General features: G+C 34.9%; 1 protein-coding gene across 1 annotated transcript; it reads right to left on the reverse strand.

Moving 5' to 3' along the window:
* Nucleotides 1-34,643: 34,643 nt before the first annotated feature.
* LOC150106452 (protein FAM204A-like) lies at nucleotides 34,644-104,842 on the reverse strand. Its single transcript, XM_090392449.1, has 7 exons — nucleotides 104,833-104,842; nucleotides 95,121-95,296; nucleotides 72,609-72,766; nucleotides 70,042-70,159; nucleotides 63,862-63,951; nucleotides 44,884-44,990; nucleotides 34,644-34,947 (listed from the first exon to the last, which is right to left on the reverse strand). The coding sequence occupies exons 3-7, from the start codon at nucleotides 72,659-72,661 to the stop codon at nucleotides 34,905-34,907; spliced, it is 411 nt and encodes a 136-aa protein (XP_090248575.1). The 5' UTR covers nucleotides 72,662-72,766; nucleotides 95,121-95,296; nucleotides 104,833-104,842; the 3' UTR covers nucleotides 34,644-34,904.
* Between the last annotated feature and the right edge of the window lie 39,337 nt (nucleotides 104,843-144,179).

Genomic DNA, 144,179 nt, shown 5'->3' on the forward strand with positions numbered 1-144,179 from the left:
TCGTGCAAAAATGCAGTACCTTTTTATCGTCTATCTGTCAGCGCCTTTTCAATTTAAATTGAGAAACTGCTATTTTTTTTTTCTGCTTATTTCTTGCCCACCCTAGTGAAGGATATCTGATGGAAGATACCCAATAACAAATCGTCCTTAAGTCTCTTAAAAACGTTAATCTCTGTTTAGCTTCCGTCCTCTGAAAACAAAGATTCTTTTCTTATATACACTCAATGAATACAGACATTTCGTCAGGTTTTAAAATAAAAATAAAATAAAATCAGAACACATATTGCAGTATCTGTTCTGGTCAAGTTCGCACACGAAATAAATAAGTTAATAATAATATCTATGATGTGGAACTTTTAATATATAATTACTATATAAACCAAGTTGCATTTATTTTAGTTATACATTGCCGACCTGAGAATTTAAACAGTATTTTTAAACTTGTCGAATTTTGAATTTTCAAATTAATCGTCATCCCACCCACCATAGTCTCTCGAACTGTGGTACACCTTTTCTACCACATTTTGGTTAAAAATATTTTCTACCAAACTGTTAACAATATCTCTTCTCTGTATTTTGATTATCAAGAATTTAAATGCATATCAGCATTATTTCTTACCCTTTATTCTCTACAAAGCGTAGGAAATCAGTATTAGCATATAAGAAACTGTCTTTTTATTTTTCAAAATATCCAATCTCGAAGCTTCATTCAAACCGCAATGAATTTCCTTAAATAACAAAGAATAACATTAATAAACATTCTGAATCGAAAATCTTGAATATTAACATCACGTCTTATGCAATCATTCTAGAACTGTTCACAGTTTAAAAATGTGCATATGTAATACATGTGTGAATATTTTAAATAATCAATAGTCTCTCAATGATGGGATTTAATAAAAGTAAGACATGAAAATTTGCATGCTTTAACAATGTGCGTTTCAAATGCAAATTGCACAAAATATCGGTTGTCACCAGAAAATCCCATGGGGTATGCCTAACGTTCGTCACAATTAAATAATAGATTTTATGCTTCTTAATAATCTAATAACACGATTCATAGAAAATGTACGAAGATACATGCATGCTCTCTTTAGCTATTGTGCCATTCTACTCGGTATAATCTCTGGAAGTGAAGATGCAGCGTACACAGATGCGTGGTGAACAGTTCAGTGCACGTATATCAAATCTGTTCCGGTGAATAAATTTTAAAAAATTGTATTTTTAATTTTGATTTAAGTAGGATTATTTTGATGACAAAATGAGGAAATAATGTACAATAGCCTTATAAGAAAAACAAATAACCAGTTCATAGTATTGACAAGTTGTGTCCATAGTTCATAAACGAGCCCTGTAATTGGAAAAACAGAGTTTGAATCCTGTCTATCACTTGAGGAACTTTATCTCAGGCCTTTTCAAACAAATGGTAAGTTAGCCAGTATAATACGAAGGTGGGGATTTTCTTCAGAAAACTAGGGGTCTTCGTCTCTCATACTGGTCCCATGACATACAGATCTAAAGGCACTTAAAAAAGCTTTCAATCTGCCCATAAACCCAAAATTAAAATCATTCTACTACAAAGCACACCACGCTTGTTTGCCCACCAAAATATGGTGCACAGCGAAAAGGATCCCTCTTCAAGGCCCCGCCAGATGTCATTTTTTCCCCCAACCAGAAACACTTTACCACTTAATGATGTACTGTTCTCACACCTCCCGAATATGGAACACGGTTCAAACATTCACAAAACACAAACAACCCTTTACAGAACACACATTATACTGGTTAAACGAAGGTAACATTAACACAACTAAAGCAATCATCATTATAACAACCATGTACTCGATTTGGACATACAGATGCGACAAAATTTACGGAAGGGAAACAGGACCAGACATACTCAGGAAAATAAACAACATATTAAAAGAAACAATCACAGATACCATAAACAGAAACAAAATAACAAAACAACAATGGTGGCAAATAGGTCTCATCTCAGAATTCGAAGAACAACTGCAAATCATAGAAATAAAGGACCCACCATAAGTAAAAAATCATAAAACACACATATACACGATAAAATAAATATACATAAGCGAAAGAAAAGCATATTGTAAACTTTTTTCATTAAGCTTATAACCACTTGAACATTAATTGCTTTATACTATAATTAGTTGTAGTTCTGTGCATAATATTTGTCAATTATAGAGGTTGTAGTTTAGTTTTATGTATCAAAAATGTCAATGACAGTCTTTATAGTGGAAGAATTTCATGACATTTTACTGATCTGGTGGGTAACTTAAATATCTGCCAAAATGTAACCCTCTCCTTTTATGGTAAAACAAACACTACATATGTATATAGAGAGTTGCAATCTCAAAGTGATAATAATGAAGCAATAAACCATATAATGATATGCAAAAACAATTTTTAGTAATTATATGTTAAGAATATTTATAATATGTAAAGTAACTACATGTGTATGTATAAATATGGTATATGTAAATAGCGCTTAACACTTCATGATAAGTTAATAATGTATAATCCAAACTGTATATGTCAAGTCAAACAGGTCTGTAAAGAAGTGTCTCCGAAAGAATAATTATATGTATTATAGGTAAAATATTCATATGCATAGAAGACGTAGTATATGTAATGTAGTAATAGGTATATATGTATGTGTATGCATATGTGTGTATATGTACATACATGTATAAACATGTATATTTATATATGAATATTGTCAGATTAGTTAACAGTATAAAATCAACTGTTGTATATTTTAAAACAAACCTCACATAGGTTTAAGGAAAGGTGTCCCCTCACAAGAGACAATAACGTAGATCGAATCCCATATGTAAATGGAAATATACCACAAAAATATAGGAATTTCATTATAAAAAGGAAATAATGATTTGTGGAAATAGAAATGTGACTGGTAACTTAAATTCATAATACAGAATTCCATGGATAGTAAAGTTAGGTTACATTAAAAGAAAAATACTGCTCAGCTCACGTAAAAAGGACTGTAGGAAAAAGCAGACACTGAGCAGATTATGATGTTAAAAATAAGGAAAAATAAATTGTACATAATATATATATTATTAAGATATCAAGAAATGTAAATCAAAATGCCAGTTATAATAAGCATTCTATGTACAAATGTATATACTGTAAATACTTGTATATATATTTATTTTGATTGTACATAGATGCTTTAGTGTTAATAAAATATGCCTAGTGGCTATATGCTTCGCAACCCTATGCCTGGGGAAGGAGTGTCCGAGGTCCGTCGACGACTTGAGGAACTTAAGAATCTGCCATAGCTAAGTTAGCCGGCGTTGAGCATAGACAGCGGGGCTGTCTACGCCTTGCTTTTTTTTTCCTCCAGTTTTTCTGGGATTTTTCATCCCGCAAACCGACCCCTTGAACACATAGGATATAGTACGGTAAGGAAAGCAACGGGAAACCACCTTGCTCATAGTTATTTCCGTAGATGGTGGCGTATATGTTTTTAATGAAAACCATATACGCCGCCATCAGTCATATATGATGATGATGATGAACAGCCTGTTTTTCTACTCACTGTAGGGTGAAAGCCTCTCCCATTGCGGGAGGTTTTGGGTCTACTATTCCCATGGTGACCCAGTCCATATTGGGAGAGTATATCTATACTTGGGTGAAGGAATGTATAAAGGTGGAAGACAATCACAGACATCCATGCCTACGCGGGATTCGAACCCGCAGTCTATTATGGCTGGAGAGCGGATACGCTAACCACTCGGCCAACCAGTCATATATACAAACTTATATATGACTGATTGATTTTCCTTTTTCACTCGTTTCCGACCGTAAGTGACTTTGTAGGCATTGCCCATAAAGTATTCGCGGTGAGTTTTTACAGAGTAGTTCACCATTGCTTTCCCAAACCCCCAATTTTATCCGGGCTCATGACCAGCATATGGCTGGGACGTATTCATGATTGTAGTCCCTGTGCCAAGGGGTACCGGCTTGTCTGTTTGCGGGAGGGAAAACCCCAGATAAACTGGGGAGAAAAACCCTGCTGTCCACGCCCAAAAGCTAACTTGGCTATGTCTGAAAAAGATCCTTAAGCTACTCACGTAGGCTACGAGAATCGAACCCAGGAATTCCTTTCTCAGGCATATGGTTGCGAAGCGTATAGCCACTAGGCTAACCGCGCAGACGTCTTATATATCCTCTAAACAGCGGAAAGGCTATAACTACAACAACAATAGGCTAATACTTGGACACATTTTTAAATGCACTAATTCTATCTTCTTAATAAAAAGCCACCAAAAATATATAGTTTTTTTTTTTTTTTTTTACCAACCAACTGACTCTTTTAACGGACCAAACTAAAAAAAAAGGGTCAATAGCTATTTCAGGCTATTACATGACATCCCTTAATTAGCCAAGCACAGCGTCGTATGTAAAGGCTCAGCATACGAAAAAAGTGATCTGAAAGCAACGCTTTTATTTTTGGATAACATGACTTGCAACCTTAAAAAGAAAAAAAAAATCCTCATCTAAATATTTGTCGTTTGTCGAAAATTGGTTAATGGAGGCTGGAGAAAGAAGGGGAATACATGACTCTTTAGACTTGTCGTGTCTTTCCTGTTGAAACAGGACGCCCTGACAACAGTATAAAAACATGTTTAGAATATAAGAAAATGAAAGAAATCCTTTGAAAAGGAATTTTAAAATCCGGTCTCCTTCGCTTCAAAGGAAGAGTAGCGGACAGCCGGGGTTCTCACTTTGATGTGACACGCGTGCGCTTACGCAATATAACACGATCAGAAACGAGCAATAACATCCCTGGGGAACTCACCGCAGTTACGATGAGCAGTCTGTAACATGAGAGATAGAGAGAGAGAGTATAGAAGAGCAAGCAATGAGAAATGGGGGAAAAAGAGCCTATGTTGCTGTGAGTGAGGGAAAGAAATACGCGAAAGGCTTAAAAAGGCTATTTGAAAGAAAAGATGAGGCTATTTGGAGACTTAATGAAGTCACATGCATCCTCCCCCCCCCCTCAGAAACTCTATTCGCTGATTTGGTAACAGCAAATAACGTATAACTACGGGGAAAGTGTGAACTGCAGCTGTTGAAAGGGCCGTGTTCATGTCAAAAGGCTGTTAGCAGCCACTGTAAGAATATCCTCGAACGAAGTGTGTGTTTATTCATGAAAAAAAAAACATTTTCTTTTAATAATGAGGCGAGATTGTGTTAGTAAGGTGTTGAAACGTTCTCCATAAGGGTTATTTCTGCTTCTGTGATCACACATAATAGCCTGGAATGGCAGTCGAGGACATTTTGCATTCTACTCTCATTTGCTGGTGAAAAAAGAGATCATGTTAAAGGGATATAAAAAATACATAAAAGAAAATAGAAGCGTCGGTTTATAAGTGCGTGTGCCCAGTGGATTTTTTAAGAGACCAGGTTGCTGCTGAATTAATTCAGCACGTGATCCCGTTTTTATTTGAGTTCGATATATTTGCATTGTCTCATTTCGTGCTTTTATTACGAGTAGGTTATTTTTTGGGGGAATGTTTTATTCAGTAAGAATTCTTACAACTTCTCTGAGTGTGTAATAGGATTAAGAATGAACCATCACCATCACTAGGTGTGTGTGTGTGTGTGTGTGTGTGTGTGTGTGTGTGTGTGTGTGTGTGTGTGTGTGTGTGTGTGTGTGTGTGTGTGTGTGTGTGTGTGTGTGTGTGTGTTCGTGTTCGTAAAATATGGAGAATACTAAACACAAAAAACGAATTTTCTTCGTTCGCAACCTTTGAATCTAAGTTGTATTTCAGATTGTTCATTGACATATCCTGACAACTTAATACAATCAATATTTCAGGACTAATTTCCGATCAGCAATTTTCTTACAAGTAAGTGAAGTCTCTGATTTGACAGGTTCTACATTTGACATTCATCAGCCTCCCCAAACTGCATCAACGGACCCATATCTTCTTTTTGTTTCAAACATTTTGTTAATCTTTCATCTTCCGTTCTTTTCAGATGACCAGCTTAGTTCTACTCACATCTTCTTCACTATCAATAACGTCAAGTTCTTTTCTGATATTTTTATTTTTAATATATCCCTGCAGTGGTCCATTCTGTCCCCATCATTATTCCTATAATTTCATGGATCTCTCATACATCGTTTCCCAAGTGTTTGATCGACTGTTTTATTTGTAATTCCCTCTATTTCACAAATGTCAAGAGAATAAAATCAAATGAGTCCAAAACAGAACAAAAGAAATGCGTCTTCTTCTTCATCTACCTCATCTTTATCGCGCAAAGGTGGCATTCTTTGTAGCACTGTCTCGGAAATCGATAGGCATCCAATCTCCACTTATCATCATTGTTGAGGCCATCGAAATCGAACCAGACAACAAACAATGTTCCTAATCCTAACTTTTTGTTGCATTGCATTGCATGATTAAAATCCCGAGTCTCTTCAAAATTAAAAACAAAAATACTTGCCTTCGTCCCACCATCTCGATCAATTCTCACATCTGTTTAAGCAAATAGTTTAATTATTTCCGTTCCTTTCAAAACTGAAATTAGACAGTGTTCCTAATTCGAAGCTAAATCTGAGGAATATAATGATCGGCTAAGCGAATCAAAATTCACTGCTTTTTATTCTCAAAACGAAGCAAGTGGCAATTAAAATTTGATCCCTAATTCTTTGCAAATCGGTTGGTAGCCAGTCTCCACTATCATCATTTCTGTAGATGTGTGTAGCGCTGGCAAGCATGGATAGTTGGAAGGTAACGAGAATATGACAAATAACTGCTGCCATCTCGTGTTCCGAAGCCTAATTAATCTTAGTGCATTCTTTGGTCGACTATTCTAGTTTGCCGGGTTAAAAAATCAAAGTTCATTGGAGGAAAACTACTTATCTCAGAAATCTACAAACTTCGGATTCATCTGATAAAAATATTTGGAAAAAATCCCTGTGATCGGTAGTTAGAACTGCATCTATAAGTCATTCTTCTATCGATCTAGCATCATGGAAGTTATACTGATACTTTAACTTGCATGATATTTTTTTTTGTCCTTTTTTCCTTCCAAAACTTGTCTTTCTGACAGTGATGCAACGTTGGCTGTCACGTTTTTTCATGACGATTTTCACATATTCCTATCCATTCTGTGAGACCATAGCTCTTTGTTCTTACCATGTAGAGAATCTCTTTTCTCAATATGTATGCAAATACTAATAATTATTTACTGAATGTTTGGTGTTGCAAGTTGAATTCTGCGCACTTTGGATTAGGATAGAATGAAACCAGGGTTTTAATGGTCATTATGAATATATCTATTTACTAGGAAGTGTTCAAGAAGAAAATTCCTGCCTACTCCATGTAAGTACGGCTATCACCATCAACTAAGAAGTCCTTATATTGTTCTTTGCATTCTAGAAACAGAATTCGAACCAAGATCTTTTCAAAGACTTCATTGGTATTGAGCATCATGGACAATGTCATTGATATTGACTAGAACATCCATTCTTTTTTAGAAGGGGGTTTGAGTCTAGATTTCTCCACCCAAGGTGATCATAACTGTTCATTGCTATTGTGTTTCATCCTTGCATAATCTCCTTCCCCACTCTCCAATGATAATTTTGGAAGACAGCATATATAATTTCGTCGCTGTCATTGTTTATTACTCAAAATTCCATGTACTATATTAGCAGATACTTTACCCGTGTTCACATTTTGTCCTAAAATGAGCGAGTTTTGAATTTTTTTAAATCCAAATATAACTTTTCGACAACTAACTGTTCAATTGCCGGAAATGTTCAATTTATGTGTTTGAATGAAACAGACTTTTCGCCCTTTCAAAAAAATTATACACTTTATATATCCAGAAGGTTGTTCTTGGAAGATAGCTTCGCATGGATAGTCACTAACTTTTTTTTTTTTTTTTTTTTTTTGTACCACTCACGAACTCTTGCTGGTCACATTACTTGATCCTCATAATATGCATGTCAAACTGAGAATGCACTGATTTTAAATTTAATCTCATATTAAATTAATTATTACTGTGATAGTTACTTATATTAGCACTTTCTACTCTGAATAGTGTTATTAAAATATTCTAAATAGTAGACTATTTAAAAAAAAAAAAAAAGAATTTTTCTTGATAAAGTTTGCTGATCTTCTTGCTTGCTGGTAACACCACTGCTGAATGTTGCATCAGAAAGCCACGAGCGTGACCCCCCTCCCCCCCATGGTTGCCTTTGATGAAACATCATTCAGCAGTTATTATTTATTTAGCGTATGATGTACGGGTCTCAAGATATTCATATTACATAAAGCAGCATAAAAACAATTTTAAAAATCATATTAAAAGGGGTACAATAAGTTAAAATGATTAAACATTAAAAATTAAGAGTCAGGAATCAGAGCTTAATCCTTAAATCCCGAATCCACTCCAGAGATTCTGGGGTCAGTTTAAAAAAGTTCTCTTTAGTACTTCAGAATGAGTAGATATGGCACTCCATTACAATGTGATTGATAGTCTGGATCCTACTTCTACATTCACGGTCCAATTCCATTTATGTAAGAGATGCTTACATGTCCTGTTCTGCTCCGATTTAAAGTGGGCCATACATGTCTAGGGAGATCGAAGCCCACCAGACGAGATGGTGGATTTGAAATGGGAATTTGAAGATTGGAGGTATGTTGAAGCCAATACTCTCCCCATGACGCGCGTAGGTCGAAGTTCTGGTCGTTCATTTGTATTGCACTCCTGCAGGCAGGGTGCCTAGATTTCAATCTTTGTGAGGTATAGAAGGAAATGTCTTGGTGGATAGGCAAGGAACTGTTTCCAATTATTTTTGTCCATAATTTGCTTAAGGCTTGGGTCCTGCGAAGCGAGGGAGGGACTATATTACTGAAATTTGGAAGCTAGTAGCCGGGAATAGATCTTAGAGCACCAGAGATTATCCTCATAGTTTGATTCAGCTGGACATCGACTAAAGAAGCGCGTGCGCTGTTCAGCCACACAGGAGCACAGTACTTTGCTGTAGTATTCAGAAGTAACAGCATAGCAAGAATCAGACTCGATCCTCGAGCCCAAAAGGCGCATTTAGCAGGGTCGAGTAGTGTATTTTGTGTATGATGTAATTCCCATAATGTCATTACGCCTGATGCTTATGCAATTTCGCTACAGCACGAGTGGTCGATCTAGAAAGAAAAGAGATAAACGATTCTCCTCCATAGAATTTTTTATTAAATAACAAAAAAAGAGAAAAATCTACTCGTATATTTTTAAAATTCTAATGCAGATTAAAAATTTAAATTATCATTATTATTAATGAAAAACTGATAAATAAAAAACGAAAAATGTAATAAGTATTTATCAATACTTTTTACATTTGACACTTTCCCTTAACAAGTCTAAATCCGTCTCTTTATAGCACTGAGTTATTCTATTGCGAGAAACCAGTTGGTAAAATTATATATACATCATATCTTAATTTAAGGCTGAAAAATAAAATTCTAAATAATATAAATATTCCAAGACAATAATAATCAATATGATCTAGCATTTTGATCAGTGTTGGATAGGTATATATTTTTGTTGGCTTTTTGCTTGCATGATTAAAAAAGGTGTTTGTATGTATCAATAGATGGCGCCACAGAAGCACCGTGTATGTACACCTTCATTCTGAATACAGAATAAGGAAAACTTTTTTTCCCACTATTTGTATAGCATTTTTTAATCTATGTTGTTCTTTGCGGAATAAATTTTAGATAAACTTATTTTGTGTATATATTTCTCTCTCTCTCTGTGGTGTGTGTGTGTGTGTGTGTGTGTGTGTGTGTGTGTGTGTGTGTGTGTGTGTGTGTGTGTGTGTGTGTGTGTGTGTGTGTGTGTGTGTGTGTGTGTGTGTGTGTGTGTGTGTGTGTGTGTGTGTGTGTGTGAGAGAGAGAGAGAGAGAGAGAGAAAAGAAGCGCTATGTTTATTTTCTAAGCAAGGGTTGCAGGTTATTTAAACCTTAGCCCATCCATAAATAATAATAACAACAATAAAACTACTATCATATTTATTATGATTATTATACGTTGAGGAGGCGTACTCCTAAAGTGTGAAATCGTAAGTGCACGCTTCTAGGGCGTATTGGGAGATGCCCGTGTTCTCTTTATTTTGTTAGTCACCATTTTTTATGCTAAAGGATAAAAAAGCAATTATTACCACTCATTTAACAAGCAGAAAAGAAAAAGCAATTGAGAAGATTATAGAGCTTGGGTTTTGGTAATTAACCGCTAACGAGAATTTTCCGGCCCGTTTCCCTCTCGTAAAGGTCATTCCAGAACTCCTCTTAGACACATTCCTTCCTAAATCTTCTACTGTATTCTGTTTTGTCGGATCGACTGTATGTCTACTGGCCTTTATATCGACTATTTATTGTACATGAAGTCGCTTAATGAATCAGAACAGCAGAGAGCCACCAGAATAGGATGCTAAAAGTTGTAAGGGCGGATTATTTCGTGTGAAAAAACCTCTAGGACCTAATTCATCGCTTAAATTATTCACAAAAAAATAGTACGTTTCAATTTTTTGCCATTTTTATTCAACTATTGTAAAATTTTGCGAATATACTTTTAAAATTTAAAAACGTAATATTTAGACTCTTGGAAATATTTTTTTGTCGTTGATTAATGTAGTCTGCCGAACGAAGTCTTACTCCATTAAAAAAAAAAAAATCGTGATTGGGATAGGACTATGGAATTTTTGGAGTTATAGGTAACTAAGGCTATGAAGCCTGTGTATTATGTCTGTTGAATGCGTAGTTTTTTCTTGCCAGTTTTCCTATTTAGGAAAATGAAAAACTTTAGTTTCTGGGAGGAAAAAATTCTGATTACGGTGGGATATATGAGATCTTTGAGTCCCTTGTAAATAATATGTTGAAGCTCCCAATAAAATAAATAAGAAAACCTACTAACGTCTTTTATTACCCAAAAGAAGTAGAAAACTAGGTGGCTGCCCTCTACACCCGTTTCCGATCACAGATAGTTCACACAATAATATCAGTGGGTTTAAAGAGAGTCAGGGGAGAGATTACTGCAGACAGCTGGTACTATCTGGTGGGTCCTAACCCTAACACTGTATATTATTTGGAAATATGGTGAGTTCTACGGTCAGCTTTCTTGAGTTGCAGAATTAAAACCCAGATTTTCAGGGATAAAAAAACGCTACTTCACCATAATCAGAGATTGACCAACTCAGAAACTAATCAATGAAAGGCTTAGAAAAAGTTCTAGTCGGCGAATGGAAATGACAGAGCGGTCTTTCTTCAATGGTCTAGCATCCCAACATCGCTTCCACAGGGCTACACGTATGGCTGAGAAATATATACTGTATCTTTGTGTGTGTGTGTGTGTGTGTGTGTGTGTGTGTGTGTGTGTGTGTGTGTGTGTGTGTGTGTGTGTGTGTGTGTGTACACACACAAACACACATCAAGTCAGTAAAAAAAAATACACACACAGTCAAGAAAAAAAATGTGACTATATCCTCTCATTTTGCAACTGGCCATTCTACCCCGCTGGTTGGGATTAATATCACGTTGTAAAACTGAGTACACATTATTATACTTGGAGGTGAATGGTATACTGTCATTTGAGATTGTTGCTGATCGAAATAAGCAAGAGACGTGATGTGACGGACTACCCCCCCCCCAAAAAAAAAAATATATATATAATTGCAGCGTATCGGCTTAAGTATAGAAGCATACAGGAAACTGACTGACCAATATACTTCTCAGCTTGTTCTTTTTGAAAAGTACTTCATGCAGCTCTTTCCTCCGCTGTTCTTCTGTTTTCTGCTAATTCCTAACACTAGTATTTTTTTCCCCTTCAGTATTCCTGATAGTATTTTCTGTTGCTGTTTTCAGATGCTAACCATACATAACGATATTTTTTCACGTTTAATGAAGAGCCGAGGCATTTTCAAACTAATTCAGTATGTATATTATTTCCATCAAGGACTTTCACTCTCTAGGCAGAGAGAGAGAGAGAGAGAGAGTCCTTGGTGGGTGGGGTGTGCTTTGCATTATGGGATACATACTAAGGCAAGTGATATGAAGTCATTAGCCTTTATATACAAGTAGCTCAGACTTGAACGTATTTCACGCGCAAAACTTTGTTTTGCTTACTTGGGAAAAGGATTAAAACTAAGTATAAAATTTCTTGGCATCTTTAACGTATTTTACACCCAAGGTAAAAAACTTTCTATATATATAACCTTATGTGTGTTCAAATAGCTGCTATTTCTTCCTATTACTGCACAAGTCTTAACAAGCCATACAAGGTTCGACAGATATTACTAGACTGCGCTGGTGATGATTTTTGATATAATTTTAAAATCTCTAACAAGCACAGTGATACCTCTCTATTTTTATGTCCTTTAGTTTTTCTTGATCTCAATCGTTTGGCATTAAGGTGGTATGTCCGCTGTTGAATTTCTCTAGCCTTGCTTATATTTCAATATTTCCTTCGATCATCCTGATAAACAAGTGTTGAAACTTATGAAAAATGCTTTTTTGTAAAATACATTGGTTAGGCTATCTTCTTCGATGTATGTGTGTGTGTGTGTGGGGGGGGTAATTTGCTTGTTGGTAAGCACTTTAACTGTATGCCAATATATTCTGCGATTGTTATACGGACGCTAGTTTCTTCTTGATATCCTCTGGGTTACTTTGGGTATAAATTACAGGAATGTGTTGTGTTCGATGGTATCGCTCTCTTTTTGTTTAAACAGAGCTGCAAAATCTTCGTGGAACATTCTCAATAAATCTGCACCTTTATTTGCAATTCTTCATTCATAACGTAGCCTATATCCTTCTTTCTTTATTTCTTTTGAAGAGCCAGACTGTGAATCATCCTCCTTCATCATTTTCTACAGCTTTTATTTCCTGGTACTGAAGGTATTTTCTTTTTAACATATATATTTCTATTTTTCATTTGTTTATTAATTCTGTCTGATTAGTACATAAGCTAGATACCCCCGCATCCCCCCACATCTGTTTCTTCTGTATTCCTCTTGCTTTATTCTGCTTCCTGTTCTGATAGCTGCATTTGTGAATGTTCAGATTGAGTTTTCCAAGCTCCAGTTAGAGTTTCAAGATTTTCCTGCTTCTGCTATTATTGAATTTCCAAAACAAAGTATCTGTTCATAAATCCTTTTGATCTTTCTTTTTGGCAAAATATCCGTATTATATGAATATAATACGGATAATGTCTGTTTTCATTGGATATATAAACCTGAATCCATTAGTTCGGTGGAAGTTTTCAAAGATATTAGAGTATGCCGTTTCCATAGGACTACACAAGCACAACATTGAAAACAAAAATCTCCATATGCTATTTTTATTTTTAATGTTAATTTTAAAATATGCTGTTTCTCTCCCCAGTCCCAACCAAGTCTGTCTTAAACACGAAGACTAGATCCACCATTGAAAAAGCGAGTATAGTGAGGTGTCACACGCAAATTTCATTATCATGGGCATCTTTTAATTCTATTTGCTAATTAAATAATTTCAGAAAGTTCAGATGAAGAATATCTGTAAATATTAATATGCTGTAAGCATTACGTTCATTTTTCTAATACAATTTAAGCACCAAGAAACTAATCTCTTCCTATTGAAATATTTTCAACTTTATTTTTTTCGTTTTTCTTTTCTTTTTGTACTCTCCAAAATTTCCTGTTATTAATTAAATATCTTGGCATATATAAAAGTTCATTTTTGTTATTTTAATGCATTTAATCAAGTGGAAGTCAACTTACATCCTAAACATATTCCTCTAGCAACTTCAGATGTTTATTTAATGGAACATGCACGCTTTTCCACCAAGATCGCAAATTAAAAATTTCGCAGTGTGCACTATAAGATGAGAATTTGATTAACTAATTATGCGACCTCTGTTGTTATTCCGGGACTGTTTAAATCATCTGCTCTTTAATCATTTCCGGCTAGTTAATTTTAGGTCCTGATATTGTTCTATAATTAGGCGCAGATGAATGCAAACCGTGAATAAATTAAATTAGTCAAATTAACATGAAAATGAAATGAAGCGACCATTGTTATTAATCCAGTCAAGAATTCAAACGCAGGTTCAGGAGTTAAAATAAATAGAATAAAGAGAAATGTACATCGTTATGTCACAGAAGGGGTCGCTTCTGTCATGTAGATATGTTTAAGACTTAGAAATAAACTAAAAGAATTATTTTCATGGATATTAATATTAACTCATAAGAGAACTTTTATTGAGATCAGAAAAGATCGTGTAATTGCCTTTTAGACATATGCAAGACGAATTTTTCGGAAATAAAATTTACATCAGGCTGTCATTGATTACAAAGACTGTGCTGTGTTATTAAAGCTTGAAACCTTTCTCTGAAAAGATTTGTTTGCTAGAAAAATTGCAAGTTTCATCCCAAATGACTAAAACTTCATCCAAGATTGAATAAAGAAAAACTTATTCAAGTTACTCTTAAAAACGTAGGAGAACACGAAGCAAAATAAGATGATAATTACTCCAGACACCGATATATAACGTAACCAGTTTTTAACTTTATTCTTTACGATTATTGATACGCTGATGATGCTGATTAACGTCAATCCTGCACATTTTTCATGTTTTTTTTTTAAACAAACAAACATAAAATTGCAAAGAAACCTTCTCGATACATCTGTACATTCGTCCCCCCCCCCTCTGTTGAAACAAAAGTTCAAACCTTGCTTGTTTAGCTCTCATTCGGGTCTATTAAACTCATCATTTCTACTATTTTCTGTTATAATGGCATATTCATATATGCTTATGTACTATTACTATAGTCCATTTTGTGCCTGTTTCTCTACAACCATTATTTGTGGTTTAGATGTAATAGAGCACTGATCTATCTCACCAAACAGTACTGAATCCACCAGCTGTACTTGAATAGCATATTGCCAATGCTATTCAAGCATTCATTACAGACTTGTTCCGACACTTCCTATAGAAACGAGACGAAAATATTACAAATAAATGAATAAATAATAATAAATAAATAACATGTTTTAATGTATTTATGCGTTTAGAAAATAACTACAAACACGGCGTGCCCGCTGGGGCCCTTTCCAACGAGCACATGCACGTTATAATAGTTCCGCTGTTTGCAAGAGACGATGTTAGGCGTCATTTCATGATCAAGATCGTATCATCTAAGAGAAAGAGGAAATCGCGACTGGTGACGAAATATTATTACTTATATTATTAATTATACTGTAAAGTATAACATATCTTTTTCTGACTTTAACAAATTTACTTCCAATAGATGTAAATATTATACTAATTATAATTTCCAATACAAATGCTAAAATGCGAATATATATTATATTATCAACGCAAATGTTATTGTTCATCATAATACTAGTAGTAGTGGTGGGCAGTAGATGACGTTGGTGTAGATGATGCGGTTCGCTGTAGTTGGATTGAGTGGTGGAGATGGGGTTATAGAGTAAGTGCCCTCCCTCGATGAGTCATTGAACTCCTTGGAAGTGTCACGTAATTATAATAATAAGATAATGTTCTGTTACTCATGTTAATGTCTCTATTGCAAGTTCCTTAATGTATATTTGTAATTAATATTATTATACTTAATGCTATTATTTTTATTAATAGTAGTAGTATTTGTAACTATTCTTGAAGATTAATATAAATGATTATTATTAAAATTATTACTACTACTGCAAGGGAAAACTCCATGGAGTCCTTAGACTCATCGAGGAGGTCCTAAATATTATGTCAAGCATTATCTAATATTCGTCGTACTTTGAACTCACTTATGGCTATGGCATCCACAACAGTCTCTGGCAACGACTCTTGCTAAATTTCCGATGATGGCCCCCTGGTTCGCACGCCACCAAACCTATTCTGAAAAATTTCCTCTATATTACTCCTATAAAAACTTTTCAGTAGACATATCATAGGTTGAGTGATATGTCTTAATCATATCACTCTACCTGTTATAAGGTACATTCCATAGACCTGCCATCATTTTCGTTGCTTGCTTCTGGATCCTTTCCACCTTCTCATCCCAAGAAATCCAAATGACCAGATCAGTGCGCAATAGTCAAGAAAGGATCTTATCAAGGCCATATGAAGAGATATAAAAATCTATTTATCTCTGTTCATCAGTGTGTTCTTCAGTTACCAAATAATCCGACGAGCTATTTTAGCCATACGCCCTCTAAACTTCAACTCCCTATTCACTAACACCCCATAATCCCTGGCTTCAATTTCTTGGAATACAGTCTATCGATATGGAACACATTTAGTTTTTTTTTTTTTTTTTTTTTTTTTTTTACGGTGCTTTGTACTGCTCATGTGCCTGTTGGTCACTTTTCTCTTTAATTCACTCCACTTTTTTTGTGACTCTTGTTTAATGATACTATTCATCATTTGACTCCTGCTTGATTTATTCTCCTGACTTTAAGTATGCAACCTAACATTACTTCCCTCAAACACTCCTTTACCACCTCCCATGCATTCTCAACATTTCATGCCATGCTATTACCAGAAGCAATCTCCTGAGTTTTGCCATACTTACCAGCTCGGTAATCCTGCATATACACCTTCTTAACCAAAAATTCCACACATTGTCACCTTTCAGATTAAGACTATCTGATTCTCTCGTAGGTTGGTGGCAATGTGGTCATCTTTATTACAGACAAATCCTCATATGCAGTTACTAGTTCTAGAACTCTCAAATCCCTCGAACATTCCATTATGGGCTGCCTCAGGTAATCATTCCTTAGTAACTGCATAAATGTCATTTCTTTCTTCCAATGTGTCTTTCCTCTTTAAATCATTAGAGTATCTGCTATTATCTTTTGTTCCCTATAGGGAGAAAGCAAAGTCGTTTTAGCTTTATCTAACTGTTGGAGATTGAGAAGTTTAACCTCCACCAGTAGTCAATTTGAGAGAGTTAGCCAAAATTATCACTAATTTTAAATGGCATCCGGTGAAGACAGGGAGAGACAAACATATGCCTCTAGTCAATTTTCTTGAGTTTACGGGACAAAAAAAAAATCAGCCTCATCCTACTATCCTTACTTAAAACTCTTTCTTATTCCTAATTAAGATTTCTAGATACCCTTGTCCATAACATATATATATGTGTGACTAACTGGTCAAATTTTTTTTGACTTTATATTATGGAATAAATTATTCTTGTAATAAAATCATTTTGAGACTACTTGGCTGTGATACTCAGCTTGAGCCACTGCCATGATTCTTGATAATTCTGATATGAATATGTATTAATTAAATTTGTACTTTTATAGAATTTTCTTATGAAAATGGTTTACCAAATGAATAGAAGGAAGGGAATGTACTAATATCTGCAAAGCTGTGGATAGGATTAGTGCTGATTGTGAGGTAATATATATGTATGGGAGAACAAGGGTAAGTATTAGGACTGAGCCCTGACATACTCCTGCACTGGTTGCAAAGATTAAAAAGAAGAAGCCATCCATTGTGATACACAGTGAACAACCAGAAAGAGAAAGCTGGCTACCTAATTAGAGAGAATGGCAGCCAGACAAAGCCCTGGAAATGATATCAATTATGTACAAAGTCATTGCACATGGCTTAGACTGCTGCATAAGATGAACAGATATATTCCTAGAATCACGGGTACATCGGTAAGCTCTCAATAGCATGTGGAGAGCACACTACTTCAAACAGTTGTATCCAACTCTAATGCTACTTGCTTCATCCTACTGAATAACTCTCTCTTTCTTATTGCCAATTAAGGTTTCTAGTAACCTTATCCACAATATGTATACAACTAACTGGTTCAAAGTTTTCTGACTTTATATTATACAATGAATTTTCCTTTTGAAAAGTATTTATACAATTATAAGGAACTAATCCTAATCTTAGTAACTCATTAAAAATAATCTAAGTGGATGATTAACATACATCTGTTTACTATAAGAATCTCTACCAATAACCATATCAACCTATCAAATGATTTAAGATATCAGTAATTTCTTTCTCCTATATTACATCGTTAGGTAAACATTACTTTTAAACTAGTATTTGATCTTTTTACAAGTTTTCAATTATACACCTGTAAAATAATTATTAAATTTCTCTGTTAGTAGCTGGATTTTCAAAATTATCCCTGAGGAGTTATGTTTAATTCATTTCAAATAATCCTCCTTTTACACATCTATAAATACTTTTTAGAAGTAATCATGGCATTCTTAATCAAGAGAAATTCAAACTGGCTTTAATTTACAATTTGGTTAATACCAAGTCTTGATCATATAATTACTAATCAAGAAAAAGTAATTATATGATAACTTATTAATAGATAAATTGGTCTGATGTCATTATCAGGCCTATAATCTATCCCTTTCCCTAGTTGTCCCCCCCCCACCGTGACAACATATTTTCTTGAAAACTTAGTTATTACTTCACTAACTTCAGATTTACATGGTACTTATTTTCACAATATAAATTAGTACAAACTGAGAAATTAGCATGTCAGTTTTAGTTCTAATCCTCTGCTTGTATCTGGAATCCACAGACCTATTTATGATCAGCCAATTTCCAGAGATCTATGAAGACAGTACCACCAAAAAAAAAAAAAAAGGTTCATAACAGCTCATGAGATAGGCCACTTATCTAGCACTCTATAAAACGTTTTTACTTATCAATGTCTTTTAAGGTTTCTTCAAAGAAAGGTTAGAAATGGTAAACAATTACAGTTAACATCATAGGAAAAAGTGTAAGAAACCAATATTTCAACATAAGGCACTTATATGGTGGTGGTTTTCCCTTTTCAATCATTTCCAACCCCAGGTGACTTTGTAGACTTTGCCCATTTTGAGGGACGAAAAACCCGAGTTAGGGTTTTTTGTCCCCTCAGAATGAAAATAACCTCCCACCTCTATGCAAGACTGGCTAACTCACCTTTTGTCGAAAGAGACCAGATAAAGATTCCTCACGTCAGTGATGAAAATCAAACCTAGGTCTTTCCAATCAAAGAAAGGCCCTTATATACATATGTTAATACTTGCATCATGTCTTAGAACTTACAGCTCTAAGAAACTAATTGTTTCAAGATGTATTAATGATTTGACGCCACAAAAAATTTCATTCAACTTTATTCTTCAGTTGTTCTCTGAATGTTCACAATTAAAAGGCTTCAAACCATGCTACAGCTTACTGTGACAGGTGCAATGCTATGCGAGTGAAATAAAGATGACCAAGATCTTGGCCAAAAGTGCAATCCCTCAAAAAAGAAGAAATGTCATCATACAGATTTTGTAAATAGCTGGAAGCTAAGGAGAAAGCAAATTATTTAAATTATTTGAAAATGGATAATAAAGTATCTCACAACCTGATAAACAGAATTTGAATAGAACACACCAAAAACAAGCATTGTTGATGACAGGCAGACTATAACAGATGATAAAAGACTGGCAGTGGCATTAAGATATTTAAATCGGAATGATTGCCTTCCTCCCTCCCCAGATTTGAAAGATTCTTATCCTATGTAATGTAAATATCATTATTTACAGGATTTGTGCTAATTTTATTAAATTAGCACAAACATTTTATACCAAAACTAACAGTAGTACATATAAGTGGAAAATAATCAAAGCTATTTTTTATGCCAAACATGTTTTATTCTTGATTGCTATGCCACAGGTTCCATTAAAACTAAGACTAAGTTATTTAGTTATAAGAAAAAGCTATATTGATTTTCAAAACATACTCTTAAATGCACATAGCATCAACTTGAGCATGTTGTATACATATTGGGGACAAGATTACTAGAAACCTTAATTGGCAATAAGAAAGAGAGAGTTATTCAGTAGGATGAAGCAAGTAGCATTAGAGTTGGATACAACTGTTTGAAGTAGTGTGCTCTCCACATGCTATTGAGAGCTTACCAATGTACCTGTGATTCTAGGAATACAAATGCTTTAAGATGAAACAATATATCACAATATGTTGCATTAAAAGCATCAAAATGTGTAGTGCACTTTAAGAAATGGAAATGTAATGAAAGTCAAAATACTGTTTTCAGTGCCATTACAGGATATGCTGCTCTCCACCAGATATTTACACCCTGTCCAAAAAGAAACCAAAATTTTGATAGAAAATAAAACACAGACCAATTGTAATTATTCAAATCATTTATTTCAATCAATATACTCTCCCTCAGCTTCGATACAGCGTTTGGCATGGTCAATTAATTCGTTAAATGAGTTTTTTTTCGGTTTTGGGGATACTGTTGAGGGTCGTGGTTACTGCCGCTTGAACGTTTTCAATGGTGTCGTATCACTTTCCTTTCATCGGCAAATGAAGTCGGGGGAAGAGAAAGAAGTCACAGGGTGCTAAATCAGATGAATACGGCGAGTGATTCAGCACACTAACTTGATTTTTGCTCAAAAACCGTCTCACAATGTTCGAACGATGAGATGCATTATCGTGCAAAGGTGACCAGCTGCCTGCATCACGATATTCATGCCATACGCGACGAATTCTCACTATCAATCGTTTCAAAACTTCGAGATAAAACTCACTATTCTCTTTACTTTTGACTTCTCCAAGCGACTGTTTTTTGGATGCACCTCTTCTGGTGGTCTCCACTTAGCACTCTGTTTCGGGCTCATACTCAAAACACCACGTTTCGTCACCAGTAACGATCATTTCAAGGAAGTTACAGTCTACGAGCGGTTTTAATGAGGTCCTTGCAGTATTCAATTCGATACATTTTTTGGTCGTCGGTCAACTTGTGGGGAACAAATCGCGAATTCAATTTACGAAGGCCCAAACTCTCAGTCAAAATGTTGTGCACAGTTGATTTTGGAATCTCCAATTCATCTTCAAATCTCACGGACGATTTCGGGCTTTCTTTGATGAAGTCGCGCACTTTTTGGATGTTAACTTCGCTCAGTCCCGTTTTTGGACGGCCCGGCTTTTCGTCGTCCTCAAGCGCCTCACGACCACTTTGAAATCGCTTAAACCACTTAAACTTGAGTACTGGATAAGCATTCGTCACCGTATGCTTTTTGAAGCATTTGATGCGTTTCGGTAAAACAAAAGTTTTACCAAAACGCATCAAATTTTTGTGTTAAACATTTAAGAAGTTTAACACAAAAGTCAATCGCAGCTCTGTTTAAAACTCATTTTCCGCCCGTTCGTCAAAACACACTGTCACTCTTGGCATTATAACTCGGCTTCTAATGAAACAAATGTCATAAACAGTTGAAACAACACTAATAAAGGTTGTCGCTTTCGACAACAAAAAAGATACAACAGGTGACGCTACTAGTTTCTTCTATTTTCGAAAAGTTCAGTTTCTTTTTGGACAGAGGGTGTATATGAAGAGGTTTTTGCTCTATATATACGATATATCAAGAATGAATGTAGAACCAGATCTCTTTTTAAAATAAAACCATTCAACCTAAAATTAACACCAGTGTCAAGAGCAACAGCACCAACTATCTCACTAAATGCAAGGTGCTTGACGTACATGTGAATACAATTTTTTCTTTGCACAGTGCTTATACATGATAGTGCATCTCTTATGCATTTGAATATGGCACCTTTGAAACTGTGCTTTTAAATGCTTAAGCAAAAGACTTTCTGATTAGCATTAGATTTTTTATTATATATTTTAATATCCAAAGAAAAATGAATAAATATGTTTCACATCAAGTTTTAATGTATTACTATTTCAGATTAAAATTTCCATATATATATATAGATAGATAGATAGATAGATAGATAGATAACACATTTATGTAAAGAGGTGTCTAAAGAAGAAAAAACTAATTCAAAATTGATCGTAATGTTGAAATAGTGGTAGATCATCAACTTATTGCCTTATCAGATAAATGTTACATGGTTTGGAGTTGCACTCTCATTAATCATCTGTGAATGCATTTATAAAAAGCAAACTTGTTAAGATTGTCTGTTAATTACTGATTAGAAACTGCACACACACAGACTTTTAGGAGTTACAATTCATTCATACTCAGTGATAGTGTAGATATCTGATAATCTCTTTATGATAACTTTGATTATTCTGTTTGATTAACTTAAAAAAAAATCTGTATGAAACCAGTAAACATACTATTATTAGAAAGTCCTTATAAAGGTTCTTTATGTCACAGATGGGATTCAAGCTTAGGTCTTTCCGACCAAAGGGTAAATATAAATGTGTGTCATCATAACTACATGATGATGGGGGGGGGGAGATAAAGATAAGCTCTGTGACAGACAAAATGAAGGATCCACTAAACTTGTATTCATTCCATTAAATCTAATTATGAGAGCAAACTAATATTAGTTCTGCATTCTTTTTAAATAAAATATACAAATATAGAGAACTATAACAGTATTTCTCAACTTTATTTGAAAATAAATACTCTTCACTTGATGTATTTAATGGTGTTAAATTTAATAACAAAGAATACCACATCAACAACATTGTTTTTATACTCAGGCCACACATAATTAAGATGTATCACTAGTAAGAAATAATATTTTTATTAAATTCATAGAAAATATAAAACATATATTCAGTAATAAATATTACATTCATTAATATCTATTTACATGAGTTGTAATTTACAAAAATTTTAAGAAGCTCTCTTATTTTTCTAAGTTAATTTTTATAATAAAGTCTTATTTTTATTTCCTTCAAAGACTATAAAGGAAATATACACACAGATTAAAAAAAAATGAATGAACATAAATTACAATATCTCCTTTAAATATCTCAAAGGTAATTACTATATAATTTCAATAGTCTGACGCAAGATAATTGTCAACTCAGAAAGTCCAGCCCATCTTCTAAACAGTGAAAAACATTTTATGGTTAGGATTGTAATAACATTTAAAATTCTAAGTTATTATTACAAAAACTTAGTGTCAACACAGCAGTTTTATTGCAGTGAGTTATTGAAGTGCCTTGATCTTCATAGATCAAGGCACTTCAACATCAGAAACTGTAAGGATTATATTATGATGCTCATCCACTGGGTTTTTTTTGCCAAAATATGAGATGAGAATTAATCACTAAAGATGCTTGTTTGGCTGTGTCACTGTAGCTCTAAAAGAATTCAGCTTCGATGGCTGTATTTTATTTTTTTTTTAATTTCTCATCATCATCAAATTCCTGCCATGTACCCTCAAGGGGTGTACAGGATACGACAGTACTACATGAAAAAATTACATCATTACTAACTTCCTATCTACAATTTTCCTCCAAATCAGTCTGTTACTTGTCAAGACTCCAACATTATCAGATCTTATATTTCTATTGTCTAAGGCACTTTGTACCATATCAATCCACCTATATCTTGGTCTTCCTCTGGGTCGTTTTCCTGCCAACCTGGCAGAGAACACTTGTTTTGCTAATCTTTCCTCTCCCATTCTATTTAAGTGACCATACCACCTGAGATTAGCTCTGCTAACGCATTCCTGGATGCTGACAATGTCAAGTTCTTTCCTAATATCCTCATTTTTAATATGATATTGCCATTGATGCCATCTGTTCACACCTCTAATCTTTCTCAGGACTCTCATATCTGTGGTCTCTAGTCTTTGGTCAAGTGTTTTACTTCTGACCCAGCTCTCAGATCCATAAGTTAAAACTGGTTTGAACACTGTCTTGTATACAGTTAATTTAGTGTTCCAACTAATTTCTCTCTTATTCCATATGAATTGATTCAATTGACTTCCCACCATACCAGCTTTGCTGATTCTGTTGTCTATTTCTATATTTAATTTACCATCTTCAGTAAAAATTGTGTCTAAGTAGCTGAAATGTTTTACTTGTTCCACAGGTTCTCCATTCACAACACAGTTGACATTTTTAAATTTCTGTTCTTCACCAATCTGTACAATATGACAGCAACTTTATGTGCTAAATTAAAGTTATTATTTTACAAGAAATTTAAACAGGTAAACTGACCAGAAGAATACATGCAATTGACAGACATAATACACTAGCCTAGTAGCCTTAGTTGCTTTAGCCATAAATCCAAAACAACAAACCAACAGGAAAGTTAAGAAGGGAGCAGAGCAACCAGAAACCAAGAAAGAATGTAGTATCATGATCGTCATGTTGTTTCAATAAAAAATCTGAATAATTATGTGTAATAAATTTCAATCAATTTCAACAATGTAATTTTGTGGTACTTCCCAAATCGATATATTTTGGCTAAGTTGTTATTTAGAGAGTACCTTTATTAGATCCTTATATTATATCACCTGAGTAAAAATGAAGGAAATAAGAACAAAAATGACACAGAGCATAAAATCACACAAATCAAGGAGAAAAAGTCAGTGCAGTAAGTATCATTTCTCAGTTGGAGTCACATGAAATTTAGTAATTTTTATATTTTAACTGAAATTAAGGAACATCCAGTAACAGAAAATTTGAGTAATGTGACTGATCAATTATTTTGTGTCAAAAATAGAAATATTTACTTCATTTTCAAATATTATTTTTAGTGGGATCATGTGATGTTTAGACATATTATATATATTCCTTGCATTTTCTGTGGGGATCTTATTCTTCTCTACACAAGTCAATAAGCAATAAAAAATAAAACCTAAACCTTCTGTAATGCAATAAATATTCCTAACGCCAAACAAAATCTCTTTGTTTTTATCTGATCATTAGATCTTAAATTTTTGTTTGGATTACAATTCTGAGTTCATATGTAAGTCACTTTACTAGTGATGAGAATCACTGGGTAGAACACAGATCTCAACATATTCCAAAAGACCACACAGGTTATTTCCTTTTATATTAATCTGTTGTCATCTAGTATACTTCATATAATTACAATATTTCCTGTATTAAAATATGAGCTGCAAAAACTATATACAAAATAATCAATAAGATGTAATTTTTTTTCTCTACATAAGGGTGTAATAGATTACAGTATTATAGTATTTTACAGTGCAGTATAAACTTAAATATTATTATTATTATTATTATTCCTGATACCTCCAAGGAGTCCGAAGACTCATCGCGGGAGGACATCTTCAACTGTCTCTACATCTTACCTCTACTACGAATCAACGCCATCTACCGCCCACCTCCAACACTACCACAACTAGTAATTTTTGTCTGTAAATTGCGTGTGTTCTGAAGGGCCGATTTGTATGTATGCGGGATGAAAAACCCGAGTTTCCGGGAGAAAAAACCCTGCTACCTCCGTATGAGATCGGCTAACTCACCATCGATTGAAATCGACCAGATAAAGATTCCTCCCGTCGCGACGAGAATCGAACTTAGGCCTATTCCAATCGAAGGGCGCAATGTACCGTCGTTCTTCCAATTGCGCTACGGAGGCGCTTAATTAATTGTAATTAGCATTACAAAATTTCTAAATTTTAAAAACATAGCATTAAGGAAAAAGAAACTAACAGAATAATATAACTTCATTTATATTTATAATATTTACAGATGATATAAATTTTTGTGTTGACTCAGATAATAACCAAGTATAACTTATTATCTAGTTATTATGTTATAATAAATAATACAAAAAACTGATTACGTAAATAAAAAAAATATTTTATCACAAAATTTTCTGCTCAACATATGATTGTATAGTAGCATAAGCATCTCGTCCTGAAGGTCTAGAGTTTTCTAATGGTTTAATAATGTGCTTGGTGATACCTCAAATGTAAGTGATAACCTCATAGTTAACCTCTTCTTCAGTAGCTGGAGATGGAGCAGGTCTACATTTGTTTATGGCTTTGTTGATGAACATATCACTGAAAACACTGGAGCCAAAAAAACAAATGTTTTATTTCCTGCTGTCAGAGCATATCAATGGAACAAAGATTGAAGGAATGTCCTTACAGTGCTATATTTTTGACATGGATGACGGTCAGATGGAACATACATATAATTTCCTGTGTGTGTGTGTACACAAGGGTCTTTTTTCAAAATCTGAAAAATGAAATCTTCCATCTGGTTAGTGAAAAATAAGAAAATCTAATAAAGGATATGAACTATATAAGCAAGTAGATGCAACAACAATGGAAAGTTCTCATTCTCCTCAATAATAATCATTTCATGGAAAATTTTGAAATACACCTTATCTACAACAGTTCTTTTAAGTCTTTAGCATGGTATAAGTTTATGAACAATATTTTTATGATATATAGCAAGGCAAGATTAACAAAGCTCCACGATTGTTTGAAGAAATTAATGCCATTCATCCAAGAATGTAGTTTACTTTCAACCGAAAATAACAACTGAATCTGATTTTTTATATTTTGTTATTTTGCCAAAGAGATGGAGGCTTTCAATTTTCAGGGGTTTTTTTTTGAAAGAAAATACACACATAGGAAATCATATACATACTATATCTCACCATTATGCCAAAAATTCAGCACTTATAAGAACTCTTCAAAGAGAGTCTTCATAGTATTGGATAGAGAACAAGAGAAATTGAGTCCTTTTGGCTTATTATTTTGTTCCATGAACATTGTATCTACAGTATACATACTTTATAAATAAAATTTACTTCTCTTCTATTGGTTTGGGTGATATTTTTGCAAATAAGGGATGACAGATTAAGCATCAGCAATCTCTTATGTTTACAGACTCTCTGAGTATCACCAGAATAGTTAGAACTTTTGACCTTCAGGAAATATTCCTTTCTTCACAAGTTTCATAATTCATGGATTTTGCAAAGGATAAACTATATCTACTAGCATTTAATAGATCACCTGCACTTATGATTTTATCTTGCTTTGGCAAATCACTGAGATAAGCAGCTGTTAATTGTAAAGAACCTAAGAAATATAACAAGTATTATGATTCAAAACAGTTGGGGCTTGTGGAAATGCTATTACTTCCACATAACAGGGTTCAGTGAAAAATGAAAAGCTTTTATTTCAAAAATCAAGTGGATATTAAACCCAGCATTATTTCAAATCCAAATACAGAAACTATAAAAGTTTCATTCATATGAAATTTGACCAGAGAGCTTACAGGAATACATTCGCCCGTATTTCTGAGTTGTCCTAGCCGGACCTTATAAGAGAGATGCCCGCTATGACAGTGTCCATATATTCACCTCCTATTGGTTCATTCTGATAAAGTTTCACTGGCCCGACAGCTGTTTCAAACTGGTTGGTTTTTGCCAGAGACCAGGCAGAAACTACAAAAACTCTCAGTACTAAGGAACTTGGAACTTCTTTGGGTAATGCACTGAGTCCTTGACTCTTCATCCCTTCATCTGAATTTTAGTTTGTGGGTGAGGGGATTATTGTGGGTTAATTACCCACTCTTTGTGAGCATTTTATGCTGTATTTGCTTTCTCTTGTGATAAAGGATTTTGGTTTTCTGTGTTTGAAGGCCTGCAGTACTAAGGAACTTGACATTGAAGAGGTGTATTTTTTGTAAGCGAACTCTTGGTCGGTGCATAAAAGTATTTACTAAAATAAAGAGCCAAAAGGCTTCACTTCAGCGATGCAAAAATTATATAAATCAAGTGGATATTAAATCCAGCATTATTTCAAAGCCGAATACAGAAACTATAAAAGTTTCGTATGAGACCAAACCAACCAGTCTGAAACAGCTGTCAGGCCAGTAAAACCTTATCAAAATGAACCAATAGGAGGCGAATATATGGATGCTGTCATAGCAGGCATGTTTCCTATAAGGTCCAGCTAAGGCAATTCATAAATACCAGCGAGTGATTCCTGTAAGCTCTCTGGTCAAATTTCATGTGAAACTTTCACAGTTTCTGTATTTATTTGGCTTTGAAATAATGCTGGATTTAATATCCACTTGATTTTTATAATTTTTGCATCGCAGAAGTGAAGCCTTTTGGCTCTTTATTTTAGTTTTTATATTTTTTTTTATGTGAATACTACTTACGAAATGCTGTAAACTAACTACACATTAATATCATATGTGGGCTAAAGGTTACATTATCAGAAACCTATCTACAGACCAAACATGAAAACTTTTCAAGCTACTTTAGGCCTCAAATAAGAATGGTAGCGGTAGTTTCACAAACACGCCTGATGGGATTTGAACTCAAAGCCTATTGGTTGGCGAGCAAGTTCCTTATGGAATTGTATAAAAAAAGCTGCAGAGTATCAGCACTCCAGAGTCAAAATTAAATAACTTTCAAAGTGAATGCTGAAGAACTGCTATACTGTCCCAGCTTGAACTGGAATGACTGTTTCCATACCAAAAATTTGGGATAGTCTTATCCTTATTAATTGTAAAACAATGTTTATTTTATTTGATATATTTTTTAATTTTATGAGTGTGTGTTAGTTTTATATTAGGCATGGCTTGTATCTCACTTGTGAAATCCACTGTTGTTATTCTATCTTTCTGAACTGTCAGTTACAATGAAAATGATTGGTACATTTCAGATGGAAATATTTGTAAATTTGAAATAAGTTAGTAATAAACCTTCTTGTGCCTATGTGTTTCATATGTTGATTTTCTATGGCATAAATGCCTCTTAAAACATGTTTCCTGTCCTCTCTTCACTCACAGAGAAGAGAGGACAGGAAAAAACTCCCCCCAGTAAACTTGAACTATCTATTCCACAAGGTAAGTTGCACACATGGATTTCCTTTCAAAAATAAATGCCATGTTCTTAAATAATCCCTATTTACAAGACTGAAAGAAATCATCAAATTATTTAGTGCACATGAAATTTATGTTGATGTTAGTCATTCCCTGTAATCTCTCAAGTTTCTTGTAAAATTCACTATTACAAGACACTATTATCTCCATTCTCAACACTGACTAACTTATAATTTTAAATATCTCCAAACAGTCTCTCTAGCATTCTTTCAATAAACAATGATACAGCCTCAACCATAAATTTTATTCTTTTCTGTCAAAACCTACAGTCAACAACCCTGCCATAAACAAATTGGTACTTAACATTTCTGGATGCCCTCTCACTCTGACAGAAAGAAACATTCTCTTTAAAAGACGTGATTTGTCCAATATTCCTTTTTTAGATTAAACAATAACAATGAGCATAACTTTTCATCTCTCTCTTTCTCATATAATGACTTCAATAAACTCTAACTTGAAGTTGTTTCCATATTACTCAAAGCTAAACTTCTTCCATGAAACCTGTCATCTTCAAATTTAATGCCTTAAAATCTCAAGACTGAGCTATCTGACCATCACAAAACATTGCAAAGGAAGAGTCATAACACTTATGGATGCCATTGATTATAACAGGAAAATACTCTTCTTTTACATGATAGAACTACTTACTAAAATATAACCCACAAAGAACCAAATTAAGAAATTGAACATCCAACTTGATGAAGTTGTTGGCTTGGACAAAGATCAAAGATACTATCAAGAAACTGAAAACTCATTTTGACCAGAGCTACCTGTATTTTTGGTAGACCACAGTAACAGGGGGTTCTATCAAAATTTCTTGATAGTATCTTCTTGATAGTATCTTCAAAGGTGTTCCTCTAAGACCGATCACAGACTGAAGTGACTGTCATACCTATGACACAGAAGTTTCTGTCACATCTCTTCTTTCAGGTGCTTTTATTGCCATTCCCATTCATTTATTAAAAAAAAAATTTATCAGATTTCCTGGCATAAAAATTAAAAACTTACCTTGCAACCTACAGATATCATGGTGAGGTTTGACATTCAATTCTTTATTTACTAATGTTACAATGTTTGAAACCATCAATTGTTGACACAAGCATTCCTCTAGATATTTTGATTTCACCATGTGAAATCAAAATATGGCTACTTTTGCTGTAAATACAAACTATATGAACAGAATGAGTGCACTGCTATGGGGGAATGCAAATTACTACCTAGAACATTTAGCAGACTATTTATTTGTCTCCATACAACCTCAATCATTATTATGTCTTCACTATATGCCAGAGATCCTGAAGCTGCTCTGCCTTCATTCTTCAACAAAATCAATAGCCTATACCAGGGGTCGGCAACCTGCGGCTCGCGAGCCACATGCGGCTCTTTGGATGTGAAGCTGCGGCTCTTTAGTTCCATACGCAAATATTATTTATTTTATCAAAAAAAAACATTTAAAAATCGTTCTGAATCGATTAACGAGACTAGGCACCGATTCTATCTCTCAGCCACTTGTACTCGCTTTTCACCGCACCCCTCCCCCGTGACACGCGTCGTCACTGTCGTCAGTCCGTCGGAAGCTCTTGAATGACGCCGTCATCGGATGTTTCTATGTAGGTTTTAATTCGCTTTCGACGCAAGACAATTTGGCGTCTTCACCAGTGCTTTGGCTGTGACGTATAGTTTGTTGTTTCAAGTAAAAGAGTTAGAAGCGAATTATCTTCTCAAAGTTATGTATGTACATATATATAATAATAATAAAAAAACTGAAGTAAAGGTAGGTAACATAATAAGTATTATATTTTTAAAATACATATTATACATATTTTTTTCCAAATAAGATACCTAACTACTTTTTTGAAGTCAATAAGAATTGTCAAAAAAGAAACAAAGTACTACTGTTGGATATTACCGCGAAAGTGTTTTTATTAAAATATATATTTAATAAATTACCAAATTATGCAAGGGAGGAGTGTGTGAAGAAAATAGCTCTTGCTCACAATATGGTGTAAAACCACTTTTGAGAGTTTGGGTCTTTAGTGGAAGTTTAAAACCACACATTTAAGATGTAGTCTTGATAGTTTTGTTCTGAAACTTTCCCCAATTGACTGGGGTTTTATGTAAGAACATTCCTATACGATGAGTTAAGAATGGTGACTGCGTGTGTAAAAGCACACAAACCTAGCTGTCGATGGAGCTAGAAGAGCAAACCTCCGAAATAATTACTTTTAACTGATATAAAATGGGATGGTCGTTGCTATGGAAGTCAAATATTACTTGCAACTAAGTAATAGGTGGATCTCATGTAAGTCGTTAAGAAGTAACCATGGCTTTATGAAAAAGGTTCTAAAAAGAGAAGTTAAGACAGCTGCAATTTTCTGAGGAGCACCTCAGAAAATTTTAAAATGTAAAAAAAAAAAAAACTTGTAAAATGTTTTTTGATAAATTATATTTCATTATGCCCAGCTTCTCGTATGTATTTAATTAGGTATACGTTGACATAGTAAATAATTGCAAAACTTGTCATCTGCTGTTTTGGATACCTAAATAATAATTTTAAAAATTCTTTATTACAGCTTCACTGCAAGCATGGCATCTACAAAACAAAAGAGAAGAACTGAAGAAGAGCATCGAGAATTCAATCGGGATTGGACGGAGTCATTCGCTTTCATATGCAACTTAGATGGCCTTCCGACTTGTCTCATTTGCCACGAAAAACTCGCACACAATAAGAAATCAAATTTAGAGAGACACTTCACTAAAAAACATACTCAGTTTGCTAGTAAATATCCAGCCGGCGAAGAACGAAAAAAAGCTGTCGACGAGCTCCAAAAACAAAAACAGCAATCAAGTTCCATGTTAAGTAACTGGACGCAATCTACAAGTAATGTTAATCTGGCAAGCTTCGCGGTATCACTAGAAATTGCAAAAAAAGGCAAATCATTCACAGATGGTGAGTATGTCAAAGATTGCTTCATACGTGCATCTGAAGAACTGTTTCGTGATTTCAAAAACAAACCAGAAATCTTGAAAAAAATCAAAGATTTGCCACTATCCGCTAAAACAGTACAAGATAGAATAGCTAAAATGTCTTCAAATGTAACATATTTGCAGATGGAAGATATTCAACTTTCTTCTGCCTTATCACTTGCTATAGATGAGTCTTGCGACATAAAAGACACGGCACAAGTTGCCCTTTTTGTCAGGTATATGTCTTCCCAAGGTCCAAAAGAAGAACTTCTAGGATTGCTACCGCTCTCGGGACAAACTAGAGGGGAAGGTATAGCGAATGCCGTGCAAAAATGCCTTGAAGACAATAAGATCGATTTAAATAAAATCGTTTCAATAGCAACTGATGGAGCCAGAAGTATGACAGGAAAAAATAAAGGGGCAACAACGATTCTTCAGAGCAAAATAAACCACGAAATTCTTACGTTTCACTGCATAATACACCAAGAAGCGCTTTGTGCCCAAACATTTCCGGCCGAAATAGTTGAGGTCATGAATTTGGTAATCAAGATTGTTAACAGCATCTTGTCAAAAGCACTCTACCATCGTCAGTTTAAAGAATTCTTAAACGAAATGGAGACTCAGTATTCCGACCTCCTTCTTCACAATAAAGTGCAATGGCTTTCCAAAGGTAAGGTGTTGAAATGTTTTGCTTTGTGCTTGAATGAAATAAATACATTCCTAAATGAAAAAAGCATTAATCACCCTGAATTAGAGAACGACAAATGGTTGCAAAAATTTTACTTTATGGTGGATATCACAGCAAAATTAAATGAGCTGAATCTAAAACTGCAAGGAAAGGGAAACCCAGCCTATGTTTTGGTAGAAGAATTGGTTTGTTTTGAAGAAAAATTAATTCTTTTTGCAGAAGATATTTAGAGCAGTAAATTACTTCATTTTCAATTTCTAAAGCAATATCGCGATAAAACCAGTGCAACTGTTGACACGAATTACTTCAGCACAGTTATAAAAAAATTAAAGATTAATTTGCTGACATATTTGAGCAATTCAAAACCAACAAAACCACTCTAGCATTCATAGTAAATCCTCTCAACACAAATAGTAACGAAATCCACATTGAGCCATTTGGAATTGATACTGGATCTCTAGAAATGCAATTGATCGATTTAAAAAGTAAAGCTTTGTGGAGTGGAAAATTTACAGAGTTGAAAAGCAAGTTGGAAGAGTTGGAGGTCCAGAAATGTATGTACGTAACGCAACAAAAGTGGACAGCTTTAAAAGAAATGCCGCGAGTTGAGGCACTTATATTCGACGCATGGAATAGTCTTCCAGATTGCTACAGTGAGATGAAGAAGTTGGCATTTGGAGTGCTGACTATCTTCGGATCGACATATTCGTGCGAGCAAGCATTCTCTTGCATGAATATAATTAAAAGTAAAGTAAGAAGCCAACTAACAAATGAAAATTTAGAGTCGTGTTTGAAACTTAAAACAACAAGTTATGAGCCAAATTTATCCAAACTTTCTAAAACCATGCAAAGCCAACGCTCCCATTGAATTTGTGTTTGCTCAAATGTATGTTATTGTTTTTTTTATTTTAAGTACAAGTTACATTGTTTAGTAAAGTTTAAATTTTCTACTTGAATAACCATGCAAAGCCATCGCTCCCATTGAATTTGTTTGCTCAATTGTTTGTTATTGAAGTACAAGTTAGTGTTGTAAGTAAATGTTTAATTGTTTTAATTTTTTACTTAAATAATAAGTAATTATCTAATAATGCCATATATATATTATCTAATTTGTTGTGAAAAACACTACTTATATATGAATAAATAGATATTTTTTCTTATGAATAAATAGATTAGTTTTTTTTTATCAAAAAACTTTATTTATGCGAGTACTATTTATTGTTGGCAAGAAAAAATTTTGTGGCTCTTTAAAAACTTTGAAATTTTGTAAATTGTAATTTTTGACTCTTCCGACTCAAAAGGTTGCCGACCCCTGGCCTATACCATTGTATCAAATTCACCAAGGAGAAAGAAAAAGAAAATTAAAGTTTCCAGACATCCTTTGCTCCATCTGGCATGCAGAAAACTTCTGTGCATCATAAGCCTACTGCCTACCTTCACAGGCTGATACAAACAACAATACTCTGCACATCAGTTGTCTCAAAAAATAGGCATCATTAAAATGCTTCTCAGGAGAGCATACATCATCTGCTCCAATCCTTATAACTTTAAACTAGACCATGCACTATATAAAAAATAATGCAGAAAAATGGTTTCAACTCAAAATGATCAAATGTATCACAGATACATACAAACAAACAAGACTGTTCCTAGGAACTCTAACTCTGCACGCAGTCCCAATTTCCTATATTGCTGGAATCTCAGAACCAATTTCAAGGTTTCTAAAAAATATATCTGGTGCTATTTTTTTTCCTGTCAATAAACTCCCTTCAATGTTACTCTCTAAGAGTCTCATTATTGACTCCCATAAAGATGTTCTGTTGGAAAGAGACTTCAGGAATATCAATTCTACATCCTGTATATACATCACAGATCAAAAAATCTTTATTTTTATTTATATTTATATTGGCAAAACTGTGGTCAAGTTTATCCATATTGGCTGACAACAATGTATATTTTTGTTTTTCATGTATATGCATGAACTTTATATTAACTGTACCATACTACTCTAGCATGAGGTTTGTATCATGTGACATCCATTGTTGCTATTCTACCTTTTTTTAAACTGTCAGTTACAGTGAAGATGATCATAAATTTCAGGTCGAAATATTTGTTTATACACATTAGTTATATCATATATTGGTTTAAGAGGCACAAATCCCTCTTATTCCTCTTAAAATGAGTGAATTTTTTTTTTATGCTTGTGCTATTATTCAATCATCTAATGTTCAATTATCCTAGACCTAGGATGCTCACAATATGATCAGCAAAAATTGTGAATAAAATATTCTTTTACAGAAGTAACTGATTTTATAACAATTTAATATGACAACTTATGTCTCAAAAAGATTATGTCATAACTTTTTTTTTCATAAGAGAAGTCCCTGCTGAAGTACAACAATGTGACTGAAAAGCAAAAAAAAAAAAAAGTAAAAAGACAATTATAAAAGAATGATTTGAAGACTGACATTCATTGGAGAACAAGTATGTATATTAACATAAAATGTATTGAGAGTTCATTTCATTTTCAGTGTGTATATATATATATAAAACTAGTGAAGTATCTTCACATGTTTCCTTTCATTTCCCACCTTTGTTTTGCTTCAAATCTATTTAAAAAAAAAGCACACGTTAATATACCATACATGTATGTATGCAAAAAAAATACATATTTTTACAATTAAATAAATAAATACACACACAAACACACACACACATATATATATATATATATATTATATATAATTTCAACCTATAAATACATATTTTTAAACAAACAATTTAATATATCACACATATATATAATTAGATAATCCAGAAATCCTGAATGATTTCTGGATTATCCTAACTCTTCACCCTAAAGGACAAACATGGAACTTTTTCAAGCCATTTCAAACTTTTAATAATGAGAGTAATGGTGGTTTCATACTGGACAATGAAATTTATCTACCACCTAAAGACAATCACAAGCAGCTATGAATAGTCGGATTTCAGTGCATGGCCCACTTGGTTGGCTGACTGAATTTTTTTAAAAATTAAGAAATAAAGAAAGAAAGGAAACAACAGGAATGAAAGGTTATAGAATATATGGACAACACTAAGTGAGAAACTGACAGGCAAAAATATTTACCCAATTCTATGAGAATAGGCAGCTGAAATTTTGAATAATAGCAGATTTTGGTGTAACCAACAAGAAAAATTCAAAAAATCCAAATATTCTGAGTTTAAGTAACCCAGAAGTTTTTTTTCTTTTCTGAATTTACAACAAGCATATCTTTTCCCTTTAACTCAAATAATGGTTAAGATATTGAGATGAGACATTGTCCACTGCAGGACTGAAATAACAATAAAATAATCTTGCTTACACTACTCTTCTATCCTCTGTAAGAAGATTATTATTCTTTTTTTGATGTGAATACGTCTTTAAATTCAGAACAGTACTAGGGGGTACGGAACAAAAGGTTGAGTGTAACAAACTCATTCAATAAGGTTTAGCTTAATAATTTCTAAAGTATTAAAGGTAGCCAAACCAAACATATCATTTGATAGCCGAGGGAATAAAGATTCGTCATTGACCTTCAGATAGTGTGCCACACCCCACAGGTGGTAGTGGGGGCTCCGCCATATTGTGTATGATCTGCAGCGCCTCGGAAACGTCCACTCAGTATAACTTCGCACTCTGTCATGATACGACACTCGTTTTAGTGTCAATCAACAGCTCTCATTGAGATCTATCGATTTAATGCATAATTCTTAAATTTCAATACAGTGTTGGTGAAGAAAATGTGGATTGATGTTAAAAAATTTAGAAATTTCACAATGTCTGCCTATACTTGGTGGAAAGCCAGCCAGAAATATGCCGAACACATATGATGGGAAAGAGCAGCTCGTCAGCTTTTCAATAATATCCCAATGTCTAGGTTGGAATGAATAAGGAAGTATCGGAAGTGAAAGAAATTGAAAGAGGTGCAGGTTGCAGCTGATGGCAGCAGCACTTCGGCCGCCGGGACGTACAAACCCATGGATGTAAATGACGTAAGCGACTATGCCATCGCTTCGGAAGATGGATTGAACGAAATGGATGTGGATTTCAGAAGATCGGCAACAATGTAAGAGCATTAGAGGTCGGTGAGCCCACTTGTGCCATAACGATTCACAAATCGCAAGGAGGCATTTTCGATTCAGTCGTATTTCAGTACAAGTCTCAACAAAATCAACTGGTGTCTGTTGCACTGAGCAGAGTCACTTCTGTCGTGACTCTGCTCAGTCACTGTGATAAAATTATAAATTTTATCACAGTTATGGAAATTCAGCACCCAATGTCAGGGAGATATGTGACGAATAAGAGAGGATGCTGCGATCACAGAGGAGGTCCAGATATTAAACGTAGATGATGATCATGACAACGGCAAAATCTCACGGTGGGGAGTCTTACCTGTCTTGGCGATCAACATACAGAGTTTGGTGGAGCACGCCAAAGATATCGAAACTGATTCCATTATGAACAGATCTGACTACTTGGTCATCAGTGAAACCTGGATGGATGATGCCACACCTGTGAATGTATCGGTTTCGAGCTTAAAGCATTTAAGAATACAGACATTGAAAGGCGACACAATCAACTGTCAACTTCGTCGTCATTGTTCAAATGCACGGCCGGTGGAGTCGCCTATATATAGGAACCTCAACAGCTTCACCGATTGTCAACGTATCGTTACCATTGATGTCAGTCGTAAGCTTAGAGTCGAAGAACCATCAGTGGGAGATATATGCCTGGATGACATAATGATCAACGGTGTATCTAAATTTGTCCTCAGAGCTGTGTACATTCATCTGAACGCTTCATCGTCGGCGATAGGATGTTTATCTATCGATCTCTGCTGCAATACTCAAAAAGCATAAAGAAAATAATCCCCAGTATTGAGCCAGATCTGCATATGCCCATCATCATCACTGGTGACTTCAATGTTGATGTGTCACAAAACCGATCACTGCAGGACTTTATGGAACACGAGTTTAATCTCACTTACGTTCAGACCACAGCGACCACGTTAATTAACACTTGTAATGATTTGACTTTCGCCAGAAACTTGGAAGTATCTTGTCTACTGTTTCTATGTCGCTTCTCTTACCATAGACCTATGATAAATAAAATTATAATCGATGATTAAACTTGTTTTCATTTAATTACACTTCCCAACACATATATAATCTGCTGGCATGACGTATTCACGTAAAACCCCTCCAGTCATGCTCCGACACAGCCAAGCCAGATTTTTTTCTTTTGTAATTCAACCTGAAATAGAAAATTTGATGAACTATTTTCTGAAAATTCTACAAAATTCCCATACATATGCATAAAAATATATCAGCAGAGCCATATTCGTTACAAAACAAAAGGAATAAAAATTAATTATACTGGCTAAGCTAAAGTGTTATAAATTTTCTCACTAAACTATCAAAGTTTCATTTTTTACCATGAAGACACATAAATGCTTCTGAGTGTATGCAAGCCTACCTGGTACTTGCACCTCTATATGCTGCAGGGATGGTAGCCAAAGACAGAAGGGGAAGTTTTGTGTGTGTGTACGTGCATGCACACCCTCTCTCCTTCTCTCTTCTCCTGTAACTGCTTATACAGGATGATTCCAAACAACTCCGTCAGAAATTTTAAGGGTGTAGAATACACCCTTAAAATTAACAAAAGAGTTCTGATAAACATAGGTTTAAATACCTCACCTCATATTTCCGAATTTAGGGACACAAAACACACACGTTGAAATGATTATTTTACTTATTATTAATAAAATAACAATTTGACGTTTCCACTCCTGTATTGAGGTCATCATCAGAAGGATACATATGTATAGGGAACCAAGCTACATGCCTTGCACTCTGTACTGGTAAATTAAATCTACGCTGTTAATTAATCTATTTCTTAGCCTGACCTCTAGCGATGATTAAATAAAATAAAATAAAAGTTGAAAAATATATATATATATATATATTTTTTTTTTTTAATTTTTTGTTCCACTTTTAGGGTGCTTAAGAGTCAAAGCTGTATAACTGAGAGGAGACCTCCACATAGCCTTTAAAGGAATGCAGAGAACCGACCAGGGCTTCTGACCTAATGTCTAATCCTCACCTTCTCATGGTACACCCTGTTGAGTATCTACCTGGATACTGAACGAACAAGGATGGGCTGGCAATTTGGAATTTAGCTGACCAAATTGTATTCTTATTGGTTAAACCAAAATAAAAAATGATGGTACAACATTACAAAATTTCATGCCGGCTGGGGCATCGCTCAGTTAAACAAGGCCCCCGTTGTTTTCGCCACGGAACCAAGGCGAACAGCGAAAAGTCAGCTACTGGAACAAATCTGAAAACACACCCTAACTCAACATCACCAAAGTTAAAGATTGGTACTATCAATATAAGAAGCCTGAATGGCAAAGAAATATTATGTACCAGATCGACATAATAGGGGTGACTGAAAAAAAAAACAAAAACCGGTGAGATCTTTCTGAGCAATAAATACAAAATGTTATATTCAGGCAATGATAATCAAGAAAAAGAAGGAGTAGCCATAGTATTCAACACAAAATACGAGGCTAATCTTCTTGAATGGCAGGAAGTCTCAAGTAGAGTGATGTGGGCAAATATGAGAATGGGGAACTGGACAATGAGACTTACTTGAGGCCAATGGTCCCACATCAAGAAATTCCTCCACTTCTACTAAGGTAGAAGTGGAGGAATTTTTTGATGCTATAGAAAAAGCAATTGACACAATGAAAAAGGAAAAGTTGGTCCTTGTTGAGGATCTGAATAGCAGAGTAGGAAATGATTGTCAGACATACAAAAATATTTTGGGAAAATTTGGAGAAAAGAGCAAAGCTAATAATAGTGGCAAATACCTGTTGGATTTTTGCTCAGGACATGGAGTCGTTATTACTAACACCATGTTCCAACATAAAAATGTGCACAAATTCACATGGAGAGAAGAGGTAAGGAATAAGAAAAGTCTCATTGACTATGTTATTGTTGATAGTGATGTTTTCTCCCTGCTACAGGACACTAGAGTGTACAGAGGATTTGAAATTGGAAGCGATCAGTATTTAGTCTTGAGCAGGATAAAATTGAATTTCATATTGAAAAGATTAACATGTAAGAAAGTTTTAAAGCGAATAAAAGTTGAGCAGCTCTCAGATGTGAACTGTAGACTAACATATACAAAGATTATTGAAGAAAAAATGAAAGCGTTTGAGAACAGGAACCAAACCTTGGAGATTCAGTGGCAAGCTTTGAAGAAAATCCTGATTGATTCAGCCAGAGAGGCATGTGGTGAGGTTGTCTGCAAGGATAGAAAAATCAGAACTCCACGGTGGACACAGGAAGTTAAAGAGGCAGTAAAGGAAAAGAAGGAATCATATCAAAGGTTCCTTGCAAATAAGTCAGCTTTGGCTCTTAGAGAATGTAGAGACAAATGTAACACTGTGTAAAATAATATAACACTGTGTAAAACTAGCTAAACAAAAGTCATGGGAGGACTTTGGCAAGAACATAGAAAATAAATATCAACAAGGTGGTAAGATATTCTGGAGGTTGTTAAAGAAACTTAGAAATGGAGGAAAAAGTGCTGTAAAAGGGGGTTAGAGATGATAAAGGTGACATGAAAACAGGAGAAAAAGATATCCTTGAAGTATGGAGTAATTACTTCGAAAAATTGCTAAATGAAACAAGCAGTGATAGCACAGTGGTAAAAAACACTCAACAGGCATACAGTCAGGAATACATATCCATACTTGAAGTAGAAAAAGCCATCAAAGGCTTGAAATATGGAAAGGCAGCAGGAGTAGATGATATTCGACCAGAAATGCTGAAGTATGGTGGTATAAAAGTCTTACAGTGGCTGCACTGCATAGTTCAGAAAGCCTGGACAGAGGGACGAATTCCCGATGATTTGAGTACAGCTCTCATAGTACCCATATATAAAAAGGGAAATAAAACTGAATGTGAGAATTACAGAGGTATTTCCCTACTGAGTGTTCCTGGCAAGATCTATGCAAGTATACTTGAGAAACGGTTGAGAAGAATTGTGGAAGAAAAGCTTGGTGAAGAACAAGCTGGATTCAGGCCAAATAGAGGCTGTCAGGATCAGATCTTCACTTTACAATAAATAGTCGAGAAAGCATGGGAATATAACAAAGATCTGTATTTAAGTTTTGTCGATCTGGAAAAGGCATATGACAAGGTGCCAAGAGAGAAGCTATTCAATATGCTACAGTTATATGGTGTCGACAGGACATTATATCAAGCAATACTTAGTCTGTATTTGAGTTGTAAGTCGGCAGTTAGAATTGAAGGATGCAGGAAGATAATGTTAAATCTGGTGTAAGACAAGGATGAACATTATCCCCTCTGCTATTCATTATCTATATGGATCACATTATGAAGGAAAGTGGTATTAAACATGATATCAGAATTGGAGCTGTTAATCTCAGCTCTTTGATTTATGCGGACGATGTTATACTTCTGAATAAATCCGCTACAAGTTTGCAAGATTCCCTGCTAAATTGAATAACTGTTGTAATATATATGGTATGAAGGTCAGCATTAAAAAGACAAAGACAATGAAAATAGGTAGAATTGTCGAAAATGTCAACTGTGTTGTGAACGGGGAACCTGTGGAATAAGTAAAACATTTCAGCTACTTAGGCACGATGTTTAGTGAGATGGTAAATTAAATATGGAAATAGACAACAGAATCAACAAAGCTGGTATGGTAGGAAGTCAATTGAATAAATTTATATGGCATAAGAGAGAAATTAGTCGGAACACTAAATTAACTGTATACAAGACAGTGTTCAAACCAGTTTTAACTTATGGATCTGAAAGCTGGGTCAGAAGTAAAACACTTGACCAAAGACTAGAGACCGCAGATATGAGAGTCCTGAGAAAGATTAGAGGCGTGAACAGATTGCATCAATGGCAATATCATATTAAAAACGAGGATATTAGAAAAGAACTTGACATTGTCAGCATCCGGGAATGCGTTAGCAGAGCTAATCTCAGGTGGTATGGTCACTTAAACAGAATGGGCGAGGAAAGATTAGCAAAACAAGTGTTCTCTGTCAGGTTGGCAGGAAAATGGCCCAGAGGAAGACCAAGATATAGGTGGATTGATACGGTACAATGTGCCTTAGACGATAGAAATATAAGATCTGATAATGATAATACTGGAGTCTAGACAAGTAATAGAGTGATTTGGAGGAAAATTGTAGATAGGAAGTTAGTAATTATGTAAATTTTTCATGTAGTACTATCATATCCTGTACACCCCTTGAGGGTACATGTCAGGAATTTGATGATGATGATATACATATATATAAAAATTTTAAATATATAAAAATAAAAAATATAAAAAATAAATAAAAATTATAATTAATAAATAAAATAAATAAAAAACTACAATAAACTCTGCTAAAGTCCTCATGTACTAAGATTCTTCTGGATGTGTACAGTTCAGATTGTTATACTATGATTTTCTTCAGGCCTTGTACAGTCCAATGTCCCGATCAATGATACTATCTTACCTTCAAAAAGAGGGTACAGCCATGGGCTCATCACTTCTCCCTCCCCCCCAATTGCTAACTTTTATATGGAAGACTTTGAGCAACGAGCTCTAGAGTCAGCATGCCTAAATCAAAATTTGGCTCAGATAAGTCGACGATATTTTCACCATTTGGCCCCCACGGCCACGAAGCACTAAATACATTCCTTAGCCACCTGAACAAACAAACTGGCGAACCAACTGTTCCTAGACACACTCGTCACACGTCGTCCCTTAGGCTGTCTCTCCTTCTCAGTCTACCACAAACCTACACACACAGGCCAGTACATACACAAAAATTCTTATCACCACCCAACACAAAAACTAGGTGTCATAAGCACCCTTAAACACAGAGCTCAAACTATCTGTTCAAATGAACAAGCTCTAAACCAGGAATACAAGATCATCAACCATACATTTATAAAAAATGGATACAGTAAAAAAAATATTCACAAGATCCTCCATAGAGACTATTGTAAAAACAAAAAAGATTTCAAGAATGCTATTTCCATACCTTATGTTAGAGGCATTTCCAAAAAAATAGACAGAACACTACACAAATACAACCTCAAAACCCTTTAAATCCCCAACAAAATTAAGACACCTACTCAGTTCTTCCAAAGATCCTCTTCCACACCTAGTCCACCCAGAGGTATACAAAATACAATGCACATGTAACCTACCATACATAGGGGAAACAGGGAGAACCATCCCAATTAGGAAGGATGAACACAAACGACACATTAAATACCTCCATTTTGGAAAAACTGGCCTTTCTGACCACGTACTCCAAACATACCACAGAATTGATTGGAAAAATACCAAGTCTCTACACCGCGACAAAACCTGATTCGAGAGGAAATTCAAAGAAGCATTTGTAATGCTCAAGCATAATCCAAATCTGAATAAAAACGATCGCCTAACCATTCCAAGAATGTGGAGGACCCATCTGCAACCTTTATAGCAACCAGAACAAGCCAAAAAATAATCTCAATACAAGAAGACTTGGTGAAGTTTTTTTTTTCTCCTTAACATGCCATAGTAACTTGAACAAGGCCTGAAGAAAATCATAGTATAACAATCTGAACTGTACAAATCCAGAAGAATCTTAGTACATGAGGACTTTAGCAGAGTTTATTGTAGTTTTTTATTTATTTATTAATTATAATTTTTTATTTATTTTTTGTATATATTTAAACAACCAGAATCACATGCAAGGCATCCCTTGAATTGTATTCAGTCTAATAGGTTTTCCCAGAGCAAGTCAGTTGCTATTTGCTTCAGTGTTTTGCAATGAAGGGTTAGTTCATATTAACTGAATTGGCTGATATGTACTTTCATTATAGACAAGCAAATGGAAATGCACATGAAGCACATTAACTTTACAATCAGGCTTTCCCTGGTCATCGATACCATCTCAATACCATACTTTTGAATGGTATTGAGATGGTATTTTCAATTATCACAACAACTGTGTGAGGCTCAATATCAATTCTCCATTAATGTATATGGACAGGTATATTTGGAGACATTAATAGGACCTGTTTTGTTAAACAGGCAGAACCTTTGTACTATGACTTGTTACAAAACCTGGCAGAAAACATTTTCCATGATGTACTCAATTACATTCCTTTGGCATGGAGGAAAAATGTGGTTCATGCATGACAGGGTCCACCACACATCGGTTGTGAAGCCAGAGGATATCTTGATCAAAGGTTTCCTGATAGGATTGGTTGGGATGGACTAATTACATGGTCCCCTTGGTTACAATCTAAAATCTGTAAATTTTTATTTGTGGGAATATGTGAAATTATTGATATTAGAACCCACATTATTTCAGACATTAAATATATTGTGTTAGGGACCACGAGATGGCGGCACATTTGAGCCGTCTCTCTTCACTGAGTACCGCTTAATCAGTGATAGCCTTGGGCCATCTATCTCTGATTGGTACCAGTGGAGATTGAACTGCCCACTCAGTCTCCAAAAGTTATATAGGGCTAAATGGCCTCGCCTACTCCCCGTATACGGGAATAAAAAGGCGTTAGCTGATTTTTTTTTTTTTTTCTACCTTAGTGGAGAATTGCAGTGAACTGAAAAAATGTTTTCAACATGCACAATGTACTGCCATCAGATAATAGTAAGGAACTTTCAATGAGGCTGTATCTCTATATTTGAACATTTCTGCTCAAGTATCATTAACTCCAGCTGCCTTTCCCCATTTTTGGTTTTGGAATGTCTCTACCTCAAGTGTTGATATGTACACTTGCTTGCTCTAATATTTTCTACTGTTGTTTTGCTTACCTCATTTAACAATCATTATTAATTACACCAGACATCTAAAATATCTTTACTTCGGTTTTCATGTCTCATCTCTGATTTCTTTTCAAAGTACTTTCTCTTCCATCTCCAAACTCTATAGCTTCCAGAACATTTTGTGAATTTCATATCTTCGACATTCTTACCAGTATCTTTCCATGACTTTTGTTTAGCACCTTTTAGGTGGAAGATGGATTTCATCGCCTGGTATGAGACCATCACCCTGCTTAATGGAGGCCTGAAATGACTTGAAAAAGTTCCATGTTTGGTTTCTAGAGCAGGGTTTCTGGACTTGGTAAAAAATAAACACAATATAAATATATATATATATATATATATATAAAATCAGTAAAAATAGGGAAAAAAAATCCGACTTTATCTGACTGCTTGGTGCAATTTAAACTATCAAACAGTGCTAGCTTAGATATATCATCATTATTCTAATGGTAATGATGCTATATATTTTAAAGTGCATTACTGAGGAGCGCTTGAAATAATACCGATCATTACAGTAGATTTTTTTTCTATTATACTTAGGTACAATAAAGAACATTCAATTATGAAATAAAGAATAAAAATTATTCATAATACAAAAATAATCTGTCATACTCACCCCCAATTAAGTTTTTTCAATTTCTTGGCCTTCTGAATAGCCTCCTCTTCAGCCTTTTGCTCTGATGCTCTTTTGGCAGCAAAAGCATCTGCAATCTTTACGGCAAACTATAAAACATTATCATCATTATTATGCAGGCTTCCCCCATATATTTGTCACATCACTCATGTGCAAAGTTTTTCTATATAAATTTTGGAAATAATTTTCTCAATTACTTTAAAGAATGAAATCTTAGAATTATGAATTATAAGAACTATTCTCTGTTTACAGAAATAAGTTACATCACAATATGTAACTTATGGTATTCAAACTGCATAAATTTTTTTTAATATCTCATATATGAAGATAAATGCTTCAGTGAAAAGTATACAAATTTACTAGACTTATCACTGCCAAATTTTACACTTTTCTCCATCCATTGATAAATTTTGCTATTTTAAGTAGTTTTTGGCTTATATCACAGGAAGCACAGGCCTTAAAGAAAGGTTATTATTATTACAAGACACATCCACAGGATCAATGTGGGAGGCCACTCTACACAATCCTAAATGATCCACCATCTACCACACTATAAGTATTTTTGTCTGTAAACTACATGTTCTGTTGCCAGTTTGTTAAGCAGTAGAAAATCCTGCTACCTCACCATGAGACAGGCTAACTATTCAACTGAAAATGCTGACATAAGATTCTTCTAGCCATGATGAGAATCAACCCAAGGTCTTTTCCAATCAAAGGACACATATCCTGTCATTCTTCCATCTGCACTATAGATACTTTTTTTCTTTTCTTTTTTTTATCAATTCACTTCTTTTCTGCTTATCATTTTTCACTACTATTATTACATGATACTTCTATGAAATATGAAGACTCATTGCAGTTTGTCTTTTCTCTCTTCTTAAAACATGATGATCTTTCAAAATAATCTTATTCCAACAAAATACACAACATTTTTTGTAGAATGTGAAGTACTTTATATGTAAATTTGTTTAAGTGAATTTCTGGGATATTCACTTATAGAAATGCCAATAATGGAAAGATCCTATTGAAGATAAATGAGTTTGAGAAAAAAGTTACACTAAGCATTACAAAAAATACACTGAAAATCAATATACTACAAATGAACTAATAAATACAATCTCTGCCATTTTAAAAAAGATCTTATTGAGAATCAATGGTAAATATAAAAACAGTATTTTGAGATCAGGGTTTGTAAATATTTTTAACAATTTATGAGATCAGAAAACAATCCTTATTTTTATTTCTTCCAGTAACATAAATATTACCTGGTGAAGTAATTAGTCCTTGAACATACCTAATTGCAAGTGGTGTCAAAGAAATTTTTAATAATAATAATAATACCAAAATAAAATAGCCTCTTGGCTCGTTATCATAGTAATAACAATATATTAGTACACCAGTTTAGCAATTCGTTAGTAAAGGTATATGTAAGTTCGGTTCACTTAAAACCTTGATATTCCAGGTCTACCTACTCACTGATGAGACCTCAATAAGGGTTGAAACCGGTCTGGGTAGTGACCTCTTCTCATAATATAAAACAATAATACATCTCTTAGGAGCTGCGTTTTACATTGTGAGAGAATATTAAGAATAGTGACAGAACTTGCTCCACCTTTGCTCCGAGTTGCTCTGGTGTTGTACTACCCAAGTGATTACTTACACTTGGGCTCGCCGATAGTTTCTCGGCATGAAACTCTAGGACTTCGATGGATTTCGATACGAGTTTCGTACCCGGCTGTAGAACAATACGGGATTTACCATCTCCCTTAAAATTAACTTATGTCGCCGGTAAAATAGCCTCTTGGCTCGTTATCGTAATAATAATAATAATTTAAAAATTAATAGTCAAAATTCTGACATCTCTCAAGTTAGTTTAGTTATAAAAAGAGCAAAAGTGAACTTGTATATGAGAAAGTAAACGAGAAACAAATAAAATGAAGGAATGGTTTAAAAAATTATGCCAAAGAAGGAAGTGCAAAGTAGTAGCAATAAGTTCCTCTCCTCATATTTGTAACAGATGCATCCTTGTTATTGTTATTCTGCTATACTTCAATAACTATTATAGTTATACCATCAAGAATGAACAACTGCCAAAAGTAATTTACCTTAATGAAAGTTTTTGTTCCTTCTAAGTAATTATTCTTCTGTAACTTATATCTGGATCTTATTAGTAGCAGTTGAAGTTTACAGCTGTGTTCAATGTGTAATCTGTGGCATGAATACAACTGCATTGTAGCAGTAATGTTTGCAATTGCAGGCTCAATGTTGGCTTTATGTTTCTTTACTGTGCGAAGTGCATGTGTATTTGTGTATGCACGTATGCATGTGTGCACAAACATACAAACATTTATTCTACAGAGAAAGAAATCAGGGAACTTCATATGGAGACCTTAAGGCATAGTTTTATTAGATATATGGCCTATCTCACTGAATCTGGAAATTCACCCACTTCAAGGAGTGAAATGAACTTGGTGATGATATTCCAGTGCACATCATCCACTATCCACTGGTGTCTCAAAGAAAATAGAACTCGCCACATGCCAACAAGACTAAAAACACCATAATTATTTTTATCAGATAGGACACTTTGTGATAAGTGGGTTTCAGTAGATCTAATACTACTGTTCTGGCTGTCTACCAGAGTGAGTAACATGAATATGATAACTATTTTATATGATATGATTGAGCTCCATATTTTAGCTGTGCCTTTATATCATCCAGATTTTGTCCACTTAACAAGGACGCACCATCCATTCTGTTTTCTATCATTTACACTTCATTTCATGAAAATGGTTCACTGTTGAAATCAGCACTTTATTAAGAATATCAACTGTGAAATAATTGTAGTACTTGTGCTAAAGAGTGGCAAAATAACTTTTAGGAATACTATTCAAAATAAACCTTTTTTTTTTTTTTTTTTGTAACAAACTAATTTAGTATTGTCTTGCCTTCCCCCTTTAACAGATAAGTATGCTTTCATAAGTTTTGGAATATTTTATCATGAATTAATCTGTAATAATATTAAAATTTATTTTAAAATTATTGCACTTTACATTTCTACAGCTATTATACTGCTACACAATGAAAGACACTGCAATACTGACAGATAATGAACCTCTTGTTTCCAGTGTCAATAGGAAGTCACTTTCATCAAGTCATCATCATCATCGATATACAGCAACTGACTGAACAGATAGAATTAAACAATTGACGATCATGTAATATGCTTGAATTTATCTATAAAGACAACCCGAACTGCTTGGATATCTTGAACCTGAGCAGTTTGGCCTAGCAGAATATGTCATGATGACTAAACATAGGATTCTTTGGAAGAAAACTAAACTTTTATATAAAAGTAGACTCCTTACAGATCATTTGTACAAGGAGAACTGTAATGCCTTTCTATACCAACCTAACTTAAACAGATCTAAGTGCTTTCGTTATCCCCTTTATGGAAAATATTATTATATCAATTTTATACAAATTCCTGATTATTATCTTATTATATTTATATTTTTTTAAATTGGGAATTGACTGACAATCTGTTGTCCTACTGACACTGTAGTGGTGCTTTTTAATTTATTTTGTGTTCCATTGCTGTTATTGTACTGAAGACGTCTTTGATACTTTGGCAAAAATTTTACAGCTAATAAATTTATTTCACATAAGTTTAAGTTTTCATTTTTAAGTTTTCAAAGTTACCTACTCACATACCCATACTGAAACAGTCTACATAAACTTCAGTATTATCCCTCTGAGCCTTCAACTACTCCTGAATGTTGTACTGACTTCCCTATTCAAATTCAAGATCTAGCATTTTTTGATCATTCTCACTCCCACTAATTTCCCCAACAATGCTTACACACGCTTGCATTCCCCCCCCCCCCCCCCGGCAATAGTCTAGTTTCCAAGACTCTAAAACTTCCAAACTCTAACTGAACAGCACTTTCTCCAGACATCTAACTCCAAATCCAATCATGTTCAAGTCACATAATATTCCTTTCACCCATAAAATTCACTTCATACATCTATAAACTTGACACTATTCCATCTGCACAAATTATGAATTGACTTGTTTGCAACTGCTGTCCTTATTTCTCAATCTGTTCCAATTGTATTGTGGCAACAGACTCAATCTTTACTTTGCTTCTAGGAACACCTTCATATCTTTTCTCTCATCACACCTGTTACCTTTGAAATCATTTGTCTACTTTCACTTTCTCTCTTTGTATTCTAAAAGCATCATCCTTCGTCTCTTGGAAGCAAGATGCTCTCATCAAGCCTTCCTCTTCTAGAATCACTATCCAGTTTTCTCTCTTTTCTTCCTGTTTCACTCTTTCATATTCTATCTTCACCTCCCTTTGTACTTATTCTATATTTTTTTTTCTCTGCTGAGCCACTTGCCAAATATAAGAAAAGACACATAGGCATTTGAATATCATTGCTGAAAGCTGTGAGAAAAATTCATAGATAGAGCATAGATAAAGAAACAGAAATAATATAGCAATAATAAGATTCTTGAAAGTACTATTCTTTTCGAGTTTTGCAGCACTTTGATACAGTTACCATGCCTTGCATTATTACAATAATGGTACTCACTGTTTTTCTAGTACACAGATTTAACACAGCCTAGAAAGCAATTTTTATTGTAAATAAAAATTTCTAGATTAGTAAAAAAAAAAATTAATGAAAAGTGTATGCAGAAAAATTAATGAAAAGTGTATGCCACTAAAATAATAAACATGTAAAGGAAGGTATTAGTAAAAACATTTGTTTTATGGAAAAACTGTCAATACATCTGTAGAGTTGTGCATATCCTTCTAAAGTCATATCTCCTTGAAATCGTACCTGTTCTCACTGAATGTCAGTGTAGTGCATTCTCTCTCTCTCACAAACACACATGCACACACACAAAATACCATTTTTCACTACTAATCTAATTGGCAAGTGTTGTTTGACATTTATTCATAACTTACTTTAAGAGCATTACAACACCAAACAAACTAAATAATAAAAAGATGTTTATCAACTGGCATATACGTAGTAGTGCAAAACCAGGGAAACTCAAGAAATTAGGGAGGATGAAATCAAGCATGTGTCTGGCCATTGCTGTGATAAATGAGCATCGGTACAGTAACAATTATGCAATGCCAAATGGGATTTCACAGGTCTCTAATTTAACTGGGTTGGTAATGACATTACACAAGGGCAATTATGTGTACAAAGGGATGGTGAAATACATGTACACGAATGCAGGAAGCATCAGGAGTAAGGGTGAGGAGTTTTTAGTATTGCTAAGCTCCTCTACTTGGCCAAAAAATAATAGACATCATTGAGACCTGGTTGGCTGAAAATGATATATTTACAGGGATAGAATGTAAAGGTACTGTATTTTCAGGGAGGATAGAAGGAACAGGACAGGAGGTGGGGTATTGCTAATAACAGTTGCAGATTTACACCAACAAAATTAGAAGTTCTGAGGGAGATGGTTCATTTGAGGCAGTCTGGTGTAAGATAGAGGTAAAAAGGAACAAAATACGTTGTTTGTTGCTATTATAGATCAGGGAGTCTACAGGAAGATGTAGATGAAATGTATTGGCAGATTAGCATAAGTGTAGGCCGAATAATTATTATGCGGGACTTTAACTATGGGGACATCGATTGGAGGTAGGAAAGGGGGGCGGGGAAGGCAAGATGAAATTGGGATTTATACAATTGCTAAGGCATAATTACATGAAACAACAGGTTACAGAGGGGACAAGAGATTTGAGGGTGTAGGATCTGATAACACCATCAGAAGATGTATTCATAACCAGGATAGATACTCTACCCCCCCCCCCCAATTGTGGAAAGTGACCATGTTCTGGGAAGTTGCCAAACATGTGGAGTTCTCTGTCAAGTAGGGATTTATGCTCAACTATAAGGCTGGTGATTATGAGAGACTCAGGAGCCATCTTGGAACAGCCATGGTTTGAGAAGCTACAAGAAAAGAATGTCATTAATGCATGGCAAGTGGTCAGAGATTGCTTGAGAGTAGCAGTATCAGACTGCATTCCAAGGTCAGGAGGATAAACCAAGTTGGAATTAAGTGGATGATTAGGAATATTAAGTAAGAGCTGCAATAAAAGAAAAACACTACGGAGAAAATAGAAAGAAAAAAGTGAACAGCATACTCACGAGCAGTACGAGTATGCTGTTCACTTTTTTCTTTCTATTTTCTCCGTAGTGTTTTTTCTTTTATTGCAGCTCTTACTTAATATTCCTAATCATCCACTTAATTCCAACTTGGTTTATCCTCCTCCTGACCTTGGAATGCAGTCTGATAGCAAAAAGAATGACTAGTATGGTAAGGAAGGCCAAATCAGACTATGAGAGAGAATTAACTAAACAGGCAAAAGTAAACCCATAAGAGTTTTTTCATTGTGTAGCAAGTGAGAGGAAAAATGACTAAGGTAGAATGACTTTAAGCAATGCTCATGGTAAGAAGGTGACTGAACCAAAAGAAATAGTTGAATTGCTGAGTGATCATTTTGCAAAGGTGTATCATCCAGGTGGCGATTTCACAGTTGCTGATGTTACAGAGACACATATCAACATTGAGGTATAGATAGAATGGAACAGGAGGTGTTCAGTATATTAAAACCAACCATTGAGACCAAGCACCTACATAGTACCATTAGAAGAATGAAGGTACATTGCACCCTTCAATTAGAAAAAAGCCTAAGTTCGATTCTTGTTGTGACAGGAGGAATCTTTATATGGACTTTTTCGATTTGAAGGTGAGTTAGCCGATCTCATACAGAAGTAGCAGGGTTTTTTCTCCTGGGAACTTGGGTTTTTCATCTTGCATATAGACAAATTAGCCCTTCAGAATACACACAATTTACAGACAAAAAAAAATACTAGTTGTGTTGGCAGTAGATGATTGTGAATAGAGGTTCAGTATAGTGGTGGAGATGGAGAGTTGTACAGTAGGTGTCCTCCTGTGATGAGACTTCGGACTCCTTGGAGGTGTCATGAATAATAATAAAAAATATGAATGTGAACACAGCAGTGGGACCGGATGGCATATCAGCCCATGTACTATGTGAATGTTCAAGAGAAATGGCACTGCTTCTGAAGAAATTGTTCAATCTAAGTCTTGGCTCTGGCAGGGTTCCAAGGGAGTGGAAAGAGGATAAGATAGTACCATTGCATAAAGGTGGCTCCAAGACAGAGGTGGCAAACTACAGATCAATTAATATATTGGGAGTGGTTGTTAAAGTTTGGAAAAGTTGGTGAAAGGGAAAATACAAAAGTGGGTGGTTCAGGATGCAATACTCTATAGTGGGCAGCATGGTTTTGTTAAGGGAGAGGAAGGGGGAGGGGTCCTGTCTTAGTAACTTATTCACATTTTATAATAAAGTGACAGCAGAATTGGATAAAGGTAATCCTCAATTTTGCAAAGGCATTTGACAGAATACCACATGGAAAACTATCACAAAAACTGGAGGGGATGGGAATGGCTATGAAGCTAGTAGCGTGATGGGGGGGGGGTGACTGACAGACAGGCACCACAGTAGTGTATGGTGGAGCCTAGGAGAATGATAGTGACCAGTCGAGTACCTCAGGGTTCAGTACTAGGGTCACTACTTTTTAATTTGTATATCAATAATATGAAAGATTTAAGAGAGGATATTTAGTTGTTTGCTGCTGATGCAAAACTGGGGAGGGCAACAGTTGATAAAGGTGATGTAGATATCCTGCAGGATGATTTAAATAAATTGGCATTTATTTAAATGCCAATTTAAATAAATGGGGCTGAAAAGGCTGCATATGATGTATCATATTGATAGTATTGGTTTGCAAGAAATTGATGAGGCTAGGGACTTGGGGATAATGGTGGACAAAGAGTTAAAGTTCAGAGGACATATTGCAGAAGTTGGTAAAATAGCTCAACGAATTACTTTGATGTTGAAAAACACTCTAACAAGTATAGATAAGGAACTTATTATTACTCTTTATAAGGTAGGTTGAAGGTTTGTGGATTATGAAGTTTAATTGATAGGCAGAAAAGAGGGGACATAATAAAAAGATATTAAAGGGGATTTTATAAAATTGATGCCAGTGAAATTTTTCAATGTATGACAAATAGTCAGAGAACTAGGAGTCATCCGTGGAAAATGTGTAATAGTGTGGTGAGTAGGGGGGTGTGCGGACCAGATTTTTTGTGCAGAAAGTGGAATGGATTGCCAGAATTGGTGTGAGTTCCGTGATGGTGAATGGATTCAAGGAGAGGTACGATAGGAATTGTGAGTAAGATTTGGGTTTCCCCACGATGAGTCTCCGAACTCCATGGAGATGCTGTAAAAAAATTAATAATATTTCAATGGATTTGAAATCAGCATCTTCATAGAAAACAACATATTACAGTTTACACATGACAATGAGTAAGTGAAAAAATTCAAATTATAATGAACAAAAGATCTACTCTTAGTTTATTAGACACACATATTCACAATCAATAAATAATAATTTTTATTATTACAAATATTTTGAACCAGAAACTAACTGGTCATCATCAGCATAATCACAAGGTAAAGCTAGAACAAAGAATGTTAATCTTATTTACAGAGCTGAGCCAAGTGCCAGAATGCCACCTTGCAGGTGGTTACAAAATAAGATTGCAAATAAAGCCAAAATTAAAATGAACTGATAAATAATAATAATTAACAAAATTTAGATAATTAATTGAATGACATGCATTATATAAAAATAAAGGGGAGGGGGGGACATTATTTCTTGCCATTTATGAGGATGAGACTCTTTCAAATCTTGGCAAAAGAGATGCAGTCATTCTGATTTAAGTTTAAGCAGTGTAGAAATTCTTCAGCATGCTCTATAAATAACCACTCAAACCTAAACCTGTACCTATGTAAAATTCGAGTACTGCATAAGGGGATATTGGGGTCAGTATCCACTACATGCTGAGCAAGGCCAGATTTTTCAAGTTGGTTGTTGTTGATAAAAGACTGGTGTTATTGTAGTTGTTTTAAGAGAACATCCTGTTTGTCGAAAGTATGAGAGGGGGCACACACTGAACCTGGTAAACACCAGGGAGGGAGAGAGGGGGACTATTTATCTTTTGTGGAAAGTAACCAAGAGAGGATAAATAGTCATGCTTCCCCAATGGCTTCACCTTGGGGAAGAATGTAGAATCTACAAGCCTAAGAATGCATAAGCCTATCCCAAAGGATTCTTTGGGGATAGGCTTCTATGCATTTAAACTTCCTCAGGATGAAGCCATTCTGTAGTATGACGCATTGGATGGTGCTTAATTCTTATTGGAGAGATTGAGAATCGGTCAGATAACATGTGCCAAGATTTGAAGATGCCTACTTTTTTTAGATGGATGATGTGCTGAGTCTTGTATGTAGAAGCCTGTGAAGATCTGGGAATCTCTCATCCTCATAAATAGCAAGCAATAGTGTGTTTCCCCCACCCATTTTTTTTTTTAAATATAATGCTGTCATTCAATTAATTATCTAAATTTTGTTAATTCTGATTTCAAATCAGTTAATTTTAATTTTGGAAATGTGATTTATTTTGAATCCATCTGCAAGGTAGCATTTCAGTACATGGCTCAACTCTTCAACACTAAATACGAGGCTAATCCTTCTTGAATGGCGGGCAGTCTAAAATAGAGAATGTAGGCAAATATCAGAATGGAGGAACTGGACAATGAGACTTATTTGTGCCTATGGTAACACAAAAGGTTCTACTAAGGTAGAAGTGGAGGAATTTTTTGATGCTTTAGAAAAAGTAACTGACACAATGAAAAAGGAAAAGTTGGTCCTTGTTGGGGATCTGAATAGCAGAGTAGGAAATGATTGTCAAACATACAGAAATGTTTTGGGAAAATTTTGAGAAAAGAGCAAAGCTAATAATAATGGCATATACCTGTTGGATTTCTGCTCAGAACATGGACTGGTTATTACTAACATAATGTTCCAACATAAAAATGTGCACAAATTCACATGGAGAAAAGAGGCAAAGAATAAGAAAAGTCTCATTGACTATGTTGTTGTTGTTGTTGATAGTGATGTTTTCTCACTGGTGCAGGACCCTAGAGTGTACAGAGGATTTGAAATTGGAAGTGATCACCATTTAGTCTTGAGCAGGATAAAACTGAATTTCATACTGAAAAGAATAACATATAAGAAAGTTTTAAAGCAAATAAAAGTTGAGCAGATCTCAGATGTAAACTGTAGACTAAAATACAAAAACATTATTCAAGAAAAAATAAAAGAGTTTGAGAACAGGAACCAAATATTGGAGATTCAGTGGCAAGACGTGAAGAACACATTGACTGATTCAGCCAGAGAGGCATGTGGTGAGACTGTCTGCAAGGATACAAAAATCACAACTCCATGGTGGACACAGGAAGTTAAAGAGGAAGTGAAGGTAAAGAAGAAAGCATATCAAAAGTTCCTGGCAAATAAATCAACTTGTGCTCTTACAGAATACAGAGACAAAGAAGAAAGCTAAAGACAGTGTAAAACAAAAGTTATGGGAAGACTTTAGTCAGAACAGAGAACATAAATATCAAGAAGATGGCAAAATATTCTGGAGGCGGTTGAAAAGCTGAGAAATAGTGGAAAGAATGCTGTAAAAGGAATTAGATATGATAAAGGGAACATGAAAACTGGAGGAAAAGATATGCTTGATGTATGGAGTAATTACTTCAAAAAATTGCTAAATGAAACATGCAGTGAGAGCAAAGTGGTAAAAAACACTCAACAGGTATGCAATCAGGAATACATATCCATGCTTGAAGTAGAAAAAGTCATCAAAAGCCTGACATGTGGAAAGGCAGCAGGAATAGATGATATTCGACCAGAAATGTTCAAGTATAGAGGTATAAAAGTCTTGCAGTGGCTGCACTGCATAGTTCAGAAGGCCTGGACAGAGGGATGAATTCCAGATAATTGGAGTAGAGCTCTCATAGTACCCATATATAAAAAGGGAAATAAAACTAAATGCAAGAATTACAGAGGTATTTCCCTACTCAGTGTTCCTGGTAAGATTTATGCAAGTATACTTGAGAAATGGTTGAGAAAGATTCTGGAAAGGAAGCTTGGTAAAGAACAGGCTGGATTCAGGTTAAATAGAGGCTGTCAGGATCAGATTTTCACTTTACGGCAAATAGTTGAGAAATTGTGGGAATATAACAGAGATCTGTATTTAAGTTTTGTAGATCTGAAAAAGGCATATGACAAGGTGTCAAGAGAAAAGCTATTAAAAATGCTACAGTTATGTGGTGTCAATGAGGCATTATATCAAGCAATATTAGTCTCAAATATTAGTCTTTATTTGAGTTGTAAGTCAGCAGTTAGAATTGAAGGAAGTACATGAAGATGGTTTGATGCTAAATCTGGTGTCAGAAAATGATGTACATTATCCCTTCAGTTATTCATTATCTCTATGGGTCACATTATGAAGGAAAGTGGTATTAAACCTGATATCTAAATTGGAGATGTTAATCTCAGCTCTTTATTTTATGTAGATGATGTTATACTTTTAAATAATTCCAGTACAAGTCTGCAAGATTCCCTGACTAAATTGAATAAATGTTGTATTAGATTTGGTATGGTCAGCAATAACAAAACAAAGACAATGAAGCAGTAAAAATATCAACTGGATTGTGAATGGAGAACCTACAGAACAAGTAAAGTATTTCAGCTACTTAGGCACAATTTTTAGTGAAGATGGTAAATTAAATATGGAAACAGACAACAAAGCTGGTATGGTAAGTCAACTGAAAAAATTTATATGAAAAAAAGAGAGAAATTAGTTAAATACTGAATTAGCTGCATAGAAGACAATGTTCAAACCAATTTTAACTTATGGATCTGAGAGCTGAGTTAGAAATAAAACACTTGATCAAAGACTAAAGACCACAGATATGAGTTCTGAGAAAGATTAGGGGTGTGAACAGTGAACATCAATAACAATATCATATTAAAAACAAGGATATTAAGAAAAAACTTGACATTGTTAGCATCCAGAAATGTGTTGGCAGAGTTAATCTCAACTGGTATGGTCACTTAAACAGAATGGGAGAGGAAAGATTAGCAAAACAAGTGTTCTCTGCCAGGTTGGCAGGAAAAAGACCCAGAGGAAGACAAAGATATAGGTGGACTGATACAGTAAAAAGTGCCTTAGAAGACAAAAATATAAGATCTGATAATGCTGGAGTCTTGATATCCTGTACACTCCTTGAGAGTACATGTCAGGAATTTGATTATATTTTATCTTTGCCTTGTGAATATGCTGATGCATTGATGAGCCAGTTAGTTTCATGTTGAAATATTTGCAATATTAAAAATTATTATTTATTCTTGTGAATACATTTCTAATAAACATTATTGTGTCACAATATAAAAACTCGTCTAAGTCCTAATATGAAGCCCTCTAATGTTGTAAAGAACTATTATAGTTGTGTAGGAGCTGATCTTAGGATAGTCTCCCAAATTTTAGCAAAGTAATGCAGCCATATTTGTTAAGGTTAAAGGAATGCTTCATAGCCATTGCTGACTCTAAAAATAATCTTTCTGATCTGTAATTGACTTCTATATAGTACACTGGCTTTCCTCCATCTACTCCTGTGGAAAGCAGTGTCCAAAGTATGGTCTGGGGGTCCAAACCTGCCATAATAATGATAGCGAATGTATTTCTTATGTTCTTAAAGGTGGATGTTAACATATCTTCCTGTCTGTCCATAGTAGGATAAGTCAGGGAATGTCATACTTCATACATGGTCTAGGATGACAAGTCAAGTTACCTTTGTCTATGGGGAAAATTATAATATCTGTATTTTTTCTATATATTTTTCATAGCTTGACATTCTGCAATAGTAACATTATCTGTTGGGGGGTTTGCAATGTTAATTGTGAGGATGAATTCCATATGAGGTAAATTAACTTCTTCAGGTTGAAGACATAAACTTGAAGACAAACTTTTTTTGTGAGTAATAGCTCTTTGGGAATAGACCATGGTGACATAACAAAATTAAAATTTCAATTGTTAGCAACATAAATCTTCAAAACAACGAAATTATAACAAGTTTTGATGTTATTTCCTTCTTTACTAATGTGCTTACACAAGACATTTTAATTCTTTTAAAAGATAAGTTATCAAAAAAGTTATCTCACTCTTGATCCATTGCATAAATTCTGGTTACTTTCTTTTTAATAATGCTATTTACAAATAGAACTTGGGCAACCCGTTATCTCCTATATTAGCAAATTTATATTTAGAAAACCTTTCAGGAAAAAGCAATCAATTCTTTCCCGTTAAAGCCAAGGTTATGGAAAAAAGATAAATTCACGTTTTCTTAATTTGGAGTCATGAACCAGATTCTTTAAAGGAGTTTCTGAACCGTCTGAAGAATCAACACCCAATAATATAAATTACCTTGGGATTGGAAACTAATGGTTCTCTCCTGTTCCTGGATGCAAAATAATCTTTCAGAAAAACTTAAGATCTCTATGTATAGAAAACCCACACACACAAACAGATGCCTTCATGTGCAATCACACCATCATTATTATTATTATCTGAGACCTCCAGGGAATCAGGGATTCATTAAGAGAGGCTATAAATCAGCCAAACTAGCTGTCATACCTTCCCTTAAATTCATTCACACTAGATGCACTCACTATCCCTAAAGGCAAACTATTCCACTCACTCACTCACTACTCTGTGAGAGACAAACTCCTAGCTCTTACCCTTTATTTGACTGTGAACAAACTTAACTTCATGGATGCTCCCATGTTCTCTCCCCACCTTCCATATAAAAAAAATTTCATCAGATCGATATCCTATAACACAGATTCAAAAGTTTATAGACCTCTATCACATCACCCCTCTTTCTCCTGTCAACCAGTCTGTAATCAACATACTCGCAATCTGTCCTTATAATCTAAGTTCCATAATCCAGATAAATAATCTTTGTAACTCTTCTTTGCACCCTTTCCACAGCTTTATCCTCTTGGAACCCAGGAGATCAAATCTGCACACAATAATCCAGGTGTGGTCTTATCAAAGCCTTATAAAAAGGCAAAAATCCTCTTTCTAAACTCCATTCCTTACTTGGTACACAAATTGTAATTATCCTCTGAGTTGTGTTTGCAACTTTTGCTATGTGACCATTGAACTTGAAATTCCTATCCACCAATACGTCAAGATCCCTTTGCCTCCTTAGTTTCTTGTAGCATAACCCCACTAATATAATATGCTGCTGAAAATCTAATCATGCCAAAGTGCATAACTTTACACTTACTAACATTAAACTGATAGTCATTTTCGCTTGCCCAAATTTCCAGCCTATTCAAATCATTTTGTAAGTGTTGAATATCAAGTAGCATCCCTGATTGCCCTGCCTATCTTCACATCATCGGCAAACAATTGTGTTGAACTCTGAATGGTCTTGTGTCATAGTATCAGCAAATCATTCGGATTTCAACAAGCATAACACAGCAAACTAACGTTTTTGGATTCTGGTGTGTAATGGTGAATCCAAGTCTCATCCATAGTAATAAATCGATGCACAAAATCAGTTTTATTCTTGTTAAAATGCTCCTAGCTCTGTTCAGAGATTATTGTGCGAGTGCATTTTTGATCTACTGTGAGCAAGCGCAGCATCCATCTTGTGCAAAGCTTTTTTATTTGCAATTCTTCATGCAAAATATATCCCACACGTTCTTTTGAAATGCTTATAATCTCAGCAATTTCATGCACTTTGACTCGCCAGTCATTCAATACCATATCATGCACTTGATCAATGATTTCTGGTGTTGTTACACTTTTTAGACATCCTTCATGTGGATCATCTTCAAGGCTGGTATGGCCACATTTAAACTTGGCAGCCCATTTCTTAATTGTCAAAATGAAGGAGAAGTGCTCATAAATTTTTATGAACTTCGAATGAATTTCTTTTGGCATTAAACTTTCTACAGTGTTGTGAAAGTGTCGTACAGACAACACTTTGTCTAAACAAAGTGTTATCTGTATCCCTTGCTGTACAAAACAAACTACTTGATAGAATGACTTGCAATTTCACATGGATGCTTATGACATATGTACCAATTTAGAAAAAAAAAACGTGCCAATAGTGCTTTCATCTATGGTCAAGACCGAGAACTTTTCAGACCACCCACATATATACATGTATAACGTGCATATAGCAGCACTCAATGTTCGAAATGTCCCCCTTTTTGCATTCATGTACGCTTGAAGTCTGTGAGGTCACATATCGATGGTGGCATGCATAATATCCAACAAAAATGCTACTACTGCTCATTCCAAATCCACCTTCAGGCTGGTAATGCTGGGTGCTGTTTCTTGCAGTCTAGTTTCTCCAGTTCTGACCACAGTTTCAAGTCCAACAGATTCAGACTGGGACTTACAGATGGCCAATCAGATGGTGAGATGTGACCAGGCATATCTTGCCCACAACCACTGTTATGTGGTCTTTGTCTTTGTGTGCAGGGGCTGAGTACTGTTGAAAGGTCAACTGCCTACTCTGAAACAGATGCTGTTCAGGAGCCATGCCACAGGTTCCAACATGGTGTCCAAATACACTTTGGCAAATTTTTGGACACTTTCTCACGAAATGCAACTTGGATATCCCCTGTTACGTCATCCCCCCCCCAACACACACACACACACACCAAACTCTCACTGAAATAGGGTGATGACCTCTCTGAATCCTGGTTGCTATGGCATGTGTTGTGTGACCATCTGGGGCATATACCTGATCATTTTGGCAGTTAAACAACTCTTCAATGGTGAAAATCTTCTCATCAAGAGGATGTCTCTGTGTCTGTTATTCGTGTACCACCGAAGAAGTGCTTTGATTTTATCATCCTCTCCCACATAAGTTGTGGTGTTAGGAAGTGTCCATCACCCTAAGTCATCAGTTAATACATGACATCGTTCTCTGCGAAATGTTCATCTCTTGCATCATCACTTTCTGTGTTCTCACAGGATTATGGCAGAGCCTTCACAGCTCTCACAAGCTGTTGCATCCAAATGCAACATGGTCGACCTGTTCTTTAGCAGTCAGATACATCTTCTGTATTGTTATAATGGTTAATAATCCGATACATAAACAACCTACTGATCCTGAGTGTTTTTAGCATGTTGAAAATAACAGCTGGCTGCATTCCAACCTTGTAAAGTGCTATTGCAGCTACAGTTCTCATAATCTCCCAACTGCATGTTAACCTATACAGCTAGATAACTCTTTCTACTGATAAGCATGCGAATGTTGGTTGCAGACAGCACCACTAATAGAACTGGGCTTGTGCAATTCTGTGGGCAACTCGATGGTGTGTGGAAGTTGTAACAGTATTAGTGGCAAGACCGTGTATACACACACACAGAGTCAACTCTCGCTATTCCATTCTCCTAGGGACCAAAGAAATATTCTGTTTTATAATGGATGTAGTGAATTTCCTTTAGAACAGCATTGTGCCTGTTAGAATTTGGTTTGGACTGGTAATTTGTAGCAGTGAGTGAGTGAGTGAGTGAGTGAGTTTGTTATAACTGTATTTGCTTTAGTGAGAGAAGACTATATGTATGTGTGTGTGTGTGTGTGTGTGTGTATACACATACACATTTTTTTTTAAAAGACAAGTCTTATAAACCCAAGAAGCTATATAAACTTATCCAGTGTTAGATCCTGAATGAAGGAATCTTGCAAAGAAATCATTCATTCAGAATCTAACATGCTAAACTTACTAACAAAGAGAAATACCTGCACATCAGCTGAAATCAAAAGTGAAACTTCTTCACTTTATGTATAAAAATTGCAACTTTATCTTATGTTCGATGTACTTTAATCTTTTGATCACTACTAGAATTAAATTAGAGAATGTCTTAAAGGAAGAATTTTGTTAATATTAATTTTAAGCCTCACTTAAGCTGTATAGATTAACTTACTAACAAAGAGAAATACCTGCACATCAGCTGAAATCAAAAGTGAAACTTCTTCACTTTATGTATAAAAATTGCAACTTTATCTTATGTTTGATGTACTTTAATCTTTTGATCACTACTAGAATTAAATTAGAGAATGTCTTAAAGGAAGAATTTTGTTAATATTAATTTTAAGCCTCACTTAAGCTGTATAGATTAACTGTGAGTCACCAAATAGTTACTAAGTAATAATTCTTAGAAAGCATACAAGTACAAGTGTCCAGCGTAGTGCCGGCGGTGGCTTGTACGGAATGTGCAATGGAGTGTATTCCATGAATCCGGGAGCGTAACAGCATCGGGAAGGCAAGGGATGAAACCAAGGGGTGAAAAAATATAGGTCATGTGCAAAAGGGACTCCAAAAAAGGGGACGCTCTAACGAAGAATATAAGGGGACAAGCGCCATATCTGGAGAGCTCTCTCTTGTCGTATCATTTTCCTGCTTGGTGGTTCGGAAGTTAGTGGGGAGTTCACATAAAGGGGGGGGGGGAATGAAGTGTCGGTGCTAAGATAAGATGTTGGACAGCAAGCTTTCTTGAGAATGGAGTAGGATTCTACGCAGAGCTGAAAATAAAATTTCCAGTCCTAACAGAATCAAGTCGTCGCTGAAAAGTCCCATCGAAATGTATCCTGAAACACAGAGATTCGAGTCTGTTTTCGGCAGAAATCATGAAGATAGCGTAACCTCCTACGTTGGCGTAAGGACAACCAATAGACAAGAAGTAACCAGACATACAGACATACACATGGTGCAGAAAACGTGGGGAAAAAGTTCGTTAAAGTAAAATTACTCTATTTTGTGTAGAATATTCCTTAGAAGAGAGAAGATTATATGTGTATGTAAATTAAGAACATTTTCTAAAGAACTTTGTGGACAGTCTCTAATTAGAAACTTAACTTCCTTTGAGAGTAAGAAGAATTGTTTGGAAGAGATCTTTTGTGTTGTTTGTGATAAAATTAACTTAACGAGATTAGAAATATGGAATTATAGTAATTGAGTAACATAAGAATGTTTGCTTGTGTTTTTTTTATATGAATAGTATATTGCAGAAAGGAAATTTAGCTTAACTTCATATCATTTGCAATCTATCCCAATTTTCAATTATTGTGTTTTACGATGTTTCATAAGTTTTGATTTAATTTAGAATATGTTAACCTCTTAACTCGAGTCCTTTTTTTTATTTAGTATCGAGTCAAATTGAGTGTATGAATTTTTGTGTATTCTGTTTAGATATTCCAATAAACATGTCATATTTACCTAAACCTGAGTCATGCCTGATTACGATTCCAAACTACCACTTATAAAAATAGAACCTATTTTGGAGGAAGGAATTAAATAGTATTGTATATAATTATAGATTTCGGTCATGACTGCAATAATCTGAATGTATATGGCAGTGTTAAAGTAAGATATTGTGTAAGAAAGCCTCAGAATCTAGTATTGTCTCCCTGAGCAAGGATCCTTTTCTGCTATAGGATACTGGCTGGCGCAGCAAAATATAAATTTTGCTGCGCCAGTATCCGAAGAGGAAACAATCCTAGATGTAAGCATATTAGGCCCGATATCTGAAAAAGTAAAATAGCAATAGAAAGATAGAATAGATATATATAAAACAGAATATATAGAGAAAGTAACGACATAGAGCAGCCGGTAGGATTTTAATTGAAAAAGGGTTTTGAATAAGAAAGGATATAATCAAGTAACAAACTAAATAAGTATAAATCACATAAATAAAAATATTTAACACCAGGCTAGGCTTCTAGAAACATTTGTGCTTTATATGGATTTGAACCTGCAATCTCTGTAGTAAACAAAAGTAGCAACTTTTACCAAGTGAGTTACTAGGATAGATGGATAGCTCAAGTAATTATTAAATATCTGTATATTAAACACAACTGTGAAAATCTAGGAAACCTATTATTAGTTTTTAAACTTTTACTTCTCTATTAGACAAATGGTCACTGAGCAGCTCAGCCTTTTCAAAATCTCCATCACTGATAGCAGCATCCACCATTTCTTCTAGCTCAGTCTGCAAAAATACAAACAAATAAAACAAAAGTTACAAAAAAGATAGCAAAAATATATTTAATTAATAATATTAGTTATTTTCTTTCCAGCAATAGAGTAACAATGTCATTGCCATGTAATCCATCAGTAATGCACAGTAATATTTCAATGATTATCTAAACTTTTACTCAATATCGAGATCCAATGTTATTCTATTATATACTTGTTATCTATTTCCCTGAAAAAATAATTAATTTTGATAATCCTAGTACATGAAGAAAAAAAAAAAAGAAGCATCTGACTGGTTGAGTTTGAGTTGACAATACTGCAAATTTGAGAAATAACAGATTCATCAAGAATAAAACTGCTGATTGAAGAACTGCTGCATCCACTACATATCTACTAAGTCCTGCAATTAAAAAAAATATTGCTAATTTCCATTACCATTCTCCCCCTTTCCCCACTCCATTTTTGTACTTACTATTTCAATTTCTTCATCTGATCCTGTGGCTTCCTCTCTTAGAGAAGGTTGCAGCTGATTACTAGAGAGATAATGACGCAAGGTGGTTTCCAATTGCTTTCCTTACCATGTTTTTTATGACTGTAGCCTGTGTGTTCACGGGTCTGGTTTGCCTGCTTGCGGGATGAAAAACCCCAGATAAACTGGCAGAAAAAACCCTGCTGTCCACGCCCAAGACCAGCTAACTTGGCATTATGGCTGAGGAAGATCCTTAAGCTCCTCACGTTGTCAATGGGAATCGAACCTAGGACACTCCTTCCCCAGGCATATGGTTGCGAAGCGCAAAGCCACTAGGCTAACAGAGTGGACAATTTCTTCTTACTAAAAGAAATTAACATTGAATGAAGCAGAATAGGGCAATTATTATTAATCATTACTACTGTTAATGCAGGATTTCTGAATCCTTTCCGCCCCTCCCATATTTCTTATAATAACAGCTACAAAATTTAATTTGATGCAACAAGAAAATATTAGGATAAATATTTTCTCCTTCAGTGCCCACCAGAAAAAGAAGAATCAAGCACTTGGGATATTCTAAGCACAATGCTTAGAATATCCAAAACTATTGCCATAAAATGCGATGAAAATTCAATCAACGTCCACCGCCCCTACCTAATTTTCGAATGCTGGACAATCCAGAACTTACAAATTAAGCCACGCCTCTGGCCATTTAGCGACAACAAATGCCCTTATTTGGCAGATTCAACTTACAGTCTTGATATAGCCCTACACTCATTCCGAAAAAGTTCCGATGATGGTCAGTCCACCGAAACGGTCCGCACCCTGTTAACCCCCTCCCCTGCCCCAGTTTCCACATAAGTAAACCCTTTCCCTTCCCTTCCCTCCCCCACAAAATGTGCCCCTAAAAACAATAATATATATATATATTTATATATATATTATTAATACATAACCCGGGTTTCCAAATTTATTTTCCCACGTAAAACACACCCCCAACCTCCCTTCCTCCTTCTACCACCCCCCTCTTTATAAACAACCTTAAGCAGGATCATGAAATTGGAAGACATCCTGGAATCAAAACAAGGTATGTACAAAAAATTTTTCCACCTCTTTTATTCTGCTATAATTGCCTTCTATACTCACCCATAATGCCCTAAAATATATATACCCCTTTTTTGAGTAATAATAGCCAATGTATTTAAAATAAGGGACACTCCTAAACAAAAACAGGCTATAACAGCCGTTATTATAATAACCTATAGAAAAGATATAATGCCAAAACAGAGCATCTATGAGAAAGTGAGGGGCAAAGAGTGTAAGAACAGAGAGCAGGTGGCATTTATCAAGCAGATTGTCCTCTTCTAGTATCAAGCCCTCTTAGGGAGGTTTTTGGTGCAATACCCCAAATATGAGAACAAATGTTATTAATGTTGGGAAGATTTGTTTGTGATTTACATAGTGCTAGGACTTGTACAAGTGAAAAGTAGTGTCTTAATGGAAGAGAACACAGTTTTTGGCAGGCTAAGGAGGGCTATGGATGTAATGTGTTTGTACCAGGAATAGCTAGAAATAAAAGGCAGCTCAAATAAAGAAAGGTAATTGCAGGTTTCCACTGGGCAATGCATATCTACCACTAAACTATCATGAATATTCAGGTCAAAATGGTATTCAAACCCACTTGACAGCAAGAATGATATGCGAGTGACTGAATTACACAAACCAGCAAATTTTTATGCAATAATAATTTGAATGCAAAAAGTTTAAAAGGAAAACTAAAGATCTTTTTTGCTGAATTAAGTTACATATCTATAAATAAATAATATTGCATATATAAACACAAACTGTGTAAAATGAAACAAAGTAAATGAGAGAGAACAATTACCATTAGTACTGTGTATTATTGCATGACATGCCTATGTAGTTTGAGGATTCAATGCAAGAGGCCATTATTACACTTCACAGCATTATAGTATCCATCATCTACAATGCACAATCCAATCTCAGCATAACTCCATATTACAGAACATTATTTTTGTACATGTTTTCAGGATAAAAACCTGCTTTCTCAGTTTACTGGCTAACCCACCTTCAGTTTAAGGTGGATAGATAGTCTACAGATCTGTATAAGGATTTCTCAGGTCATGGCTAGAATCAAACCGAAGTCTTTTCAAACCAAAGATTATGCCCATAATATTCTATTTAATGTATTCTACACAGAAAGATGATGATGATGATGATCATCATCATCATCATCAAATTCCTGACATGTACCCTCAAGGAGGTGTACAGGATATGATAGTACTACATGAAAACTTTACATCATCACTAACTTCCCATCTACAATTTCCTCCAAATCAGCCTATTACTTGTCAAGACTCCAATATTATCATTATCAGATCTTATATTTCTATCGTCTAAGGCACATTGTACCGTATCAATCCACCTATATCTTGGTCTTCCTCTAGATCATTTTCCTGCCAACCGGGCAGAGAACACTTGTTTCTTTCCTCGCCATTCTGTTTAAGTGACCATACCACATGAGATTAGCTCTGCTAATGCATTCTTGGATGCCGACAATGTCAAGTTCTTTCCTAATTTCCTCGTTTTTAATATGATAATGCCATTGATGCCATTTCTTCATGCCTCTAATCTTTCTCAGAACTCTCATATCTGCGGTCTCTAATCTTTGGTCAAGTGTTTTACTTCTGACACAGCTCGCAGATCCATAAGTTAAAACTGGTTTGAACACTGTCTTGTATACAGCTAATTTAGTGTTCCGACTAATTTCTCTTTTATTCCATATGAATTTATTCAATTGACTTCCTACCATACCAGCTTTGTTGATTCTGTTGTCTATTTCCATATTTACTTTACCATCTTCACGAAAAATCATGCCTAAGTAGCTGAAATGTTTTACTCGTTCCACGGGTTCCCCGTTCATAACACAGTTGACATTTTCGACAATTCTACCTATTTTCATTGTCTTTGTCTTTTTAATGCTGACCTTCATACCATATATATTACAACAGTTATTCAATTTAGCAGGGAATCTTGCAAACTTGTAGCGGATTTATTCAGAAGTATAACATCGTCTGCATAAAGCAAAGAGCTGACATTAACAGCTCCAATTCTGATATCATGTTTAATACCACTTTCCTTCATCATGAGATCCATATAGATAATGAATAACAGAGGGGATAATGTACATCCTTGTCTCACACCAGATTTAACATTAAACCATCTTCCTATACATTCTTCAATTCTAACTGCTGACTTACAACTCAAATAAAGACTAAGTATTGCTTGATATAATGCCCCATTGACACCATATAACTGTAGCGTATTGAATAGCTTCTCTCTTGGCACCTTGTCATATGCCTTTTCCAGATCAACAAAACTTAAATACAGATCTTTGTAATATTCCCATGCTTTCTCGACTATTTGTCGTAAAGTGAAGATCTGATCCTGACAGCCTCTATTTGGCCTGAATTCAGCTTGTTCTTCACCAAGCTTTTCTTCCACAATTCTTCTCAACCGTTTCTCAAGTATACTTGCATAGTTTTACACAGTAACATTGTAAATAACTGTGTAAAACTAGCTAAACTTCTTCAATGTTCAGCTAGTTTTACACAGTTACACTCAGTAGGGAAATACCTCTGTAATTCTCACATTCAGTTTTATTTCCCTTTTTATATATGGGTACTATGAGAGCTGTACTCCAATCATCGGGAATTCGTCCCTCTGTCCAGGCTTTCTGAACTATGCAGTGCAGCCACTGTAAGACTTTTATACCACCATACTTCAGCATTTCTGGTCGAATATCATCTACTCCTGCTGCCTTTCCATATTTCAAGCCTTTGATGGCTTTTTCTACTTCAAGTATGGATATGTATTCCTGACTGTATGCCTGTTGAGTGTTTTTTACCACTGTGCTATTGCTGCTTGTTTCATTTAGCAATTTTTCGAAGTAATTACTCCATACTTCAGGGATATCTTTTTCTCCTGTTTTCATGTCACCTTTATCATCTCTAACCCCCTTTTACAGCACTTTTTCCTCCATTTCTAAGTTTCTTTAACAACCTCCAGAATATCTTACCACCTTGTTGATATTTATTTTCTATGTTCTTACCAAAGTCAGTCCTCCCATGACTTTTGTTTAGCTAGTTTTACACAGTGTTTCACTTTCTTACATTTGTCTCTGTATTCTCTAAGAGCTAAAGCTGACTTATTTGCCAGGAACTTTTGATATAATTTCTTCTTTTCCTTCACTGCCTCTTTAACTTCCTGCATCCACCATGGAGTCCTGATTTTTCTATCCTTGCAGACAACCTCACCACATGGCTCTCTGGCTGAATAAATCAGGGTTTGCTTCAAGGCTTGCCACTGAATCTCCAAGGTTTGGTTCCTGTTCTCAAACTCTTTCATTTTTTCTTCGATAATCTTTGTGTATTTTAGTCTACAGTTCACATCTGAGAGCTGCTCAACTTTTATTTGCTTTAAAACTTTCTTATATGTTATTCTTTTCAATATGAAATTCAATTTTATCCTGCTCAAGAATAAATAGTGATCGCTTCCAATTTCAAATCCTCTGTACACTCTGGTGTCCTGCAGCAGGGAGAAAACATCACTATCAACAATAACATAGTCAATGAGACTTTTCTTATTCCTTGCCTCTTCTCTCCATGTGAATTTGTGCACATTTTTATGTTGGAACATCATGTTCTGAGCAGAAATCCAACAGGTATTTGCATGTTGGATTTCTTATTAGCTCTGCTCTTTACTCCAAATTTTCCCAAAATATTTTTGTATGTCTGACAATCATTTCCTACTCTGCTATTCAGCTCCCCAACAAGGACCAACTTTTCCTTTTTCATTGTGTCAGTTGCTTTTTCTAAAACATAAAAAAATTCCTCTGCTTCTACCTTAGTAGAACCTTCTGTGGGACCATAGGCACAAATAAGTCTCATTGTCCAGTTCTCCCATTCTCATATTTGTCCACATCACTCTACTTGAGACTGCCTGTGATTCAAGAATATTAGCCTCGCATTTTGTGTTGAATACTATGGCTACTCCTTCCTTTCCTTGATTATCATTGCCTGAATATAACATTTTGTATTTATTGATCAGAAAGATCTCACCAGTTTTTGTCTTTTTTGTTTCAGTCACCCCTATTATGTCGATCTGGTACTTATCTAATTCCTCAGCTAGCTCCATTTCTTTGCCATTCAGGCTTCTTATGTTGATAGTACCGATCTTTAACTCTGGTGATACTATGGCTACTCCTTCCTTTCCTTGATTATCATTGCCTGAATATAACATTTTGTATTTATTGCTCAGAAAGATCTCACCAGTTTTTGTCTTTTTTGTTTCAGTCACCCTTATTATGTCAATCTGGTACTTATCTAATTCCTCAGCTAGCTCCATTTCTTTGCCATTCAAACTTCTTATGTTGATAGTACCGATCTTTAACTCTGGTGATGTTGAGTTGGGGTGTGTTTTCAGAAAGATGATGAAAATATAAAATAAATATCAATAATTATCCTTGATTTAAAAAAAAAATTTTGTATAACACATCCTAACTAATCAAAACTACTTCTCTCTAATTTATTACACTTAAAGACAGAAAATTACCTTTGGGCCATACTTATTATGTGGTACTGCTCCAGTCAGATGACTATTTATTGTCAGAAAGGGTTTAACTTCCTGCCACTGTTTTGTATGAAGAGACTCATCAGCTACATCATTTCTCCTAAAATTAATGTAGAGAATAAGAACTGTGATAATATTTGAACAAAAAAAAATTAAGTTAATTTAATTTCAGATATTCAGACTACAAGTTTCTAAAAACTAGTGCATATAAACAAAGGGACAGAAAAAAAAAAAGTTAACTAATATGTCAGCTTTTAAACAACACTAGTTATTGCTGTCACATTCTGTGGGATAAGATATGTCATATCCCAGCTCTGCTGTTAATTTTTGATAAATGCAGACCTAAACTTGGTGTAATATTAAGATCTTGGTTTTTGTTACATCATGTGGGGATACAGACCATTTTTGAGGCTTCTTTAAAGTTTCTTATAAAACAGTTATAATCAATATATAGGATTTGTTTCTTGCCAAACTACTTGGAGGCCTTGTGTAGAAGGCTAAGCCACAAAGGCAAATGCCACAAGAGCAATGAATTTAGTATAACTCCTAGTTGTTGTTTTTTATGGAGGGATGTGGAAGTTCTGATAGATGTAACAATCTCGAAATCATATAAAGTAGTAAAGAAGCAACATTAATGTTAAAATCATGAAGCAATGTTATCCATTAAATTCTTGATATAAGGTGTAACATTCATGATGTAACTGCATTTTCGAAATCCCTGAATCACTTGGTGCTAAACATAATACAACATTGTGAGAGCTGCATCGCAGTTTGGAGTGGACATATTCCATACTGAAATGTCACTCCACATAGTTTTCTGTAAGCATTGTACATCAATTCCTTAACAACATCTTTAGAAAATTTGTAACTTTTTCCAAAAACATATTGCAATTTAATTTGTATGAAATGGAAAATACATTTTTTTTATATAATATAATTTATTTGTATGATGGCAATATATTTATGTTCACATTTGGCTGTAGTCATGAGCATTTTTTCACATACAGGTAAAAATGTAGTTCATCTTTCGCTTTAGGTATCACATATAGCCAGTATATCACACAATCTTCCTATATATTCAAAATATAGTCAAGGATATATAAATATTCTTGACAATAGCTGACAACATTCAAACAATGGTGTGTTCCTTGAAACTTGCATAACTTAATGACATCATCTCAAATGTTCTGACTGCATATCTCAATGCATATCAAGATCTGGCTGCATATCAAGAATATCTCAATATTCTAAGTAATCGCAGTTAACTGTTCATATACATATATATTTTTTTGGTAATAATGAATGTGTTATGTAACCCACCATTTCAATTGCATTGTTTGAACTAACCATAGTTTCCCCTCAAACTCAAACAGCATCAGCATATTCCATGTAATCACTGAGCTATGACTGAAACAAGAGTCAGTAAACACATACTTTGTGATTCATGTCTCTTTTAAATGTTGTCTTTATCTTCTCTTTTCAATTATCCAATCTTCAAAATAATGACCTTTCAATTAACTAATCCTTGCATTTGAAACAACTTCTTGTAGAGCACCATGCAATTGTAGTTCAATTATCTGATACTTTGATTATCAGAACTTGCTGTTCTGATGATGATAACAACAATAATCACTTCGTTAGAGATATTACTCTCCTCAAACTGTGCTATGATTTTTTTTTTTTTTGTATGTGTGAATGTCCCATTCATGCATACAAAATGTTTTGCTACGATTATGATCTAAACTTGTCGTAATGTTCTGGGGTGAAGCGGAAGAGCATAAGAGGCAATGATGGAGGTCAGCATCACTGCTAAAATTCAAGATAGTACTGCATGAAGAATTGGGTTAATTTTCCATGAATTGTCAGAAGTAAATGAACAGTTACTAAATACTGATATATGTCAAAGGTGAGCTTACAACTTATAAAAAAAAATAAAAAAAATAAATAAAAATCAGCTAATGCCTTTTTATTCCCGTATATTGGGAGCAGGCGAGGCCGTTTTAGCCCCATCTAACTTTTGGAGACTGAGTGGGCAGCTCAATCTCCACTGGTACCCAATCAGAGATTGCTGGCCCAAGGCTAACACTAATTAAGCAGCATGCAGTGAAGAGAGACGGCTCAACAAGTGCCACCATCTCGTGGTCCCTATCCCTAACACTCGTATTTAACGTCTGAAATAATGTGGGTTCTACGGTCGATTTTCTTGAGTTTATGGGACGAAAAACCTGATTTTCGGGAGAAAAACCCGCTTGCCCATGCCAGAGATCGACTAACTCAGGAACCAGTCAAAAAAAAGCTTAGAAAAACTTCCTCTAGTCGCCGACTAGATTTGAAACCAAGAAGTCTTCCTTCGTGCGGTCAAGCACCGTGATGGTCAAACGCCACATCCACTGAGCTACACAGGCTCCTGCAACTTTTTAAAAAGGTAATATTTTAATCCCTATATTTCTTGGATATTCCAAGAGTTTAGGCAACATAATAACATTCAACAATAAACACCATCATAAAATTCAATTTCATCTTATAAGAAGGGGGGAAAAAAAACTTACCCATCTTCTTTGGATTGCTCCTCAAGTGCCTGCCTGATAAATACGTCTTTCATAGCCTTTTTTAATAATCGTGCAGATTTCTGCTTTTCAATTTTTTTCTGTCTGGCTGCAGACCAGTTTCTTATTTCCTGTGACTGCTTTCTCAAACTATCAAACTTCTGTTCCCTCCCATCCAAAAAAAATATAATTTATTAATGACTTAAATTTTCTGAAATGTAATGTGCAATTTCTTTCAGAAAGAAGAATTATAAAATTAAAAAAAAAGTAAACCAAAAATTCATGCTTCAGATTTTAAAAAATATCTAAAACATTAGCTCTGGATATTTTATAACTTCAACAATATTTCTTATCTACTTTTTTGTTGGCTAGCATTTCTACATTAAAGGCACCTTGCCTTTGAAATATTTTACTGTATATCAGAACTTGATATGAATTGACTTGTATTATCTGTAGCTCAGTCAGTTATGATGTCCTGTGGCTAGAAAGAATCTGAATTCAAATCCTATCTATGACATGAAGAACCTTTAAATGTCTTTACAAACAAAGCTAAGTTAACCCAGGCCTGACAGACAATTGTTGGATGCTGATTATATAGAGATTGGAGTAATTATTATTTGTTTCAGAATCCAACATGATCTTCCATCACATAGGCTAGACGTGTAAATATTATTTAATGTAATTCACTTGTTTATAATTTAATATTCATATAACTACCTTTAACCTTATTTAATATTTAATTATTTAATCAAGGATATATGTATTAATAATGAAAAGACTGTATTAAATATTATTAAGCTATTTTATTTATTACTATATTAATATTATAAGAACTTGTATTTGATAATTTAACTGCGCATTAATTGAAATGTAAATATTCTCTATTTATTCCTATTTGTAGAAACTTAACGTTATGCAATAGCTCAATTTTATTATGTTTTGTTTTGTTGTCATGGAAACGTATGTTAGATAGCTTGCACGAGTTTGGAACAAAGCGTGAGGGAAAGTTTACTAAAGTTTTTTAGTAAAGTTTACTAAAATAAAGAAATCACGAGAACAATTTAGGCGGGAAGAATGGATATAAAAAGGAAGAATGCTGAAAATTAGAATAGAGATAGGGAGTGAGAAGAGGGCATTCAGTTGGAATCGGAGCATTCAGCATTCGGGGAATCAGAGTGCGATATTAGAGAGTCGGCAAGTCACTCAAGCAGCTAATTTAAGTCTACTAGTCGAGAAGCAGTTAGCTAATAAGTTGTAGAATAACAATTATAGTTACGGAAAACAGCTGAGAGACTATTAAATAGACTAGCAATACTTGAGTTGAGATTTAATTTCAGCGCCGACCTTTCAAGGACATACGGAACCTTGAAGCAAAGTACGAAGTTTCTAGAGAATAGTAGAGGCTGTGAAGTTGAAGTTTACCATTAGCTGTGTTTAGAATTATAGTGCCTAAAGAATTATTTGAATGCAGGAGGAATGAACAACTGTGCATATAAAACCTCAAGATAAGGAATTATTGTGTATTGCCTTAATTCATGAGTGATCAGTAGTACTTCATGCAAGAACATTTGTTTATGTGTATAATGACCGATGATTAATTCAGTTATTGCTTACAAGATTTAATTAATGAGTGCCGTATACTGTTTAAGTGTTTACAGTTATAAAAAGTGTTTACGTATAAGTAGATGAAGAAAAAAGATTATCAGTAAGATTATTCCAACCTTTAATAATTCTATACAGAGAAGTGTGTGAGTTTCATCCTAGAATTTCCCTATACTAACAGTAACTATTGCGGAATGATATAATCACATAATCACAAGAAAGATATTTATTTAACCAAATATTTTGGTCTGGAAATAGCAGACCATCGTCAGTGGTATTACAAGAACAGTTTAAAAAATACAAGCTAGAATACTAACAATAGATCGTTAAAATTAGAACACACCGCATGATGTTATATCACTAAGTATGAAACGGAATATTTTGAAGTAGAAACATGATTGAATTTGCTATTAAAAAAAAAAAAAAAAATTAATTAATGAGTAATCTTGATTAGACTTTCCCAGATTTTTGATATAGATATACAGTCATTACGATTCAGGTTGGGGCGATGAAGCAAGGCCTCCACACTTTCCTTGAACAAACGTTCGAACCTATAACGGGATCTATGTAAGAGGCGAGTCCTGGACCAAAGATGCTGTGGTCAGTTTCAATCCCGTGTTGAGCCAATCCAGACTCTTCAGGTTTGTTGTGAAGAATGGATGATTGATGTTCTTGGATTCTTTTTTCAAGAGAACATCCAGTTTGTCCAAAATAAGAGAGATCACAGTTGCACGGAATTTGATAAACTCCAGGAAGAGATAAAGTTGAGCGTTTGTCTTTAGGAGAAGGAAAATGAGAAGACAATTTATTAATAGGTGAATACGTAGTTGTTAAATCATATTTCTTTAAAATTCTTGCGATAGGTTCTGAAATACCGGAGATATAAGGAATAGGCACTCGACGTATTGAAACTTTGTTGTTTTGTGGAGGATTATAAGAATTGAGAAGACGTTGAGTACTTTTTTCAGAAAAGCCATTGAGTTTCATGTGTTGTTGGATAGTAGAAAGTTCTTTCTGTAGATAATCAAAAGTAGAACAATTAGTTTTGGCTCTTCTGATGAGGCATTTTATAATTCCTGTTTTTTGACATGAATGATGGGCTGATTCTTTAAGAATATAATGACCCGTGAATGTTGGTTTCCTGTATACTGTAGTTGTAAGAATATTTGAAGGTGATCGGATGAGGAGAACATCTAAAAAAGATAAAAAAAAGACAAAAAACAGGAATTATAAAATGCCTCATCAGAAGAGCCAAAACTAATTGTTCTACTTTTGATTATCTACAGAAAGAACTTTCTACTATCCAACAACACATGAAACTCAATGGCTTTTCTGAAAAAAGTACTCAACGTCTTCTCAATTCTTATAATCCTCCACAAAACAACAAAGTTTCAATACGTCGAGTGCCTATTCCTTATATCTCCGGTATTTCAGAACCTATCGCAAGAATTTTAAAGAAATATGATTTAACAACTACGTATTCACCTATTAATAAATTGTCTTCTCATTTTCCTTCTCCTAAAGACAAACGCTCAACTTTATCTCTTCCTGGAGTTTATCAAATTCCGTGCAACTGTGATCTCTCTTATTTTGGACAAACTGGACGTTCTCTTGAAAAAAGAATCCAAGAACATCAATCATCCATTCTTCACAACAAACCTGAAAAGTCTGAATTGGCTCAACACGGGATTGAAACTGACCACAGCATCCTTTGGTCCAGGACTCGCCTCTTACATAGATCCCGTTATAGGTTCGAACGTTTGTTCAAGGAAAGTGTGGAGGCCTTGCTCCATCGCCCCAACCTGAATCGCAATGACTGTATATCTATATCAAAAATCTGGGAAAGTCTAATCAAGATTACTCATTAATTAATTTTTTTTTTTAATAGCAAATTCAATCATGTTTCTACTTCAAAATATTCCGTTTCATACTTAGTGATATAACATCACGCGGTGTGTTCTAATTTTAATGATCTATTGTTAGTATTCTAGCTTGTATTTTTTAAACTGTTCTTGTGATACCACTGATGATGGTCTGCTATTTCCAGACCGAAATATTTGGTTAAATAAATATCTTTCTTGTGATTACGTGATTATATCATTCAGTCTTATGTCGCAAGTATCCTTGAAACAACAAACTATTGCGGAAATTAGCTGAAGTGTAAATTTAAAAGTGTTTGTTTGTGAAGAGGTGTTACTGCAATTTTTGTTGTATTTGGAACTTAAAGAACTGTGAGAAGACTGTATTAGAGATAACAGATTTACCATTGTCTGAGTTTGTATGACAGTATTATCAGAAAAGCTGAAGTGTTTATAATAACTTATTTAGTGTTTTGATCTTAAGTGTACAATTTGTGATTCTAAAATTAAATGTTTGTTTTTGTTAATCAAAAGTTGTATTTTGCCTGAATCTCTTTTACTGCACCATTCATAAAATATTTGAACCAAAGCGGGTGAATTAAGTAAGTCAAATATACTCGGCCAGTATATATAATAACAACATATAAAGGAAGGGTAGTTGAGAGTTGGTTTATCTTCAATTCTTGAACTAATTCAGATATAAAGTGGCGCAGTCTTTAAATATAAATTTTCTTTATATTTGAATTAGAAATCAACTTACAACTTATCAATTAGTTAATAACATCCTAATAGTAATCATGTCGGATCCAAAGTATAGATTGAGAAGAAGTAGGATCCAACACAATCCAACCAGAGAATACACAACTGACAGACATAACAGACTAAACAGATAGGAATAACTATCATAACATTAATCAGGTTTCTATGAAGTAAGTTAATTTAATATGAGGCCCTTATGCTTAACATGTTAAGGGGAAGATGATAAATTAAATTTATCTAATAGTTTGCAATTCATTCTGACATTATGGCATCTTTCTTCTGATATGTACTGAAACAAATAAATATGTTGAAATGCAGAATAACAAAACAAAAATTAAATTTAATAATGCTCTAACCAAATTTTACACTCTTAAAAATGATTTAATGTAAAAATTATTTATCATAACACATTCATCATTCATTTCATAGATAGAAGACTAATGATCATTATTATTTGAAACATTTATGAAAAGCATCTGAAACATTTACACAATTAAGGTTTTCAATGTAAGCACTGTTGTTATGGTAAATGATTTTGTTCCATGTTACAAAGCAATGGGATTATACTGGTGATGAAAACACTATGATGCTTCCTAGGGAAAATTATTAATGATCAAGCAAAACTTTGTGAAAAGGACATGCTGAGCTTTGCTGGATTATTAACAATTACCTGTAAGAAGATTCATGGTGATAGGAAGGCAAAAATCAGATTACGAGAAGAAGTTAGCCGAGCAGGCAAAAGGAAATCCCAAAGAGAGGTTTCATTATGTGGAAAGCAGGAGGAAGAATGACTATGGAAGGATAACTTCTTTTGGATTACAGATGGCAGATAGGCAACAGAGGAAGATGAAATTGTTGAGCTAAGCTAATGAGTGACCATTGTGTAAGGTTATATCATCCAATTGAAGATACTGTTATGGCAGAAGTGACAGGGACTGATGTGAGAACAGAGATTTGATGAATTGAAGGTACTTCGGATATTGCAGAATCTGAATACAAATACAGCTGTAGGACTGGATGGGATATTAGCTCGTGTTTTAAGAGAATGTGCAGGGGAACTGGCAATGCCTTTGACTAGGCTGTTTAAGTGTCAGCTCTGGCAAAGTCCCAAGTGAATGAAAGGAGACAAAATAATTCCTTTACATAAAGGAGGATCAAAGTCTGTGGCAGCAAACTACAGACCATGTGTATCTCAGCTGTGGTGGTAAAAGTATTGGAAAAGTTTGTCAAAAAGGGAATTCAGGAATGGATTGGACAAGAATATGATACTCTATGAGGGGAAGCATGGCTTTGTGAAGGATCAGTCATGCCTTTGCAATTTACTAACTTTTTATAATAGCACTGTTGTTATGGTAATAACAACAGCTGAGTTGGATAAAGGGAATGGCTACATGATGCAACTTCTGGTTTCAAACGCTTTTGACAGGATACCACATGGTAATCTATTATGCAAACTGCAAGAAATTTGGGATGGATACAAAACTGGTGTTATGGATAAAAGGGTGGCTGATGGACAGATACCAAAAAAAGTAGTATATGGAAGAGCAGAATACAGGAGAAGGTAGGTGACTAGTGGTGTACCACAGGACTCTGTGCTTGGACAACTGCTGTTTAATTTGTACATATATGATATAGGAACTAATTTGAAGATTGGTAGAGTAGTAGTTAATCAAAGTAATGCTGAGAGCTTGTAGGATGATTTAAATAGACTGACACTATGGACAAACATACTGGATGTCAATTTAATGTGGAAAAGTGGACAGTTATGCATTTTGGGGATACAATGATTACAAGCTGCATGTCACACTGAGGGAACTGTAATCCAAGAAATTGACGAAGCCAGAGATATGAAGATAGTAGTAGAAAGACAGTTGAAGTTTGGAGGACATAGCATATTTTTTGAATAATGGCTTCACACGTGTAAGAAAAACTAAATATAATTTATTATTCCTATATATTTCACTTAATATGTCAAGTTTCTTTCAGGGAGAAGACAGAAAAACTGGCAGCAACATTTAAATTCTGAATATAAGAACAAGTCATTACAGCATGCATATGATATCACATCTTGGTCACAGATGTCCAGTAGAAGGAAACCATTAGATTTTCAAGATGTGGGAATAGATGTATAATAAATAAATTAATTTAAAAGATAAATAAATAAAAAGATAAAAAATTATAGATAATTAACTGCAAATCACTTCCCAAAACTTAGAAATAGGCATACAGTCTGTCCGATTAAGATTGTCTCATTAGAGGGCACATTACTCAAGTAGGCAGGGTAGCTCACACTTAGTTATTGAAGAACACTAATAAGCAGAGATAAGGCAGTTATCATTCCTCTTTATAAAGCCTTGATACGACTACATCTGGATTACTTTACTCAGGTCTGGTGGTCACCTGGGATTCTTAAACATTCCCCATAATTGGCCAATATGGTGAGTGGTCTGTGCATTGCTTCCTATGAGGATAGATTGAGGATTTGTGGATTGCAATAGTTGATTGATAGGCAAAAAAAAAAGGAGGATTATGATAGAAACATTTAAGTTACTTAAAGGATTTCATAGATTTGATGCAGGGGAAATGTTTCAACACTTGGCTAGACTGGGTAGGACAAGAGGTTATTCCTGGAAGTTGAGTAAGAGTGTAGTTAGCAAGACATGAGGGACTAAATTTTTCACATGGAGAGTGGTGAATAAATGGAATGGATTGCGTGAGTCAATTGTGTGTGCTTTGTCTGTTAATGGTTTCAAGAGAGAGAGAGAGAGATACAACAGATATAGTGTTGATAGTTGAGTCTCCCAAGATGAGTCTTAGGACTCCATGGAGGAACCTGTGCAATAATAATAATAATATACTATTATGGAGTCCTAAGACTCATTATGAGAGACTCAACTATCAACACAATATCTATCATCTCTCTCTTGAAACCATTAACAGACAAAGCACACACTGACTCAGGCAACCTATTCCATTAATTCACCATCTGCAAGTGAAAAATCCAGTCTTCACATCCTTATTACCATACTCTTACTCAACTCTGAAGTGCTCAAATATTTCCCCTGCATCAATCCTATAAAACAATGAGTCCCACCACACATCCACTCTATAAAATCTTTTAAGTAACTTAAACATTTCCATCACATCCTCTCTCTTTTTTTTGCTTATCAACCAATTTTTGCAATCCACAAACTCTCAATTTATCCTCATAAGGATGCATTTCACAGACTACTCACCATCTTAGTCACTTGCCTCTGGATCTCTCCACTACTTCCTCAACCCCAAGAAACCTGGGTGGCCAGATCCAAGCCCAGTAATCCAGATGTGTAAGTATTAAGGCTTTATAAAGAGAAATAACAACTTTATCTCTACTTGCTAGCATATGTTCTTCAACAGCCAAGTAATCCTATGAGTTACCTTGGGAAACTGAGCAATATGCCCTCTAAACTTCAACTCTCATCCCCCAAATCTCTAGCTTCATCTATTTGCTGGAGTACAATTCCATCAATGTGGTAGAATGCTTGTAATTTATGTATTATCCCAAAATGCATAACTTTACACTTTTCCACATCAAACTGACATCCATCATGTTTTGCCCATAGTGTCAGCCTATTTAAATCATCCTGTAAGTTCCCCACATTGCCTTGATTAGCTATTTACTCAATCCAATTTTGCATCACCAGCAAAGAACTGAATATTTCCCTTCAAACTATTTACCATATCATGTATGAACACATTAAACAGTAGTGGTCCTAACACAGAACCTTCCTGATAACTATCTATTATCAGTCCATCATCCACCCTCGTATCCATATACCCAGTGTCATATCCACATCCATTTGTACTAATTTGTGTAACAGAGATTCCCATGGTATTCTGTCAAATGAATTTGAAAAATCCAGCAGAATGAATCACTGTGTAGCTCTTTTGGATAAAGCTGCAACCCTATTATAAAAAGTCAGTTAATTGCTAAGGCATGATAGCCCTTCACAAAGCCTACTGCCCCTCATAGAGTATGATATTCTTATCCACCCATTCCTGAATTCACTCTTTGACCAACTTTTCCTGTATCTTTAACCACTATTCCTTAGATACTGATTGGTCTATAATTTGCTATTGCAGTGTTAAAGACTCCATTATACAAAGGAATTCTTTTTCCCACTTTCCACTCTCTTGGGACTCGACCAGAATTGAGACTTAAAGAGCCTAGTCAGAGGCATTGCCAGTTCCCTTGCACATTTGCACATTCTTGTAAAACACAAGTTGATATCCTATCTAATCCCATGGCCCTATTTACACTGAGATTCTGCAACATCCTAAGAACTGCTAATTCATGCACCTCTGTTCTCACATCAATCAGAGCAATAGCCTCATGTGGATGATATACCCTTGGAAAGTTTTATCTTGCAAGGATATATTGCAAAGTTTTACCATGCACTATTTTATCTGCTTCTGTCACCTTTCTACCATCAGCACATGTTAAAGTTATCCTCCCATAGTCATTCTTCCTGTTACTTGCCACATAATGAAAGAACTCTTTGGGATTTCCTTTGGCCTGCCTATTTTTTTCTCATAATCTGATTTTGTGTCTTCCTTACCATGCCAGTCACCTTTCTTGCCTGGCCTTTATACTGCTTGTGAGCTTGTTAGTCACCTTTCACCTTATATACCCACTATAACACTTTTTTTTTTTTTTTTGTAGTTCTTGTTTACTGATGCTACTCATCCATCTAACTACTACATGATTAACCCTCCTGACCATGGATGTAGTTCCACATACCCCTTCTTGACAGAATACCCCTCCCCTCACATTTTGCAATCTTCAAATCAAGTGATCACACCCCCAATCAGATGCAATGTGGCCACAATGGTTACAGATAGCTCTCTTGATCCTATGATGAGATCCAATAACTTCATACCATGAGTCCCCTGAATCACATGCTGCCTCACATAATTATCTCTCAGTAGGTGTATAAATTCCATTTTCTTCCTGCCACGTGATCCTTCCAATCTAAATCTCCATAGTTCCTGCTATTTGGGAGAACTATGGAGATTTAGATTGGAAGGATCTCTGCCCACCCCCATAATAATTACTCAACCTGTCCTCATTGTACTAATTTGCTGAAGTATGTCTTTCACATCATTCCTGGAACCTACTGACTTACAACTAACCATACATTTTGTCTTATTGGTCTCAATCTCATACTAGATTGCCTCAAGAGAACTGCCATCCACCTACCTGTCTCCTACTCTTTTGGCTGCAATTTATCTGCTATCATCGGTACCCCCCCCCCCCAATTCTATCTTCTCTATCCTTCCTGAAAATACTAAACCTATCGCATTCTTTCCTTGTAAATTCATCATTTACTGTTAGCCATTCTCACTAATGTCTCTAACTTTTGGTGAGGTTGCACTAACCAATGCCAAAAATTCCTCTCTCTTGTTCCTGATACCTCTGGCATTAGTATATAGAAACTGAAGCATTCCTTCAGATCACCCAACCACCTTTACTTCCTGAAATGACCACTACATTCAATACTGCTGTTTTAGAGACTAGATTCTGCATTTGTTGGTCATTCTCATACTCACTCTTCTCAATGTACACATATACACACCTTCATCTACCTATTGATTAAGTTTTTCAGACTTTGTGCTTCTGGATTCTCTGGTGAGTAAAGTTGACAATTACTAATTAACTGGTAAGCCTCTTGATAGTGAAGAAGATGGGTAGCTGAAACCTTCACTATTTTCAAGAAGATTGTAGTGAGGACAACAGGACATTGGAGGCTAACTTTTACTCCCTTTTTTAGGACAGTCTAGATACAAGCTGTACAAGTATGACAGCTTGAATAGATGATATAGGGTGAGTTCAAATTTTAAGCAGCACAAACTTATGGGTATAAGTGGGGATACCATTTGGACCATCAAGGCATATAGTACACTGTTTATGGATATCCTTTCTCATTTATATATAAGTCAGTAGAAAAAACTGATACCAAGGGGTAATCCTTATCATTGGGTGATGTTACTATGGTATCATCTAGATGTGAGAAATATGGAAATATAGAAGGGAAGAAGTGTCTAACAGACTTAGGATGAACCTGATGCCCAACAGATCAAGGTTTAAACTGACGTTTGAGTACAAGATAAGTGGTCTACATTTGAATGTCTCAAAATCTGATTTGGATTTTGGGTCATTTGAGTTATGGTGAATTTTTATCTTTGACTGCTTTGGTACACTTATTGGAAAACCAAGGCTTGGACTGTGGCCAGGGATTTTTTGTAAAGAGAGAGAGAGAGTGTAGGGGGATTAAAGTTCTCATTCTAGCTAGGATTATTGCAATTATTTAGTTGAAGAAGATGTCTGGTTCAGAAGAGTAGAAATTACATGTAATTAAACCATGAAAAAGAGGCCAAGAGGCCTTCAGTACCTGAAGTGTGAAAGGACATGGGTTGGCTTGTGAAGTTGTTAATATATAGCAAAAGAAACATGAACAAGGCTAAGATTAGAGTTATTACCAGGATGAGATGTGATGCCAACAGCGTATATGGAGAAGGAGGTCCTGGATGTGGAGAGTATGATGAGGATTATCTGCAATTCTGGTTTGTAGATACACAATTTGTGTCAAATCATTACCAACAGCAAATAATTTAGCATCTTCAGGCTGATCTGTGAAGATCAGAGAAGAAGCCTACAGAAAATTAAAAAAACTGTGGAAAATCAACCTTGAGAGATAAATAATCAAAGAGATTAGAGGAGTTGCTGGAATTAGGAGAGCAGTTAAGGCAGCAAATGAAAGCAACAAATATGTGGCAAGGATATCTAAGTCGGAGCAGATTATAATGAGGGATTCAAGTTCAGTAATCTCAGGCATGAAATGTTAGGTATGACACGCACACACCAATTGGAAGAAATTATGCAGAATGTAGTTTGAATAGTTCAAATAATTTAAGTTTAAAGTGAGACTGTAAATCTCTGTGAAGCAGATGTAAAAGTGTCTTTTTTTTATTTTGTACAGAATTGTCTTGATGCGAGTTTCTATTGTATTTTTATTGTTTCTTTAATTTTTTGTGTTGCATTTTCATTATTTCTAATGATTTCTTTTTGGTATTCTTTATTATTTGTGCAATATTTTTTATGATCTGCAATGGCACTGTTATTTCTATGTCCTTCATGAATGATAATTTCAGAAACTTAGAAAGAGGGATAGATACAATGTGAGAGTGAAAGATTCATGAGTATGGCTCCAACAGTCTGGTCATTTATCCATGACCCTCAATAGTACCCCCCCCCCAAAAGCACAATGCTATGTTCTGACTCCCTTTAGGCACAACCTGGTTAGAATAAGTGCAGTAGGATTATTTAGTTAGTTGGTGGACATTCAGAACCAGTTCACTGTTGTACCTCAGACAGAGGAGGAACTAACCTTCTGCTTAAATATGTTGTGTTCAGTATGTCTGCAGAAATGTATGTTAAAGAGACCAAGAAATTTTATACTTGGTTTTAATCCTTTTCCCAAGTAAGCAAAACAAAGTTTTGTGCGTGAAATATGTTCATGTCTGACCTACTTGTATATAGAAGCTAATGACTTCATATCACTTGCATTAGTATGTATCCCATAATGCAAAGCACACTGCCTTTCGGGCATGTATAATGCAATGCATAATGGGAAGGGCCAGTACCCAGACTGGTTTCGACCTTTACTGAGATCTCGTCAGTGAGAGCCAGACCCGGGAGAGATACTACGGTTGAAGTAATGCAGAAGTTATATATATATCTCATGGGCCATTTCCCATTATGCATTGAATTATACATGCTTAAAAGGGGGGTGTGCTTTGTATTATTGAGATATATATGAATTCTGCATTACTTCAACCGTGGTATCTCTCCTGGGTCTGGCTCCCACTGATGAGACCTCAATAAAGGTCGAAACCGGTCTGGGTAGTGGCTGCAGTCTCTTATAAATAAAAAGAATAAGCAATTAAGAAAAAGAATAAACACAGAAGTGCAGATACTATATTGACATTCTGGAGCATCTTTTGAGTTTCTTTCAGATGAATCAATGAGCACCTTCCATTGGCTTGGCTCATCATGGCTTATTGACCTAATTTACCTTTGATTATGTCCATTTTGGTGCAAAATTATTCATTTTTCAAAATTGTAGATACATTTATAATTTATATGGAAGTATTGAATAGGAAATACTCCATCCATTCCTAGTTCCAGTTCATGCCACACCAGCAGAATAGCAAAAGGAAAATATTGTAACTCTGGAGTAGACTTCAGTTATTCAACATGTAGTCCACTGTTTATACTGATCACAAGTTTCACAAGAAAACAGGCATAATTGGAAAGAAGTCAATGGATACCATAGTGTGAGGAACAAACAGTCATGGTGCCCTTAATAAGATGTAGGACCTCCTTTTGCTGCAATAACTACAGCAATCCTACGAGGTCATACTTTCCACAAGTATATGATAGCAAACAATGGAAATTTTGACCATTCTTCCTGAATGCATGTAATGAGGTCCTGGCAGACATCACTTGACCTCATGGGATGCTCCATTACATCTATAGATCTCAACCCTATTGAAATCAGGGCTCTATAGAGGCCAGTCTAGCATGGTTATGTTCATGTCCACAAACCAAGCAGTTAGAGCAGCAGGCTTATGACATGGTGCACTGTCTTGCTGAAAGAGACAATAGTCAGTTCCATAGAAATGCCACAAAGTAGGAAGCATTGCATTATCCAGAATGTTCAGATACCCATCAGAGTTCAATGTTCATGGTATCACAAACAGAGGTCCATGGCCAAACCTGGACCATACCATCACACTGCCACATCTGAATACCATAGGTGGGGTTATGCACTTTGGTAAGAGACAATAATCAGACATCCGTCACACCCATTCATCTACTTGGTAGAAGGTGTAGCATGATTTGTCACTCCATAACACAGCTTTTCAAGTTTCCACATCCCATTGTACATGCTCTTTGTAGCACTGAAGATAATGTTTCATGCTGGTTCAGGTTATATGAGACTTGATTATTGTGGTCCTACCATGAAAACCCATGTTGTGAGCTTTGGTTTTGAGTGTTTTTGTGCAGATTCATGTTCCAGTCGATGAATGTGGAACTCCACATTCAACATGTCTGCCTAAAAATGCCAATATTTACATATTACTCTTCACAGCATCCTATGGTAACATTTCATAAGTGTGACGATCATCCACACAGGTAGTGCTTGCAGTTGACTCCTGCACTTGCACCTGAGTATGGTATCACTAATTATTGATCTGGAATGGCCCAATTTTTCAACAATTTGTCGAACAGATAGGCCTGCAACATGACATCCTATCAGAAAGCCTCTTTCAAACTTCATCAGCGCTCTTCTCGCAGCCATTTCACCCAGACATAGTTGCACTGACTTGGGACCATCATATTCCTCCAATCTATACCAGCTACAAACACAACTCATTATATGACATGATGCACCTTGCCCCATGTTGGTGTCCAGTGACTTATTTCAAGGAGTGTATATTACTGACAAATGGTGTGCTTTGTTATCTGTTTGTTACTACTGCAGATATAACAAAATGGGGCTGCACTATTTACCCAAGTTCTAGAGGACATAATGCACAAATGAAAATCAAATACATAAAACAAAATAGTGTGCTTAAACAGAAACAGAATCCTGATAGTTTCCTAGTGTCCTGGCAACAGGTAGCATGAGACTACTTATAACAATTGTCACCCCCCCCCCCATCTTAAGTCTAAAATCTTTTATCACAAATAGATTAAATATTTCCACAATACTTGGTCTTCTGGGTCCTTTCTCTAAATTCATGCTTCAGGTATTTGCTTTTTCATAATCAATGTCTTATTTACCACAATTATGTTAAATAGTAGATGATTTTGTTGTGATGATGTCACATTCCTTACTGTGCAATTAATGTATTATACATTGTCTGTAATCAGTTTTCAAAAATGACGGTACAACATGAGGAAATGTCATGCTGTGTAAGGCATCAGCATAAAAACAACACTGCAAATACAACAATGTAGGGAGCAAGAGCTTAGGTGGACCCAACAAAAATTCTCAGTTTCAAGGGACTAATGAAAGCATGCTGCAGTAAAGTGCCTAAAATTTAGTTACACAACTGAACTGAGGCAAGATTGTTTAAATTAGTAAATGATTTTCAGTAAGGAATGGCTTTTTGGATCATGTTTAGAGTTTGATAACAAATTTCTTATTTGGATTTATTACTATTATAGGGGTCTATGTAAATGAGTTTGTAACATCAGTGAGTTGCACCATTGTGGGTTATGGGTATCAGCTTTAAAAATAGTGTAAGACCTGTGAGCAAAACAAGAGGAAGAAGTGAGAAGAACATTAGAGAGAGAGGTAATAAGAATAATATTACAGGGGGGGGAATTAACAGCAGTGTTGGTGTAGCATGGATTCATAAAAAAAAAAAAAATGAAAACCAGTAGATTAGTTTAGAATTATATGCAACTAATTTAAATTTGGCATTCCACTGTGTTGTGTAAATGGACAAGTGCATAATGGTAGTTTTCTTCAAGTGATGCATAAGCAATAGAGAATACATATTTGCCATTTTGTTGGGATGTTGTTTAATTTTTACAGTATATATCAGAACACAGAATTATAAATAAATAATTATTTATTGACTTATTGATATTTTGATATTTGATATTTTGCTGGTGTTATAACCAGCATCTTCAGAGCACAAAAACACAGTTTGTCACAGTATGCAAGAAACAACATGGTGTAACAAAGGGACTAGTTTAACAAAATTGTAGCAACAACACAAAGACTAAAGTCCTAATCAGGCTGCCTTCTATCTAAAAAAAAAAAAAACAGAGAGAGAGAGAGAGAGAAAGCAGGTACTAGTTATGTCTTAAGATGACTGTCTCCCAAATCTTAGGCAAATTAATACAGCCATATCTGTTGTTGAGATTCAGAGTATGTTTCAAGGCTTCTGTTGCTTCTAAGAACAATCTCTCTGACTTGTAAAAGCTTCTTTGGAGTACTTTTATTTTCTTCCAGTTGATCCTGTGTGCAAGGGTATCCAAAGCATGGTCTGCTAGGCCCGACTTGCCACAGTAGTGCCGGATGTATCTTTTATGTTCACTGATGCAGATATCCACAGTTCTTCCTGTTTGACCGTAGTAAGTTTGATCACACGAGCAGGGTACTTTGTAGACTCCTGAATGCTGTCCTTGGGTGAACGGATGAGAGTTGCTAATTTGACACACTGTCTGAATACAGTGCGTAGTTAATGTTTATTGAGAATTAACAGTTTTGTAGTAGTTCTCTGTGGTGGATAGTGGGAGGAGTTTTTTAGGAGCATTTAGTATTTTGTTTATCTTATGGGGATTATAGTCATTGGCCAAGAAGGTGTAGCATAAGTAAGCCAGTTCAGCAGCAAGAGCATTGTCATTGGAACAGATTGCTCTCGCTCTGTGGGTTATTGTTAAGATACCATGCTGTTGGTGTGACGGTGTGATTGTTTGTGTAAATATCTCCCTGTATGTGTGGGTTTTCTAAAAACTGAGAATGATAAGGAACCATCTGGAAGACGTGTGATTAGTATATCCAGGAAGGGCAGACAGTTATTAGCTTCCAGTTCCATTGTAAAGTGAATTTTTGGATGTTGGCTATTTAAATGTGCTAAGAATGTATCCAATGTGCCTGGGCCATGTGGCCAAATAGCAAGCACATCATCAACATAGCATAGCCAAAGTGTTGGTTTGAGAGTGGCTGTATTGATAGCTAGTTTTTCCAGCTGTTCTATGTAGAAGTTGGCTAATGGGCGAGAAAGGGAGAGCCCATAGCTGTCCCATCTAACTGTTTGTATATATATTTTCCCTTTCCATTTGAAATATCCTGCATGTATTGTGAATTTAAATAGTTCAAATATATCAAAATATATCAGCAGGAAAGTGTGACTTTAGCAGATTAAGGGTTTCAATTAGTATTACATTTGTGAATAGTCAGGTGATATCAAAGCTCACCATTAAGTCTGAAGTTTTTAAGGTATGGTGTTATAAAATACTTTTTTAGGTGGGCAGAATTTTTGACAAAGGAGGGAGAATTGTTTGTGAGAGTGACTAGTAGCTTAGCTAAATGTCTAGCCAGTTTGTATGTGGGACTATTTATACTATCTGCAATAGGACGTATCCTGAGTGTTTTAACATGGAAGGGCTTGAGTTTGTTTACTGTTTCTTTAGGCCAGGAAGTGACTTTTTACAGTAATTTATGCACCTTATTCTTTTGTGTGTTGGTGGGATTGCGATTTATAATTTTGTATGTTAACTGGTCTTGTAAAAGTGTGTGCATTTTGTTTTCATATTCTTTTGTGTCCATCACCACAGATGCGTTCCCTTTGTCTGCTTTTGTTATGATAATCTGGTTATTATTATGTAACTCTTTTAGAGCAATGATTTCCTTATGAGGGATATTATTTTTGGAAGGCTTAGACTGGATTAGGATGTTGGCCACATCTAAACGTATGTTACTGGCTATTGCTGGAGGCAGGTCGTATATTCTCTGTTCGATGGATGCCATTATTCCGACTTTTGGAACTTGTTTGGGAGTAACAGCAAAATTGTGCCCCTGACTTAAAGCACTAATGGCTTCTTTGGTTAAGGTGAGCAATGATAAATTCACAATGACGCGACCTTGTTGTAATTACAGTCATTGTGTAGCACTGCATTGTTGGAGATTTTCAAACTTTTTCTGGTGCTGGTTTTTGACTTTGACTTTGATGAATTCTTTTCTAGCTATTGTGTCGGTGATGTTCTCTAGGATCTCCCACAGTTCCGTGTTTAAAATATTAAATAGTAGTTCACATAGCGCGTTGATGGTCGAATTTAATTTTGATAACACAAAGCGAGTGGCATTAATCGGTTCTCATAATAGTGCTACACTCGCTCGTCTATAAATAACCTTGCTCATGTGATCAAGCTTACTACGGTCAAACAGGAGAACTGTGGACTTCTGCATCAGTGAACATAAAAGATACATCCAGCACTATCACTATGGCGAGTCGGGCCTAGCAGACCATGCTTTGGATGCCCCTGCACACAGGATCAACTGGAAGAAGACAAAAGTACTGCACAGAAGCTTTTACAAGTCAGAGAGATTATTCTTAGAAGCAACAGAAGCCTTGAAACATACTCCCCTGCACACAGGATCAACTGGAAGAAGCTTTTACAAGTCAGAGAGATTATTCTTAGAAGCAACAGAAGCCTTGAAACATACTCTGAATCTCAACAACAGATATGGCTGTATAAATTTGCCTCAGATTTGGGAGACAGTCATCTTAGGGTGCCTAATTAGGACTTTAGTCTTTGTGTTGTTGCTACAATTTTGTTAAACTAGTGCCTTTGTTACACCATGTTGTTGTAGTCTCACGTACTGTAACAAACTGCGTTTTTGTGCTCTGAAGATGTTATAACACCAGTGAAATATCAGCAATAAATCAATAAATAATTATTTACTTATAATTCTGTGTTCTGATATATACTATCAAAATTAAACAACATGTACACGAACAAGCCTTTCTACACATTTTATTGGGGTGTTAGAGAAGTTTACTTTCCATATGTCTAATTCTGTGTTGAATGAATCTGCTATTCAAAGGTAAGGAAAGTAAGGAATTTCACCAAGTTTAGTTGTATTGTACCAATGTCTCTTTCTTATGGCCTTTATTGAATCAAGAAGGTACTATGGAATCTCAATGCCTTTTCAATTTGTGGATACCAAGCACTTTTTGTGTGGCTTTGGAAATAGCATTCATGACGAAAGTAACATCAAGCCAAGAAGCATTACTTGTTTATGCTGACCAACTGATAAAATGTCACAGGAATTATCATAACTTATAGCATGAAAGAGGGGGGGGGGGGCAAAGGTTTACAAAAATCCAAATATAATTGACTCTCTAATACAATAGAAACATGAACTTGCACGCTATAATAAACTTAGCTTTCTATAAATCTAATTTCTGGTAATGACAAGATGCTTAATCCTATCTTGATAGTATGAAGTGTCAGTCAATGTGTATATTATGTGCCTGATTTGTGTTTTGCATTTGGAAAATGCCTGAGTTAAAGCTACAGGAAAAATGCTGCCACTTCCATATTAGTTCTTCACATATGATGTCTCTTAATGGATGCTATATGGTCACTTCTGTACTTCTTCTTCAGGGTTTTTGGAGTGAAGTCTCCACAATCAATCACAAACATTAATGGCAATGGTGGGATTTGAACCAAAGCCTATTGGTTGGAGAGCAGGTATGCCATTCATTCAACCAACCACTGGTACTTCCATATTAGACCACATAATTTTCCTCAGTTACAGAGCGCTTACTGTTTTATAAAGATATCTCACATTTTAGACAGGATTACAATCAAAGTCAATCCAAACAACAGGTGATTTGGTGCTATTGTTGATTTAAAATTAAAAAAAAAAAAAAAGCCTGTGCTATAACTGTTATATTATTATTAATAAAGTTTGAACTAGTATTACCCATCTTTTTTATATAGTTCAGCATTAACATTATTATTTATACGGCTATTTTAGTCTGTTTCCGTTTAGGAGTATCCCTTATTTTAAATACATTGGCTTTTTACTCAAGAATTTTTTAGGGCATTATAGTGTATTTTAGAGGTAAATATATGCAGACTAATAGAGGAAGAAATTTTGCACATACCTTGTTTGGATGTTAGGATGTCTTCGTTCTCCATACTTCTGCTGTTAGGCCAATAAAGGGGGTAGGAAACGTGGGGGGGGGGTTGAGGCAGGGTGGGAAGATTAAATTAGAAAACCAGGGTTTTTTTAAAAATAATATACACACACATATATATATATATATATATATTATTATTATTATATTTAAGGGTGCTTCTTTGGGAAAAGGAAGGGATTTATGGGAAACAGGGCGGGGAGAGCGTTAACGGGTGCGAGCCGTTTCAATCGTGTATCGTCATTGGCAATTCTTGAGTAAAAAGTCAATGTATTTAAAATAAGGGACGCTCCTAAATGGAAACAGGCTAAAATAGCCGTATAAATAATAGTTTTTTAAGAGGAGTAACATGGGAATTTTTCCAGAAATAATACCTATAGCATTAACATGTTCGGTTGAAAAAAAAAAAAAAAAAAGCACCACCTGCAGTTTGGCTCTGCAAAAATTATAAAAATGAAACAATACAAGACATGTAACAAATGGATCACACTTTTTATATAATATGAGCAGCAGTAACAACTATTAAATGTGTAGATATGATTTATTGTATTCTTATAATGTGGTACAGTTGAATCTCACTATAATAAACACCATTACAATTCACTCTAAAGTCCCAACTGACTACCCATAGACATAATGCTACTATAAAGAAAATTTACTATAGCAAACTACCCACTATAACACAATATTCCTCAGCCCCCTTCCCTATAAGTGTGCTATAATGAGAGTCAACTGTATAAGATTATTGCAATCCTGTATGACTGTGTTGTTCATTATTTCGTCAATATTTTTCAAGGTCACCTTTTGCCTTTACTACTACAGCATATTATCTCTGTGGCATGCTAGAAATCACAACATGTATGCATACTGAGGTCATGACTATCACATATACAGAACAACATTCATATTATAATTTCCTGAATTTCTTTTTCATTCTTGCTTTTCCTTGTTAATTGTCAGTAGTGCCCAATAAAATTAAGACAGAGGCTGTTATCAGGCACATGTAACATTCTGATAGTCTGTCTCTGCAGGTATTCCTTTACCTAGGAAATGAGAATGGAATAAAAATACTAGAAGAAATGCACAAAGAACCTGCACTTTTAGTACAGTCAATGTGCACTATACCAAACTTGTAGGAACCACAGGAATAATTTGTTATAGTGGCTGCTATGGTGAATTTTTTTTTTTTTTTAGCACAGCACCATATCTAAGTAGAGTTAGTCAGCATATTTCAGTACTTCAATACTGAGTGAATTTGTTACAACAATGTTTGCTTATAAGAAAAGTTGACTGTAATCGTTTTGATAAAGGAAGAGTCAATTGTAATTTCAATCACTGGTAAACAATATATAATAATGCTTAGATTTTTAGCACAAGGATACACAGTGTAAAAAGTTATCTTAAATAAACTAAATTGTTTGGTTGTGAATGGCAGTAATCTTCTTTTCAGGATGTCAACACAGCCATCAGCTTCTGGTCAAGTTCTGAAGAAAGGAATTGGACAACTATACTTTCTTACAGGAAGTGTAACTGGCATACCCTTTTACTCAAAATGGACTCCCCCCACCAAATTAACTGGGAAGCAGGAAATTTGATTATTATTAATAATATTATATACATAACACCTCCAGGGAGTCCAAAGACTCATTGAGAGAGGGCAACTACCGTCTCCACCACTCCACAACTACCTTCATCATCTACACCAATGCCATCTACTGCAGACCACCACCACCACTAGTATTTTCAGAGACAATCACAAACATCCATGCCCATGGCAGGATTTGAACCTGCAGCCTTTTGGCTGGAGAGCAGATATGCTAACCACTCGGCCAACCAGGCCGAGTGATAAGTGTATTTTGCTATATTTAGTGTATTGATTATATTTTTCAAAACGGTTTTTGGTGAAAATCCTCACGAAGTCTACATCTAACATATTGAATTTCATCTGAGTTGAATAGACAATCCACTCAAAAAAAATAATAAAATTGGTGTTTCATTCATCAGAATTCTACTTAGCATGTCACACTTTTTAAAAGTATGACATGTATGTTTTTAATCAAAATATTTTTTTTTGGAGGGGGAAGGGAAATAACTGGTCTTCAAATTGTTATTATCTAACAATAGCATTAATGTCTGTCATTTTTACACCAACAATGCAATGAGATTTTAGTTCATTTGATGTGGCCTTATAATTTTGCAGTGATATCATTCAAACAGCAGTCCTACATAGAGAGGCCTCTTCTGGGTTTCCTCTTCGCATTACATTTCAAGTTTTCTTGAAGAGATGTAATACTGCTGAAAGATGGCAAATAATATTTTTGTGAATGTATTGGTAAATGTTCTCTCTCATGAAAAACAAGAAAATGCTCTTTTTATTAAAGCATTTACAATGGCATCATGCTTACAACAGGTCCACAATAATGTCAGCAGCTGCAGCCTAAACTCTTTAAGTGATGCAAATGAGTCTGTAAACAATACTATACCAAATGTGTTATGTAATCAACTGATGTTATTCATCAAAATAATGATGGTGACATTATTTTCATTTTTGAATATGTTTATTTCTATTGTAAACTAAATTTACAAATTTTTTTTTGAGCTGTGTGTGTGTGTGTGTGTGTGTGTGTGTGTGTGTGTGTGTGTGTGTAGAACAGATGCTAAATTTTTCTCTCAGATCCAAAATGTAAGTTGTATGCAGTTAGATGCCAGATGAATTCTATTACCTGGTGTGAGATGAACTACCTGATTAATAGCCAAAAGACCAAATGTGAAACTTTTTTGGTCTCTAGAGCTGGGTGCCAAACTATTTAATTCTTATTCCACAGAGCATACTGATGTATCATAGACTTTGTAAGATTCACATTAAAAACAAAATTATCAATTCTGAAATTCCATCAAAAAAGCCTAAGTTTTTGACTAAGATAAAAAATAAGTAAAGCTTCACACGATACCTGAAATTTTTCAGTGATATCACTGATAGCAGAATAGCAAAATTTACAGAGATTTGTTTGACTTTTGTTTTGGTTACAAACATGAGTTTTTATCTTAACTAAATTACAAACTCCATATCCACATCTATTTCAGTGTTTAAGTCTCAACTTTTTGAATATATGTATTCCCATTAAAAATGATATTTGCATGTTTTCCAGATGTTGCATTTTTAGCTCTACTGTCTGTACAATTCATAATCACCTACTATGTAGTCTGCATTTTGACCTTTTTCCTCCAATAATGGATTTCAACTTCTCCCATCTTGACATGATTTACCTCCAAAGTAACACAGACTATATACCTTAGTACTATTAGAAATATTATCCATTCTTAATACTCCTCAGGAAGTGTTATGCTAATAATAAATGAATGGTACATCCCATGACCATTATTGAGTTGGTCTCATTATCTTTTGACACACTACTACCATTTACCAAAGTACATGTGCATGCACACACACACACACACAAACATATATATATATATATATATATGCATACCTTCATAAACTTCTGATTACTTATTATCTTACCTCTTTAAATTCTGAGAGCTTTGAATCAGGCACTGCTTCAAATGAAGATGAAGGAGTAGGAGGACAACCTGATGAGTTTTGGTTCTTCACATAACATTTTTCAGTATCACATTTTATAGTTTTCTTTCTTTTAATTTTCCATATGTCAATTTCAGCCAGACTGGAATTGTCATCCTCTGACAAAGAATCACTACTCATTTTAAAAAAAATCTATAACATAAAACGAAAACTTATGTATTAATATTATATTAATAAATTAAATGTAATGAATATTAAAGCAACTTGTTGACCTTTTCACTGCTGAGATAATAGAAGCCATCCAAACTCTGCTGACTTATTTTCAAAATTTCCTTTCATAATTCAAATGAAAAAAAAAAAAAAAAAAACGTACTAAACTTAGGCTATTTGTTTTCAAATCAGGGTTAACAAATTTGTGACAATTATAAATTGTTTTATTAAAATTCTTGCTCAACATTTTTATAAAATAGTGACTATTATACTTCCATCACTGTTTCAAAATTAACACACTTGCTCTGTCTCTCATTTTACTTTCTTTCAAGCAAAATGTTCAAACACACGTGGAAAAATCTAGTTTTTTTTAAGAGCAGGTGGAACCAAGGATGAGACTTGTCTTTTTTTTTCAATCTTAAGGATTGGTTACCAAGCAATGAACATTCTGGTTGCTCTCAGTGTAAGGAAGTTTTTTAAAAAATTTTATGCAAGTCAGTTGAAAATCTGCAAACATTATGTTTTTCGCTGTTTTACACTGCACAGTATCTGAGAATTTAGAATTATTGTTAAATGTGTAGCTTATCACTGTATTCTTATTTCATTCTATTATATCATGAGACATCATTATTGGCTGATTATTCTGCCTCTGCCGGCCTGGTTGGCTGAGTGGTTAGCGTATCTGCTCTCCAGCCAAGAGGCTGTGGGTTTGAATCCCGCCTAGACATGGATGTTTGTGATTGTCTTCCACCTTCGTACATTCATTCATCCAAGTATATATACATTCTCCCAAGATGGACTGGGTCACCATGGGAGAAGTAGACTCAACCCTCCAACAATGGGGAGAGGCCCTCACCCTGTAGTAGGTAGAAATATAAGCTGATCATCATTCTGCCTCTTTCCTGATGAGTTTATGAAATTTTATGGTAAGCATGAATGTATTGCAGATGACAGCACATTGCACTCCTCCTTTTCATTTGATAAATCTTACTCTGCATGATCACCTCAACTTACAGAATATCAACCACCACTTCCCTCCATTCTGATCCCCAAGCCATCTTCCAATGGGGTTCAGATAATCTCATAAATTTCAATTATAGCAAACCCAGTTCTGCCTTATTTCTCATAAAAAAGAACCATTTTCTCCCAGCATTACCTTTGACAACACTCAAATTTCCAGACAAGATGAGATTTCCCTTATTCCCCTTTATAAAGCGTTGATACTTCCACATTTGGATTACTGTGCTCAGGTCTGGTCACCTGGATTCCTTGGAGATGAGGAGGCTGTGGAGAGGGTTCAGAGAAGAGTAACTAAGTTGGTGAGTGATGTAAAAAATGCTCCCTACATTGATAGATTGAGAGCTTGTGGATTGCAGAGGTTGGTTGATAAGCAGAGAAGAAGGGATACGATAGAAACATTTAAATTACTGAAAGATTTTTATAGGATTGATGTAGGGGAAATGTTTCAGCTGTGTGATAGTGATGAAAGAACAAGAGGTCATCCCTGGAAATTAAAGAAAAGTGTGGTTAACAAGGGTGTGAGAACAAGGTTTTTTGCCTGGAGGGTGGTGAATGAGTGGAATTCATTGCCTGACTTAGTTGTGAGTTCATCTGTAAATGAATTCAAGAAGAGATATGACAGATATTGTTTTGCTAGTTTGGGTCTCCTGCGATGAGGCTACTGACTCCATGGAGATATCCGTAATAATAATAATAATTTATCTTCTTGGAATCACCTAACATCAAGCCTTTCCTGACAAACACACCATTGCCAACTTGGCTTCTAAAAAACTAAGATTTCTCTTTCACTCAAGATGTTAATTCACTCTGAATAGCTGTTAACCTTATACAAATCACGAATCCACCCAGTTATAAATACTGCTTTCACATTTTGAATGCGCCACTAAGAGCTCCCTCGAAATGCTTGACTCAATACAGAGGAGGGCAATCAGATGGATTAATAATCCATCACTTATCAATTCACTCCTCCCATTTTCGCATGGGTGTTTGCTTTCTGCAATATGTCAATTCTATATTTCCATGGCAAATGTTTATATAAAATAGCATCCATAATTCTCTCACTGAGTATTAAGTCCATTGTACATGTGTGGCTGCTGTCCAACATCCCTTCACACCTTGAAAAAGTACACCTTGAAACCCAGAACTAGCATCTTTTCCTCCTCCTCCTTGCTACTGATGTATTGTGAAACAGTCCTCCCCCCTTATGCTTCCTAAAGAATACAATATATAGGCTTTTAAATCAAATGCAAATAAGTTTCTCCTTTCCCAACCCATTATCTATATATAGTACTAACATTCGATAGGTTGATTAACCAACCTCTTATGAATGTGCTCAACATAAAAAACATGCACATTTTCCACTAATTTTATTATCTCTGGAAAGACATGGACGATGTGACACACACACTGGTCAGATTTCTTCTACTATGTGCACAGTACAAATATTTTCCTCCAGATAGCAAATCAATACACAGAACTGCCCAAGTTGAACTGAATTATATTCACAAGAGATGAATATTCACATACTTGAGAAATTCAAACTCCTTTTAAAAGTTTTGGTGGAGATTTTTTAATGTAAATGTATGCTCAGTAATAGTCAAGCTCAGCAAGGATGCTATTTTTAAAGTGCTTGAGATTATTATTATTATTATTATTGTAAGGGCAACTTCATGGAGTCCAAAGACTCATCATGGGATACCCAAGCTATCCACTCAATATATATATATATATATATATATATATATATATCATACTGCTCCTTGAACTCTCCACACAAAAAAAACCTAGTCCTCATATCCTTATTAACCGCACTCTTACTCAACTTCCAGGGATGACTAACCTCTTGTTCTACTTTCTCTAGCCAAGTAGTGAAACATTTCCCTTGCATCAATCCTATAAAATCCTTTAAATAACTTAAATAGGTGAAAAGGGGGGATATGATAGTATAGTTTCTATCATATCCCCCCCCTTTTCACCTATCAACCAACATTTGCAATACATAAACCCTCAATCTATCATCATAGGGAGCTTTTCACAGACCATTCACCTCTGGATCCATTCTACTTCCTCATCCCCAAGTAACCAGACCTGAGCAGAGTAATCTGGACGTGGTCATATTAAGACTTTATAAAGAGGAATAATAACTCCCTTATCTCTACTTGTGTGTTCTTCCAGAACCAAGTAATACTGTGAGCTACCCTGGCTAATTTAACAATATGCTCTCTAAATTTCAACTCTCTATGTACTACTTCCTCCCCCCCCCCAATTCCTGACTGCATCAATTTCCTGGAATACAGTTCCCTCAATGTGGTACACTGCTTGTAATCTTTGAATCTCAAAATGCATGACTTTACATTTAGCCACATTAAACCGACACCCATTATCTTTTGCCCATACTAACAGCCTATTTAACCACGCTACCGGCCAGGAGTTATATATACGTCCAAGTTTCCATGGCTGTGAAGTGCATATTAAAAATGTAATACCATTGATATTACATTGAAATATATGATGGATACGAAGCTTATGTGAATGCATATTTGATCCATAATGGCCAATAAGGTGGTTAAATCATCCTGTAAGCTCTCCAAACACAATGCCTTTATTATCCATTACTCTACCCAAATTTGTATCATCAGCAAACAACTGATATTTCCCTTCAAATTATCTCATATATCATTTATCTGCAAATTAAACAGCAGTTTAATTTGTGCAGCTGGTAATAGCACCTTTATAAAATGTACGAATAAAAGGCAAATATATGAAATGTTTGAAGTTCATCTTTGTAAGCTGCATGATATGAACATACACAGTGATGTCTTAAATTTTGCAATTGTAAGATATCATAGAACACACTATTATTTTATTTTACAATTTGCATTTAAAGCAAAAAAGCAGGATAATTCATAGATAATCTGTGAATTCCATTTCTTTTTTTAATGTAAATTTCATTTTCTTTTTTTTTTTAATGTGAATTCTCATCTACGAAAGGTTGTTTATTAGTACTGTGAGTAGGCTAATAATAATAATAAAGATAAAACCCAAGAATAGCTCTAGAGAACAAACATTACCATGCGTTAAAGATACCAAGCAATTTTATAAACTTGGTTTTAATCCTTTTTTCCAAATAAGGAAACAGACAAGTAAGTGAAGTTTGCTCCTGAACATGATTCAGATCTGAGGCAACTTGTGGTAAAGGTGGAGTAAGCTCCAATCATTGTCCTTAGTATTTCCCATAATGTAAAACACATCTCCTAGGAGATGTATTATGTTATACATTATGGTGGGGTCACTACCCAGATTGGTTTTGACCTTTATTGAGGTCTCATCAGTGAGTAGTTAGACCCTGAAATAGCAAGGTTTAAGTAATGAAGAGATTATAAATTTTACCTATACAAGTTGCCACAAGGTGCTTTGACCTTATTAAATAAGAATCTCTGGATGAGAGAAAGATGTGGAAAGTTTTGACCTCAATAAAGGTTGAAACCGGTCTGGGTAGTGACCCCACCATAATAATGTATAACATCATACACCTCCTAGGAGATGTGTTTTACATTATGGGAAATACTAAGGATAGTGATCAGGGCTTACTCCACCTTTACCATGAGTTGCCTCAGACCTGAACCACGTTCAGGCACAAACTTGACTTACTTGTCTGTTTGCTTATTTGGAAAAAAGGATTAAAACCAAGTTTATAAAATTGCTAGGTATCTTTAACGTACATTATACCCAAGGTAAAAAAAAAAAAAAAAAAAACTTTCCACAAACATTACCGTGTTTGTTCTCTAGAGCTAGAGGTCTGAAGTACTCAAGTCACTTCAGACCTCTAACAAGGTAGTGGTGGCCTTATTCTGGGCAGTGAAAATTATGTACCTCATAAGCACATTCACAAATGTTCAAGCCAGAGTGAGCTTCAAACCATAGCTGTAGAAATCATTAAAAAATAAAGACACTATTCATTAAACTACATTAACGTGTCTGTATTAATTATTCCATAAATACAGACAACTGTTCCATAAATATATATTAGGATTTGGAAGGACAACTTAGAATCACATTGAAAAATATCTGGTTAGTTCTGATAATCACTAACATGTTTAGATAATTCTAATGAGGAATATGGAAAATCACCCCCCCCCCTCTATTCATGGAAGTCTGCTTGTGTGACAAGAAAAACCAGGAGTGGTAGAAAAAAAGTTCTGTCATAACCCTAGATAGGTTGATAATGTAATTTAAGTATTATAGCATGACTAATAAGATGTATCTTAGTGACTTTTCAATGCATATATCAACTGAACATGATATTCTGTATCATGATTTTATCCTAATACAATTTTTATGACAAGAATCCTACTAGTGTTTGTAATTAAAAAAACATGCCGAGTTTATATCCATATATCTTCAAAAATCATCACACCCCAGGCTGGCCTGGTTGGCTGAGTGGTTAGTGTATCCGCTCTCCAGCCAGGCTGCGGGTTCGAATCCCACTGTGGGTATGGATGTTTGTGATCGTCTTTGAAAATACTAGTGGTAGTGGAGGGCAGTAGTTTCTCAAAGTGTTTCGCATACCCCCCGGGGTATGCGAAAGGTCGTTAGTGGGTACGTGGCAATTTTCGGCTATGTGTAATTAAAGGAGTTATTATATTTTTCAACAAACAGTGCAATTAGAGACAACAGGGATGAAACGGCACTAACTAATGAATCACATCCCCTCTCCAACAGAAACAGCTGTATAGACCAAGCAAAACCATACGTTGCCGGTGGAACATATGGTTTTGCTTGACACCACCCCGTTGTTAACGTGTTAAAACTAAGAAATATATAGTGAATGTGTTTCAGATATTATGGAATTCGGTTGAAGGGAATTAGCATTTCAACTCAACTGCTGAAATGCTAATTTGTCTTTGGTTCGCACGATCTTTTGTTAATACCGCACCAATCATATGCAGTTCTTCGCTGCTCTACGTATCTCAAGTCTTGTAAATTACTGGTAATTTTTTCTAGAAATAATGCGAAAGAAGATGATGCTATTTCGGTAGATGACTTTGACGATGCACACAAAGAAACTGTTCTCGATGCCAAAAGTAGTGATAGCGAGTAGGAGCTTCTTGGTAAGTCGCACCATGTTTAGTTTTTTTCTGAAAACTTTAGTTTCTGAAAATTCCCACACGTATCTCGCAACACGATTTTTTAGCTTAATTTTGGGAAAAAAGTAGAGTTATATTCGAGTAAATACAGTATTTTTTTTTAGCTTTCAAATTCTTACATACGGATCATTGGTTAAAGATTGGATTTATAAAACCCCCAAAAAGAGAGCAATATAGTAAATACAAGTAGCTGTAAGCAACAAGAAAATGTTGATATTGCATCTGGATCAAATGAAATTGATGAGTGTGTCGTCTGGCATCTCTAGAGAACCAAACTATAAAAATAAATCATATTTTTTGTTTACATGAACATATAAATTCAAATAAAATAGACATTTAATTTTAATTAATATTTTCAATTAATTTATTAATTTTAATTAATTTTTAATTAAATTATTTATTTAGTTTTAAATTAATTTATTTTTAATTAATTAATTAGGGGGTACTTGGTAATAATGAAAATTTAAGAAGGGGTACATGATATCTGAAGTTTGAGAAACACTGGTGTAGATGATGAGGTTCGCTGTAGTTGGTGGAGATGGAGAGTTGTAGAGTAGGTGCTCTCCCTTAATGAGTCTTTGGACACCCTGAAGGTGTCACATAATAATAATAAGATTAGAAAATGCTTCTTCTATCCCTCCTCTCATCCCATGTCACCCCTAAATTACTGATTTTTTTGTTCAAATTTTTAAAGAAAAAAAATATTAAAAATTAAAATGTTGAATTTATAAGTGTTATTTATTACTCTGAGCTTAAAAGAATAAAAAAGGAAAGCATGACAAAATTAGTTCTCTAGAAATTCTCATTCAAGCCATAACCAATATAACAGTAGACAAGATAACAGTATGCACATTAAATAATAATGATGATGATGTAGCCCATCAAATCTTTTAATCTGACATACTACCTTTTCAGAGTCTCTGTAACTCAGTAAGTATAGACAAAGCCCTATGGACAGAAAAGACTTGGGTTCAATTCTCATCCATGATGTGAGGAATCTTTATCTGTCTTCTTTCGACAAAGATGAGTTAGCCAGTTTCATATGGAGGTAGAGGGTTTTTTTCACCAAAGAAACTCAAGTTTTTCATCCCTCAGAACAGACAAACTGGCCTTGTGAACACACACACAGATCTAGTATAAAATATACTTCCCTCATTAGGAGGGCTCAGCTCATCCTAAGAGATGGGGGAAACCCCATACGAAATAAAATAAATAACTACTTTTTCATAACTTGTGCAAAAAAATCCATATCCCAAATAAAACTAAAATCATCATGGTACTAATCATAGATATAGCAAGTAAGTATTACTAAAAATATAATCGATATTATGCAAAATAAATACTAAAATCAACAGCAATATTAAAAAGTTCATATCAAGCTTGCTCAGGTAGTGAAATAAATTAAGAATTCTAGCAATTACAATTTCGAACTGTTCTTTTTTTTTTTTTAACAAATATCAATTTCATTACTGCTTCAAAGAAGTTTAAAAACAGGAAAAGAAGTAGATTTTAGCTGAAAAATACTACATTATTAGACCAATCTTTTTCTTCTTTCCAACTAAACTAAATTTCATTCAGTGAAGACTCAAACTACAGTAAAAATTTTGCAAATACATGGACTTTACAATAAAAAACTGATAAAATACTGGTATTAACAAGCAGACTTTTATTAAAAATATTCTGTTTTCAAATTCACCACCTCAGCAGTGAAATAACCTGGTTCATTAAGACCTTAACATCTACCATAACAATGCACTAAAAGAAAACATCAACATGGAAGATACAGTACAAATTTTGAATTTGAGATCACTAAAAATAACTTGTTTCATATAAGTCTGTTAATGTTTACATGTTTGAACTTTATTTCATTGTTTTTCTTTGTTGTTACACAATTCCAAAATAAATGCATCTTTTTTTTTTATATTCCCTTGATCCCTTCCTCTGATTACTGCACTTCTTTCAAATTGGGAATGTCTGTAATTCATAAAAATGACTATTATCCAACCTTTGTGAAATCAGAGTATTCAACTTGGGATGATAATTCAAAGTTCAAACACTTACTGGATCTGTTTCTATCAACTAGGATGTTACCTACCAACTGGGTTTTTGAACCTAATTTTGCCTGACTTAAAGATTAATGCATGATATGCTCTGAACCAGTCAAAAAAAAAGTGGGTAGGGGGATAGGAAAATAACCCAACCCCATCTGTGGTAAAGAAAGTTAGATTAACTCAAGAAGGAAAAGACCTCTAAAATTTCCAGCAATGATGAGATTTGAATAAAGACCTTTCCAACTAAGTAATATGCTGCAGAACTACTGCACAATACTATTATTTATGATGGCAGCTGTCAGTACACTTTGTATAAGACATACCCTTTCTCCATACCTTATACCAAAATGATGGTATAGAATCATTATCATCATTAAGCATACTGTTTAAATCACAAAGTTCTATTTTCTCCCCCCTATTCTACAATAGATGTAAGTGAAATGAATCTCTACTTATAAGGTTGGTAAAATATATTTCAATGAAAAAATGTGTGAATTTTCAATCTTTCAGGGCAATTTTTTCTCATGGCGCTAGCTGTAAGAATTTACAGGGAAATCCCAAAAGTGAAAGTATAATTTATTATACTGAAAAGATGAAATGAGGCTGATAGAGGCCACTGACTTGAATTCTTTAGGCAGATGATGTTGATTGTTACAAAGAATATTTTCCTAAATATAGTTTTGACGAGGGTACTAGTAATATTCATATGAAAAAGTTAAATATGCTGCATCTCAAAGTTATATAAAGGTAAAAGATAAAAGAATTGGGGAAATCAACCATTTCAGGGAAAATTCCCCAATATTTTCTATGGCACTACTATCATTCCTATTGATGAGAAAAACATTTAGCAACCTGACCAAAATAATCACAGCCAGCCTTTTAAACCTAATCGAGCACGCCATATGTGATGAAGAAATGTAAAATTTGATAAATATTCAAAGATTTCTTATTTTTTGTGTGTAAAAGTATAATCATAAGTAATTTAATTTTTAATAATGTTTTATAGCATATGTTCCCGATACTATCAAATCAGGCGCCCCACGAATATGATCGCCTTCATTTGTTACGACCGAGACTGAAAATAAATTGTATCGCTTCTAACGAATATAACTTAAACAACGTAAGCGAAATATGCTGCAGTACGAGTACTTAAATAACTTCCTAAAACGAAATTTGTAATCACTCCACGCATTCAGGAAATCTAGATAACGTTAACAAATGGCCTAATTTCAAAGATGAGTAACAATAGAGAATCTGAAAACATACGGAATAAAAGATGCGCACGATTGTAATGAGCCCAAAGCTTCAACTTCCACAACTTATTAAGAAAAAGGATTCACACTAGTGCGCAAGCGCCTTCAGGTTCACTTAACGAAGTATTATGAATTATTTACAATTACGATATTGCTGAAATGAAACAAATTGTTTGTTCATCTATTATTTATTTATTATATTATATTATATTTTATTTTATTTTGCCTTTTAAACGTTTGGAAAGTTTTAATTTCAAGAAAATTCTAAGTTTATGTTTTTATTTTTTTTGGGGGGGGGGGGGAAACACTGTTTTTCGTAAAATGCAAATTATTATTATTTGACACCTCCAGAGAGTCCAAGGACTCATCGCGGAAGAGCACCTTCTTTACAACTCCGTCTCCACCATTCAATCACCAACTACACCAACGCCATCTACTGCTGACCACCACCGGTACTTCCACAGACAATCACAAACATCCATGCCCATGGCGGGATTCGAATCCGCAGCCTTTTGGCTGGAGAGCGGATACGCTATCCACTCGGCCTACCAGGTAGGCAAATGATCTACCTCTAGCTAAATTTACACCAAATTTGTATCCATTATTGTGCCTGTGCCACGTATATGGATGGATGCATAGGCTAGAATTAGAGGATTATTTTGGGGGGGGGGGGACTAACATAGCTCGTAAAGCATTCAGGGCCAATCACCCGATATGTTCATCTTTTTTTTTTTTCTTTTTCCTTTTTATCAAAGGAGCAAAGACATAGAACTTCCGTTACCTTTCCTGAAAGAGAAGTCATGAAGCTTATCGGTGAGAGCCTTTGAGGGAGCCCACAAGCTAAAGCAGAGAGACGTAGGCACTCCAGACGTCAACTCTGGGGAAATTCACCCTTGTATCCATTTACAATATTCGTACCGTGTTGAAATTACGAGATCAGATTGAGAGTATGCGAACTGCGGATACTAGTAACCAGGAGAAAGAGGATGATATGATAAAGATCTATAAATCAGTAAAGAATGTTATAAGTTATGAAATTATGAAATTTTTTGTTATATGGACGGTAGAGAGAGGACAAGGATCGGTGAAAGTTAATTTTATGTGTGGCTAAGAAAAGGGTGAGAGCTAGATTTTTTCTCTCACTGAGCAGTGAGTGATTAGAACAGTTTGCCTGTTGCAGTAAAGAATGCATCGACGAATCTTCTGAAAGAAAGAAAGGGAATTAGGGAGAGGAAGCCTATTTAGAAGACTGAAGCTATTACAGCAGTAAAGAATGGACGAATTCAATATTAATGCGTCTCATATTAGAGTGGGAGTTGGGATGAGCAGGTCTCCAGATATTTTTGATCAGATAACGTATGTGACTTCACTAATGTTGTATAAGTTTTTATGATCGTTAGGTTGATCTTCAGAAGACAATCTCCCTAATCTTTGGCATATTATTGCAGCCATAATCATTGGGGTTAGGAGAGTGGTTTAAAGCCATTGACTACTGTAAAAATAGTCTCTCCGGTTTTAATTATCTATATAATACATTGGTTTCCTCCATCTAATCCAGTGAGGCGTACAAAGCATGTCAACCAATGGTGGTAGCGAATGTACACTTGTGTCCAAAACTTAAAAACGAACACTATTTCTGAATATTACAACCACAAATTTAGAAGAATCAGCTTGGTAACACTCAACAGGATAAAAGGCAATAAGGCTGCGATAAGCGAATTGTGTTTGAAGAAAGCTTTTTTCGTGAAGAAATAAAGTTGCAAACTTAGATATTTTGTAAAGTCTAAAACGATTTCAAGATTTCAAGCGGAGAAGAATTATTGAAAAGATTGAAGAAGGCAGTAGAATCACTAATATTGCCAGAGAGTTTGGAATCTCACATAGCATTTTACCCACACTCTGGGCAGCGTTTCTAACCAATGGAATGTGTTCCACGTTTGCTAAGAGATTGCCATCGCTCTATAACGGAGCATGAAGACAGATTTTTCCTTATAACAGCAAAACATAATTGACACACCACGGTAGGTCAGCTTGCAAGGCGGCTCCATTCAAGTACAGGTAAACGGATATCTCGACAAACTGTGGTAAGACATCTGCGACAAGTAGGCCTGTATTCTGCGTCCATTTATCCACAAGTCATCGTAGAGTACGTTCTCAGCGGTGGTATCCATAAAAATTAAACAAGTCACAAATAGGCTAATGTACTCTTTGTGGATGAGAGTCGTGTTATTCTTTCCTTCGATTCTAGACGACACTTGATCTGGTGTGAAAGTGGTACTGCTTACCATCGCGAGAATGTTCTTGAAAGGGATAGTTACGGCGGTGCAGGGGTTATGGTTTGGGAAGGCATTATGATTAATGAAGTGCTGGAAAAAGGGATTATGACTGGTGAGAGATGTTGCAATAAAGTTCTTGAATGTCATATTCTATTGTTCCATGGTGCTGTAGGCGAAGAATTCATTTTTATGGATAACAATGCCATACCACACTGTATGCGAGCAGTGGAGATACTTCTGGAGACCTAGGATATTAATTGAATCGAGTGGCCAGCACACTCCCAAGATCTCAACTCCATAGAACACGTTTGGGACGCAGTAGCCAGACATACTGCTGCTCGAAATTCCTCTGCAGAAAACAAACAATACCTTATCCTTTCTCTGAAGGAGGAGTGGGCCAGTTTGTCTCAGGAACTCCTGAATCACTTGGTGCTAAGCATGGTATGACGCTGTGAGAGCTGCATTACAGTTCAAAGCGGGCATATTCCATACTGAAATATCTCTCTACATAGTTTTCTGTAAGCACTATACATTAATTCCTTAACTATGTCCTTAGGAATTTCGTAACTTTTGCCAAAAACGTATTACAATTTAATTTGTACGAAATTAATAATATATTTTTGCGTAATTTCTCCTTAGCTTTTGGACACCTGTGTATTTCTTGTGATCTCTGTGGAGATGTTAACAGATCTTCCTGTCTGTCCATAGTAGGCCATGTTGAAATGATGGGATACTTCATACATAATTGCTAATTTGAAGTGTGGTTTCAGTATGGAATGAAGGTTATATTTCTTAAGCATGTTAGCTATCTAGTATATAAGAGGGAACAGTAGTGCTTTACTCTTGTGTGTTTGGGGAGGGAGGGAGAGGTAAGAAATGTATAGTATTATTATTAAGGATTCCAAAAAAAAAAGAGATGTATTTTGGTATGTATCGCCCGACTACAAAGAAGCTGTAACACTTGAAGCACATCAATACAATGAGAAGAATTTTTCTTATAATTTCTAAAATTACCTCTAGTTATCGTTTTTCTATTTTTTTTATTTACTTTTACATATCCCATAGACATGAAACCACATACGGCCACTGAATTAGAAAACTTTATGCAGATATACGTAAACGTCACTTACGCAGCGTATATGTGAAATACTTGGTCACGTGCATTAACACGTGTTCTAGGCATTTATTCAACTATCAATACTGCTGATCACAATGGGAAAAACAAAGGATCTTTTGGAGTTCGATAAAGAGCTTCTTGTGGGTACCTGTCTCGCTGGAACCATGATTTTGAAAACAACAGAACTGACTGGTTTCTCAAAAGGTGAGATATCCTGAGCATTTAATCTGTGGAAAAATTATCCACATTGTCTATGAGGCGTAACTGTGGACTTAGAGCGTTTGCATGGGCAAACAGTTCTTTGTGCAGTAATTGGCCAAAGCATTTAATGATGGCCATTTTCGACCCATGGCTCATTGAACTCTAAGCAGGGAATTGAAGACGATCGGTATTGTAGTGGTATGCTTATACAGAATCCACTGATTTAAGCGAAGTTTCTAAATTCAGTGGCCAGTATGCATATTTCAAGTCACTTCAAGCCTCCAATAAGCTGGTGGTGAATTTTCTCCTGCCTAAAGGCATCACAAACTTCACTCCCACTGCTGATTCGAATTGGCCGCTGATTCTACGTTAACCATTCGGCCTTGCAGGCAGGCAAGCTATATATCTATATGTCTGCCACATTTAAAACCAGTTTAAAAATATTCTTATCTGGATATTTTATTTAATTCTTGCTGTTTTTCATAAAGTGTGCTTCAATATGCAAGCCTAGTTGGCTGAGTGGTTAACGTATCCACTCTCCATCCAAAAGCCTGCTGGTTCGAAATCCACCTTGGACATGGATTTTTGTGATTGTCTTCAAAAGAGGTAGTGGTGGTGTGCGATGAATGGCGTTGGTGTAGATCAGGCGTGGCCAACTTCATTCTATACGAGGGCCAATATATGATGAGTGGAAGCGTCACGGGCCGCACACTTTTAGACAGAACTTAAATAAAAAATAAACTCTGCATTTTTTCAAGGCAATATTTATATGTATTAAATTACTATATTTGTTAAACCATTTTACTACTAGGAGAACAATATAAAATACTTGATTGATTTAAATATAAGTTGTTAAATTAAATGTAATTACATATTTCTGTTTTTTTACATGCAACATGAGAACACTGTGGGCGTTCACGTGCTGCAACAAGTTCATCAAAGTCGATTTTCAACGATGATGACAATATTCGTTACAAAAGAGGTCATCAGTCAGTCAGTCGGTTTCTTCATGACGATTTAACCGCTCTCAACTATGAGGGCGGTTAAATCGGAAGCACACACATATGTGAATGTATGTGCTTCCAAACATAGATGCAATTCTAAAGCTGAAATCACTCAATGCAGGATATTTTTCCCTTGGTATACCAGTTTCCAAAAGTCAATGCCTATCTTCACCCTTGACTAGAAAAAGGGGACACTTTGAAGGTCACACAACTCCCATTGAATAGTGCTGTTTCATGCTGCCTCTGAAATGTCGCATTTCATTTGGTTGTTAAATAATGTCAGTTGTGGCCGCATGCACTGAAGTCAGAAAATCGCTTACTGAATTGCTCCAAAAGTTGGTCTAACATTGGCACAGAAAACTTGAAGTCAATGTTATGGCTCTCCTTCATGAACTCCCTGCAGGAAGGGAAATGTACCAAGTTTCCTCTGACTAAGGTGAATTTCAAAACCTTCAGTCGACTTATGAACCCATCTAGGTGTCCAACGATATCTAAGATTGTTTGGTTAAGTCCCTGTAACTTCAAGTTGAGTTGTAACCTTTCTCTTTTTTAATTACGTATAATTTTAGTACATACTTGTCCAAAGTATTCTTGGTATTTAGCGGCATGGTGCTGTATGTAGTGGCGTTTGGGGTTCATTCCTTGTGCACAGACAATACTTGCAAACTCACAAGGAACTGTGGTTTGTTGTCATTATTGTTTATAAACAGAAATTCATTTTTCCATTTCTCCTGAAATGACCTGTTTTCTTCACAGATCTTACGTTTCTTACTCATAGCACAAAGGCTGGAGTAACTGACCAGGGGACACAAACTGCAGCAATAACACTGTTAACTGTGAAACTGAGTCTCTGAAATTGATCATTGTAACCAGAGCAGAGCAAGTGACTTTCAATGATGCGTTACTCTGGAGCACATAGAAATCTACAACTCCCACTGCTACATCTCGCACAGAGAAGTAGTAGATTTTATAAATTGAGTAATCTTTTTAAAGCAATTTTGATTCCGTGTTGAGAATATAAATTGTTTTCATCATCAGAAATAATGAATATAACTAGTATATCAATCAGAAAATCTGCTGTCAAAATTAATAGCTAAATTGATAATACATATATTTTAATATAGTTTTATCCTGCCGCGGGCCTGCTGTTGGCCACCTATGGTATAGATAATACGGTTCACGATAGTTGGCTGATTGAGTGGTGGAGACAGAGAGTTGTGGAGTGGTGTCCCCCCTTGATGAGTCTTTGGACTACTTGGAGGTGTCCCATAATAATAATAATAATAATAATAATAATAATTTATGAATTAAATTAATTACCCTGTGGAAATGGTGTATACATTCATGGTTGTCCACCAAGAGAAAGACCATTAAAAGTTCGATTCTAGTTGCCAACAAGAGAAACTTTTTTTTACTCCTTTCTTTGACCGATTCTCGAATTAGTCGATCTCTGGTACAAGTAAATTGGTTGTTTCATAAAAAAACTTGGATTTTTTAATACTGCAGTTCAAGAAAATAAGTAGCAGAATGCATGAATACATGCTATTTCAGACAATAATATATAGTGTTAGAGTTAGGGCTACCAGGTGGAGGCTTTGATAGTTGTAGGTTAGCTTTATGTGATTGGCTAACGATACAGTTGGCTGCTAACCAGTCTTTGAAAGTTAGTTATGGCTAAATGGCCTTGCCTACTCCCTTTGGGAAATAAAAGACGTTTGCAAATTTATTTTTTGTTTAGTTTTAATTGCCTACGACCAGGCTCGAAATAAGTTGATTATGCTAGATCTACAAAAGTAGCGCTGTATAAATTCGATTCGAGTAATAAAACATGCTCCTTTTTCAGCTTGTTTTCATCCAGTTTCAGAGTTAAGTCGATTTTTTGGTACACAAATAAGAACGATTGTTTTCTATGTAGGATGGAACTGCCTTGTTTCACATTTTTATCTGCTAAATTTTAACAAAATCTAACCTTAAAATATCCCCCCACACACACACACACCAGTGAGATTTCAAAACAGTGTTAACAGAGTGTCACCTACTCTTCTGGGAAATGAAAAGACATTAGTTTATTATTTATTTTTATATACTGTGCAGTTTAAATTCCGAGTTTAATCATACAGATTGTTATAAAATCATAATTTGTAAATTTGTCAATAAAAAAAAATCAGCTAATGCCTTTATTCATTTAAGAGAGTAAGCAAGAGCATTTTAGCCTTGTCCAACTTTTGGAGACTGAGCGGGAAGTTCAGTCTTCACCAGTAGCCAATCAGAGATGGTTGGCCCAAGACTATCACTAATTTTAAGCAGCATCCAGCGAAGAAACGGTTAACAAGTGCCGCCATCTCGTGGTCCCTAATCTTAATATAATATTTTTAATGTCTGAAATAGTGTGGGTTCTACGTTCGATTTTCTTGAGTTTAAGGGACGCAAAACCCGAGTTTCCGTGAGAAATATCCCGCTTGCCCACTGCCAGAGATCGTCTAACTCGGAAACTGGTCGAAGAACTGCGAAAGAGTTCCTCTAGTCGGAAACTAGAATCGAACAACGCTCTTTCTTCTGGCGGCCTAGAGGAATGCAAAGCCGGTCTTTGTAATTCTTTCCACAGGCTCTTTATTGTTTTATTTGATCATATTCATACATCGAAGGAGAACACATTACATATATAACAATTAAACACATCATTATTAGATTAAAAGCAGCAATATAGTGCTTCAAGTATGCAAAATATCATGTAGCAGCGCCGCTTAAGAATAAAAGAGAGCGGTCATAAAAATTATCTGGATATCGTAATACCAAAGACGGTAGCTTGTATTGAGTTGTTTAGAATTTTTCGAGGACAACTGAAGCCAAGAAGATTTCTTATGTTAACTTTAAACAATCCGTGTTTTCAAGCGAAAGAAAAAAAAAAGAAGTAAATATCATTATCTCAGAAACCAACTATGTAGCTTTTCCTCGAAAATTCCTCATTTCCAAATTCCATTTCAAGCTTTGTGAATAAGAAAAATACTTTCTGCAATCGCGAAGTCGAGGCATTAAAGACAAATAAAGGAGATACCTGGCATAAAATGCAAGATATCCACTGACGGAAGTTCGCATGTTATCAGGAATATTAAACACTTTATGTTGCTGTTGAATTCCATGCTACTGGTTCAACAGAAACCCAAGAATTTGATCAATCTGACACATCATCAGATAATTGTTCGGTAGGTTGGATTTGATTTGATTTTTTTATGGCACTAAGACATCAAAGGTTGTACTGCACCAGGACACAGGTCACAACTTCCCTTTCTCATGTACGCCACGTCGTGATGATACTTTTTAAAACTAGGACTTAAACGCCCTTCGTTTAATAAGTGTTATTCATAGCAGTTATTATTTGGTAACATTAACCGCAAATATAACATCTTTGCGGTTTTTTAACCGCAAAAATGTTATTTTCGCGGTTAATGTTACCAAAAAATGTCAAGAAAATCTGCTAAAACTAGAGCAGCGGTTCTCCAAATGGAGATTGCAAATAAATCCCCAAATGAGCAGTGCTATGCTTTTCACTAGAAGTTCAGTATCTCCTAAAGGTGTACTGCAGACAAAAAGATTAATCTTCAACCCTCATATCAAAGCCTCATGTGCTAAGGCGTCTAAAGCCATCGCCCAGCTCTACCCTCTACTTAACAGGAACAGCAAGTCAAACACCAAATGCTTCTCTACTAGTTGATGATTCGTCCCATAATTACATACGCGTCTCCAGTCTGGAGCCACACATCCACCACTAATATCCTCAAATTGCAAAGAGCGCAAAACAAATGTTTGCGTATGATCTTAAATGCGCCATGGTTTGTTAGAAACGTTCAACTTCATCGAGATACAAATATCCCTTATATCTACTCTTTCCTGCAATCTTTAGCAGCAGAGTTCTTCTTAAAAACGTCTACACACCCCCAATGAACTAGTTCAACATGCTGCAAACTATGACGAAAAGGATCTCTTCAAACACAAAAGGCCAAAAGCCATCTTAGCTTTAAGAAATGATGCGTAATCTCCATGCCCTCTCAGGGCGAGTAAACAGCTCATAAATTTCTTCCCTCAGTGTATCCCTATGAGATAGCGGGGAATATAACAAGCATTAGCTTCACCCTTGGAATCAGTAATGTTATGTTATGTTATATATACTGTATACATATTATAGTGCGTGGATAGTGCTGTCCTCTATACCTTGCTCTCTGAACTGTCTCTGCAATTCAAAGAATTGGTATAAGCTAACGCACACACACACATTATCAGAGGAAGGGCAGCTACTCCATTTCAGCACCAAGAAATAAAACAAGAAATATTATTGAAGTATTATTATTATTATTTTAATTATATTACATGATGATAATACAATTAACAGCTAGAAATAAATATATTTATTTCTAGCTGTTTTTTTATTTATAAGTGAAAACAAGATGTTTGGGTTGTAATGAAAAGAAAAAAAAATCGGTTGTAACAAGAGCATCACAGATTGCTTTTCAGATGTTATATTTGAATATTTCATAGAATATAATTGTTTTTAAAATAATATATTTGAATCGCTGTAATACCTCCAATGTGACTTCCTAATTTGTCCCAAATTTCAAAAAGGATTGTTCATTGGCAATTATAGTTACCGCGAAATAATATGCTATATAAGTTAAAATAATGGGGGGGGGGATAGAGAAAAAAGAAAGAAAAAAAAACAGGTAAATGGAATATAAATAAAGGTTAAAGGAATCAAACAAAGATTAAGATGGCAAAAAAGAAAAAAAAAGGTAAATGAAATAGAAATAAGTCGTGCATAATATAGAGAAAATGGTATTTTTCACTTTCGCCCACATCCTGTAGTTACTTCGTTCTTTCTAATCTTCACACATGAATGAGCAAAATACGAATCCCCCCCCCCCCAGTATATTATTCCGATAAATGCTTCGCTTTTTGTCAGTTGTATCAATGACAAATACACTAATTTTCATGTAATTTAAATTATTACATCATTAATAGAGTCAGTAATTTTATTTTTTTTAATGCCATTTATACAATGGCAATAAAAATAAATAAAATTAATTACCCTATTTGATAATGGATTCTGGTATACGATTCTTACCTTATAAAATTTGACTGTTCTGCACAAGACCGATCACAGCCCAATAGAACCTTAGGGATGAACTCGAAGGATGGGTGTGGGCTCAGACCCGTGCATCCAATCAAACAACAATGCGTAAACTGATAGTCATATTGTAGAAAGACCGGCCAAACTATTCGACTCATATTAGAAAAAAATTCATGTTGTCATCGTCTCATATTATCATCGAAGAATATGCCTAAAAAAAGTAGGGATATTATTAATGGCCGATATAAGACTGACAATGGGTGCGATTTAGGTTTCATTTGAAATAATGTTCTGCCCCAATATTTATTTCACTAGATTGAGTAGAAACCTGTAATATCAATAATAAAATTATTGATTTATTCTAATTTTTCATTAATAATAGTTGATAACATTATACTTAGCAGATTCTTATAATTAGTTTCATCATTCCGTACCTGCTCTCCAGCCAACAGGAATTGTAACTGCGAGTTCGAATTGTAAAATTGTATAACTCCAAGGATTTATACAGTTTCACAATTTTGAAATTCGACAGGCAACTGGTCATCACCATCAATGATAGCTGAGTCCATAACTATCAATGATTTCAGAAGCGTCAGGAGAAAGAGTATGGAAAACAAATACCTCCTTTCATGGTCATAAATCCCAACAGGATATTTATAGTCTGAAACCGTGGTAAGTTATACGGTCGATTCTCTTGAATAGCAGAATTAAAAACCAGAATTTCTCAAGGAAAATCTCATGGCCCCCACAAGGGAGGGAGGATGACAAGGCTCTAGTTAGGGGCCCAGAATTAGGGGGACCATCTTGTTGGGTCGGCCAGTTAAGTGAGACAGTAGTATGGGGTCATTTCTGACCAGATCAAGATCAACATAAGATAAGGAATCGTGACGGGATTGGTTGTTGAGATGATGATGTCATTGTGTGTGTGTGACGTCATGAGTTTGGAATTTCCCTGCAGGTATATGTGTCAATGGCTTCAGTTCTTATGTTTTGGTTCGCGTATGGAATTATGGGTGATGGAAGAGATAAGTATTCGTGTCGTGGTTGGTGGGACACTTCTGATCAGATCAAGATAAGATAAGAAATCGTGTCGTGGGTGTGTATTGTTATGAGATGTAGATAAGTGATGTAATTTGTTAATTGTAAATAAGTGACGCCATTTGTTAGTTGTGAATAAGCGACGTTATTGTTTTGAATGGAAAAGGAAGATATATTAGTGGATAATGATTCGTGTCGTGATTGGTGGGACACTTCTGAGCAGATCAAGATAAGGAATCGTGACGTGGATGTGTTGTTATCAGATGAATATAAGTGACGTCATTTGCTATTTGTAAATAAGTGATTTGTTATTTGTAAATAAGTAATTTGTTATTTGTAAATAAGTGACGTATTGTTAGTTGTAAATAAGTAACGTTATTAGTGTTTGACGTTATCCACTAATATATATTAGTGGATAACATTCGTGTCGTGATTGGTGGGACACTTTTAACTAGATCAAGATCAAGATAACATAAGGAATCATGACATGGGTGTGTGTTGTTTTCAGAAAATAGAGTTTGGAATGTTTGGAATTTCGCTGGGCCCCCCCCTTCTGTCAGGGACATCACGTGGTGTGTTTGGTTCACGTACGGAATTGTGGGTGAATTTTAGAGATAAGGTATCGTGACATTATGTGTTTGGAAATTTCTGGGGAACATATGTCTCTCTGTGATATCACATGGTGTTTTGGTTTGCCTATGGAATTGTGGGCGATGTTTTTGAGATAAGATATCTTGGAATTTTCCCAGGGTGACACACATCCATCATTGTCGTCATGTTTTGTCTTTGGTTGTCTATAGATGGCTGTACTAATTTTCCAATACATTTTGGGGCATTTCTTTCTTGTTAATGGGTGGGAATTCTTAGAGTAGAGTCGTGATAGCAGCAGTGATTAGGCTTTTCTGAATAATTTAATTATATGCTGGTGTCCCTCAAACACACACTTTTTTTTCCATAGCTAATACATATTTTATTCTATATTCATATTCTAAAGACTATGGGAATTCTTAGAGTCTAGTGGCAGCAGCGTTTAGGCTTTTCTGAATAATTTAATTATATGCTGGTGTCCCTCAAACACACACCTTTCTTTTCCATAGCTGACATATTTTATTCTATATTCACATTTTATTCATAATTCATCGGAATATTTTGATTTGTCTAAAATTAAGATCTTAAAGTTCAATAAATAAATAAATAAACAAATTGTGTGTAAATTCACTGTGATTTCAAAAGTGATCTTACTTAAATCTGCATAACACATCAACGACACTGTTTGTTCTTTTAAGTTTACATATTTATTTCATAGATATTACTTACATTTCTTTCCAGAATGTCACATTTTGGAAATATCGACGTTTTCTGAATATTCCAAATATTCCTGATTTTAAACATATATTCACAGCACAAAACACACAAACACAAGATCTGAAGTGCAGTTGACTCTTTTTTTCATTATAGGTTACTGGGGCATTTCGTTTTTCCTTCACTTCATGGCCATGTTTTTTTGTTTTTTTGTTTTTTCCCACACACATCTGGAATTTCTTTGCTTAATGAGAACTTTTGTATGTAGTCTAGAAATTCTAATGATAATTTAAATTTACTTACAGTCTTTCCAGAATGACTCTTCTTAATGCGAATAGATATTCCAAAATTAGTTGAATTAAAGCATATATTTACAGCACAACACACACACACACACACACAAGCTTGAAAGAACGAAATTTCTGTAAATAACCTGAAAAGCTATTTGACTTTTGTTCGCTTAGATTTTCTGTCCGTTTGGTAGTCTGTTAATTCCTTCACATTGGGATCATACTGTTTTAATTCCCACAGTGGTGAGTGTAAGCTCAAACTGTCTTATCCCGACTAATAATTTAATAATTCGCAGTGATCGGTAATTTCCCATCTCTCAATGCGGATTTTTTTTTTATATGGTTCTTTTTTTTTTTTTCAAATGATTGGTTGTTTTCACTTCTAAAATTCAGTTAACTACATATTATAACCAGAATAATTGAGTAAAATAAATATATAAATAAACTGTGTGTGTATGTGTGTATTATTTTCCCACACTGTTAATTTCATTAGTCTTGTTTGTAGATAACTGAGTGACTCATATCCTGTCATATGTTTTCAGTCTTTGTTCTGAGTGTGGGAACAAAACTTTACACTATATGATATTTTTAGGCAAGTGTACAACATGTCTTTTCATGACTCAATTTCCTCCGTTTTGATTCTGTGTTCTTATGACACCAACATTCTGTTAGAGATTAGTAGTTTGGGGTTTTCAAACATGTTTACAGATATTTCAAACAATGTCAATAGTTAGCATTAGACAATTTTCTAAAATATTAATTACAGGATATCAGTTTCCCCACTTTTTTTCTTTCATTCCCCTAATGGAATATTATGTGTTAAGTTTTTTAAAAAAAGTTTCGAATGCCTGTCACATGTTTTTAAACTTTTATTGGAAAACGCAACAACAACAGCACATTATAATCACAGCAAACAAGAAATTCATCAGCTTTTCAAAGTTTTGAAATTCATACCCATATTGTTTTCATCATTTGGTATCATTTAAAAGCAGAACGAGTCTGGCTATAAAGTTCGTTAATATTTTTGATTTTTTTTCTTCTAATGGCGAGCATTATTTGATATATACGTGTTGATTCCTTGTTATCTGCATGCTATGATACCTTTTTTATTTTCTACAGCAATCTTTTAAAGAATTTTAGTAATGTGATAGGCTAAAATATCTGCTATCTCTCTCTGAAATATTTGCTGTCTCTCTGTAAAATAATCAAATTCAAACAGTCATATTGTTCGAATTTGGTACGACTGTTTTTCTAGTCTGGTAAAGTTATCTACAGATATAAGATAAATTGTCATTTTTCAATTCATTTGTACTTTATTCAAATTACAATTCTGTTATTTCCTATGGTCTCTGTTTTTAATTCCTCCGTCACTGGAATGTATGGGTGGTAAAGTTGTGAAATAGGTTTCGACTCGCACTCAAGTCACTAGATTTTAACTTTTATCATCAGACTTTTATGTGAAAAAAGAATGTACCTTCTCTTTATATTTGGAAACAGCATAAATGTTTTCTGTCTATTTCTTCTTTATCCTGTTTTCTCATTCCCCAAAATTTGTATTTTTGCTTTCTGCACACAGTATGACACCTTTTTTTTTATGCCAAACTTTTTAAGAGTTTTAGTAATGTGATGGGTTAAAATATATACTGTCCCTCTGTAAAATAACCAAATTCTAACAGTTGTGCCGTTAGTATTTGGTATGAGTGTTTTCTTCTAGTCTCGTGGAGCTATCTACAAATATAGTAACAAAATCGTCACTTTTCACTTCATTTGTACTTATTCACAAAACTACAATTCTGTTATTTGCAAGACCTCTGTTTTTAATTTCCCAACACTAAAATAGTATGGGTGGTAAAGTTGTCAAATAAGTTTTGACTCGCAGTCACTTGATTTTAAAGTTTTATCATGTATAGATGTGTGGAAAGCAAAGCAAATGTACCTTCTGTTTATTTTGAAAACACCATAAAAGTTTTCTGTCTATTTCTTCTTGTTACCTTGTATGAACATTAATTTATCCTGTCTTCTCAATCCCCAAAATTTGTATTTGTGTTATCTGGAACAGTACAATACCTTTTTTGAACAGAATTGCCTTAAGGTATATAAAGTTATGGATTTTTTTTATCAAATTGTAAACAGAATAAACGTGTAAAAATTTCATTGTGGAAAATACAACATCACACATCTTTGTTCATTTAAGTTTATAAATGCATATTTTAATTTGCTAAAATATTATTATTTACATAGAAAAATTAGACACATGTAATTACCTAAAAATATTCAAAGACTTTTGTGGTTCACTCGTTATTTTACTTTACTGGACACAAAACACCACAACACAATACGATAGCTGCACTGGATGAACAAATTGCAGTAATTGAAAAGTCACATGACTCGATGATTGTTTTCCTCATAGTACTGTTTACCTGACTCTTATACTGACCATTCCTTCCAAAATGAAACTTTCGCACAGATGACTCACATGTTTCCGCATTCTGTTGGATATGATGTTGATGGGAGATTATCTTACATTGTGACATCATTGGGTAAACCTTATCTCTGTGGCTTGAAGGGTATTCTATATTATTTGTCCTTATTATGTTAAGTATTTTATCCTTAAGCAGCGTTTTTGATGTTAGAGCATGTGACTAGTTCTCTTGCTCATATGTCTGAAATTGTTGGGATGGGGAAACAAAATAGCATTAGGTGGTGGAGGTGAAAGGGTAGGCAAGAGGGTGACAGTGGTCTTCCCTGCATTGCTCCTCCACCCATCCCCAAATCCCTCACCCTACTCTCCTCCAGAATATGTCTGCTCAGGATGTAAGACAATGTGACTAGTTCTCTCACTCATATGTCCGAAATTGTTGGGATGGAAAAAAAATAAATATTAGGTGGTGGGAGTGAAAGGGTAGTGAGAGGTTGACAGTGGTCTGCTCAGTCTAGTGGAGATGAGCGAGCTCATCATTTGTGGATATCTTTTAGTGATGTCACCTCCAAATGATACTGATAACTGCAGAGCGAAAAAAAATCAATGCTGCCAAAATCAAACCAGATGTTATAACATTTTTTGGAGGAATATAGAGAGCTTCTACTCTTTCTTTGCTCACAGTCCTGCACAATGGGAAGTACTGAAAATACATACCACTATCTCTTCAAAGTCTTTCAGAAACAAGATGGAGTGAAAGAATTCAAGCTGTGCGCCCAATTGTTAAACATTATCCCAGTGTACTTGCTGTGTTAGATGTCATTCTCGGAGAGATGGATACAGAATAAACTCCTTCAACACTGAACACAATTAAAGGCTTGAAAAATATTTCAAGCCTTTAATTCTGGCATAAAATATTAGCAAATATTGACAATAAGAATATTATTATAAAAAGTAAAGGAATATCTCTTGAGGTCAAGTCCGCACTTATAAGAGAATTAGTGAAAGAGACACTTACGTGACTCGTAGGAAAGTGTTGTCCAAGAAGCAAAAGTAGTTGTTGAAGCAATCGGTGTGCAACCTCAATTTTGCGAAAATTGAGAAACTACTGTAGAACCTGAACAAGATTTCAAAATTTTCGTAATTTATCCAGTATTGGATTTCATTATGAATGATTTAAAAACAAGGTTTGAAGAAGCAGATAATATATGTGAATTTTTCTCACCTATTTTAAATTTCCACAACTCGGACAATGGTCAACTTATCGCAAAAGCAGCAAAACTTGTGAATGTGTATGAAAAAGATCTGTCTGTTAAGGTGAAGAATTACTGAATGAAATTCTTCACATTAAAAGTATCCATAAGATAGTTTTTGGCACATAAACAAGTCCGATGAGACTTCTGAACACAATTTATGACAAAAACCTGCAAGGTATATTTGCCAATATCTGCCTGGCCATTAAACTATTTTGCACAATACCGGTTACTGTTTCTTCAGCTGAGAGATCATTCAGCAAATTGGCCAATTCATTGAAAACATGGCAAAGAAGCACAAGTAGCCAAGAACGACTTAATCACCTAGTAATTTTGTGCATCGAAAATGATTCGGCACAATTATCAAGCGAGGTGATTTTTAGCTGACATCGAGCTGACATTTCGAGCTAACATCATTGATAAATTTGCGTCGACAAAAGCTAGAAAATATACTTTGAAGTAACTTTGAATATTATTATTAGTTTGTATTATGTAGATGTGGTAGTCTTTTAAATAAATATTACTTTTGTGTTATCATTTAAATTAATTGTTCCTAAATCCTGTAGACTGTATAGCAATACGTTGTCTTTAACCTGAGCGACAGGTAGGGGCCCGATTCAGGATGTGGGGACATGGAAGATCTTTTACTTGCCTGTGCCAAAGATCAACTAGAACTAGCTTGGATACCGGCTGGGGAAAAAAAAAAAGGCTAGACAAAAGTTATTCTAGTCGGAGAGTGGAATCAACAGATAATTGGCTTTCTCCGATAATGTATTTATTTATAGCAATTATAAGAAAAAAAAAAACACGGCAACATTTAATTTAGAAACACATAGTGCATTTATCAACCACAAAGCCATTTGAGTACGAGCTTTGGCAAATTACGAAGTTAAAAAAGATAACTATTAGATTGTTATTACACGCTATTCTTAAAAATGCATATACAGTATATGTGGTGGTTAGGACAGCCTTTTCTACAGGAACAAATTAATCCGAACACTCACATTTTAAAGAAAAATTTTATTTCTCAAGAAAATAAGTAGAAAAATCTCCAACTTTCTAATAAGTTCATTAATTTGCTTAGGCATGGACTCTACCAAAGTAGAACACGTATTTCTTATTTCTGCATCTCGAAACCATACTTTAATAATGGATTGTATTAAATTGTACTTTGTATCACAATTTAATTTTTCAACTCTCTTTTTCACTATGGCCCACGAATTTCTCTTGGGTTACTGTCAGGAGTGTTACCTGGCCACTGAAGCAATCGGATGTTGTGAATTTTGAGGAACTCTCACTTTTTGAAGTGTGCCATGGAGCGAGATCCTGTGGGAAGATGAGTTCTTTGTCTTTCTGGATCTGTGGAACCACTCTTTCCTCCAATATTTTTATGTATTGGTCACTTTTCATCATACCATCTATAGGCACGTGATCCTGGTCCGTTATGTGTAAATTAAAAAAAAAAAAAACCCAGAACATCTGTTTTTAGCTGGGTTTTTAGGAGTTTGTTGAAGGTGGGCTGAAGAAGTCTTCTCTGCCGCTGATTTGCGAACATAGAATACTCGCTCTCCTTGAACAAAGAAATGGCTCTCATCCGAGAATACGACCTTCTTACACTTCTCAACAGTCCAATCTTTGTATACTTTTGCCCACTGGAGTCTCTTTTTCTGCATAGCCTTTGTCAACAGTTGTTTCGTTTTGGTCTGTGGACGACTAGTCCTCCCTATATTCCAATAATCTTCGACGGACTGTCATACTAGAAATATTAATCCTTCTAGTTGTCAGGTCTCTATTTAAGTCTACAGCAGACAATGTTAGATTCATTTTGCTTTTTCTAACTAATAAAAAAATCTTGAGTAAGTGTAGTTTTCCTTTTTCGTTAACATTTTCCATTTCTGTCAGGAGAAAAGGTACTTATCTCCCTAAACCTCTCTAAAATTGCATTAACAGTACCCAAACCAACACCACACTCATCGGCAATTTGTCTTTGAATCATGGATGTATCCATTTTATAGTTACACAAAATGAATAAAGCATTATGAATGTTAACTTGTTTACACTATTAAAAACGCACAACACTATTAATAAACATCGTAGAGACAGTTAAAACAGTTGAAACACGCAGCACTCAGCCAAAATAGTCAACTGAAACAAACAAATAATAATAATAATAATAATAATAATAATAAACTTGACAAAAATTCGGCTTGTTCAGATTAATTTGTTCGTTACCGTGTGTGTGTGTGTGTGTGTGTGTGTGTGTGTGTGTGTGTGTGTGTGTGTGTGTGTGTGTGTGTGTGTGTGTGTGTGTGTGTGTGTGTGTGTGTGTGTGTGTGTGTGTGTGTGTGTGTGTGTGTGTGTGTGTGTGTGTGTGTGTGTGTTCCCCCCCTCTTTGCTTTGGAAATGCTCATAACTTAACATTACATACGTTAAGAAACATTTTAAAATAACAAAAGAAAAAAGAAACACAAACAAAATTCTATAAAACAATTATCACACCCACCTTAATTGTATGGAGCAGAAACATGGACTCTGGAAAAGAGACAGAGAAAAAAAAATCTTAATAACCATTAGCACTTATCTCATCCTTATCCCACTCACGGTATACATATGTGAGAGGTTTAAAACATTTCGTGGACGGAATTGAATTCTTTTTTTAAATGCGGACTACGCAAATTAAATTTCTTTCCTGTGATTATATCATTTTAATTAAAATGATGTACACAAGTAAATCATATTAGAAATGACGGTATCAGAAAATAGTTAAATATCCACATTCTTAATGATAAAATAGCAAAATACCGCGTCAAATTGGAAGATCATTGTAAAGAAGATTACCAAGAATCTTTTACATGTATTATATTATCGTCCTGCATGAAAAAAAGACGGTGACCGACCGAAAAAAAGAATATAATGCTCAAAGTTGAGCCCTTAACAGGCATTTTTCTCTCCGTGAAACAAAAAAGTTCTTTCTCTTTGTTTACAAAACTTATGCATATCGAAGCAATAATTTCATGACAACGCTATACGAAACTGATCAGTGATTTGGTGAAACAACATGTACCAAACTAAAGATATGTAAGGTAAACTTAAACAAAAGATAGTCGTCGCTATCCAGTTTAGGAATGCAATACGGTGCTAAAGATTAACGAACTTGAAAAAATAATGGCTGCTGCTGCAGTGTTTAAAAATCGACTGCGATGAGTCTATTACATTCGCATTTCTTTAGATCTAATGGTAATTTTATTTCAAAAGATATTAATAATAATAATAGTAATATTTCTTTTTAACATTTTATTATTTCTCAGATAAATTACTTACATTATATGCACACAATTATGCATAACAAATACTTTCTCGTACATAAAGTTTTTTTAAATAATAATAATAACAATAACTGTTTACAACGTATATTATTATAATATTCATAATGATGATTATTACAGATGTTTCTTTGCAATTTTACACTCTATATATATACAATATCAATGGATATAATCACTCTATATTGCATACTTTTGTTACAGTTATTACATACATTACATACATTTGATTACATATGATACATTACTTACATTTGTTTACATATGATACATTACTTACATTTGTTTACATATGATACTTACATTACATACATTTGTTAAATATAATACATACATTACATACGTTGCTTTACATGTGATACGTACATTACATGCATTTGGTTACATATGATACATCTTGGATGAGAACTAATTTCTCTGCTTTCATCCTCGAAGCTTATATGTAAGCTTAAATGAGGATGACACTAGTTGGTTATTAATTAGTGGTTTTTTTGGTGTGTTGGGAAGCTACGAAATCTATGATTGAGAAATTCGCGCGCGCGCATTCACACGCACGTACGCACGCACGCGCACACACACACACACACACACACACACACACACACACACACACACACACACACACACACACACACACACACACACACACACACACACACACACACACACACACACACACACACACACACACACACACACACACACACACACACACACACACACACACACACACACACACACACACACACACACACACACACACACACACACACACACACACACACACACATGGAATGTATTGATGCGTCGCTGAACTAGAAGCCTGAACATATATATTGTGTTTCATTAAGTTTGTACGGTATTTTGGGTGCGTGTTTCTTGTTCATAGTATGTCCTTAGAGCTCTTTTTTTATTGTAGTTTGTAAGGTTTTTGTATTCAAAAGGTAATTTCTTTATCATGTCTGGGATGTAGATGTTTCGCGTGGCCTTTCCATAGTGATTCAGGAGTTCAGTCCACAAGACGGCTTGTGACTAGTGGTGTGCCACAAGGATCTGTTCTTGGACCACTGCTGTTTAATTTGTTCATTAATGATATAGGAAAGGATCTGAGAGGAGCAGTTCATTTGTTTGCGGATGATACAAAGTTGGGTAGGGCAATAGTGAATGCAGATGATGTCAAAATTTTGCAGGATGATTTGGATAGATTGGAGGTCTGGGCTAAGGAGAATGGATGTCAATTTAATGTGGCAAAATGTAAGGTTATACATTTTGGGGTGAAAAGATTAGCAGCAGTTCACTATATTGGTGGAACTGTACTCCAGGAAATTGGTGAGGCAAGAGATTTAGGAGTGTTGGTGGATAAGGAGTTGAAGTTTAGGGGGAACATTGCAAAAGTGGCCAAATCAGCTCATCAAATCACTTGGTTGCTGAAGAATACGTTGACAAGCAGAGACAAGCATGTTATTGTTCCTCTGTATCGAGCCTTGATAAGACCCCATCTCGACTACTGTGCCCAGATTTGGTCACCTAGGTTTCTTCTTGATGGGGAGGACGTTAGAGGATCCAGAGGCGAGTGACCAAGATGATAGCAGGTCTGTGGAATAAAATTTATGAGAACAGGTTGAGGATTTGTGGGTTGCAAAAATTGGTTGCAAAAATTGGCGGAGGAGGGGAGATATGATTGAGACATTCAAATTACTGAAGGGTTTCTATAAAATTAATTCAGATGATATTTTTGAGAACAGGGTTAGTTGTGGGAGGACTAGGGGACATCCATAGAAGCTGGGAAAAAGTGTGGTTAGTAAGGGTGTTAGAGCTGGGTTCTTTACTTTTAGAGTGGTGAATGAGTGGAATGGGCTGCCAGAGTCTGTGGTGGATGCTGTGACAGTGAATGAGTTTAAGGCGAGGTATGATAGATACTGTATGAATGGCGAATGGTTGTGATGAACATGATTTGGGGCCCCCCCTCGATGAGTCTAAGGACTCCCTGGAGTTGCACGTAATAATAGTAATAATAATAATTATTATTATTGTATTTATATGTGATATAATTAATTGTCTGAGGTCTTATTATACGGTATGTATTTCTGACTGTCCTGTAGTTGGCATCGAAATAGTGTTTTAGCAAAGCTGCATGGTGACATAAATGTTTTGCTGTCAGTATTTTGTGTTCTGACATTGCAATGTATATAAGGTCGTTATTTTCTCTTTGTTCCCAAAAGATCAGTTTTATCATTTTGTACTGTAGCGACATTAATCTATTTAATTTTAGGGTGCACAGAAAGCATGCATTGTTATAGCGTATCTTAGTATATTTTGGCATAGTGCTTTGTATATTAGTGTTTTTAGGCGTATGGGAACTATCTCTTTTAACCTGTAGAGTTTGCCACTTCTTGTTCTGAGTTTGTTGTGTAGATGGTTTATGTGGCTATTCCATTCATATCTGCATCGAAGTAAATTCCAAGGTATCGTCTTGTTTCAACCTGGGTGATTGTAGTGGTTTTGCTGTTCTGTGTGTTTTTTATGTTGGAAAGTGGATGTTGGATGGTTATATATTTGCTATCAACTGGTCGAGTCAGTTGATTTCTGAATATCATTAATTTTGTCTTTTCTGAGTTTATGTGTATGGAGTCTTTCGTGAGCCAGTCTATGATCAGATTTATGTCATGTTGCATATTTGTTTGGGCTATACTTGCGTTATTATGGATGGATATTATTGCTGTATCGTCTTTGTATTGGAACATGTTACCTTTGAGTGGTAGCTGATTAATATCGTGCGTGTAAATGTTGAATAGATTTTGGGAGAGTACAGCTCCCTGTGGTACTCTACAGGTTACTGGAAGCTCTCTGCTTCGGTTTAACCCGATACGTGTGATATGCTTTCTATTTTGAAGGTAGTTTGTAAACCACCTGCGAAGAGGCCCGTCTATTCCAATATGCCTCAACTTTTCTAACAAGGTTTGATGTGTGAGTGTATCGAATGCTTTAGTCAGATCAATAAAGACTACCATGGCAATTTTGTTTTTGTCTAAGGCAGTATGAATTACGTCTGTAAAGGCTTCCAAGAGATATGTTGTTCCCTTATTTTTCTGAAAACCATATTGTGTTTTGGGGATAATATGAAAGATCTCTGTGTATGCTGTGAGTTTCTTCAGTAGGAACCGCTCCATAATTTGATTGATAATTGTTAATGTTGCTATGGGTCTGTAATTGCTGATTAAATTTCTTTTTCCATGTTTGTATATGGTTGTGATTACAGCGGTCTTTAGCAATATTTTATTTAATTAATTTTAGTAGGATAGGATTTAAACTAGTTGCATGTTGCTTTATATAATAATAATAATAATAATAATAACAGGTGTTTCAGCAATTTTTTTTCTAAAATAAGATTGTTACAAATATTAGAAATATTCCTTTTATTTATGAATAACATAAAATTTACAGACTTTTATAAATGATGATTCATATGAAAACTCATTTCAATATTTTATATGCGTTTATATATTCCCTTTCCCAACTAATATTTTTACATATTAATACATTGAAAAGTATACATATTTTAATGTAGATAAATTAAAGTGTTCACTAGTTATTTGTTATTCTTAATATTAATTATAATGCTATTTAAAAGGCAAACTTGTGTTCTTTATTTGTGAGGGAAAGAATAATTTTCGAACATTGTCTAGAGTGGCTAAATGTCTTGCCTCCTCGGATTTTATATATATATATAATGTACATCAACAGCACATCTGAGCAACAGCTGTCATAGGAATATCGTGCACAATAGCATTTAAAAGATAACATACTAATATAATTCAAAAAACTTTGATGAAGAATTTGAATGAAGCCCGGTAATTTTCCCAGGAATCAATGTCTTTTAACAGCCTACCATAAGAGAATTTTGAACACTAACTATCGCTATGACAAGTTGTAAACGTCCTTTCCCAGTCAAGAGGGAAGCCAGATGAAGATGGCAGGGTTTTTACTCCCAGTAATTTATATTTTTCCTTTCTGTAAAACAAGAAAACCAACTTGTAACACACCACCTGTGCAGACATCACAGAACAATCGAATGTTCAGTATTGGATAGCAGCGAATATTAATAACAGTTGACTAGCTAAATGTGGAACAAAACCACATAATGCGGAGCCACAAAACCACTGATGCATAATGTTATAATAACTTCAAAAAGAAGAAAATATAAATGGATCAACTGAGTGCAAGTGGGGAGGAGAAAAAGAAAAGAAAAGAAAAACATGCTGTCGAATACAAGATTGAAGTGTTCTAAGTAAACAGAGAGACGCATACAAGAGTATTTGATATAGCCACGTACAGGAGACGCAAGAAAATCTTGGATTAAGAATAAGAAGGATGCTAGACCTATTCATTTGAAACGAAGTTAGAATGAAAACTGTAATGAAGAGTCGATGTTCCTTATGGAATGAAGATAAATTATCAAGCACTGCCTATATATTCGAAGTCGGATAATGGTTATTTGAGATCTCTTACAAACCGCCCTCTTCTTCGTACACTGTATTTACGAATGCTGACTTAGTTGTCCGAACGGATAGCGTCTCCTATTTACTATCAACAGACTGTGGATTCAAACTCTACTGTGCCACGAATGTTTCTGAAACTGGCAGACGATAATCATTGCTCCGCAGACCACCACGCTGCTTATTACAGGCTTAAAATGTCTTGGGAAAAAAATCATGTATGGCCTCTAGGATATAGTTTCTAGATTATCTCATTCCTATCCCACCCACGGTACTAATGAGTTTTAGGTTTCCGACCTTTTGTGGTTCGTAATGATTAGATACTATCACAATAATTGCATTACTACTGTTGGTAACTAATGCCTATACTTACCATTCCAACTAATATAAGCTTGAAATTATTTAATTTAAAATGGAATAATGATGGTTGTACGAATCACCAACTCCTCATTCCATGATTCTTAAAACCATCTAAAATGTTCACCTTTCATTTCTACTGTGAACTTAACTCTAAAATGCTTTATGTTTGGGAAATAATTTTATTGATGTTGAGGCATTAACATCTTAGAACGGCCACTTTTTTTTTTTTTTTGTTTTCAATAAGTCTAGCAACAGATTTTTAATTGCATAGTTAACGTTTGACCGCCCACAGTCAACTCGTTGACAACCCATAATTTAGACAAACCTCAAATCACTGATGTTAGTATTTTCTGTTTTGATGAATGTGTTGTCTAAAATTTTCAAGTTAATTACAGTACTTCTGAGGTTTAATCGCTTTTTAAATTCCATCACCAGGTCATGTATTAGGATTCATTTCTATCACTGAACTTGATAAGCAGCACTACTCCAAGATTATTATCGTCAGATAAGATCACGTTAAGATTAGAATTCCATGCGATCTGCTCACTGTGAATAGAATATTTAAATTATAATTGTTTGTCGTGTTTTTGTTTGCTTATTTTACTTACATGAAATGCCACTAAGCTTCGTGTAACCAAATTCCGAAATTAATAAATAAAATGAACAAGACTGCTACCTACCATTTATTAACTACTTTGGCCATGTTTATGATGGGTAGCAATTTGCGATCCTTGCAGAAATTTATAAAACTAGAAGAGGTGTCGTTATTATTCAGTCAATTCATTCTTGTAATTAGATTCTCTGGTATCTGCATGGTATGCAACTTCAATTTAGCGAAAGGCGGTCGGTGCAGTTTTTATTGAAAATCATCATGTTGTTTACTAAAAATTTGAACTAAATATAGATTGTCTTATGATATCAGTTTTTGCAAATATTATAATTTAAAAGGAAGTTGTATCATGGGAAATAATATTTGGGAAATAATTATTTCCCATGTGTAAATCTAATGTCATTTTTCAAACCTTTTAATAATCTTTTTTAAGACCCACTAACTCAGTATCTGATATAAAAAAAATAAAAATAATAATAAAAAAACACACAAAAAAGCTCTTCAGATTTCATCTTGATTAAAATACAACTTCTTATTCACTAATGAATGATATCGTTATTGATTAAGCCATAGAAGATTCCTTTGTCACCATACATATATTTTTTTCTTTGAATTATTCACATTTTTTTCCATTTAGTAAGAACATATTTTTAGCACAACAATAAGTGCACATATTGGCGATTGTTTAAACTTCGGCAGTTGTTGGCTTATTTGAAAATCCTGTTGACATCCAACTTCATGACGAGTTTCATTGTGCAGAGGGAAAGTTTTCCTACCTTTTTTTAGTTAGAATGATTCCCTTGGATTTTTTTTTCTCCACGAAACATATGTATTTATTGGCAAAATGATAGTGAAATTATAATACTATAATAATAATACAACTGGATTACAAAACGATTCAAAATTATAATAATTTTTCCTTGGCTAAATTTGTGGATTCAGTTTCATAATTTCCATGACAAAATTAAGGAAAAGAACATTACGTCTGAGTATATATGCATCTAAAAGGCTGTAACTTCACTTGTTGAGAAAAAACGCTCTCTCTATATACAAAAATGAGGTTATGAAAATCTTTTTAGGATTTCCGTAGTCATTTCCTTACTTCTTATTGCCAGTAACCAGTAATATTAGTTTCGACATCGAGTATCATGTATTAATGCATTCTATAGAAGCGTTTTTTAATTAAGCTTTTCCGATGAGAGCATTGGAAAATTCACTGCTTGGAAAGAAATCATTGAACCCCATAGTCATTGAACATCCATGACGTTCACTTTAATAGATGTGGGACCTTATTTCGCTGCGATGACTACAGCAATCCTACGGGCATACTTTTCACAAGCATACGATAGCAACCAATTGGAATTTTGGACTATTCTTCCTGTAGGCATGTAATGAGGTCCTGAACTGTTGTGAGGAGGACTTCCCTTGATCTCTCCGGAAGCTCTAGTTCATCCCATAGATATTCAGTATGGTTGAGATCAGGGCTCTGAGGAGGAGTCAAGTGTGGAGACGTTCATATCCACAAACCACGCAGTTGCAGCAGCAGCAGACTTATGACACGGTGCATTGTCTTGCTGAAAGAGCTGAACTAACAATGGTCATTTCTGTAGAAACGCCACGAAGTAGGATGCATTGCATTGTCCAGAATGTTCAGATACCTCTCGAAGTTGAATGTTCGTGGCATCACTAACAGAGGTCCGAGGTCAAACCAGGAGAAACAGGATCATACCATCACAACCCCGCCGCTGAATTTCATGGTTGGGGTTAGGCATTCTGGAAAGAGACATTCACCTGGCATCCACCACACCCACATCCGTCCATCTGCTTGGTAGAAGGAGTAGCGTGATTCGTCGCTCCATAATATAGCCTTCCAAGCTTCCATTTCTCACTGTACGATTCCACCACTGAAGTCGACGCTGTTGGTTTGGGTAATACGAAGGAGCTTGCATATTGCGGTCCTGCCATGGCAACCCATATTGTGAGCCTTGGTTCTGAATGTTTATGTGCACATTCAAGTTCTAGTCGATGCCCGGAACTCCCCAATCAACGTGTAGCCCTGCGAATGACAGTTTTTTTTTTTTTTACATGTTATCCTTCGTAGCACCCTATGGTGTGATGGGTCGTCCACTGCGGGTAGCACTTACAGTTTACTCCCTGCACTTCCATCTCAGTATGGTATCGCTGGTTGTTGACCTGGTATGGTCCAATTTGTAAACAATTTTCCCAACAGATAGGCGTGCAAGATGGCATCCTATCACAACGCCTCTTTCAAACTCCGTCAGTTACCTTCTCGCAGTCATTTCACCCGGATACAGTTGCACTGACTTGGGAGCATTAAATTTCTCCAATTTTTAGCGGCTAAAAACACATGACTCGTTACATGACACGATGCAACTTGCCGATGGGGATGTCCGTTGACTTCTTTTTAAGCAGTGTATAATTACTGTTTAGTGGTTTATTATTGGTAGAGAGAGGGAAGATGGGAAATACGCATGAATCATCATTTACTTGAGTCCAAATTTAGATGAAAATATACAAAAGGACTTTTTGTCTGTTTGGAAGCAACGCGAAATTTGGGGCAATTCCTTTCGGAAGAAGGACATCACTCTGGTTTACTCCCCTCTCTTCTCCCGTCTTCTTTACAGGAAGACGGAGAAGGGAAATACTATATATTTTAAACATAGGAGAAAATTCTAGAAAATAACACCGAAGAATCCCGGTTAAGGGAAAGAAAGAGAACACTAGATCAAACCAATCCACGAAATATTTTATTTCCAGAAAGAAAAATAATACTTTCAGTGTCTTGTGATTATCGAAATACGGAAAAAAAAATTTTTCGGCCAGCGGATGAGATCTCTTACCTTTTTTTTTCCTATGCTGCATAGAAGGGAACTTTATATTGAAAAAGGATCTATTCAGCATGAAAAAATGCCGCACATATAGAATTGAGATGATCTTTCAGAACGGTAACGTGTGTTCGCAGTGAACTTTGCCTTCTAACTAGACCCGACAGAAAAAATACACCAATATAATGATGGAATCTTCTGCTGTTTTGATGAGATGGAAACTGTGGAGCTCACTAAACTAATGCCACATGTTGTACGCATCCATTTTTAGAAACCGGATTAAGAACAGCTAACCAAGCAATATTTTGGTTGATGAACCTTGCACCACAAATTCACAAAAGTTCTCAGGTTTCTATTTCTACAACACTAAATTCTGATTTCCCAACCATTCTTCACCATTCTCATTATCAAACTTTAAATCATATAAACGAGACCGTCTGTGAGTTTTTTAATTGGTCTCACCTACAACGTTTTTCCGTTGTAGGTGAGGCCAATTATATTATATACAATATACAATATTATATACAATAATGTGGCCTTTATATCGTGACCTTTTTGAAGATCGTTTCATTCTTATATTCTGTTTAGAAAGCAATGTTCATCTAAAAATGTCAAGATTAATACGAGTGTAATATTACAGCAAATGATTTCAAGTTTTTCCTGGTTTATTCAATGAATGATCTCATATGAAATACCGGTAGAAACCACTAGAGTTGAATAGTGAGTATCTAGTTTTCTTTTTGAATATTTTTAGCTTGTCTGCCGCAGGTTACATTAGATGTTGTATTTAGTATAGTTACAAAATCTTTTTTGTACTTTTTACAAAAATACTTTCGTATTTTTGTATATATATTTTTTCATTATGGAGCAAAATATATAATAATCTTCTGTATATTGAAACACATTTTTATTGTCTTACGCTTGTCTCGTATTCTTGTCATGTCGTCTATTTCCGCCTTCGTTGTCCTTGTTTTAATTCTCTGGTGTCAGATAATCTTACTCGTGGTCAAGTTTATGTTGTGTGCTCTAGCGTTCGTATTAAAAAAAAATATCTTTATTAAGGTTACCAGCTGAAAATACTAATGATATACAATGACGTTTTTTAATAATTAAACGAAATTAAAACCACTAAAACAAGAAACAAATGATCGTATTTATTCACATTATTTTCATCTAGAAAAAGTTTGTTTCACGTTTTGTAGTTTTTTGGTATTCACAGTCGTCATAGAATTTATCGTTTGGTCACAATTATGAGGCCAAATGATATTACTTATTAAGATATTTCGTGCAAATAGTAATGATTAAATAATAAATAGTTTTTTAGTTCGTAAAATATCAGTGAATTTTCACATATCAGATATAAAGTTTATATTTACTCTGTTACCTTCCCTACAAATCCGTGAACTCACGTCCCTAAGAAATATCGGCAGAAAACCACCAGAGTTGAATCGTGAGTTGTCCGGGTTTTTTTTTTTTTTTTTTTTCTTTCTTTCTTTCTTTTTCTGCCGCAGGTTAATTTAGCTGTCGTACGTAACAGACGCGCGTACTATAGAGCTACAACTGTCAAACAGGTTTTGGTTCGTTCAAGGCAAAGTTAGGCACGTAGCATATTTTTCTTATAAACCCTATCTCCTCTCCTTCATACTCTTTCATACTGCAACATGCAAAATGGCCTATAGTTAGTAATACAAAACTAAAACCAGTAGGTGAAAAAATTTATGATGAAAGAGATTGAAATATGAAACTGCATTTTTTAAAATGAACAATGCTTGGGATTGTTGTTGTAAATCGGTGTGGAAAACTTGTATAGCCAAAATTGTTTGGGTGCAATTTCTTGTCTTTTGTCAATATAAAGAAACGAACAATAGCCCTAAGATCTATGTTAGTGGCACACCTTTGCATTAATGTCTAACGAAAGAGCTTGAAATCAGCAGGTGGTATTTATTATCTCAAGTTCGTTTGAAAACTGATGGTATATGGCCCTACTTTTCCGACACCTTTCTTCAAGGTCTAATAACTGCCTGCTCCCACGTCTTGAATATATATATATATATATATATATATATATATATATTACACACAGACAGTTATTATACCTCAAAACTGAGGTTTGAGGTTTTCTTTATTTTTTCTCTGTATTGCCACGAGGCCAAGTAATGTTTGCCCAACTTTTCAAGTTGCACAGTTCGCTGAGTTTTGAATGAACATCTTAAGACCTTGCTAATGGTTTCTTTGTTTTCGTTTCGGTCGGCCACTTGTGACTCGTTTAATTCGGCTGTATTATAAACAAAGATTATATACTAATGGATCATCATCATCATCATACTAAATACCTTTCAAGTAAGCAGCTTATTTTGCTTGCAAAACACATTCCTAATTTAATTATTTTAGACATTATATTAAAGTAGGCAAGATTTATTGATTTTTCCAAGCTAAAGTTGTCATATCTGAAAAGGGAAACATTTTATATTCCTTAACGACTTTTTTCATTCTGTAGAAACACTATTTTAGTTCTAATCATGGAAGTCTCTAAGCAGCATATTTCTACCTTTCGTTATCCCTACAGTTCAGTGAATGTCTCTTTTGCGTGTTAGTCGAAAGGGGATGCTCCTAATCCTAACTAGAATATAATTGTATACAATCGAGTTTGCTCTGTACTGAGTTCCCGCAGGCGAAAATAAAATTAATATTTTTTTATTTGTTTAATCTGTAAATGCACAATTAACAACAAAAAAGTATGCTTTCGAAAGAGGGGGTTCACACTTTCACCATATTCCACATCTCAATTTTGGAGCCGCATAGAAAACCAATCGGGATTATTCTTTTGCGGTGGCTGTTTTAAAACTTTTTCGCCTTTATATATCCAAACTTAATCTTAGAAGGTAACGACCATGCCCATTGGTTGGGAAGGACTTGGGTCAAGGGCAACAAGAATCTTTATAAATGCTTTCTACTGAAGATAAATATAATGTTAACCTCACTATGCCCAGAAATTGTAGTTTTATATAATTTTTAAGGCGATGAATCTAATAAACACTTATTAGATTCGTTTGCCAGTGTAAACAACTCCTCTTTAAAAAAATATTTTAATTAATTTATTTATTTATTATTATTATTATTATTATTATTATTATTATTATTATTATTATTATTATTATTTTGTGCATCCTGTCCACGAAGGTCTTAAACTTCGCACATTTAGAAATATGGCCGGGTTATGGGTTAGATAATTTAATCCGATAATTCTGCTTTAGAGATCAAGCACCAGATTCTTTCAAATTGGGGATGAATTTCATCCCCAATATTCTCATATTGGGGATGAAATTCATCTCCTACCTAAACACATTTACAAACATCCACGTTTGTGAATGTCTTCATATGAGATTCGAAATCACAGCGCGTAGGTTCGGAGACATTGTATTTACACAGAAAATTAGGCCGTCATATGGGTCCTTTACTAAACTTTGTTTAAAACCCAAAAATGTTTAGATTTCATGTTGGATTTTTTAAAGTAAGTTATGTTCTCCTGTCATTATTTTTATATATTTTCTGTTTTGTAGGAACATCCTGCCATCTTGGTTTTCGCCTCCCCTCCCCCCCCAATCCTTTACTCGTTCCCTTTTCCCCGTGTATTTTATCAGTTTATTGCAGTAGCCACCTCTTCATATTTCTCTTCTTATCCACAGTTTTATTTTGTATTTATATTCGATTACTAGACCTTGATCTTTCATTCCATTGTATTAATTAATATCTCGTAGCTTTAGCTGCTTCAATGATAATTACCAAACAACTCAATCTTTTTTTTTTTTTAAATTAATGTGAATCATACCCAAGAATGACTTTGGAACCGTTAGTACATTAGCACTATGAGTTCTGTTACACGTTTTTCATGGGTGCTTATGGAGCATATCAAAATTTGCTATTTTGCATAATTTTAAATTCTTCATATTTTAATTTGCGATTCTGAATTTCTTTCCTTCTGTTCTTCATACTGAGATATAATTTAAATATCTTCAGCTTGACATAATAAACTAAAAGCCTATTTGACAAAGTAATCTAATTAATAGTATTATAGGACTGCTAATCCTATCCACACAGTCTTCTATGTTTGTTAATGCAAGTGCACTTAGCTGGTTTATCTGTTATGTAGGAACATCCTGCCATCTTGGTTTTCGCCTTTATTTGAAAAACATTACAAACGGTCCTCTTATTCTAGACGAGATTCAGAAATCTTTCCATCCGAAGAATATTGTCGCTACTGACTAACTATACCAACTAATTATTCCATCCATCTATTTATTGGACATCCGCAGATGATACGGTCACTCAGATGCTCGGTGATGTGCTACATGACTCCTACCATATGTTCTGTTGTCTGCTTTATGGAGGCTTCAACTCTCCGAAGATCAGTTACTCCAGACACACCACCCATCCATCTCATTGATGGTCTACCCCTTCCTCTTTTTCAAGGAACTTTGCCTTTTATTACTGTTTTCAGAAGTCCTCCTTCCATCCTCTCAATGTGTCCAAAGTGTTTCAACTTTCTTCTGTTAATATCCTTAAGGATCCTTAAAGTTCCATTGAGCCTTTCTAGCACCCATCCGTTTGTCTGCCTTTCAATATATGATATCCTCAACATATCTTTCTGTAACACCTCATCTCAAAAGCAACTATCTTTAACCTGCCAGACTTTAGGTTCCAAGCCTCACATCCATAAGTCGCTGTTGGAAAAACAGCTGCAACCAAAATCCTCAACTTGTTCATTTAGAGATAGATCCATTCTTCCAGATTTCAGACAAGTCTGACTGTTGTTTTATCCATTCCAAATCTTCTTCTAACGTCTTCTGAACAGCACTTCTTCACATTAATGATGGATCCTGTACTCGAACTTGCTGACTCCTTCAATTCTTTATAAATTAAGGTACACTTGTTTCTCAGGAGCTTCCCTGTCTGTATTTCCATTGAGAACCATGATCTTTATCTTGCCAGGATTGACCTGAAGTCTTCTGTTCTTACTGATCTCGTTAACTTTGTAAAGGATTTGTCCTAGTTCTTCCTTGTCATTACAAAGGAGTACTGTATCACCTTGGATTACTCTACCACCTATCCTAATTCCTGTCTTAAGCTCATCCAATGCTACACACATGATGTCCTCAGCATAGATACTGAACAGGTGATGAGAAAGTAGACATCCTTGCCGAACGCCCTTTCCAACCTGAAGCCAATCAATTAACCCAACACCAGTTCTTTGCAGTGTCTTCTTGCTCACTGTATAACTTAGCTATCAACTTGATATTGTGTTAAGGAAAGCCCATTCTTTTCAGTACTTTCCACGGTTTCACATGCTGAACCAGTCAAAAGCTTTAGAGTAGTCTATGAAACACATTGCCACAAGGAGTCTAAATTCTTTATACTTTTCTGTCTTCTAAGGCAAAGGATCTGATCTCTAGTACCCTTACCTCAGTGGCGGCTCGTGGCTTGAAATCGTGGGGGTACTTCAACTTTCGAAATATAACACACTGTAAGTACAGTGTATACATGTTTGGAAAATATATCAAAATTATGGTAAAATTTAAAAAAAATTAAACATGAAAAAATATTGTTTATTATTGATAAAATTATACAGTTTGGTATAATTCAAAATTACTTAAAAATAAAATATATTCTTCTTGTTTTGTTTCATAAAAAAAATATTGTTTATTATCGATAAAATTATACGGTTTAGTATAATTCAAAATTACTTAAAAATAAAATCCATTCCTTTAATTGTAATTAAAGGAATGGATTTACAATTTTTGGACATTACAATTACATCGTAATGTCTAAATATTTAAAGAGACGGAGTAAACATGATAAGCACTACGAACACTCTACTACTGGCGCAAAATGCATATAAACAACAGTGGAACTGCGCGACGTACGCTAATAGCTCGTATATGCACTATGAAGTGCATATGCTTGCGCGCGTAGCAATATGACACTGTGGTAAACACTGCTGCTTGCGTCCTTCGCCCTCCAAGTGCTACAAGATGGATTTTTATTATTTTTTATACAAAATAAGAGAATTGTATAGAATTGTTGATGATAAAGTTAAATACTACAACCAAATATAAATAAATTAATAAATATATTTATATATCGATAAAAATTGGGAGTGCAGCAGTTTCGTAGTGCCTATGCACGACCCGCCCCTGCCTTACCTTTCCTAAAACTTGCTCAGGCATCTCTGCCTCAACTTTGGCCTCAATCCTATTTAGAATGATCTTTAATAAAATGTTGCCTGCTTGAGAAATTAAATTAATAGTTCCATAGTTTTTGTAATTCTTCATATCTATCTCCCTTCTCATGTAGTGGTTTGAAAATAGAATTCTTCCAGTCTCTAGGCTATGATCCTGTCAATCAACCATATTCTTGTAATCAGTCTATGAAACACTATTATCCCTCTATTCTCTGTAGCCTTAATTAACTCTGTTGGGATTCCATCTGCTCTCAGGGTCTTTTTGCTATTAAGCTGTTTAACTGCTATTTCAACCTCATGCCTAAATGGAGGAGGTTCCGAATCGAAATTTTCCTGCTGAGAAAGCTCCTACAATTTTCCTTATCCTCTCTGCTATACAGTTCCTCCAATATTCTTTCCAGTTCTTCTGTTAGTACTGCTCCATTCCTGTCTTTGATGACATGTAACTTGTGCTTTAGGTCACAAACTAAACAAAATATCCTTTTATAATTGTGACTCTTCATCTGGAACTCTATCTCTTTGCATTTATTTAGTATAAAATTTTTCTTTGTCCTGCCTGATAGCTCTTTTGACTTCTATATGTAATCTCTTATATTCTTCAGTCCCTGTGTCTCTTTGTTTCTCCAACAGCCATCTTTCGATTAGATCCCATGCCGAATCTGATATCCATGGGTCCCTTGGTCTTATTCGGCATTCGCTGTATCCTGTATTATAATCTTAACTCCTTCCTAAAGAATTTTCGGCAAGTTCTCCTCACTAGTCTCCAAAAGATCATCCAACTACGTTTGTGTTTCTTCTATGAGCACACTAGGCATTACCCTGATCCAGTTTAGTGGAACGTGTCTGGCTTGGAATGTTTTGGAGTCTTAGTCTGGCACTGACTAGCTGATGGTCTTTACAGTCTGCTCCAGGACAAGTATGTACATCAGAGATGCTTGTCATCCACTGTTGGAGATTCAGGATGTAATCAATCTGGTGTTTTGACTTATCAATGTTAGTTGTCTAAGTATAGGTCAGTTGTGGGTGTTTCTAGAAGCAGGTATTGGTAATAACTAATGTGTTAGCATGGGAAAATTCCAAAAGTCTTTCACTACGGGTGTTATGTTTACCAGACCAAACATGCAACAGTCAGGCCTAACTCTCATACTTGCAGTCTAATTTGCGTGGTAGGCAGTCCAAAACAGTCTGTAGATTTTCATAGAATTTCTCACTCCCTTTATCAGGCCTATCTGTGTGGGGGTGCATAAACTACCACTACTAATTATAGAAGCTCATTAATTTATATGAATTTAATTATCTCTCTTTACAACTTATATTAAATATTGGGTTTATTTATAGCAGTAGTCTGTGTTTATAAGAATTCATGTCTTTCGAAAATTCTAATATTTCTTATGTTCTCTGCTTGCAGTTTCACATATTTATTTTTCACACAGCCTATAGATTCTACTGGAATCTTTGCCTATAGTTAAGTTGGTGTTTATTTGATATGGTAATATTCAACACTGAATAGCCAATCTATTCGATGTTTATCCCAAACTGCTTCTTGTATAACGGATCACAATAGAACAGGGTAATGGAATACTGCGCAGCAGACAAAGCAACTGTTTGCTATTTCTTTCTAACTTGCGAGACTAATTTACTCCCTATTTTGATTCGACAGCTTTAACAAGATAAAATAATTCTTCTTAAAGATTTTGTGTTATGCTTCAATACCACTGCTTTGATACACAAATTGAAGTTCTGATGAGAAACGTAATTAAGAAAGTAATATCGTATTATCACTATGCGCGTCTCTTATGTAGATAATAGAAGAAATTCATCACTTGTTCAAGTCTTTATTTTACTTGCCAATGTCGACCTGTTAGATGTGATTTTAGTTGCTTGAAATTAATCAGACTCGCATTCTCAGACATGCAATCAATCATTCTCAGTCATCTGTTGTCTGACAGATTCAATTCGTGTTCTTGCAGCCTAATTTCTTATCTTTTTGCTATTCTACCATAACGTCTTTATGTATCTTTATATTTTTAAGTTAGTATAAATAAAAACAATAACATCCGCAACTATATCTGATACCACTCTAAGAAATTATGTACAATTGGTGTAGAGTGGAATGTTATCATTCATGTTAGTAAAATTCTAGACAATGAGAATGGCAATGGTTACTTATATACATAAAAAAAGAAAAGAAGTAAACCATTTGGATGCCTTTATCCTTTTTTTTTTTAAATTTTAACTGCAAATCAGAAACAGATTTGCGTATAAAATTTCATGTCCATAATAATTCTAACATGATGGATGCGATCTATGCTGTGATGATCTAGGATGGAAGAGTTGGAACTTGCCTCAGAAATAGCAGCAATTTATAGAAAAATACAGTAAAAAGAATGTATGTTTTATTTTATGTTTTAATGTTTATTAATGAATTGTTTCGAAGAAATAATCTCTAAATAAAAACTCTAAGCATTCTTCAAACAGAGGGGGCGCAAAATTAGCATTTTAAATGTACAAGGTAAATATGTTACATTATTATTATTATTCCTGATACCTCCAAGGAGTCCGAAGACTCATCGTGGGAGGACATCTACAACTGTCTCTACACCTAACCTCTACTACGAATCATCTCCATCAACGCCATCTACCGCCCATTTCCAACACCACCACAACTAGTAATTTTTGTCTGTAAATTGCGTGTGTTCTGAAAGGCCGATTTGTATGTATGCGGGATGAAAAACCCGAGTTTCCGGGAGAAAAAACCCTGCTACCTCCATATGAGATCGGCTAACTCACCTTCGATTGAAATCGACCATTAAAAACAAAATTAATTTCAAGATAATTGAAATTTTATTTTAATTTGATAGCTAACGAAATCAGATTTTTTTTTCATATTTTTTATTTCGAATTTCGTATAAAAAAGATCCAAGTTGCTATTTGAAGCGTATTTAATATCACTAACGAAAGTCTGTTTGCTATGTATGCATATAAATGCTAGTTAGGGTTAGAAACATTGTATCTTTTCTTGTACGTCGTGTGCATGTACTAAACTTCAGGAGATGATCAGATCGACTGTATCTCATACACAAGGAAGATACAAATTAATGCTGATTGGAATTAGAAAATTATTATTTACTCTTTTTTTTTTACTTTTTTAATCAATTATTAATATTAATAATTATTTTTAAGGGAACAATGCTGTATATTTTTCTATAAATAACTACTCTGATGATTTTATTACGTTATTATTACTATCTATTTTAATTTTATTCCAAATAATCTAAGTATTTCATTATGTTTTTCTTTTCCCAAGAATTTGCATATTTTCCCTTAAATGTTTGACATTTTTCAAAGAAAATCAGGTTATAAAAGATTTAAAATTGAAAATGAAAAGATGGTGAAAGTTCAAATTTCTGTCCATGTATGTAAGTATATCGAGTAGAGGAATACAATCTTTAAATTTCTGGCCATAATAAATTAACAGTGATTATTTGAAGGTCATCCAATAATAGAATAATATTATGGACATTTTTCCCCCTAAATCAACTACGACTGCTGTCTAGTCAAAAGGGAAAGAAAATGTAGTAGTCGACATTGTCATCGAGATAATTCTGACTCACATACATCAATTTGGAACAAAAATAATCACCGATGTTGAATGGGGAATGACATATATACTCCTTATATTTTTGATTTGGCTTTTAAATGACTTTTTCCCATTACAAGAAGAAGTCCTAGAATGAATAACTTGAATTGTTAAAAGACTTTTGAGAAACACAGAAAAATGCAGATGCCAAAAATAACTATAAAGCTATTTGAATATCACTTAACTGATTATATTCACTTACAACCTGTAAAAGAAAATGATCAAAATTCTCAATTTTTTTATGTATTAAGCAACGAGCTTTTCAATCAAGTCGCACTAACTAACACATAGTCTCATGCGAATAAGTCATTTATCACAATGAATAGATTATAGAAATTGAGAAGACCTTGCTCAGAGAAGACTGGCAGCAACTTAATGAGATTAAAAAAAATAAATAAATAAATAACTATTACTGTCTATACGATCGTTAATGTAATTATCTCACCATTCGTTTAGACACAGTTAACGCGCTTATTTATTGATTTTACATATTCAATATTAATAATATTGCAAGGTTTTCACTTTCCCATAGCTTCTTACGAAAAGAAAATATATTTAATATATTTAAATTTCTAGAAATTATTTTAATAAATTTAAATTTTACTTTTGCAGTAATGTGTATAATTTTAGTCATTATAATATTACTAGACAGAATAAGCCGAATTCATTATTTAGACCAGACCCAGCAACCTTTCTACTTCCAGTGATGGATTTTTAAAAAAAAAAATGAACTCAGGACCCTAATTATCATATGATTAATAAGATTTAATTTTTCTTTGTTTTAATTTATGATAATTTTAATAATATGCTGAACATTCACACCTTTTTTGCTTGAAACGTAAGGCACATACTTCGCTAGGTATTTATTCATATAATGTTATCATAAAAGCTATCGTAAAAATTAAACTAACGTTAGCATAAAAACCATCGTCTATTAAGAATGTATTCTGTATTCATAATTTCATAATTTATAATCCCCCCCCCCCACCTCAAAAAAAAATTCGAACAGAAATGAGTTTTGGATAATAAATTGAAGTCTTTTTCTTCATGGCGAACTCTAATTGAATAGAAATTCTGGTTTGGACATTAACATACAGACCTTTTAAGATCTAGAAATTTGGTCCCCATTTCGCCAATCACCTATAATAATTCATTTTCATAAGAAGGTGATTTATTATCGGTGCCGATTCTTCTTACGAAAATGAGGAACATTATCCCAGCAAATCACCATAAGTAAGATTTGACTTCGTAATATGTTGGAAGAACGACGGAACATGCACGTTTCAGTTAAAAAAACCAATTAACTGGGTTCGATTTTTGTCATGAAATGAAGAATCTTTATATTGACTTTTTCAATTGAAGGTGGGTTAGCCGATCTCATACTGTAGTGGAGGGTTTTTCTTACGCACAACAGGAAAACTGGCCACACACACACTTAATTAACAGACAAAAATTTTGTATGGGTGTAGCGCAAGTGAATTATGTAATGTACACGAAGGATAGTGTAGTATGAAGTGACTTCCAGCAATGGATCCTAGACCTCAGTGGAAGTGTGTATGTCATGTAGTAATAATAAAGATCAATTGGGTTTTTCTGCTATTGTAAATGCAGCAAATTGAAAAGTGTGATAATAGTTTTATGATTCCTATTCTTTCACAGAATTTGCTGTGAAATATTTTAATATGGTTGCACAACTGGCCTCTTTATAATTTTGAATTAAACGCATCAGTGTTAGGATGTAATCATGAACACAGACAGTTTCTTAAATTTCTTTACAATCCGAATAATTCATTGAGTAACTTTTCTCGTAAACTACATAACTCCG

The sequence above is a fragment of the Typopeltis vanoorti genome, chromosome 5, assembly GCF_054136105.1.
Source record: "Typopeltis vanoorti isolate ZY-2024b chromosome 5, IOZ_Tvanoo_1.0, whole genome shotgun sequence".
Lineage (NCBI taxonomy): Eukaryota > Metazoa > Arthropoda > Arachnida > Uropygi > Thelyphonidae > Typopeltis > Typopeltis vanoorti.

Bases quoted from the DNA above. Each gene is read 5' to 3' on its own strand.
- LOC150106452 (XM_090392449.1), bottom strand. From the start codon at position 72,661: ATGAAAGACGTATTTATCAGGCAGGCACTTGAGGAGCAATCCAAAGAA. The intron at 63,952-70,041 runs GTAATTTTCTGT...GTATTTTTGCAG, and splicing joins ATAATAAGTATGGCCCAAAG to ACTGAGCTAGAAGAAATGGT. The intron at 34,948-44,883 runs GTGAGTATGACA...TTTTTTAAATAG, and splicing joins TTGAAAAAACTTAATTGGGG to ATTTGAAGCAAAACAAAGGT.